The 140,987-nt window shown below is 48.3% G+C and overlaps 16 protein-coding genes across 16 annotated transcripts; 10 read left to right on the forward strand and 6 right to left on the reverse strand.

Moving 5' to 3' along the window:
* Positions 1–22,252: 22,252 nt before the first annotated feature.
* Positions 22,253–23,294, reverse strand: HOO65_040551 (putative protein C17D11.03c; the record flags this gene model as incomplete). Its single annotated transcript, XM_071002934.1, has 4 exons — positions 22,253–22,310; positions 22,353–22,525; positions 22,627–22,944; positions 23,022–23,294. The coding sequence occupies 4 exons, from the start codon at positions 23,292–23,294 to the stop codon at positions 22,253–22,255; spliced, it is 822 nt and encodes a 273-aa protein (XP_070859394.1).
* A 1,245-nt stretch (positions 23,295–24,539) lies between these two features.
* Positions 24,540–27,177, forward strand: HOO65_040552 (ERAD-associated E3 ubiquitin-protein ligase HRD1; the record flags this gene model as incomplete). Its single annotated transcript, XM_071002594.1, has 3 exons — positions 24,540–25,191; positions 25,262–26,945; positions 27,012–27,177. The coding sequence occupies 3 exons, from the start codon at positions 24,540–24,542 to the stop codon at positions 27,175–27,177; spliced, it is 2,502 nt and encodes an 833-aa protein (XP_070859395.1).
* Positions 27,178–27,585: 408 nt separating this feature from the next.
* HOO65_040553 (Saccharopine dehydrogenase NADP+, L-glutamate-forming) lies at positions 27,586–29,106 on the reverse strand (the record flags this gene model as incomplete). The annotated part of the gene is made up of 3 exons (XM_071002790.1): positions 27,586–28,844; positions 28,930–29,012; positions 29,096–29,106. The coding sequence occupies 3 exons, from the start codon at positions 29,104–29,106 to the stop codon at positions 27,586–27,588; spliced, it is 1,353 nt and encodes a 450-aa protein (XP_070859396.1).
* Positions 29,107–33,054: 3,948 nt separating this feature from the next.
* HOO65_040554 (Glycogenin-1) lies at positions 33,055–35,133 on the forward strand (the record flags this gene model as incomplete). Its single annotated transcript, XM_071002678.1, has 4 exons — positions 33,055–33,078; positions 33,154–33,181; positions 33,279–34,083; positions 34,140–35,133. The coding sequence occupies 4 exons, from the start codon at positions 33,055–33,057 to the stop codon at positions 35,131–35,133; spliced, it is 1,851 nt and encodes a 616-aa protein (XP_070859397.1).
* A 1,035-nt stretch (positions 35,134–36,168) lies between these two features.
* Positions 36,169–37,194, reverse strand: HOO65_040555 (uncharacterized protein; the record flags this gene model as incomplete). Its single annotated transcript, XM_071002943.1, has 4 exons — positions 36,169–36,421; positions 36,474–36,629; positions 36,688–36,960; positions 37,031–37,194. 4 exons carry the CDS (start codon positions 37,192–37,194, stop codon positions 36,169–36,171), a joined length of 846 nt encoding a protein of 281 aa, XP_070859398.1.
* Positions 37,195–53,752: 16,558 nt separating this feature from the next.
* HOO65_040556 (putative sterol O-acyltransferase 2) lies at positions 53,753–55,658 on the forward strand (the record flags this gene model as incomplete). Its single annotated transcript, XM_071002708.1, has 3 exons — positions 53,753–53,922; positions 54,033–55,545; positions 55,632–55,658. The coding sequence occupies 3 exons, from the start codon at positions 53,753–53,755 to the stop codon at positions 55,656–55,658; spliced, it is 1,710 nt and encodes a 569-aa protein (XP_070859399.1).
* Positions 55,659–56,562: 904 nt separating this feature from the next.
* On the reverse strand, positions 56,563–57,984 carry HOO65_040557 (DnaJ domain-containing protein; the record flags this gene model as incomplete). Its single annotated transcript, XM_071000680.1, has 1 exon — positions 56,563–57,984. The coding sequence occupies one exon, from the start codon at positions 57,982–57,984 to the stop codon at positions 56,563–56,565; it is 1,422 nt and encodes a 473-aa protein (XP_070859400.1).
* Positions 57,985–73,332: 15,348 nt separating this feature from the next.
* On the forward strand, positions 73,333–75,069 carry HOO65_040558 (uncharacterized protein; the record flags this gene model as incomplete). Its single annotated transcript, XM_071002740.1, has 2 exons — positions 73,333–73,434; positions 73,516–75,069. 2 exons carry the CDS (start codon positions 73,333–73,335, stop codon positions 75,067–75,069), a joined length of 1,656 nt encoding a protein of 551 aa, XP_070859401.1.
* Positions 75,070–76,425: 1,356 nt separating this feature from the next.
* Positions 76,426–78,009, forward strand: HOO65_040559 (uncharacterized protein; the record flags this gene model as incomplete). The annotated part of the gene is made up of 1 exon (XM_071000681.1): positions 76,426–78,009. The coding sequence occupies one exon, from the start codon at positions 76,426–76,428 to the stop codon at positions 78,007–78,009; it is 1,584 nt and encodes a 527-aa protein (XP_070859402.1).
* A 307-nt stretch (positions 78,010–78,316) lies between these two features.
* Positions 78,317–80,224, reverse strand: HOO65_040560 (Phosphatase DCR2; the record flags this gene model as incomplete). The annotated part of the gene is made up of 3 exons (XM_071002707.1): positions 78,317–78,665; positions 78,757–80,114; positions 80,210–80,224. 3 exons carry the CDS (start codon positions 80,222–80,224, stop codon positions 78,317–78,319), a joined length of 1,722 nt encoding a protein of 573 aa, XP_070859403.1.
* Positions 80,225–81,792: 1,568 nt separating this feature from the next.
* Positions 81,793–84,002, forward strand: HOO65_040561 (aspartate-semialdehyde dehydrogenase-like protein; the record flags this gene model as incomplete). Its single annotated transcript, XM_071002648.1, has 6 exons — positions 81,793–81,906; positions 81,971–82,429; positions 82,494–82,610; positions 82,663–82,852; positions 82,912–83,492; positions 83,550–84,002. The coding sequence occupies 6 exons, from the start codon at positions 81,793–81,795 to the stop codon at positions 84,000–84,002; spliced, it is 1,914 nt and encodes a 637-aa protein (XP_070859404.1).
* Positions 84,003–84,391: 389 nt separating this feature from the next.
* Positions 84,392–86,168, forward strand: HOO65_040562 (b(0, )-type amino acid transporter 1; the record flags this gene model as incomplete). The annotated part of the gene is made up of 3 exons (XM_071002738.1): positions 84,392–84,731; positions 84,791–85,491; positions 85,578–86,168. 3 exons carry the CDS (start codon positions 84,392–84,394, stop codon positions 86,166–86,168), a joined length of 1,632 nt encoding a protein of 543 aa, XP_070859405.1.
* A 2,827-nt stretch (positions 86,169–88,995) lies between these two features.
* On the reverse strand, positions 88,996–90,078 carry HOO65_040563 (putative double-stranded RNA/RNA-DNA hybrid binding protein; the record flags this gene model as incomplete). The annotated part of the gene is made up of 3 exons (XM_071002912.1): positions 88,996–89,026; positions 89,348–89,790; positions 89,944–90,078. 3 exons carry the CDS (start codon positions 90,076–90,078, stop codon positions 88,996–88,998), a joined length of 609 nt encoding a protein of 202 aa, XP_070859406.1.
* An 11,322-nt stretch (positions 90,079–101,400) lies between these two features.
* HOO65_040564 (uncharacterized protein) lies at positions 101,401–101,703 on the forward strand (the record flags this gene model as incomplete). Its single annotated transcript, XM_071000682.1, has 1 exon — positions 101,401–101,703. One exon carries the CDS (start codon positions 101,401–101,403, stop codon positions 101,701–101,703), a length of 303 nt encoding a protein of 100 aa, XP_070859407.1.
* A 5,838-nt stretch (positions 101,704–107,541) lies between these two features.
* HOO65_040565 (uncharacterized protein) lies at positions 107,542–107,763 on the forward strand (the record flags this gene model as incomplete). Its single annotated transcript, XM_071000683.1, has 1 exon — positions 107,542–107,763. The coding sequence occupies one exon, from the start codon at positions 107,542–107,544 to the stop codon at positions 107,761–107,763; it is 222 nt and encodes a 73-aa protein (XP_070859408.1).
* Positions 107,764–111,598: 3,835 nt separating this feature from the next.
* Positions 111,599–115,897, forward strand: HOO65_040566 (Retrovirus-related Pol polyprotein from transposon TNT 1-94; the record flags this gene model as incomplete). The annotated part of the gene is made up of 2 exons (XM_071002491.1): positions 111,599–112,696; positions 112,970–115,897. 2 exons carry the CDS (start codon positions 111,599–111,601, stop codon positions 115,895–115,897), a joined length of 4,026 nt encoding a protein of 1,341 aa, XP_070859409.1.
* Between the last annotated feature and the right edge of the window lie 25,090 nt (positions 115,898–140,987).

Consider the following 140,987-nt stretch of genomic DNA (forward strand, 5'->3'; position numbering starts at 1 on the left):
CAGAGGCTTGGCCTCTAACCCTAGCATGCTACTATACCTTAGCGTCTCATGGCACAATCCCTTTTAGTCCTGGTTTGGTTTGACCGGGCCTGTCTCAACCCATCTTATCCCCGTCCTGCTTCCTGGCGGGCGGGGGGGTTTGACATATTATCCTTCTCGCTTTTATAGCACTTAGGCAGCTCGGGGATGCCGATGCAAGCAGACTATTGGAGATGGATACGATCTGGTGCCTTTCTTCTCCTTTTCTGCACTGCATAATGTGATGTAATGGGGCGCAATACAGAGGGAGCTCTGAGGGATTGAGGTTGAGAAGAGGAACAGAGAGAGAGAGAGAGAGAGAGAGAGAGAGAGAGAGGGAAAGGGAGGGTTTGCTTGGACTGGCTAGAGGCCGCCAGACCACCCCATTCACGTAGCACCTTTGTGCCTTGTGCCTTGTTCCTGATTGACACATAGCAAACCTGTCCCCTCCTCTGACGGCCGATGTATGCACTCAGCCTTCGCGCAAGTGGGTTCAAGTAAGGTGCAGGTTGGATTGCGAGCAAAGGTAGAAGCGAGGCCATGACTGCCGCCATGGTTCATTGCGACGGGTTGTTACCTGTGTCGAGAATGTAGAAAGAGAGAGCGCGCACACATGTGTGTGTGTGTGTGTGTGTGTGTGTGTGTGTGTGTGTGTGTGTGTGTGTGGAGTACAAAGTACATTTATCCATCCAAGCTCAAAGGCACTAATTAGCTGCCTCCTCGTTTCACTGCTACCAAAGCTTTTCACAGCAGCATTAGCCATGCTTGAGCCTGCCAACTAACGTGACAAGCCCTTAAATGTCAAGGCTTTTTTGTGCTCTACTTGTTGTTCGTTGACCTGTTTCGAAACAAGACAGGCCAACAAAGCTCGGATCACAAGGATCTCTGACAAACTTAGCGCACAGATCACAACTTGTGAAGCCATAGGGACAAGCCAGGCTTTGAGGTGTTGACAAATTTCTCTTGACGTTGGGCTGTGACAGCTGGCCGCCGTTTGGGTCCCTTTCTCTTTCTATGTACCAGTAGAAGCCCCCCCCCCTTTCCCTCTCGCTACCAGCTTGGCTCTTTGGGGGGGGGAAAGGGACTCAATTCTAGAAGGCCGTCTAATGTCCGCGGGGAATATGTACGTGAAGAGGAAAACAGAAGAGGACAAGCCAGGAACAAAAGACGCAAAGGGGGAAAAGATGTGCTGTGGTCTATTCTGTTTCTAGACCTCGTTTTTTGTTAGGCGTCAACTCAGAGCAAACCCAGGCCAATGGAGCACGTGTATGCATATTTAGTGCATGTATCTTTCTTTGTATATATCTTTTCTTCTGTGCGAAGCCTCCCTTTGCTTTGACCAGCAGCCACAGGACCATCCATATGCCCCTCACGCTCTCCCTTGTGAAAAGGGAAGTATGAAGAAAGATGGAGAAAAAAAGGGAAATATAAAAGCACATGAAAAAAAAGAATGAAAAAAATATAAAAAAAAAGAATAAAAAAAATATATAAAAAAAAAAGAGGAAAAATATAAAAAAAAAAAAAGAGGAAAAAGACAACCCTGCGCCACAGGTTACCTACCTCTCCAGCTGGCTTTGCTACCTCCTCTACGCATCTGGTACGGCAAAACCTCACAGCTTTCGTGATATGATAACAGGATTGCGAGGTGCTAAGCCAAGGCTCCTGCGTGCTCTCGCTCTTGCAGCGCTCATAATCTTAAAAGAGTGCCTCATCACGAACAGCGGCATATTTCTTTGGATCATACAATACACCGTATGTCCCCTCGTTCTCGTTACTTTTCCCTCCCTTCCAACCAGGCCCCGCCCTTTATCATTTCAAAAGCCCGAAGGAGCGAGGTTAAGTCGAAGCGGTATAGGGTGGTAGGATAAGGGTTGCAGTTGTAGACAATGCTGCTCGCTGTCTTGGCTTTCAAAGCCATATGCTGTTGGTGGTCCTCCTCAACTCCAGAACGTTGCCTGTCACCCGCCAAATATCCTCCCAGTACGGAGGCCAGGCCAGAGGCAGGAGAGCATGACAGCGTTTCAGGGGGGCTGGCTGGTGTATGGCGAAAAGAATAAAAAAAAAAGAATAAAAAAAAAAGAATAAAAAAAAAGGGAAATAGACCGAGTCAAAGAGAGCAAGCGGTTGTTCACGGGTTATTAACCCTACATACATACGTCATGCTCTTCAAGTCACCAAGCAGAGGGATGTCACTTGTATCTGCCTGGGTTTCTTCATGGCGAGCAGCGATCTACAACGTCTAAAAGCCCCTAGCAAGGATTTCCGCTGCTGCTTTGACCTTTCCAGTTTGTGAGATACAGGCCAGAGTTAGTCGCACTTCCAATCACAGTTACAGTCGTAGCCACGGCTGCAATCTTTTCTTTTTGTCTTCTTGCTATCCCGTTCGTATGCACCAAGCGTAGACAGCGCTCTAGGATTAAGCCTGCAGCCGTGGCGTTGGCGCCAGAGTCTTTCTCCTGTCTCTTTCCTTCGACTTTCATTTTTTTTGTCTTTGAGGTCTTGGGCTAATAGTCCCACTCACATGGGGGGGGGCTTGCCACAGTGCAGGCCTGCCGCATCTTGCTCTGGTTGGTCCATCGGTCAGTAGTGGAAGCAATGTGCCGGATTTTCTAATCAAGCCAACGATCTGCAGGCCATGGTAGCATTTTGCCTTTTGACAAATACTTTTGCAGGCCCTGATTGGTCTGTGAGACTTTTAGCCGGGGAGTAAGAAGAGGGGGGAGGGGGGGGGGAACAGCTGGCTTGGTAGACCAACCTAAGCCTGGGAGCCCTCATAACGAGAAAACAATGTGTATCTCTGTTCATGGATTGGCTGGCTTGTACTCTCGTGCTTGGTTAGTGGAAAAGAAAAACTTCCCGAGGGAGAAATACGCCACGTACTAAATGCCTGGACTTGGAGACACACTTGTCACTTATGAACCACATAGGCTCCGTATTGGGAGGGGAGCGCGTAAACGAGCAGGCCCAACATAGTACATACATATTATATAGACATTACATTGCCTGGGCATGAAGATATTGCCGGCTTGCAAGCGAGTCTTCGTCAACGCCAGCCATAGGTGGCCCGGCCTTTCCAACTACCCTCTCCCCCCCCAGAACGACTGACTCCATGCAGACAACACCACCGTCAAAGCCTCTTCCCGACAAACGCTGCAGCAAAGCCGAGCCGGGTCTTCTTTCCCTCCTCTTGTCAAGGAACGGAACATAGGGGGAAGGAATAAAAGAGAAAACAAACAACTACCAAGCAATCTAAGCAAAATAAACGAACCCTGTCTCGTTCTTTCAACGAAATAACGGGAGAGCCTGTTTGCCTAGAAGTGGAAATATTGCAGGGCACTAGTAAGTGCTTGGTGCATTTGGGCGTATGTACGTAGGTAGTAATGCAGCATCTTGAGAACAGCCCCCGGTGTCACCGCTTCCCCTATAAACCCCCTCTTCTGGGACAGGGCGATAAATGGTGTTATTGATGGGGAGAATAGTTACAGTGAGGCGGGAGGAAAGAACAAGAGAGAGTAAAAAAAGAGAATAAAAAGAAAGTACTGTTACATCAAGATATGAAAAACACGTAAAAAAAGAAACGAGACTGCTTTAAAGTATTGACTTGTGACCTCCCCGGACAAGGTGGAATGGGTTGGAGGTCGGCGACCTCGATAAACCCCTGTCATGGGGATCTGGGAGGGGGGAGGGGGGAGGGGTACGAAAGCAGGCAGAAGAGTCAGGATTATCCAGCATGATTTATTATATTATTTTAAATTCTTCTCATGAGATGAAGGAGGGCAGCAAGCTCAACATCAGCAAAGTGATATGCTCTAACAGGTTTGGATCGTCGCTTAAATGATGGGTCAAGACGAAATAGTAGAAGAGAGGGGGGGGGGGGGGGCAGCCAAGTGTCTTTCAGCACAGGGCTTCAGGTGAGCTTACAGGCCAGGCTATTATTGTTATATTTTTGCGTTTTGCGTTTTGCATCTTGCATTCTGACTGCTCAGCCAACTCCCAGTCTGAGTTTCATGCTACATCGCCGAGGCCAAAGAACCAAGTCAACGTCCGTGAAGTAGCATCACCACAAATGCCAACCACATTGCCTGCATGCAACCGTGATAACAGAGGTATTTGTATTTCTCGAGCGTGTAGGCTTGGCTGTCCGAAAGCCTGTCTCTTTATCTTAAGTTTCGTGTCCTATATCATGCAGCCCCCAGACTCCATAGCTCCAAGAGAGAAGCATATAGCAGCGAGCGCCTTGGCCATAGTCGTTAGTCGTCCGTATCCTTGATTACGCCAACTGCTCCAATCAACTGCACCTGCACGTTGCAGTCGGGGGCTTGTAAGTATGTGTGTGATCGGCGTTTTCAATAGACTATCTATCGTAGGTCTGTTTTGTCTTTGGCCTTGTGCGAGGTGGCATAGCATAGGGGGTATAGGGTCTGGCTCTGGCTCTGGCTCTGGCTCTGGGTGGCTGGGCTGGCTTCTATCGGACTATATAGCTGTCTCTCTCTGTGTGCGTATGTCTATACTGCTCTAGAGCGGGAAACGTGTCAGAACTTAGCTGCAGGTGTCAAATATAGTGCAGCACTGGGAGATCTTTGCCTGCGCTTTGGTGAGAAACAGGGAGACAGGGCCGGACGGATACACCAGAGATAACCGGGTCCAAGCTAGGCTAGGGGGCCGTGATATAAGTGAAGAAGGCAGTTAGAGGCCGTGCTAGCCCATAGTTCTGCGTTCCTGTGTCGTAGTTGGTGTCCATGTCTTATACAGCGTCAAATTCTGACCTTCTGTGCGAGCCCAGTGAAGCACGGGGGCAAAGGTTACGTTCCTTTTTCTTCCTCTTCGTCTTAGAGGTGCATAGCGCGCACAGCAAATCAAATGGAGGGTGTCGATGGCATAATGCCGCTTGCAGCAGGTGAGCAGTGCTGCAGGTATTACTAGCACCGCCTGCCAGCCTACGCCCACCACCGCTGTAGATAGGCCTTATAGCGGACCGCCCCGATAGGGTTCACTAGAGTATTGTAAGAGTGAGATAGCGTCCTTTCTTCCTTCCCTCGCTATCGTCTAGTGGCCTTTCCTCTAGCGTAGTTTTTATTTTTATTTATATATATATATAATTTCTTTTCGGGTGTTTCACCTTATCTTTCTTTCTACGATACATGGTATACACTGCGCATGCTGTTCCATGCACATGATATCTCGCCCGTCTGTCTCTCTGCCTCTGTCTCTCTGTCTCTCTGTCTCTCTTTGCATTCTCCTTTTGTTGTTGTAGTGCACAACGAACGCATGGCTCACCACCGCCTCCTGCCGGCAGCAAAGAGCAATAAGCACAAACGTAGCAAACCCCTCTTTTCGACTGGCGTCTTGTGTGCAGCCAGTCAAAATATTAGTCTGTTCGTTTTCACACTGTTTGTCATGTTGTTGCAGCCATCTCGGCCCTCATTCGACAAGGGGGTGGTGTGTTTCTCCCCTTTGGGTAAATTTGTCTGAACTAAAAATGGGCTCTAAGCGATCCCTGTTTCTTTATTTCCCTGTTCACTCCCTTAATGGGAGGGGGGTCACAGTCTTTTTTTTTTTTTTAGTTTTTTTATCATGTTCATTTGTTCTCGCTTCTCTTTTCTTTTTACTCTGTATTAGGAAGCTTTACCTCGGCACTTGTTTGCTAGGTGTACTATGCTAGACACCAAGGCCGGGTCTAGAATGACCCCCAATCTCTACCCCTTTATAATTTATCTTCTGTAACAGTGTTTTCTTCTTTCTGTCTTCCCCTTCCCTATTCTCGGCCTCAAGGAAGCCCGGAGGAGCACATACTGTAGACAAGATGTAGACACAAGAAACATATTCCATGGCTGTCTATAGCAGGCCAGCAGTAGCCAGCTACCGTGATATGCTTCAAGCTAACGAACCGTCCGACTGAGACCAAGGCCTAAGATCAAACCCGGGTTCCGTCTTCCGTTGCATAAGCGTCTCCCAGTACGCGCCTGGCTAGTCTGTCATACTTTCATCTGATGGGTTCTTCTTCCCCCGTCTTGCCCAAATAGCAAGCACGCCAAGCTCGAGAGGTGCATCCAGTGCGACAACCAGCTCAACACATCTCTCTCCATGTCGTATTAGTTGAAATCAAACCATCTGCCAAGTCCTATCGCAACGCATGCACATACTTGCTTGGGAAAGGCCATACATGGTATTTGGTATCAAATACCGCAGTTTGTCACAACACAAGTCCACACGCAATAGCACGTCGCTTCTTCCTGTTCCCGAATATCCCGCCTCATCTCAACAGCACAACCTGCGGACATCCGTGTCGTGCTGCCCCATAAGCCCGGAGCCGTGTATTCCTTTGTATCAGTCAGTGTCAGTCAGTGCCCGTCCTCAGTAGGGATTACTGGGCATTCCAGGGCTGTCATTTGCCATCGAATCGAACCAAAGTCCCAACGACGCTACAGATTTATTGAGGTAGCAGGGCAAAAAAGGGAAAAAAAAAAAAAAAAAGGAAAAAAACAGTGGTAACGAGGCTGGCTTTGCACTTGGCTCTCCATGTCTAGAGTCCATCGCCGTCTTTCTTGGCTAGCACAATGGAAACCCAAGAGCTTGACGGCTGGTTGCACCTTGTGACTCGCTGTAAGCCATGGCCAAACTCTGCTCTGCTCTGCTCTGCTCTGCTTTGTGCTAGACCTTTTTGTCCGGCAAGCATAGTTACTTAGATCTCCAACATCCGGTTTTATGCCAGTCTAACTTGAATAAAATTATATTTTCGCAGGAAGAATAGGAAACAAAATTTAATTAAAAATTAAATAGAAAATAGAAGGAAAAAAAAAAGGTGCAAAAGACACAAAAACCACAAAATCTACTGCCAGGGGGAGAAAGAAAAAAAAAAAAAACACACAGAAAGAAGCCATGCCAGCCTCCCCGCTGTCCGGGAAGATCAGTGTCTAAGCCTCCCCAAGTTCACCAAGCCGGTGGCCCAGGCTGTCTAGGCTCACAACTACCTTGCTAGAGCCCCCCAGGCAATGTTTCTGCACATTGACTGGCTGGTATGCTTCCAAATAAGCACCCGAGAGGCGTGATAGAGGCTGGGTCACCGCATGTGAGATACGTGTAAGAATAACGTAGCTTGTGTACTTTGTGCCATGTACGAGCAACGATTTTCTTCGTATGCACCCTGATTCTGGGCGTGTGGGTACCTACAGCATTGTTTTCTTTAGGCCGTACTGTCCGTCAGGAAACAAAAGAACAAACTCGCAGTCTTGTCTGCGAGTGGCCCCAAGGTTCAAGGCAACCAAGCCAAACACCGACACAGTTTGAATACCTCCTTTTCTACCCGAAGCACAAGGTGGAAACAATCACGAAACATATCATCATGCACCTCGATGACTGGCTGGTTTACGAGTCGCTGTGCACAAGACGTGGGACAGAGACAAATGTGTATTACAACTCATGTTCCCCATCGATGGGTTTCTTATACACAGTGCAGGCTTTTGTTTCTGGGGTGTCTTTGCTTTGCGGCATCTCGGGCTTTACATGTGTACAGGCTATCCCACACTACCACGTAGGACGAAGATCTGGAGATTCCCATTATACCAGAGGAGTGGGAGGAGATTAATCAACGAGGAGGAGTTGCGGCTCGCAAAGGAGGTACGGGCTAGCAGGGCGGAGGTGGATAGAGACTTTTCGACTCAACATCTGCTTTATTCCTCTATTTTGTTTTTGTTTTTGTTTTACTTTACTTTACTTTACTTTACTGCAATCTCTCTTTTATCTTGCTTTTTGTTTTTTTTTTTTTTTTTCCCAACACCGCACTCCCGCTTTATTTCCTTCAGGCTAATGAATACACCACCATAGATGGGAGCCGCTCTCATCTCGCCACTATGTGTGTAGCATCCCCTACATACCAGTCTTCTGGCTTCCAATCGGCTTTGCAAACACAGTCCAGAGCTTTTGGTTGGCTGCCACACGAGCCTTGCGCAATGACCAAACAAAGGTGCAACAGGAAATCGGGAGCAAGCCTGATAGAGTAGTCTGTGTTGCACAAGAAACGCATGCAGGCATTTGATGCGGAGAACAAATTTTGTGTTGCCACGTAGAAGCAAAAAAGCATAGCGAGGGACGGCCAGAACAGGCAGTTCATACCTGGGCGTGGACTCGGCCATGGGGATGGAGACGGTGACCGTGACCGTGACGGCGGCGGAGACGTTGGTGCTCGTAACCCTAACACCCTAGCCTACTGGTCTCAACACAATAACTGGCTTCTCAAATTGTCTGCGTGGGCCCGGCGCTAGGGCAAGCCAACATACCGCCACAGCTAGCCATTTATCCCACCAGGTATGATTTGACATGGTGGCCGAGTGGCCCGTCTGGTTGAGATATCAACAAGCCAGAGCATTAGGGTTACTAAGGGATATGCCCAAGCACAAGCCGAAAGACATGCGTGCTAAGCCCTTACAGTGTTTGCAGTTTATTGCGAGACAGCCAGGGCTCTCCTCCTTTCACTGCCACCACACATCAGAAACCCAAGCAAACATGATTGGTTCTAGTCCTAAAGCGGTAGTCCATTCGAAGCTAAATCCGGAGAAACTTTCTTTGCCGATCGTAGCGCCTTGCAGAGTAGGAATGGACAGTGGTGGGCCAATAGCAGGCAGGGAGGCCTGTTTGGAATGGCAAAGTGAAGAAAGCCCTTTGGGATCTCCAGTGGGTGGGAGATTTGAGCAAAAGGGCAGAAGATGGCATGCTTTGACTAAGCTTGTTTATTCACGTGCTACTAGATGAGCAAGAGCGAGCTAGCGGCTGTCCACACAGGCGCTATATATCTGCTTTGTCACCTCCAGTATTATAGAACACTGACTAAGCAGTATCAGCCAGCGACGATTTTTCTTCTTCTTTTTTTTCTCCCACTTTTCAGTTTCTCCGTCTCAAAGAAGCTTAGGTGACCAAGAAGCAGACCTTCTGTCAAAATAGGCCAAAAGAGAAAGGAGTGCTGTTTTTGGGACATGTGATTGGCCCTGGGAGCTTTTGGGCTTGAGTTGCAGCATACCCAGCGAAAGCAAGGCCACGAGGATAGACCTTGGCCCGGACTGTACTCAACCCCGACTGTTCCTCTGTTCTACACTGGGCAAACCGGCCATTCATTGGTGGCGGGGGGTGAGGCTTTGTTGTGTCTATCAACACTCAGGGATCCATGATCGGCGTAGCAGTGGTTGAGAGCAGCATGAAAATTACCTATTTCGGGAATAAGCGGAGTTAGAGAGGTCAATTATTTTTCTTTTTTGTCTCCTTTGACGTCCTTTATCTGTGATATTGCAGAGGAGGGACACGACAGGCTGTAAAGTGGGTGAGCGCTGGTGAAAGCGTAGGAGGGCTTGGGAGTTGAACCAATCCTCCTCCATCTCTTTCGATATTACTGCAATGGGTAAATTTGCAGGGGAGGAGCAGCCAAGCCCTTTTTTTAATTTTTTTCTTTTTTCTTTTCTTTTTTCTTAAATAGCCATGTATAGATACTTTCCCCTTGCTCGCGGTCTCTTTAATTTCATGAGAACTCTGGGTGGCCGAAAGTATACGGAGCACCAAGCAGGGCGAGCGGCCACCGAAGGCACAGCTCCTTGGTATGAGCTCCCTGTATCATATGAGAACGCAATGTCACATATCAAATTTCGAGCCGGAGAAAAGAGAGGGGTTAATTTACTGACTTTGCATCGTAAAGTGGCTGTGACATAAGCCCTGGGGCCCGTTGGTGAGGTGTCCTTCGCTTTTTCGCGCCTAGAGCCCGACAGCGAGGCCGCTGACGTTTGCAGTGCCAGAGACGGCCTACCCAAGTCTAAGTTATACTCCGTCCCTGCCTGTTATTTCAAGGAGGGGGAGGGCAAAAACTTTGAAAGCCCTTGTGATTAGCTCCTTCCTGATATTGTCAAGGTCCTTGCGCCGAACGGAACAATCGGCCGCTTGTCCTGACTTTTCTCTTAAACTCATGCTAGTCTTATTATTGGCTGGATTAGCTAGCCTAGAGCGATGGCCGAGAAAACCTGCAACTACCTTTTTGATTTGTTATCTTCCATCTCGCGCTCTCGGTCTCCACTTTGGCTACCTGCGGAATCAGCGCCGCGTTCAGACACATACCGTACGCACTGTATGTACGTACCTTAGTAAGGTGTGCATAGTGGTCAATACGTAACTGGTGCTAAAAAGGAAACTAAGGGCTAGCTTAGCCTTGCCGTGCGTAATGATGGGACTCAATTGGTCATTGTATAAGTGCTGACTAATGGCCTTGTTGCTCCCTCCTGCTTGCTAGCGCCTATTGTTGGTCTCTTTTTTTATTTTTATTTTTTTTCTTTGCTTTTTTCTTTCCCTTTCTCCCACCATGAGCTAACTGGCATTGATGTCCATAAGCAGTGTCATAACAACCTTCAAGGCCTCTCTCGTCATTGCTTCGTTTCGTCTCGCTATCCATGGCTTTGGGTCCTGATATCAAGCACAGCGTCCATACTTCGCGGCTGGATAGCTAGCTGCTGGAGTTTCACAGCATCAAGCCATCCATTCCTGTCCCATATTCCTACTGTTCCAAGGCAGAGGAAAGGACGGGCAGTAAAACTCCTGTTCAGGCAATTTGCGACTAGATAACGATGATAAGGACCAAACGTCTAGGCTCTTCCGCCTGCGTTTCCTATGTCACATTTTTCTCCTTCCCCGCCACACTCGGGGACCAGGGATCAAGTTGGGCGCTGGACCTCGGCCAGTTCTGAGCCTTCTGGCCCTTTGAATGAATTACCTCATTGGGAAGTATATTCAAGGTCTTATAGAATCCGGGCTCCCTGTCTCTATGGCGCCCTGTCTTCCTCCCATGGTCACGATCATGGAGGCACCGCTATTGAGTAACAAAGGAGGAGGGAGGGGGGGGGCGTGCACGGTGTAGAGTTAAAAACACCGCACACACAAAGTCGGGGTGGCTAGGTTTGTGTGGTTTCCGTTCGAATTTGAAACTCTATAGGTTCTTGGTATTGCGGGTATGCCGTTCCGGACGGCCAGTTTTCCTTCTTTCTGTGGACGATGAACCTGACGACCGTGCACCAATAGCAAGCGGTAGTAAATACCAAGACAAAGGTCTAGATCGTGCGTCTTGGATCCCGCTCCAGCAACCTATTTTCCTGCCTCCTTTTTACTCTTCTTTCTTCCCCTTTTGTGGCGCGGAATAGTGACGGAAATCTTCTGCATCATAGTGCATACAATGCTACTAATACGGGGGTTGCCTGTGACAAACATTAATTGTCCCTTCTAGTTCGTATCAACGGACTGTTATCATGAGCTGCATGCCTGGGCGTTTTTTTCTCTTTGAGATAATTTTGTCGAAAAATGCTGCCGTTGCAGTGTCCCCAACAACTTTGAAAAAGGACAAACCCTCCCCCCCCCCTCCCACAAGAATCGCCATAATACAGCCAGAGATAGGCGGCGATAGGGTTGTGTTTAGCGCGAGAGGCCGACTAAGCAGCAAGGAAATGGGCGAGCCTAGAATTTCTCAGTCTCAGTCACGAGCCCTGAACATGAAGCAAGCCTGTGAGTTGAACTCAGGTTACCATGCATTCATGTCGTGAAATGTATATCGAGAATAATGAACGATGCTACGCCCCCCTCCTTCTCCTCTTCCTCCTTTCCTCTCCTCGTCCATAATGCTGCCGTCCTGTGGGATCGTCTTGCACGTGCGAGGAAAAAAACCGGTATTGCTCTACGGCCGTGATAGAAAGCAGGAAGTAGTTTTTGGCGACGCCTGCTCTAGCCAAAGCCAAGACGCCTTGTTTCCCAAACCCCCCCCCCCCCCAGACAACCAAGCATATCGCAAGGGGGCAGGGCGCGCCTTTATTTTATTTCTCCCTCCGCCTCGTTTGTATACCCAAATGGCCGCTGAGGACGTAATCGAGGGGGAGCAGAGAGGCGAGAGATGAGAGGAGGAATACATATGGTATTTTGATCATCTTCTGAAGATAACAGCGTCGGAGGGTTGTCTCCTCCTGGGCGAGTTTTCATCATCAACCTGCTTCCTACCCATTGTTTTCTTCACTCGCTTACGGAGGTGAGTTCTCTTTACAAACACCTGGGCTTCCCAGTGAGTTAGTGATCTGCATCTACAAACCACCATCTATCTTCATCTGCCTTGAGTGCTGGCGATAGCCATGGTGCAATTTCACGTGACTCTGCGACCATGTCTCGGGTTTTACTGCACCATAAAGGCGCTGGATGGGCTTGCAAGAACTCCGTGATTACAGCGATCTTCTATATGTTATTTGCATCTAGAATCGAAAGTAGCGGAAAGGGCCTTGCAGTGGGTGGGTACCAAGGCCATGACCAACAACTGAAGACATGCCGACGTCTGTTTACATCATGCCCCCCCCCCCCTCACAATGCAGAGGGCGTCCTTCCTCGCTGCTTATGGAAAAGGCTTGGTTCTTCATTTTGCAGCAAAATAGCGGTGGGCCGGAAAATAACCTACGTCAATGTCAGAAGTGCCATGCTCTGAAACAGTTCCAGTAAATGAAGCCAGGTCAGGTTCTGTACCTGTACTGCCTAGGCAGCATAATGGGGTCGGAGAGAGGGGATACTGTGCTTGTGCTGGAGCGTAGAAACAATAAAGCAACAATTACTTATTTCCAAGGTAGACAGACAGGCAGTTCTCTGTGCTTCTGTCTTGCTCATGGTTTGGTGGCCTGGGTAAGGGCTTGCTTGTCTTTCTTTGGCGTTTAAAGACATGGGCGAGAGGGCGAGAAGGCGAGAGGTCGGACAGGACAGTGCTTACGTAGAGCATTTGTCAGAAAGACTGGTAATACCTGGGGTATTGTTTCCTTTGTGTGCACTAACGCTAGAAAGCCTAGTGAAAATGACACTAGATAGTCTAGACTAACAAAGAAAAACAAACAAAGAAGCTTGCCAAGGCTCTTGAGATTGTGTGCTACTCACTCGCTCACTCACTCACTCACTCACTCACTACCTTGGCTCCCCCCTCCCCTTCCCCTTCTCCCTAGACATCCAGACGAGGGCAAAAGCAATAAGAGGACGGCCTTGACGACAAGCCACCAAAACTATTTGTAATTCTGAGACACCCCTGTAGTAACAAGTCACAGGCAAGCCAGTGCAGATGCAAAGATAACCAAGATGCGTCTTGGCGCTGAGATCAAGCCCCCTCTCCCCCAGGACCAAGACCTCACCAGGGTTTCGTCTCTTTTTCTTTCCTTCTTTTTTTTTTCTTATTTCTTTTTACCTGGCTCTGGTCCTTCTGCACGCAATGTGCAGTGCAGTAATGCAGCAGTGTCCCTAGTCTTGTATCAAAATACTGCCTGCCTGCCTCCTTTCTATCTTCTTGTTGCTACTCTGCACGTCTCATGCAACGCACCAACCATCATGTCAACGTCACTAAACAAGCAAAATATTTTGTCCGTGGGCGTTTTGATTGACATTTTCCCAGACAGGGCAATTTCTTTTCTGTCTTCGTGTTGGTGGTTTCTGCGGCTGGCCGATGGCTGCTTATTCCAAGTTCCCTGGGCTTTGAGGGAGAGGGGGGGGGGAGGGGAGGGGAAGAAGGGTGCCTTCTTTAGCCTTTGTCTCTGGTGATCTTCAGGAAGCTTACACGTCTGCCTGTAAGAGCAATCTTGAGGGATACCAATGCCGTCCAATTACCATGCAGAATCGGACATTGCTTGTTGGTCGTGTGCCCATCATTTTCCCATTTGAGCCGAAAGAAATACAGACAGAATAATGAGAGCAAAGAGAAATCAAGTCAACGTCTTATGTCCTGTCCCTCATTCCTCCTCCCCCTTACTGTTCATCTCTTCCCACCCACTGTTGAATTTCCTATACAGGAAATAAACTCATGTCTGAGCAAAGCTACTGACGCAAGGGGCTGGTGACAAAAGTCACTAGTCAGGGATCCGCAAAGGCCAGATAGACAGAACAGGCTGTCATAGGTCAAGTCCAAAAGGTAGGAGAAGTTGGAGGACAAACGAACGAAAGGACAGGAAGACAAGAGGGAAAGACCAATGCAAGGGAGAGGAGGCATTGTAATTGGAAACACGATAAAAGAGGGGAGGAGTAGAGAGAGAGAGAGAGAGAGAGAGAGAGAGAGGCCGTGCGGGAGCAAGGAAACAGAAACGCTGCGAGATGTAGAGGACAAGCACATACACAGGAAGAGAGGGGAAGGAAAGAGTGCACGCAGCTCGTGTAAACTCCGAGAACATGCCTGTTGATTGCCCTGTGTCTAAGTGGCCAGTGTAGATGGCCCTGCTGCTAGCTGGATTGTGTGCAGGCATGTAGAACGAGTAAACCCGACGAGCTGTGAAGATATGATACCCAAGATCTCGCTCTGCTGCACTGTACACATACGACGCTATGCATGTAGGCAGGCGCGTATCTCTGATCACAATGTGTGCCCGGCGATGATACGAAGAAAACAGTCATCTGACTGACTAACGAATATCTCGTGTGAATGGATACAACATAGATATGCTGCATCGTAGGTATGGTATAACACCCACGCGTACTGCATCCAAGCTCAATGTGGGCTGCCGTAATATGGATGACAGCGGTTAGTCCATCCCCAACCGATGAATGGCTAACAGCGTTTCTTTTCTCAACGCCAAAACCCAAAGGATAAGGAAGAAGGACTGCAAGCTACGCCTCATCTTTGTACGCCGCCCATGCTGTGCGTTTGTGAATCTGCATGTATGCATGTGTGCAAGTGTGCACGCAGCTATGTACGTACACTATACACACATACACACATACACACATACATACAGACATACATACATACATACACGCATACATGCACATGCACACACATACACACCAAGTGGAGTGTATGCCCCCAAGCCTGGCCATAGAGGCTTAAGACAAATAAATGAGGAGAAAATGCGGGCGCCTCCAATAGCTTCTGCAGCTTGTAGCCTACGGGTATTTCATCTCTCCCGTGTCCTTTTTCATTTTTTTTTTTTTTCATTTTTACCATGGTGTGTAGGACTGTGCCGAAGGAAGCAAGCCCCTCTCTGTATGTCTCTTGTAGTCACCAATGAACAGTCTGTAAAAGCACAAAACACACAAAGGGACTCTATGCTGGCGTTGGCCGTATATGTTACAAGTCTCAGGGAGACAGCCACTAACACCGAGGAGACAGCAGGCACGCACCGTACTTTGCCGTGTTATGTGTTATTGCACCCCCTGTGGTGTGATATACAGCCCAAAGGCAAATGAAAGTGCAAATGCAAATTCAAACTCAAATAAAATTTCAAATCCCAACTTGAATATGCAAGTGATGGAGCCGCCCGGCTGGCTCTGCCTTGTCTTGCTTTGCTTTTTTTTTCTTCTTTTTGTTGGTATCTGGGTTCTCGTGGGCGCCACACCTTGCGTCCCAGATTTTCAGCTTAAACTTCCCAGACTGGCCGCAAGAGCGGGCGAAAGAACAAGAAGAAACATGAAAAGAATACCTTGTTAGTGGGTAGTAGTGGGGGTGGTGGTGGTGGTGGTTGTTGTTATTGTTGTTGCTGACATACTAGTGGTAGTAGTAGTAGCAGGCAGAAAAGACCCGCTGGCGATACGAGGAAGCAGGCAGAACAAAAATAAAGATGACAAAAAGAAGAAAGAGAAAAAAGCAGCAAGACGTGTGGCGGCTACCCAGGGCTTGTTGGCTTAGTAGTCTTCTTAGGAGGAGGGGTAAGGCAAGCCTTCAACCACAGAAGCAAGAAGCTACAACAAGCAGCCAAGGAGATCGGTTGGCTGTCATTTCTCGCTCTAGTCGCCGTATGTATCCATCAGCTGGCATTGTACTGCAAAAAAAACATAATTATATACACACTTACACAGCTACTTACATAAAAAGCTGCGTATAGGTAGGTAAGTAAAAGAGCGAGCAGGCCGACATCATGAGGCGGCCCAGGCCCAGGCCAGGCAAACAGACAAAAGACCAGGGTCCTAGCTCTGTATTCCAAATACTATCCTTGCCATCTTTACACCCTTTGCCAAGAAGGCTTGGATATCATGGTGTTGTTCTCGCTATTCTCACTCTCCATGCATGTAGTATGTTGTTAGGGTTTCATTAGGGATAAACCACATGCAACGCCCATTGCAGTTCTCTGTGCCACAGAACCGCTACTTGCCTTCGGAACAATGCTGGCCCGTGATGATCGAGATGAGGAGCAAAAGAAAGACAAGGGATGGCTAAAGCGAGAACGACGACGAGACAAAAGCGAATAATGGCTATTATCTTGGCTCTTGGTTCTATGGTCCGTGAGATTAGCTATTAAGCCTTGACACTAGCTAGAGAAACAGCACAGACAGCTAAAAACTTGGAAGAACTTGATCTTCCCAGGCGAGCGAGTGGAGAAGAGGGGAGAAAAGAGAGGAGGGGGGGAGAGAGAGAGAGAGAGAGAGAGAGAGATCTTGGCGTAGCTGTCGTGGAGAGAGCCCTACAAAACAAAACCTGCTGAACTTGAAATTGTGCGCTAGGCGGAATGCGGGCCATCCATCCATACAACAACGCAAGAGCCTTTACTGCAGGCCGCGGGCGTTAGCTTCTACCCTGTGTTGAGGAGTTGCAAAGCAGAGATATATCTATGCACTTCTACTGTCTACGAGAACGCCAGGATGCCCGCGTTAGTGCTGTGCATCTTACAAAAACATGCTCATGGCGATGGTGCCTGCAACGGTGATGTGATGGTGGCTTTTCAATATGTCTTTCCAATACATACATTCCTCCCTAGACATTGTGCAAACCCACGCCTGTTACAATATGACTGTAAGACGAGGGTTGTTGGATGCACTGACAATAACAAGCAAGGCCCAAGCAGAAAACAAAAAGGCCAAGGGCTATCGACTGGGCCAAGGCCTGTTGCTCTAGGACAGGATGTCCATGTCGCCATGTAAAGGGCAATTTGCGGATTTCCGGCACTCTTTCTCTAGCGGTTGCAAGATTTGCAGAGGATAAAGAATAAGGACCAGATAATCTGCGCTAAAAACAAAGGGCCAAGTGTGAGCACAAGTGGCAGGGCTGAAGGCGGGAGCAGACTTAGTAGTAAGCTTGAACAATGGGCAAGGTTGGGATTGAACTGCTACTAGACCATCCGGACTTTTTTTCTTTAGAGCCTGGAGCTTGAACAATGACGAAAGCTAACAATGACAACACCTCATAGCAAGCATAGCATAATGCTGCTTATTACTGGAGATAGAAAAGCTAGTTCTAGACTTCTGAGCTGTCCGCCAGCCATCCATCTGACTGCCTCTGACCTTCTCTTTCTTTCCATCTCCCTCTCTCTCCCCTTTATCTTGCTTCTCATTTTCACGCCCCCCCCCCCTCCCCAAGCTTATTTCTGTTTCTCTTGTCTCTGTGTTTATTGAACTTATTCTCCACTTGAGAGATTATGGCCGCGACAGCTCTAGCAAGATGGCAAACTTGGATTCGGGGGGGGGGGGGGAGGGGGACACTAGCAAACAACGATCTAGACTCTTCGACAAGAATATGCCTGTTTAGGTCCTTTGGGCGTATTTGCAACTCTGCTACTCTTATTCTGTAATCTCACTGCGTGGGGGCCTGTTCAAGGTTCTGTTGTTGATTCCGCACTCGGATCCAGGACATAGTCGTATTTATTGGTATTTACCAATATTATTTTACATATTTATTCGATACCGCCTCGCCCTCAGACTTTGCAGTTGTAGATCATGCATCCCTCAAACCTTTCTCCCCAAAGGGGCAAAAATACGGTTGGGACAAGAAAGAAAAAAAAGAAAACAGGGCAGGCTAATATGCAATACCGAGTCATATATAGACAGGGTTCGCTTACCGAACCCTGTCCACATAGCACAATCCTTGCTTGGTATCTAGAAACCAGAACGAATGAGAGGGGCGACAAGCCAACGAAGTGAGGGGGAACAAGAGGAAACGAAGACTAAGGGGGGGAGGGGTATGGATAATCTTTTTTTATTTTTTCCTGAAGAGGAAATCCAAGGTTTCTACCTCATGGAAAGGATGCAGGCTCTTGACGGGCCAATGTAATTCAGGAGACAACAAGGCGGAACCAAGGAGACAGGAAACAGACACTCAACTCACCCAGATGACAAGGAGGATTACGGGGAGAGGGGATGAGGAGCATGAGGATGGGGATGAGGAGGGGAATGGGGAGGAGACAGGCAGGCAGGCGGGCAGGCAGGCAGGAGGGGAAAGGACGAGAAGGAGGGCGGGTGGGTTGACGAGGAACGAGGAGCAGCCTTTCCTTGAGTATGGGAGATATGTGGTGTATCCTCTTGCTCTGTTGACTCTCTCCTCTCTACTTCTGAATAGCCCCCCCCTTGGTTGTTGGTTACACCTTCAGCCAGAGTCCCAAAATATGCTGTGTTGTGATGCGCTATATCTATACTAACCACACTGTGTTCTCTGTGGCTTAGCCCCCCTCCCCCTCCCCCCCCCCAAGACCCAGTAATATGGGTTATAAGCAGCCAGCCGAGCAGCACATAGAGGGTAACGGAGACACGAATGAGGAGGGGCAGATATTGAGAACATACAAATAAGAGTGGAATAAGTCACTAAAAAAGAAGAAGAAAAAAAGGAAGAGCCTCAAAAGAACATGAAAAGCCTCGTTGTTACCAGTAAGTGACAACAACCCTCGCTCTAGTGCTGGCTAGTAGCCTGCTGAAGAGAAATCTCAGCGTGGGCGCGGTACATGCAACGTGGTGTGTGTAGACATGTTGAGTGTGGTATGTATGTTGTGTCTGTCTGCCTGTGGCATTCGTCTTTTGAGGTGACAAGAAAACGAAGGGGCTGCAGACTAGAGCGGGAATCATGGCATACCAGTAAGCCAGCCGGGTCTTTTGAGCTGTGGCTTGCTAGGCTATAGCTCTGGGTACGGAGGAAGATGTGGAAACCCCACATGGTGTAGTCGGAAGTCTATTTTCGAGTCTAGACTCCTAGCTGTGGCTACGAGCAAGAGGGGGATAGCCACCGGCCACTGAATAGCTAAGCACCCATCCATGAAGTGCAAATGGCTGTTGAGACAGACGAGTGTGATATTCTGCCCGGCCCTCCTCCTGCTCTTCGCTGCAAGCTCACCCGTCTATTCGTTTACTGATGTTCCTCCCTTTTCCTGTTAAACGCCAAACTCCAAGACAGGCCAGGCCCACTTGACACGACAACATGACAAACTTGTTTTTTGTTCTCCTTATTTGTATCTGCAGTCCTTCTTCCTGCATCATGTCGTCCTTGCATCTTGGGCACTGCAAAGCTGTCTTGTTCTTTGTCTTGTTGCTTGTTGGGCCGAAGCCTGATAGCGTGCCTCTGGTCGACGCATGTCTTGGAAGAATGGAGAGGAAGAGGAGCTGCATGGTGCAGAAGCAGAATAACAAGGCCGATATATATATATATATATATTTATTGGAATAATAATGGCCTTTGCTCTCCGCTATTCGATCTTAAGCTTGGAGGGGGATCATGCATGAAAGCTTCCACAGTGCCCTAAACGGGGGTGCAATGTTCCTCTGCTTGTTGGTGTTCGCTGAAGAGGAGCGGTGGGAGGTCTGTAGGTATCTATGCATGCAATGCACCCTATGCATTAGTAGTAGCGGAGCGCACATACAAAAAGACTATTCTACGCGGGAGCTTGTGCAAAGGTTAGCAGCTTTATCCAAGTTCCAGATGCCATTCTGCGGCTCCTTAACCTGTCAGAAGGCGAGGAAAAGAAGGGTAGAGGCGGGAGAAAGAGAGAGAGAGAGTAACGGCATTTCCTAGGATCGGCCTAGGAAGTAGTCTAAAACTTTAGTTGGAAGAGAATAGATCCATAGGGCGAGCGAAATCAGGTTCTCTCTGCCTCTCTCTCCGTCTACAACGCACCACACACACACACACACACACACACACACACACACATACACACACACGCACACTCTCACACACAGTACTATCGAGTTGGGCTAAGCTACCTCGATGCCAATCTCCCCTGTGTACATGTACAGTAGAGTAGGGTAGTAGAGTCAGCATAGCACATGGAAGTGTGGGAAGAGGACATGCATATGTCTTAGACTTGCAAAGGTGTTTTTTTCTTTGCTTTTGCAGTGATGCGCTGTCACTAATGCGTGAGAAGTGGGCTCGAAGACAAGGACTGGAAGTACCCAAGAGAAAAACTAGAATGGAGAGAAGTCAAGAGAAGAGGAGGTGAGAGAACAGAAGACATACCATCCCTTCGCTTTGATACACTGAGGCGTCCAGCAATGTGAGGGGGAAGGGACAATATCACAAAAAGCCTAAAGAAAAATACGGAAAAAAAAAAAGAAAAGCAAATGACAGCCTGGTTAGCACAAAGGCATAATCACCCCAGAGCAGTAGAGATAATACGCAAGAAGTGCAGAATCATGTCGAGATCTTGTGCCTCTTTCTTCCATCGCTATCCCTATCCTCCCTACACACGCAGCATGCACACATAGTACGTTGTACGTACATCGCATATTATCAACCACTACGCCTGTACAAGTATATACGCATATGTTTGCTGTGGCTATTATCGCTTCTGCTGGTCTCCTTCTCTTGTTGTCTTCTGATCCTTGCTTGGTGATCATTCACGAAGACGTAACGGGGAGGGGTCTTGGGTTGCAGACTTGCACTAGGATGTAGTGTGATCTGCCGTAAAACATACTGTATCAAGAATAGCTCTGAAAAAGGTATTTGGAATTATATTTGCGAGGGAGGCGAGAGAAAAAGAAATTAAACATTAAAAGATTGATAAAAGGAATAATAGAGACAGGAGAATACAAAGGCCAGTCTGCTCACAAAGCACCACTAAGGGAGGGCAATATTTCACGGCAAAGAACTGGCTGCTTCTGCTGGCCTTTTCTCCCCCCCCCCTTTAACGCCAAAGGACACTCTGGGAAAATAGCTCGAGTATGCCAACACAACATGGAGACCGCTAAATTTCAACCTCGGCATCATCAAGAGATGTCATCCTCTCCCCTCCCCCAGAGACTTTGTCTCGACCTGTACTACTGTCAAAGCTCACCCGCCCACATATCCTCGCACACCTTACATGGCATGGCGCCTTTGGGTGATCTAATTTGAGCGTGACCAGGTCGTCCTCATCATAAGGACTGAGAGTCATTATGAAGGGCAGTATACACAAGTTATGACAAACTCTCTATCTTTGTCTGGTGACTATATACACACGTATGCTTCTTCCTAGGAGGCAGTAATAACCGACTCTGACTACCTAGACACATACACGTCTTGATGTGCACTAGGTGTCTGAGTGTACATGTGATCCGAAATACACATAGCCTTACTGTTGTCTCGCATTAGATCCCTAGGAGTGAGAGTAGCAAGCAAGCAAGAAACAAAGACAGCAAGTGGGCGGGCAGGCAGTAGTCAGTGGTGTGGTGGAGATATGGATGTCAATACTAGTGATCAATGCATCTGCATAGGCTCGGCTTTAGTACGAGGACATTCTGTGTGTTCTCTTCTCTGTGCTTCCCTCCCTTTCCCTTTCCTTCGCACCCACCCCCGCTCTTCATCTTCGCTGGCATATCGACAGCCATCTTTGAATAGCCGGCTAGCGAGTCCACTGTCTATGATGCATAGAGGGGCTATGGGCGTTGTGGTACCACCACACAGCTACCTCCACTCCAGCAGCATCCCACCGAGACTACAGCGGTCAGCCCCGCTATTCTTACTGAGGTTTCGCCTGGGGAATTACAACCCGAATCTCGATGCACACATATCCACTGTTAGACTTTACTTGGGCCCTTATCTGGCTATCTGAACAAGTGGCAGAAACTTGAGAGGGCGCCAGGGAGGAAAGGGCGGGCGGTATTCGTGATCGAGATAGACCATGTACTTAGAAGCCAGTGATATAATGACGGCATGGCTCAAAGACAATAATCATAGACAGCCATACCTCTCCTCTTTCCCATTGGATCGCTAGATGGGGTTGAGGTCATAAACGTGCACGCTAGGCGCTGCGGAGCACATGAAAAGAGACAAGCGGGAAGCAGGCGAAAGAAGGAGGAGTATATACATGTTACGCTTATGTTCTTCCTCCTCTCTCTCCTCTGTACATTATCCCTTATTATCCCTAGTGATAAGAAGATAGAAGAGAGGGGCAAGATTCAATCCGCGAACCGCCCAGCTCGCATGGATAAGACATGGAGGATGTCAAGTAGCGAGTGAGTGTAAGTGGTGCCTTTACCTAGACCAGGGGAAAGGGGGGGGGGTCTTCGTTTGATGCCTAAATGCCAGTTTAAGTTCTCCAACAAGTCATCCTTTGAGGAAGGCTCTGCTCTCCTGCATTGTATGTGCTAGCATTGCCCCGTCTCTGCGAGTTGTGCAGGGCCATTTTTCTTTCTGGCCGACTTACAAATTAGCAACGTCTTGTCTCCAGCCCCAGCCGCCGGACGCGGCGTCAGAGAGCTTTTTCATGCCCGATGCTTCGCAGATCTTTATCACTACCTCGCGGACGGCCCGTACATTCTCAACAGTCGCTCCACCGTTGATAGCTCCCTTGAGATGGCCTTTGAGTTGAGGATTTACCTGGACAGAGGGGGGGCGAGGGTGTCAGTGGTTGCGGCCGGGCCCCGTCTTGCGCTGTGGCAACAGTTGGATGTTGTGAAAGAGAACTTATGGAGACTTACATCTTGCGGAATTAGGGCTGCTAGTATCACGTACGAGGTCTCAGCGGGTGTGAGAACATTGGTATTGCTCAGGATATACCCATACATCAGCCGTGCGGTAAGGCCTAGGTCCTCTGTACCCGAGCGGTCCATGTTCCCCATGACCCGCTGCGTGATCTTGCCGTACACCATATTAAAGTACGTCTGCCCGCGCTGAAGCACTTCTGCCGAGGGCGTGCCAAAGATCTCATTGCGTCGCTGGGTTGGAGACGTAGCCAAGGGCTCGTCCAGAAAAGCAGGCGGCGTAGCTTGCTTGAGTTCAAGAAGGGCGTTGATGGTCTGGGAAGGTCTCGTTAGTGGTATACATCTTTGTGTCGGTTAGGGGGCGGCTGTTGCCGGTGTGGCGCTGTACGGACCTTAGGAAGCCCGCCTATAGCAGCCGACTTGACCAACGCTTCACGGATCCGACGTGTCATGCCCAGCTTCTCATCATCTCCAGGACTATTATCAAAGGACCCAGGCCCATGCGACAGAGCATACTTGTAGACACTGGAGATTTCATCTGGTCGGTTGAGAATCGACAAGGCAGTGGCGGTGATGAAGTACCATGTGTTAGAGGGAAGATTGGGCTGAGTGCGGATGGCAGAGAGCAGGGTGGGTGTGATGATAGGGGCGAGAGCAGAAGCCATATTGAGGGAGCCTGAATAGTAGAGTGGGGGATGAAAAGAGAGGGAAAGCAAGAGCCGTAGATGAGGGATGAAGGGTTAAACGGCACAGCAACAAAACGCGATAGTGCGGCTAACCCGCGATGGTTGCCTTCTAACCACCAAGATCACGAGTATAACCCAAACCCTATATACTATGATTCACGTGACGAGTGTTTAAATAAATGGAGCCACGCTTCAACCTATCAATCCCAAACAGGAAAACGCAAGTGGAAGTCTCGAGAAGCTTCAAACGTGGCATCAAACTTGGCAGAGCAGCTTTAGCTATAGAAAGCAAAACATCATAACGAGCCCATATTTTCTTCTCTCCTCTCCTCTCTTTTTTTGCCGCTCTTGCCATCGCCGCTCGCCCATCATCCACGTTCACAACAGTAATTTTTTTTTTTCGATCTTGTATTATTTCTGTCCTCTTTGCTTCTGCTGCTATTAAATGCGATTTTATCTGTGGCCTTTCCTTAGACGAGAGACCATGACATGATTTCCTAATTGTCCTTCCGCTTTTTTCGTTGCTCACTTATTTTCTCTTTTTCATTTTCATTTTTTTATTTGGCGCCGTGTTCTTCTCTTGTAACGTCCATCAACCCTGAAAACTCGCTTCGGAAATCCACCTGTTTGTCCGTTTTTGTATCTGCATTGTTGCAACACTTAGCGCAACTATCACCTGCATCTACATCGCATTGATAGGCTGGCAGCGCATCAAGTAGCCCAGCATGCGGTTGGCAGCGTATATCACGGTATGTATTGCTGTCTCAGCTCTGAATTCTGCATTTCGTATTCCGGCCCTGGACCGGGGGGTTTCCTCGCCTTGGTTATGCCTTTGATGTTGCCTCCAGCTCCTCCTCCGCCTTTGTCTCGCTCTTCCGTGCTCGCCGTCAATGATCGCTAATTCATACATGTTTATAGGGCTCGGCTGTATTGGCGCTAGGCGTCTCCGTGTCTGCCTTTCAGATGCAGGCCAATTTCTATTCTGCAATGGTCTATCTTTCGCAGAGCAACTTTTGTCTATTGGTACGCTGGGTGTTGTCAATTGATGCTCTGCTTCAACTCCCTCCCCCCCCTTCCCCCAAAAAAAAAAGCCATCGATCGTGGCTCTGCTGCTGATCAGAGGCTTCCTTGTATCTTTTCTCTTATTCGCAAGCTAACAATCTTCCCTCTTCCGCAAATGTCCAGGTTCTCGTCAACTTCATTTTCATCATCTACGCCTCCATCATGCACGGCCTTCGTCACCTTTGCTTTGGTCCGCTCCGAACTGCCGAAGTCGAACAACTCTCTGATCGCGCCTGGATCGCCATTACCGAAACTTGTCTAGCCATGACAATCTTTCGTGAGGAAATTGGCGCCTACTTCCTGACAATGTTCACTGCTCTCGTCACCGGAAAGGTCTGGGCCTGGATTGGCGAAGGCCGCGTCGAAACCTATGAGCAACAGCCCCCTGCAAACCCGCGACTTTTCCATACTAGACTTGTGATTTCGCTTGCCATTAGCATGCTCTATGATTTGGCGCTGTTCAAATATGCTGCGGGAGTCGTCATTGAACAGGTCCGTCCTACCATGATGATAATGTTTCTGTTTGAATTTGCTGTCTTGACTACCACCACTTCACACACCATTGTGCGATACATGTTCAACGTCCTCGAGTCCTTTGTTGTCAAGAACCAAACCAAGAAACGTCTCGAGGAGAGACGCAACGAGGTGCGCCTTGAAAGAGAGCGCCTCATCAAAGAGCGCGAGGAACACCCGCCGGCAGAGGGTGACGCTGTAGACGACTTGCCTGACCCTGACGACATCGAAGAAATGGATATTGAAGTCCCCGGCTGGGAGGAAAAGGGCCAGTACATGCTGACAATGGACCTGATTGCCGGTAAGTCAAAACCAAATTCGCATTGCCATGCCGTATGACTCCCGTTGCAGACACTAACCAGCATGATAAGACTTCTTGAAATTGGCTATTTATGTCGCGTTCTTTTTCATGTTGTTTTCCTTCTACGGTCTTCCTGTCCATATTCTCCGCGATATTTACATCACGGGCGCCTCATTTTTCCGCCGTGTTGCTGCCATGCTTAAATACCGCCGTGCTATCCAAAACATGACCCAATATGCCGATGCAAATGCCCAGGATCTTGCTCGCGAAGACACATGCATCATTTGCCGTGACGTCATGCGGCCCTGGGATCCTAGAGCCCCTGGTGCCATTGAGAGGACCCGCCCTAAAAAGCTTCCTTGTGGCCATATTCTGCACTTTGGGTGTCTTAAAAGCTGGCTGGAGAGGCAGCAGGTCTGCCCCACATGCCGCCATCCTGTCTCACACAATGCTCCCCAGAACAACAACAATGGGCCAGGTCTGGGGCCCATGGCTGGAGGCAATGCTGCACCTCAAAACGCAGCTCCTGCGGATGTAAATGCAAATGGGATTCCTCCCCAACAGCAGCCCGGTCTACAGCCACGAGCTGCCCAGCCGGCGAACCCGGGCCTTGGGGTTGGAGTCGGGCCTGCTGGTGAGCCTGATGGTCTTAGAGAGTACCAGTTTGGACCCTTGCGTTTGCGTGTTGGAGTTAGACAGTTTCTGGGCGACCAGGCATTGCAACAAGCTCAAGCAGCCCAGCAAGCCTTCCTTAATAATGGCAATCTGCCTCCAAACAACATCTTTAACAACAATCTTGCCCCTAACAATGGCCTAAACAACCCTGCAGCAAACAACAATCTTCCCTTCGGCAACGTTCACCAGAACCCACCTCCCGCTCCCGCTCCCGCGCCTGCTACTACTACTGCTACCGCCACCGCTGCAACTACCGCGGCTCACACTCCTGCTCAACATACGCCCAATGCTACTCTACCTCATACCCCAATTACTGGGGTGCCCTACCATCCACATATCAGCGCAGGCCCGCCGCCAATGCCCCAGATTCCGCCCAATGGCGACCTAACCGCCTTACGCGCCCATGTTAGAGAGATTAACGAAATCATGAGCGCTCACGTTGCCTCTCTTCAGAGTGTTCAGCAAGAAATCCACCTAAACAACCTTCTCATGGCAGAAATCACTAGACTCCAAGCCATCACCAATAGCCCTCAACCAACTGCTGCTACTCCTGCAGCTGCTTCTGCCGCGGCTTCCACCTCAACCTCAGGGCCAAACCAATCTACTCTTGGAAATCCCAACCCCCTAACAAATTCGTCGGCAAATTCTTTCCAATCACTTCTAACCCCTAATCGTCCTTTTACGCCCCCTCCTGGCGTTTCGCCGGCAGCTACATCAGCGGGTCTTAGCAGGCAGAGATCGACAAGCCCGCTCCGCACTGCGATTCCCTCGGGTAGTTCTGACCTGCCTTCTGGTCTTGTTCTTCCTCAGGGTTGGAGCCTTGTGCCTATTAACAAACCTGAACAAAACCAAACAGCCCCCCCTGCCGCTACTAATGCAATCAACAGCACTACTACATCCGCTCCGCCTTCCATCCGCTCAGTTTCGCGTAGCCGATCGCCAGTGCGTAGCCGTGCCATGCGCGCAGCGCTGCAACAGAGCTCCAGCTTCAATAATCTCTACAATGCTAGTGCCGAATCGGCCCCGGGCCCCACAACCTCCAGCGCATCACCATTAGACTCTATGGCTGGCACTATTAGGTCAGTGCCTGTAGTGGCCCCTAGTCCGTTGAGTGCTAGTGCCACTAGCTCTTTATTAGAACAAAGGCCATTGCCTTCGGCAGGAGACAGTGCTAGTAATGCACAGGACGATCATCAAGATTGCCGCAGTTCGGAAGGAGATGGTGAGAAGCACAGCGAGGAGGCGTTTGTACCGGTAGAATGTGAAAGTAAAGTTGCTACGGTGGTAGACGAGGACGAGGTAGCTCGCTAGGTATGCCGCTACTTTCGATGAGGAGGTTTAGTCTTTTTTTGGCAGGGTGCTGCATCAAGGGACAGCTCTGTACGCTACACAAGCTAAAAATGCTTCTCTTCCCGGCGTCTTTTTTGTTTTTTTTTTTACTTCTATTCTTTTCATCTTGCTCCATTTGTCTAGTCCCTGGAGGGTAACCAACCCGAAGAGCAAATGGCAACAGATTGCATGTTTAGCGTGTTCAGTATAGCCCCTCTTCTCTCCTCTTCCGTCTTTAGCCCACGGTTTATTTCATACATAGTGCGCATTTGATCCTCCATTGTTTCCAAGCGTAGACAATAAAATCGTGACTCATTTCTTTTGGTTATTTACTACTTTTTGTTCTTTGATTGGCGCGTTTTATTTCGCCTGTAGAGAAAGCCCATACGCCTAAGCAATAGTCTTTTCAATCATGGTAATACCGTACTTCTCCTCTAGCTCCTTGATCAGAGGGTTGTTGATTTTGGAGTTCATGGGGGCCAGAACACCGCGCTCGTTCAGCGTACCGTTCAGGACCTGCTTGACAGCAACAGCACAGGGCACGCCGACAGTCTTGGCCATGGCCGAGTAGCCGCCGCTGCCGTAGGGCTGGCCGTACTCGCACAGAGTGGAAGTGCGGGTCTCGCGAGAGCCATCAGCGTTCTCGATGACAAACTTGTGCTGCAGCATGACAAAGTCGCGCTCGCCATCCTCGAACTGCATCTTCTTCTCTAGGGTAGCACACAGAGTGTCTAGCGGGTTGCCGCGGGGAGTGATCTGCTCGTCGGAGAAGAGGCCAATCCAGCGCAGACCGGCCAGAATGCGCTCCTTGTCCTCCTCCGAGTCGAAGGTGGCCTTGGAAACGATGGCAGCCTCAAGCGAAGCGGGATCGCTGGCGCTGGCGCCCAGAACAGCAGCAGTGGCGGCCTTCCAGGGACCGGCAGTAGCTAGGGCCGATGTGGAGGCGTCGCTGAGGAAGCCAATCTCAACTAGGACACGAATGAACTGGGGGAATCCCTGGTAGCGCAGAGTACCACGAACAATGGTCTGGGCCTCAGGGATATTGTAGCGCTCACGGTAGGGGGTGGAGTCACGGTTGGGATAGGCGACGAAGGCGTAGCCGGGGTAGATGAAGTACGGCTTGGCAGTGCCCATCAGGTCGGCAGAAGCAATATCAACGACAGCGCCGTCGTTGTAGTACTTGGCAGCGTTGCGCAGGGCAAGCAGAACACCGCGGGAAGACCACGAGAACTTGTAGCCGAGCGGGTTGTCTGAGTGTTCGGGGGCGGGAAGGCCACCGCAGAAGGACAGGAACTTGATGATCTTGCCACCAGCGGCATGGACCTCCTCAATGGTCTTGACGGCGTACAGGTGGTCGATACCGGGGTCCAGACCAATCTCGTTCATGACGGTGATGCCGGCCTCCTTGGCAGCGGCATCCAGCTCCATCATGGCAGGGGACACGTACGAGGTAGTGACGACGTGCTTTTTCTGGCGGATAGCGCTCTTGATGACGGTGGCATGGAAGGTGTAGGGAATCAGAGAGATGACCAGGTCGTGCTGGGCAACGGCAGCATCCAGGGCAGCATCGTCGGTGACATCAAGGGAGATGGGGGTGGAGTTCGCAACACCCTCAGACAGCTTCTTGGCGGACTCGAGGGTACGGCAGGCTAAGGGATGGGAGAAAAGACAAAATATTAGCAAAACAGCACTATCCGCGGCTATCAAGGCTAGGTCAGACACAGTGAAACCTACCAACAGTCACGGGAATTCCAGAGTCACTGAGAACATCGAGAGTCGGGCGGGTGACGAAGCCAGCACCGAGCATGAGAACCTTGCTGTAAGATGAGGATAGCACTTTGTTAGCTTGAATTGAGCTATAAGCCGTGGCCGCTCCCTGCTACGGAGAATCCTGACTTACTAGGACGACATTTTTGCAGAAGTAAAGCAACCAATTGGTTCACGAAAAAGAGGTTGGTTGGTTGATTGCTTGCAAGACAAGGAATCAAGGACCAAAGGGTGAAGCTTTTTAGCTTTTTTCTTGTCAGGTTAAAGCCCCTCCAGGACGAAAGGGTTTTCCCCTAGATTTCCCAACCCTAAGCCCCATTGCCGGCCTTCTCGACAGAATTAGCTGCCTTTCCTTCCGATAGCGGCTGACGGCGCCGCCGCAAGGCGGGGCAACTCTGTCAAAATACTTATGACCCACATGACACGGGGTCCTTGGGCGGCTTAACAAAGGCCATAAGCCGAAGACTGTTCACCTATCACCAAGTGCTTAGTAAGAATACAGGTACGGTACATCCACTTGACGTGCCCCATATCCCCGAGGTTAAAATCCAGCATTTCGGTTCGGGCCCGGCTCCGGTGTCAAGACCCCATCTCATCCAATGTCGGGCTAAGGCCGGGAAACACGGTGGTTTGATGGACAGTGGGCAGGATGATGAATTATATACTGCTGGTATTTTTGGGTAGCATCAAATACTTGTAGCCTCATTAATAATAGCTAACCTTTGCCTTTCCCATGTACACATGTACCTTAGCAGCCTAATCATTTGCACTCTAAGCCTGAGCGGGCTTCCTGTCTAGTCAACTGGCTCGTTTCGGCTGCGCTGCGTTATCTTTGCCTCTTAAACTCTTTTTCTATTGCATCGTGACAAACTTGATGTTGGGCACTAGCTGCTGCATTCAGGCCTTGGAGTATGACTGCATTTGCCCCAGAACATCAAGCTAAGCGGCACGGGGATATGCAACGCAGCTGACTGATCACTTTTCTATTTTCTCATAGGAAAAGCATCGCAGCCAGCACAAGATACCCTATTGCTTTGTATAGGCTAGGGGCGTCTCCGCTATGACTCCAAGCATCTGGATATCATGCAGCGGTAGTGCTGATATGTCCGGATTAAGTTGTTGTACAAGCCTCTGCCTAATTGCAGACAACCCTTCTTGACATTGGTCATGCCTTCTGCGTCGCTCTCCATGTCTCTGCCTTTCCATTTGCATTTTTCCTATAGCTTTGCAGCACACATGCATCTGCAGCTGCAGGCGTTATTGCAGCATGCAAACTAGATGCACATCACGACCCAAGCCCTTTCCCACCATGTTCTACTCCTAGTAGCACATGCAGTACATAGTTGGTGTGCACAATCTTAGGCCTCATCATCCCAACTTCTCCTTTCCACGTAATTTTCTTCGAGCCTTATAGCAGTCGCATTATAGATCTTACGCCGACGTAACCCTTTATGCGGGCATGTCAGAGCTAGTAGCACTAGGGTTGGATGTACGTAGCGTATTTTGTGTCACGCCAGGGTTAATAGGCCAGAGGTGGTTAAATACGAGTAGCGGATTGTTCAGAGATATATTGCACTGACAATTAGTACGCGTACCACAGCCTTGACTAGAAGATTGACAGGACGACTAGTGGCAATGGCGCGTCACACGGATGCCAGTGACATGGAACAAAGGAGAGCGGCTAGATTGGCCGATTATGCGACGAAGTTTACTCACAACTACTTGTTGGTAGCAAACCCAGGTGAAGGTGAGACCGAGACTTGCAGATCTGCAGTGGCAAAAAGCGAAGGAGAACCAACCATCAGATAACATCGAGACAGTCAGTCGCAAGAGATGAGGAAACATTGGGGCGGTCAGGAATGGAATAAACAGAGCCCCAGAGCGAAGGAGGAGGTAAGGGAGGCCTTTTGGAAGGGGTTCGGTCTTGGTTACATTGTTTGTGATGGTGGAGGGGCTGGGAGGATAACACAATACAACATACCAGGGCTTCTGATATCTCGGCTCAGTCGCTCGCTGGGCGGGACAAGCTTGTCGAAGCAAGACTACAAGCAGTGCAATGCACAGAGCAGCTTGTAGCATATACGAAGAGACAACATGGGCTGACTCTTGCCATGTATGTCAGAACAGAGCCCAAGAAGACAACCAAAAACGGAGAAATCATCTAGTTTGGAACGGGCTAGACATATCGAAGCGTTTGATTAGTTACAAGCTGGGGAGATAGCATTAGACACTATTGGGAAGGCTCTGCACACGGACTGCTGAAGCGGTAAATTGCGGTGTATTTTATCTGGTTGGATGGAGGGCAGTTTCCAGACCCAGAAAGTGCTTTCTGGCCGCATGAACCAGGAAAAGAAAGAGGGGCTGGCTTTTAGCCTTTTCGCTCTTTCCCCTCCAGATGATTTCTTGCAACTGCTTTTTAGGACTCAACATGGTTATCCCTGCGTTTCCAAGCTTTCCTTTCCCATATCCAATTGAGCCCCCCCGCTCTTGTCGCCACTTCAATTCCAAAGCTCCGCCTTTTCATAGTTCGGAGCGCTATTTGTAGCACATGGAATAAATTAAGTATGGGGTAGCTACTGAAAGCTTCGTCCAACGCCCATGTCATTAACGTGAGAAGAAACCAAAACAACTGCCAGGTCTCACAAGCTTTGTAGCCGAGAAAGATACAAGCAAAGCGTGTCTAGGGGGGGGGATGCTAAAAGAATAGGTGGGGTAGGCTCAAAACCGCAGGGCGACCGGGCTTTAGAGTGCAACAAGAAGGCCTCTTTAGCTTAGAGGTTGTGCAATGGGGGCGGATCAGGGTGCAGTGTGGTGGTGTTTTGCCACGGCTATTTTTTGCCCTGCCTTCCTGCTTTATCAGTCTGGCGACAAAGGCAATTGCTACTAGTGCTTCGCTACCTTGACCCTGGCTGCACTTCTGAGCCAAACTGCAACTGCATCTTTTCTGCATTCCTTCTTTTTTTTTTTTTTTTTTTTTCTTTTTTTGCCATCCATGACTTGATGTGACTGTCACATTTCTTCCTAATTTCCCTGTATTGGCTGCTGCTGTTGTTTTTGCTGCCTTGTGCGTGGTGAAATTTTTGCCAGCCTCCAAATTATTGCTGGTTATTTGCTCTTGTATCGAACCATTGATAAGAGCCCTTTTCTTTTCCTGCATCACGGCTGTATCTTATTTTATTTGCTTGGTTTTATTTACCTACTTCTTTCTATTTTGCTCTCGTCTCTTGCCGCTGCTTCCTGTTCGTCTCTGCTACTTTTTCGCTTGACCAAACTTCTCCACTTGCAGCTGCACCTACCTACACCTGCAGCTAGCTCAGTTTAACCTAGGAAAATAAAAGGCAGCCTGCGGTCAAGGCTTTCACAGGCAAGAGAGGCCATTTTCACCCAGCCCGAGTCCAACTTTGGATTTGCGCTTTGCTGCTCGTCGTTCCTTCTGGTTCGAGGCTTAATCCTCTCCCCTCCAAAAAACAAAGTCTCTATCTCCTTTCCTGCCGAAGATAATAGAGCAACTGCACTTTCTCCTCCATTCATGTTCGCGCATTCACACACCCACGCAAGCTCCGCTCGTTCTTACTCTATCTATCTTGGTAGTAGCCCTTTTGCGCATCCTGCATCTAGCGTTCTGCAGCTAGGTCCCTCGAACAAAGGGTAGTTGCTGCCCAACTCTGCGGCTGTTGCTGACCTGCCTGGTGCATCTGAACCTCCTCCCGTCTTGAATTCTTCCTCACCTCCTAGAACTTCAGGGTTCGCCTTTTGCAGGCTCCTAACAAGATTTCACTTGATAGACATTGATACATTTTTTTTTCTGCTGGCTTGGCCCTCTTCCTCCCTTCATCTTGGGGCAAGGCGCTTCTCAAATATCCCGTAGATTCCTGCCTCAAAGTCTGGCCTTTCTTCTCTGCTCTCTTTGTTTCTGTCCCAGCATACATACAGGCCGCTTTTTTTTCTTTTTTTGAATTCAAGCTCCTCCCCCTTACATTGGCCTACTTGTTTTTGCAGAGTCTTTGATTTCATCTTCCTAGTTGGACCTTTTTATCTTTTTATAGCCTTACATCTTTTCTTTAGCTCATTGCTACGGCCTTGATACTCACAATGGCTTCCGAGGTTTACGCTACGGTATGTTTGGCTTAGCAATGCTATTATTTGCATATGGCGTTCTCGCCTTCGACTAACTCTTTTTTTGTTCTGCAGTTGCTCACCAACGACTCGTATCTGCCTGGTAAGTTAAACTCATGAATGGCTATGCTACGTTTTGACGCTCTTACAGTCTAGTGTTTGCTCACATGGACTGACTGGCTAACCGTTTCCTCCTCAAGGTGCCCTTGTGCTTGCCCATTCCCTTCGCGATGCAGGCACTACCAAGCAGCTCGCTGTCTTGGTGACTCGCGACACCGTATCTGCTGATACTGTTGCCCAGCTACGAGGCACTTATGACTACATTATTGAGGTCCAGCGGATTTCCAACCCCAACGCCAGAAACCTGTCTCTCATGCAGCGTACGGACTTGCACTCTGCCCTTACCAAGATCGCCTTGTGGAATCAGACCCAGTTCTCTAAAATCGTGTACATTGATGCCGATGTGGTGGCCGTTCGTGCCCCCGATGAGCTGTTTGATTTGGATGTGCCCTTTGCTGCTGCCCCTGACATTGGCTGGCCCGACTGCTTCAACTCGGGTGTTATGATGTTGAAGCCTAGTCTGGAGACCTTCAACACTCTCAAGGCCCTGGCTGACGCTGGAGTCTCATTTGACGGTGCCGACCAGGGTCTGCTGAACTCACACTTTACCAATTTCCACCGCATCAGCTTCACCTACAATGTCACACCTTCCGCCCACTACCAGTACCTTCCTGCTTACCAGCACTTCCAGCCCAACATCAGCCTAGTGCACTTCATCGGAAAGGACAAGCCTTGGACTTCGGGCCGCGGTATTACTCAGGGCGGCACGCCTTACAACGAGCTGGCTTCTAAGTGGTTCGCTGTGTTTGAAAAGCACTATGGAGTCCAGGGTCGTAGCGGGGCTCAGCTGAAGGATATTGAGCATGTTCGCCGCTTCGTTCTGGGCGAAAACTCATATTCTGCCGGTTATTCCAACACTGGCTTTAGCGCTTGGGATGGAGCTCGGTATGTTCTCTACAATATTTCTCGTGTGATGACACTCAGCCACTAACACTTCTTAGTTCCGGACCCCCTGTCAACAGCGCCCCCGAGGCAGGAAACTTCCCTCACCAGGTCTACACCATGTCGACTGATACCAACCCGTTCGGTGGCAATGTCTGGTCGGGCAACACTGGAGGCCACGCCGCTGTTTTCCCCTGGGAACAGGAGAATCGCCAGGTCGCTCCTTCGCGAGTCTTCTGGGAAGACCATGTTCAGGCTGATGACGCCGAAGAGTACGAAGAGGAGCAGCACCAGGAGGAAGAATACCTTGAGCAAGAGACCCAGAACGAGCCGGAGCCCGTGCACGAGACCTATGAGCAGGAATATCACTTCGACGCACCTGTTTTCCAGGAAGTCGACCACTCTACTGTCTCTGACCCAGACACGGAGCACTACTCTACAAATGAGACCGCTGTGCCCGTCAGCGAGATGGGACTTGCCTCGTATGCTACTACCCCCACTGCCGAAGCTACTAGTGGTCCTTCAACTCCTCCTCTAATGCACCTTAGCACTAGTAGTGATCCGTGGGCCGGCCTTAACAGGACTAATGCCTGGGACTGTGTCCCGCAGATTACGCGTTACTTTGAGCAACGCAACTTGTCGAACCGTGGCGTGCCCCTTCGCAAGACCAAGTCGACTTGGACTTGTGTGCATGGCCACCAGTATGAGCCTATGGACTGCCTGTGTGAGGTTGTTAATATCCTCTACCAGCATCCTGACCCAGTGCCCGAACTGAAGCGACTGCTTCATGCGTACCAGACCCAGGATAACGACCAAAAACATGGACAGCACGCCCCCATCGCTACAGTGGGCTCTGTTATGGCTGGCTCTAGAGCTCCCCAGAGTGTCAGCACTACAACGCAGACCGACCACGACTATGATGAGAGTGAAGAAGACGAGAACTCGCCTACTATTGCCCTCCCAACCATGCAGCACAAGCACAATGAACATCTGCCCATGTTTGCTCCAGGATATCTCGGTTCTTCTGTGACTGTAGATGATGAGAGAGTCTAACCAAGCCTAACTTAGTCTCAAGACAAGATAAAAGGCTAACTAGGATCTACTACTTTCCTGTTACCGCTGTCTCACTTCAGCTTTCTCTCCTCCCAAAACATATCTTTGCATATAATTCACACTAGGCCTTGTGCCTCTGAACTAGCTCATCTTTGATATGAGCTAATCGCCTGTTCCTTCTTCCCACCTCTCGAAAAGAAAATAACGACCGGATTTTGTGTTTTTCTGTTTTTTGTTTGGGTTTCTATTGTTTTTTTCTTGTCTACCTTTCTCTCCCCCCCCCCCCCCCCCCTCGGACTCTGCCTCAGACTGGCTGTGGCATTATGGAAAGAGTTCCCACGCACGATGTTCATGTTCTAGCGGGTTTTTTTTTCGTATGCGCTCCAAATCATTGGTTTGTTTGTTCTTTCTTCCTTTTAGTTAGTTAAGCATTCGCTTACAATATTCCATGGCTTTTCACGTGATTCTACTGGCAATGTCACTTGTATGTATGTATGTGAAGAGATGACAGCATGTATGGTCAACAAATAACTAACTTATTGGGAGTCTCATTTGTAACAACATGAGGAACTCACCGGGGGATATCGAAAAACCAGAAGCACCCAAGACCGGGCCAAACGTACATCACCACTCCCAAGGATGCCTACCAACAGGGAGGACAGATTTGAATAAGAAAGGACAAGACAGAAGCAGATAAAAATGCAAAGAGAGAGTACCAAATGCAAAGCAAAGCAAATAAATGCGAAAATGAGGGGAAAACAAGTCTGGCCTAGGAGGCGATGTAAGTAAGTGGTGTGGGTATGTGTATGTAACAAAAAGGTTACACAGAGGTGATTCTGAGGAGGGGGATATCGATGAAACAGAAAAGCAAAGAGAGTAAAAAGAACGAAACGCTAAAGGCGGAAAGACAAAAAGAAAGACGAATTAAGAAAAATGGAAAGAAAAAGAAAAAAGAGAAAAGAAAAGAAAAAGAAGAAAAAAGATAGAGGGAGATGTCAACAGCCTGCTGTCAAGACCACTAACTCATCTCGCCATCTACACATTCTCGTCTCCGCGGCGGTTAATCTGAAGTCCCTGGGGACCGTAGAAGAGAAGTGGCCGACCGCCGACAGTCTGAGCTACAAGCTCCGGGTTGCCCCATTGGTGACTCGGCACAGCGTTGGAGAATCGGACAATAGGGCCACCGGCTAATGTGAAGCCGATGATATCGGCATCATCAATAGTAGCAGCCATTGTTGTAGGCGAAGAAGGCTCGGGAGTTGGCGGTCCAGATACTCGAATGGTGTTCCTATACTGTGTTAATAGGAGTTCCATGACGCAAGAGGGAGTATAATACTTACACTTGACTAAGCGGAAGACCAGGGGCCTTCTCGTCCTTAGACGAGGCCTTGGCCTTAGTCCATAGGGAGCGGATGTTGTCGACAATTACGTCTTGAAGGAAGTGCCAGATACCGGCAACAACGAGAATAGGAGTTCCCAGAGCAAGCGCCCACGGACTAGATATGGGTTAGCAGGAAGGTAAAGACGACTGATGTGATGAAGGCAGGCACTTACGGCTCTCTACGATCACGGTGAATATGCAGCAATGCTACAACAATACCGCAAATGGCTACCAAAGACCCAACCTGCATCATAGTCCATGTGGACCAGTAGAGCGACATGAGAACCTCGCCATCGCAGAACTGGAGGGCAAGGAGAGTGAAGACTTCCATGATCACGATGACGATGCTGCAAGCTAGGCAGAATAGACAGAAGTAAAGGTACTTGGAGGTAGCGCGTGAGTAGTCTTTTGTACCCTTGACGCGACGTTGAAGGGCTTCCTGGGCTCTAAAGGGAGGAGGGGGGATGGTGTTAGCACAAACACACAGAAAAGAAACATGTTGTCAAAATTACTTACTTGATGTATGAGCGGGCAGCAGTAAACAGCGTTATCAGATTGAAGCTAAACAGCAGCCAGTAGATGACATCAAACTGCTGTCTCTCGAGCTTGGCGGCAAAGCCAGCATAGTGACGGCAGAGTTCAGGGTCCTTCTGAGAGAACCGAATCATAGGCTCATCCATTGTGAATATGAAAGTGGGGGAGGGGGGAGAGGGGGAACTGTGAGAAGGTCGGGCTAAATGGTTGGAAAGACTGGTGTGAACACAGTCTATACTGGAAAAGCACGATCGAATAAAAGTATCGAGTAGAGACAATGGAGTGGTCTCAAAACCTCAAAGCTAGAGTGCAGTGTTGGAGAAATGACTGAGCTAATGTGCCAACCAGGACAACAGTGTGATAAGTCTAGCGCCAAGTCAAGTCAAGCCTTTGACAAGAAGAGAAAAAGAGAAAAGCCGATGGTGCAGAGAATCAAAGGGCAAGCTGTTCCAGAAGAAGTGCGGACCTCTCCGATATTTAACTTGGCCATGTCAGGGCCATCGACAACACCCAACATCCTAGCCCAGCCAGAGTAACGAGCAAGGCCCAGACTTTCCAAGACAAGACAAGCGGCCTCCACGCAAGCAAACACCAGCATCAAAGGGTACAGCAAGACGAACAAAATCAGAATATCAAAAGGATCCGAAGCAAGGTCAGGATTTGTGGTGCAAAGAGGCTAAGCCTGTAAAGCCAAGACTTTTTCACCTTTTCAAGGGGTGGAAGGGGGGCGTGAAAAGGACAAAGGGTGCGAAGATAAGTAAAGATATGTAATGGGTGAGAGGGGAGACGGAGGACGGAAGGGCAGGCCTGAGAAGAGGAGGAGAGGGGGGGGGGGGCGTGTATAACCGGTAGTGGGAGGACAGGGGCAAGGCCAAAAGCTAATATGAGGGACAACATCCGGATGCAGTAACTTACAAGATTTAGTAAGCTTGGACCAACCTTAAGAGAAGAACAGAAAGGTGTGAAAGAAAAAGAAGGCAGCGAGCCAAATACCAAAAAGCAGAAGCCATAGACGCAGAAATACGGCAGAAAGTTGGTGATGGGTTGAAGCAATATGCACTTCTCGTGGAAGGGAGATTAGCTTACAAACCAATATCTCAAGACCCCTCGCTCAACAAGACCAGATATAAGCGACTGGACAACCTCACCTTACCCTTCTTTACTATACGTCTCCCCTGCTTACCTGTGAAACGAAACAGACAGCAGGGTAAACCACAGCAAAAAAGAGGAAAAAAAACGACAATGCCAAGAGCCAAGCCAAGACACCGTTCAACCCAAGCTAACAACAAGAATAAGAGAAGGCGGAGTAAGAAACAGGACAAGAGGACAAGGACGGATAGTTGTGCGTAGGAAAGGCAGAGAAGCAAAGAGGCAAATTCTAGGAGCTAGATAACACCAGGGAGTTTTCATTTTATTCTTATTTTCTATTTCCTTTTTCCCTACTCTCTTGTTTTTTGTTTCTGTATTTCATGATTTCTTTTTTGTTCTTCCAAGAGTTATCTTCTTTCCTTTTGCTTTTGCTTCCTATTGACCCATCATACAATGTAACAAATCAGAGACGCAAACAGGCTCTTATTATTTCCAATTCGATACCAACGCAGACAATGATCAGCATGCAATGCACTCCCCCGAGTCCAACTAGGTACGTATTCAATAACTTGGCCTGTATGTATCATCCTATATGCCCACACCCACGCCCAGATCCCACTTTACTCCCTCCCATATCCCAGATCTCCGCTACCTAGCCTGGCCTCAATGCATGTGCATATTCATCTAATAGCGTGCTCCTTGTCGGTCGGTGCTCTCCTTTCCTAACTAGTATGGGGTTGAATTCCAAAGCCCAGGCAAAGCTGTTATCAACCTACAAGTCTACTACAGCAACACGAAAAGTCCTGGAAATACAAACAAGCACAGACTTCCGCAACTAAAGGCTACATCGTTCATGTGTTTCTTAATGCCTGCTATCTGTAGGCTTAGCGGTCTGTCCTCTAAGCAATTGTTCTTGGCGGCCATACCGAGTTCAACAGTCACGGGACCTTCTTGAGACCGGGGTGGGTGGAAAGGGAGAAGGAGAAAGAGGAGAACAGCCCATACAGTTGGGCTGCTATTACCAAACCCAAAGTATGTTTGATTACACAAACAAGAAAGGCTGTGCTTCTAATTGATGTTTTGCCAACAAAAAAAAAACAAATAAAACACAGAGGACGTATGGTTATTTATTGGCCAGCCATTGTGACTACCATGACTAATATGCTGTCATTATCCACCTCCCATGTGCCATTGTGCTTGCTATCTTAATAAACCTGCCAGATTGTAAAGATACACATATCTATAATTTATCTGCATGCATGTATACATGTCCACATGCATGCTCCTCTACATGTGAGTACGTATCTTACTATACACAAGATGGCTTTCTGTCAAAAAAGTATTGGCCCGCTCCAATAGCCCCATGGCTGCTATCCCGCTCGTTGTCTTGTCTGCTTGCTCTAGGTTCTAGAACCTAATAACAGCTCGCTGGCAGCTTGAGAGCTAAAGAGCCCTAGCCTAGCCTAGCCCGTACCAAAGAGAAATGCCTGCAATACAGGAGCCAGCTCAACTGCATCTAGTTTCAAGTCCTGGGGGCTATCTTTCCATAGCTCGTCTCGTCTTTTCGTACACGCTCTTTTCTCTCGCTTCTCTAAAGAGAAAACGAGACAGTTGCAATTACAGACAATAGAAGAGCCTCGTTTCATCTCATGTAGTTCTTTTTTGCTTCTCCGTTTTTCCTCCTCGCGGCGAAAAAATACTCTCGTTTCCCACTTCCCTTTTCCCTCTCCCCCTTCTTCCTCGTTTCTACTCTTCTCTTCTCTCTTCCCACAGCTATGGATACAAAGCAAAGACTCAGAGTCGGGAGGAAGGGAAGGGGCAAAAAGGGCTGGTTGGGATGAAGGGATGGGTGTGGGGTGGGACTAGGAATAATGCAGGGAAAAAGAGAATGTCATTTTTGGAGCCCGTCCGTTCGTCTTGGCACAAGCAAAGCACTCTGAATTAAGTATAGCGCATGTGGCCCAATATCGACTCGCCAGGGAAGAGGAAAAGAATGCAAGAAGATGCTGGCCATGGCGGAAGTAGCTACACTTTTTGTTGGAAAAAGGCCCCTCTCTGATATCATCACCAGCGTGTATATATGTCCTCGTGTGTGCAATATAGACCGTCTGGCCACATGCACATGTCCTACCCTGTCCTGGTCCAGCCCACCGGCCAACTCCAGAGCATCACAAAGCCCCAAGCTTACAAACAAGGCCCAAAGGGGTGGAGGCATGGTAAGGGGAGGGGAGGGGGTTTATCATCTTTCAACCAGGGGAAATGAAGGTGGCACAGCCCTTTAGCACTTGGTCAACCAACGGGTACAAACAGCTACAATAAAACAAAGCAAAGGTTTGGCTGCTACGGCGTAAGAGAACCAGAGGAGACGGAGCAGGAGAAGGGGAAGAGAGAGAAGAAAAGAAACACAAAGAGACCAACGATCAGCATACTTCGCTTAGCCCCCATCCATCCCTCAAGTCCGCCTCTTCTCCTAGCATTCAAACTAAGTTGTGAAAAGGAAAAAAGAAATTGAAAAAAAAAATAAGAAAAAAAGTAAAAAGACAGGCGCAGTAGAAAAAGAGGCTTTCGCTTCATTTGACAAAAGACACAGCCAAGGCCAAGCCAGCGAACCAAAGTCAGCAGAGTTTGGAGTACATAAAAGACAAGGACTTTTGATCTTTTTTCACGATTCCACGACCCGTTCCCGCACAAATCACGAATTTTTGGCCTTATCCATCTCCCTAGTGCCCGAAACAACAAGATCAACGGCTAATCCTTTGTCACTGCGGCTCTAGCAGCAAAATAGAGAAAAAAGACATGTGCCTGTGCCGTATGTCAGCTTTGTCATTCATTTTGAGCCTCACTTATTCTTGCTTATCTTGTTTTCCTTGTCTCCCCCCCCCCCTTTCCTCGCCTCCTACGCTTCACATGTCAAAGTTCAAACGGCCTCAAAAAATTACATTATTTCACCTTTATAAAAATGCTGATCCGGGACTGTCTTGTCTACTATACAGTACTAGTAGTACAGTACGCTACGTCTTGTGTCAGGTCAGTTTCGTTTGTAGTTGGCTTGGCGACTGCATCCTTCTGCGTGTCTCGATGTTCGATGAGCTCTTTTTTAGCGCTAGCCAATCCAATCCAAGACTCTTCAACCAAAGATAGGCGACAAAACACATACGCATACACGCACCTACTCGCACTTGGCTTAGCCAATCCACAGTGTCTCCCTATAGCCTAGCACAGTACTATACCAAACAACCGCTTGTTATTTGTTCATCACACAATATCTATTATGCCAAGAACTCCCAAAGCCTTGGCTCTGACCCGGCTTAGCAACAAAAATTCCCATAATCAACAGCCATTGCTTAGCCTAGAGCCGGGCAACTACTCACTCTTCTATAACAAACCAAGCTTCTTTTTCTGCTTCTTTGTTGACAGGCGGAAAGAGCCCGGTCGGAAATATATTAATACGACTCCCTGACCCATCTTATCCAGCCAATAATAGTTTGAGGCCCCGATAAGGAGGCCTCAATTCGGGTTCTTATTCTCCTTGTCGGTTTGCTTTTTGGCCGTTTTTGGCTTTCTTCATTGTTTATTGGTAATTGCCTTCTACGCTGCAGGGGATAGGAAAGGAAGCAACGAACCTCCCCTTCCTTTCCCTTTTTTTAAAGAGAAAAAAAAAGTCTGAAAAGCGGGCTTCAAAAGGCAGTTGCATTTTTAGCTCTTATCCACACTTAACCTCCTGTCCTCTTTTTGCTACTGGAATGGAACAAGATCGGCTCAAGATTTTGTCTCCTCCTCTCGGATTTTTCAGCTTAGGAGTCGGCCTCCTTGCGTAGCTTGTTTCACCGCCTCGCAAAACTATGCGGCCAGAAAGGTATTATTAGTAATGAGTACAAGTAAGTGCAGCGTAATTCCATGGTCTGTGTTTCTCTGTAGCAGACAGGCGCTGCTTGCTTGCTCAGGCGCTGGAGAAGGGCAAGTTTTTTCTTGTTTTTATACTTGTTCCCTTGGCTCTCTGCCTCGTCTTTTCTGGGCACTTGCACGTGGGCCCTTCCTGCACTTTATTCCGACCACTGAGAATGCCTGATTCCAGACACAAGCGCGGCTGTTTGACAATCAGCTTGTGCTCTTGAGTAACGTCTTGGACGTGAGGAGGAAGGGTTACAAATTCGTTGACAAAGCATACTATTGCCGTCTCGGGTGCCACAGTTACAACTTCTGCTGTTGCTGCTATCGCCTCTACTATGAGTTATCTATTTTGGTGATCGATGGATGGCGAAACATCATTGGCACTGTAACTGCAACGCGGATCTCCAAGTTATCACAAACAAAGTCTAGCCTATCCTAGTATAATTTGAATAGGATCACTCCTAGCGACACAAGCAATTCCCCGGTGGCCGACTTGACTGTCATTGCTATGCTATCCGCCTTGTTGACCAGAGGACATGGCCAAGCCCGTCACTGTCGCAAACGGCTAGGGAGGGGGAGGGGGGGGAAAAGCAAAATTCATACCATGATCCAATGTGTTTACCCTTCATGGCTCTCTTGGCATAACAAACCGATTGGCCGCGAGCCCACGATTGCAGGCTTGAACAAGACACTGAGTAACATATTTGCCGCCGAGGTACTCATTTATAACACAACTCTAAGAGACTCATGTGCTCATAATTGGGATACAATTGGAAAGCTGTGTACATCGGTGTAAGGACCAAGACAGCCACAAAGTGACACGTGAGCCTCACTCCGCTCACCTCTGACCAAAACCACGACTCTCCAACACCTGCTTGCATTTCAACCTCACCGCTATCCCGTTGCCAAACGCCAGATCTCTATCCATCCCTCCCTTCCCCTCCTATTATCTCTAAGTCCTCGAACACTTCTACAATACTTCCTTTTATAGATTGTCCTTGCATATGACAGTGCATACGGCTGATGCATGTGCACATATACCATTACATTATGTGTGCATCCACCCATCCGTCATTCTTTTTCTCACCACTCTCCTCATTACTGAATAGCCAATAAAACTGCCTCGCTAGACCACCCGCCTTGGCTCTCGGCCTTGGCAGCTTAGCAACAGAAAGGGACATTTCCCTCCCCTTCATGTGCCCATTCATTCATCGCAGCTCCTTCTATCCGCATCCATGATCTTCTATGAACCATTACTTCTCCCCCAAAAAAAAAAAGACTCTCCAATTGAGCACGCCACAAACAGGTTTAAGAGAGCAGACTACAAATAGGATAGTAGGCAGATGGAAAAAGCGAAGAGGCGGTAACGACGATTAATTGCCGTTCTCATTTCTTGGCAATGTGGGCGCTTGTATTGTTTCGGTCTATCAGTAGAACTAGCTACACAGCCAAGGAGAGCCCAACGGCGAAATCATCGAGGAGTTGTTTAGCCAAGATAATCACACAGAAACAAACTGTACAGAGGATGGGTTATAAGGGATATAACCAACAACTCTTTCGGTTGGCCTATGAACACGGGCAGACTTGTTTTGGTTTGCTCTTGGCTTAGTGGTGCTGCCAAGGAGATGTGATTCATTAGAAAGTCAGGTGACGAGACCCAACCTTGCCTTTTTTACCAGTCATATTTTCATAGTGCGAAAGGCTCGAGATCTTTTGAAGATAAGTACGTAGTGTATTAGATCATTGCAACATGCACGCTTAGCCCAGACCAAGTTCCTCGTAAGCTCCAGAGTGAAGCTCAAACGTACTTTTAACAGCCAGGCCTTCTTTTTTTTTTACTACGGGGCCTATAAAACTTGCTATTATGCAAATCAAGGGCTCAAAAGCAAAGGCCCTGCCTGAATGGAAACCAAATCCCCTAACCCATGCTGTACTGTAGATCCTATGGGCTCCAAACCCCTCCCCCCCCCCCCCCAAAGGCACACTGCTTCAATTCACGGTCCACAAGCGGAGCCATTAGACGGTGGCACACACGTACACTTTGTCGCGAACGGAGAAAGATAACAAAGTGAGACGGCTTTGGTAAGTGACTTTTGTTCTTGGCACGTGTTAGAGGAAGACAGCGCTCATGACACGATTACTTGTGATTTAAATTCTCCTGTTTGATGTATGGACAACGCACGTCCAAAGCTAGGTGGCAGGCTGGCGACTCTCACGCACACTTTTCTTGTTAGACTCGTATTGGGTTAGTCTGATCTACTTTAAAAATAGGGAGCATAATAGAATTCTGCAACAACCTGAGCTCCCTTAAAGATAGATGAAATATATGAGAACAGAGGGTGTTTTTGTATGAGAGGAATGTGATGTGAAGCAGACTCAGCTGTGACATGGTATGGGAAACGAGATAAGGGCTCTCTCGCTCGCTTTCTCGTTATAATAGCTCGGCCTCCAAGGGAAACATAGTCGCGTGGATGAATTCTCTGCGTAAGGAAGAACATACGTGCAGGCTGTTTCCATCCGGCCGCTAAATCTTTCTCCTCCCTCTTTTTCTTTCGTCTGTCTTGTTAGCGTAGATAAGGTTTTAATGGCCGTAGATAAAAAGAAGTTGGTATATTCTATGCCTCTCTCCATACCCCCTCTATCTATGGACAGCTACATTGTGTTCCCGTAAGGACATCTCCGTGATGCACCTAACCTTTCAAATTACGTATGAATCAACTTCCTGAGAAAACTCACTCATGAGAGGAACTGTTCTCACACTCACTCATCAATGATATGCATACATGAATTGCCAGCATGCATTTTTATCCAAACGGGGAATTTTATCCGTAGGGTATCTACAGATTTACTAGATGCCCGGCAGAAACATGTTTGACATGAGTAGCCCTTAAACAAACTTTGCATCTCATACGCGGCCTCAAGGAGAACAGCCTTGTTGAAAGAACAGCCGTCGCCGTCTAGTACACCATTCTCGCTTACTGGTGCTCCTCAACTAATATAGCCATGAGAGAATCGTGCAAATATCCCAGCAGCTAAGTTGTATTGCATTAGCAAGGGTTGTGATGCGACGGCCTGGGAGTCTTATCGAGCACAGGCAAACAATATACGCGCACTCTTTCATGAAAGCCGCCAAGTGCCGCACCAAAGTATTGCTCTTGCGGCTGTTTCAGACTCGCAGTGTTCTTGATTAACCCTTCGTGTATCAGATATAGTAGGGTTGTGTGTGATCAACGATAAGGCAAAGAAAGTAAGAGATAAGAGGAAGAGATAAGAAATAAGAGAAGAAAGGATGTGAATATTCGGGATCGGCCCGAAGAATTCGAAAGCTTGAGATTGAGTGAGAAGAAAGAGCCTTGTCTATTTCATGTACTGGCTATGATATTCAAGGCCACTTATCAAACCTCAGTAGTAGCGAGTCATTGCTGTTGTATTAATTCACGTCTACAGATGAGAGGAGCACGTGACTCTAACAACGGGCTATAGACTTGAGTAACGGGGAGTGAAAATGAACATACGACCATAGCTTGTAGAAAGCACGGGATCCCGTCCGCTCTCCCCTAGTTAACCTACAAAGCGCTGGATTAGTATTATGGTGGGTGACCACATGAGAATCCCCAGTGTTGTATGTCCTTTTTTTTTTTCCTTTTTCTATCCCTTATCTCTGGACTTGTTGGAAGACTCATCTCCAGACCTCGACATCGTACATGCGACCTATGTAACTGTAGCTTGCAGAAAGTATGGTTCTTGTCTGCGTCCCCTTGGCCTGTAGGGCGCTGGCCTAGCACACTACTATTAGCGGCCGCGTGGGAGCCTCCACTGTTGTATGCTCTTGATCATGATCTTCCTTTATCTCGTACTTACTTGGCCAGAAGAGGGGAGCCAAATCAATGTTGAACTTGAACTTGAATTTACTTTATGCCTATAATTATCATTAATATCAACCGGCTTAAGTCTTGAAACTGTGTATTAGTGAATGCATACATGCATGTAGTTTTGGATGGGATGTTATCGTCTAGTACAACTGCTAGCCAGTCATTAGCTGCACATGCACATATATTTCAAGCATTTTCTATGTCATTTTAGGGTCAGAATGGTTCTCTATCTAGTATATCTGCTGGTTTTGAAAGATGACGAACCGGTGTTTTTAATCTGGCGGCCATGTGAAGCTAGTATACAAGTTGTTTTCAGAATTGGGGGTAGGTCCTAGCGGAGTACGACCGCTCTTCCGTAAATATGACTGTTGAAGCACGTTTGTTTTCCTTTTTTCCGGAGGCTAGTAAAGGGGACTCTCAGAATCTTCTCATGGGGCACTCCGGCACCTCCTTCTTATTCTGCAAAATCAGCTTCTACCTGCTCCCCCATTTGCTTCATTCACACCATCGTTGTCTCTGTCCCAAATGTTTCCCTAGTCTTAAGTGGTGGCTAAGTAGCCCTTGGATGCCCAGAGTGCTGCTGAAAGCGTTCCCCAGACGCCAGAGGGGATAGCGACTTAGCCTTCGCGTAGCTCGAAGAGGGGCTCTCTTAGCGGAGCTCGGAGAGTACAGCGCAAGCTCTGGCAATTGCATATCCTGGAGGAACTCGGCGTTGCGGTGCGGCCCGCTGACAACAGGACTTGTCGTTTTTGTGTTTCTCAGAAACTTGCCTGCAAAAGTTTGGCTATGTCCTTGACAGTGTCTTGAGTAATTGCTAGCGGTCTCGTCTTTTTTGGCTGGCTGTAGGCCTGACATCTAGGTGGGTAAGTGTGTCTCTATAGCTTGCGGTACTAATTAAAGCCTCCATCACCAGTTCTGGGCTCTTGAACATGACCTAGCTCTGTTCTGGTAAGGCGCTTGTATAAGGAAATAAAGAAAGAGGGCTGGGTGGGGATACCAGCTTCGAGTGGACTGGAGCATCTTTGCTCTTCCCGTCATTCCTCATAGTCGAGGCGTAATCGACCTCTCCCTCGTCTCCGTGGCCTTGCGAGTCTAGGTAGAATCAAGATAGGACAAGAATATTAGGTTTGTTTCTAGGCGAATGGAACAAGAGACTTGAAAGTGACTAACATCATCACAGTGGCTACAAAGATAGTTGCCCTAGTAGAGCCCCCTTCTAGAGTCCATCAGTCAGCTATTCTTAAATCCATCGACTCTCTGGATGGCAAGGGTGGTGGTGGTTATAGGTGTTGGTATTGACTAAAGGGGGCAAGAGGCTAGGTATAAATGGGCATGCTGTCACGAGTTAGAGGTCAGTGACTTGTGAGGTCTGTGCCGGCAAGATCGCACGAGCAAACCTTACATTTCTAGACCCATAAACCACCCCGCACGACAAGAACCCTCACCTCCCCCCAATAGTTTATATTAGTTTCTTCCCTTTCCCCTTGATGCGTATTATTTGGCCATTTCTTGACCCTCATAATCCGATAGCAAGGCGCTTCTGCAACTAAGCCGCCGCAAACATGCTGTTTTCCTCGGATCTCCCTAAAAGATTTCATGCCTCAGTTTCTTTTTGTAATGATCATGAAAGGTCTCTTAGTGAGACTGTAGATTAGGAGTGCCGAGTATTATGGAATCAAAAAAATACATGTTTGAGAAAGCCTGTCTAGAGGCAGTCTGGAATGGAACTGTGATGTTTGCATGTCGTCAGGCCACTTCCTATGCCTACCTATGTCTTTTGGACGTTCTGTCTGAAGCTCAATACCTCATCAAAGAGAAGATAGACGCTAGGTTGATTGAGCATCTTGAAAGCTGTAAGCTCCTTCAGAATCATCTATATCAGCATGATATAGCCAGTGCAGAATATTGGTATTGCAAAAGAAAGGCCAAGGTTGCTTACACACATTTCGGTAGCACAAGCTTTGAAGTAGGGGGGGGTTAGGAAAAATAAAAAAGACACCGAGGTCGCTGTGACAGGGCGAGTTGTGAGTGTGACACGGTCGCCAACAAAATTCAAATCACCGAGTAGTCTGGCAGAGTTAACCTAGGTCTCGAAGGAAGCCACAAGTCATGATAGAGCGGAAAGAACGGAAAGAAGGTCTCCCTATTTGTAGGGGTAGTCAAGAAGGCTGTGCAAAAGCGCAGACACACAGGGTGATGTTTCCGTGTATAAGTCCCACAAGGCTGCTGAGCAGGGCAGTGAGTAGCGGGCTGCCACTCCCCGTAAAGCTGGAGGGGGTGCGGGCAACTCTCGTAGCCAGCAGCCCACTAGGGCAGCAGGGTTCTTATAAGAACTAGTGCAAACAATGAAAGTTGCGATTGTGAGAGTTTCCTAATGACCCGTAGACCTAGGAAGTTAGACTCGAAGCTAGGCAAAGCTTTGAAAAATGTTCCAAGGACAAAAGCTACATTAAACCAGACACCGATGTAGTTGAGGCCTAAACGGAGGCGGCCAAACTGTGAAGCTCAAAGAGGAAATGACCAGTCACTGCTTCACCCAGACTACACGGATATCCCCAGTTTACACGACTGCCAAGACCTAGAGAAATGAAAAGACTTTTCATTACCAAGATCCTGGCAGTTGGCCAAAGGCCCCCTACACATATAAGGATAGACCCTAGACTCGTTCTTACGCGCCTAGTAGTTGAAAGATGGAAGGCGACTACTCAATTCACCTGGTGTTTTAGAAGACATGACACCAAGAAGTGCCTCAGAGCGCAGCTGCGCAAGCACTGCAGTTCGAGCGGGCATGAAAGCAGCAATTGCCAGAAATTCTATGAGGAGAAGCACCAGTGAGTCTCCGTCTCCTTCATCTGCCGCCGTCGACACCCAGTAGACTCTAAAGAAGATCTCTTGCACAAAAAAGGAACCACGCCTGAGGAAAGACGCACAATTCAGAGGGCAGAAGGCACAAAAGGCACCCCTAAAAGAAGAAGACCTGCTCCGAATCAAGCGGCCCAGTCACAGGCCAAGGAAGACTGGATGTGCTGTACGCGGGACAGCAGGAAGCGCTTGTAGAATCAGCTGCAAGCCTAGAAATGGGAAGCCAGCTGGAAGTGGGAGACGTACAGCTGACTAAGGTTGGACAGAAAGGATATGTCCCTACCTAGAACACGGGAAGTAGGAGGAGGGCTTTGGGCTTGTTCAACTCAAGGCCGCTACTAGAGAAGTCGAGCTTCATGGTCTGAGAAAGCTCATATGCAAGAAGGAGAGGCAGGAACAACAACCCCAAGACTAGCCTATACGATATTAGGCAGAAAGTATAGCAAGATGAAATGCATGATTCAGCAGTTCAATACTGACTAGGGACATCCAAATCATCTGGCTTTAATGGAGAAGATGGAGAGGAGGGGTTGATGATCATATGCGTACAAGAATCCTGCATGTGAAAACAGACAAGTAGTTGATATACAAACTCATGGTACCACTGGTGAAGTAGGATGTGAGACTAAGGACGAGGGCATATTTCAGAAATACAGCAATGACTATATTGGTCCCCCCTAGTGATGGCGAATGCCGAAATGTAGCCGCAATAGAACTAACAGGGTAAGGACTACACATAGACAATACGTACAGCACCAACCTAGAAGACACGCACCGAGGAATTGTACTCAGGCAAACTCAGGTAACAGTGAGAGACACAAGAAGACGGTACTCTGGCAATCTTAACCTAGACTCACATACGCGGAACAACATGAAAATCAAACCAAGTGGCTGTTCCTTGACCTGTGACCGGCCAAGTGAAGAAGGCACCATGTTGCTCAACAATCTAGACAGCACCGCGCTTCCAAGACAAGAAGTCGCCTCCTATGATCGACCTAGCCACAAAGGTGGTCGTTTCCCATCACACACGGATCAAAGAAAAAATGATCAGTCATAAGGGAAGTTCTCCGACCCTTTCGAACAGTGTTAGAGGTGTATAATCAATTTCCCACAATTTGGTTCTGACCCTAGTCAAGATTCAGTATCTTGGGGAGGCAAGCTTGGCTCTTTCAAAGCTCTGGGAAGCCAAGGGAATGTATCTAAAACATCGAGTAGTTCTTGAAGGAGTCCACACATAGTATTTTATGGCCGAGAAGGGTGTTGTGGAGGAAGAGGAGCGTGGTAAAGTAGGGGTCGGGCCAGTTCATGGCCCTGTGACATCTGCGGCAAGCCCGGCCACTACTCATAGGGCAGCTATCAAGCCATAGGCTGAGAAAAGCAATAACCCTTATGGGACTGGTTATAACCCTAGTCACTATAAAATAATTTGAAGGTGATGATGCACTTTGATTAGAATAACAGAGAAATGTTCTTTTCTAGGATCGCGATTCTGTTTCTAAGCCTACTAATAAGTAGTGCATATGCACTCACAAATATCACATCCCTCCTTGTTACACTTGGAAATCCTGACATCTTCCTTCATCTACTTCTCATTCACCATCTTCTTTCTCCTTTACTTTTACTCTCTTGTTGACTTTCCTAGTTCTCAACGAAAACAATATCGTCACTTGCGTGAAATCCATCATGTCCAGGACAGCTCCAAATGATGTCCTGTTTATGGATCAGTCTTAGAAATATCCCAGTACTCTGTCGACTCTAGATGATAATGGTGGTTCTCGAGTCTTACTCTGCTAGTCCGCTGACTCTTGCCTCGTACAGATGCAGCAGATGCTTGCCATCAAGTTTGACTGTGATTTTCATCTCATCGAGGCCCATAAGATGTACGCGGCAAATTCTACAATAGTGCCAGTTCCCAAGGCCCACGTTATCTGCCAGTGCCGGGGAGAGCAGAGGGGTCACGGCATGCATCGTCAAAGAATATGTGCCAGATGCAGCACTTATAGACTTGCGAGGGGCAGCCTAGACAAGGCTTGTAAAACCACGACTACTAGGACGCTTTATAAATACCACGCTGCAGCTTTTCGTACAGAGCGCCAAGTGGTCGTAAAAGACCCTTTAGTGTTGGTGTGGAATTACCAAAGGCAAGATCTCGCCCAAAGCTTTTCCCAGGGGCAGCCCTCTGCTGGCTGATGCACAAAAGAAACAACATTGCCATGGGCAGTTGAGGAAGGCCTGTATGCGGCGATTACCTCTTCCACATCCTCCCTCTCCACGTCTTCAAGTGCCTCAACAAGGGCATATAGCTCTTCAAAAGTGATAAGTTAGTCGATACACAATCATGATGACTTTAGTGTGTCCTAGATGTGCCGCTTTCGAGCACTTCCACCGGGGGGCTCTGAGCAAGCCAGATCTACTCGGAGGGAAGGTCCGCTGGAATTGCTACTTCCCGGGTAATACAATAGCGTATTCTAGACGGAAGCAGATGGATAATGTCATTCTCGGGGCCCGCATAGATTTCAAGTATCTGCGATGACCTTTCGAGAGCCTGACATCAAAGCTAAGGAGTCTCGCTAGCTAGCGTGACCCGAGGTCAGAACCTGCGGAGCTCCAGGACTGGCAGCCCAGTATTCTTGGTCTACAGCGACCGCCCAAAAAAGGCTGCCGGCTTTCAGAAAGCAGGATTGGCCCGGATGAAGCACAGCGGTTGGTCTTCTGTATGGATACTTGTCGTGGTATCTTTATTTTCTTTTCGTAGCTGGTGGGGAAATAACGCCTATACCTCGCTATGGAACCCTCTTCGATGTCACCTTCCGGTCTGGCTTGCTCTAGTCCTCTACATTCTCTCCCCTCTTTCGCCCTCGATATTTCTATCACCACTCAGGATTGGACGTTAAACTAGCGACGATGAGGGTTAATTTTTTTACTTGTGTTTAATTTATAGAGACAAAAAAAGCCCAGTTTTCGCATGTACGACCATAGCCTATGGAAAATACGGGGTCCCGTCTGCTCCCCCTTAGTCAAGCCATAGAGCGCTGGATCAGTAGTACGGTGGGTGACCACGTGCGAATACCCAGTGTTGTACATCTTATTTTTGCCAAATACATGCATCTCTTTTTGCTCTAGTAGTTACTTTTTCTTTGAGACATAGAAAGTTAGGAAAACTAGGACATCCGCCACCAACATTGGTTTTACGTCAGTGGTAGTATCTAGAAACCTTCCGTCGTCTTCATCTACGACGCCCTTTCTTTTTTGAGCAATCTACTGTATCCAATCATGCAGGCTCCCAAGTCGAGTACCTATAATCCGGTCTATTCAGGTCAGCTTGACTACGACAGGTCTTAATGTTTCCCCTGTGCCATGTGACATGGTGCTTTGAACTTTAAGTTGACTGTGTGTGTATCCAAGTCATGTTCTATTTCTTCTATTTTTCTAGCGAAAGCACTGCCTCGAGGCCCCATGGCTCATCGTTATAATTAATCAAATCAAAGAATGGGGCGAGAATAGAAACTTGGTTTAGTGCCATAAGTGACCCCCTCTAGGAAGGACAGGTACTAAGCTTTGGAGATGCCTATCTCCTAGAGGCTTGTGAGAGGACGGGTCGGACTATTACCTTCCAAACCTGAAATTGGGGTTGTATTTATCAGATCTCTATCATCCTGTAGCTGTTGTAGAACGAAAAGAAGAAAATGAAAAAAGGGAAACTTGAACCCGAGTTTAAAAAAGGAAAAAAAAAATTCATGGGAGAACGTCAATTAAGGCTGCATATGCGGCCATCATGACAGATATCGTGTTACACGACGCGTAATTGGTGTAGTGGTAACATTAATCGTTGCCATCTGGTAATGATTTCGATTAGCCCTGGGTTCGATTCCCAGATTACGCAGCGAAAGGGTTTCTTTTTGGATCCAGAAGGCCTTTTATACCTTCGATATGGCGATTACCTGGAATAGTGCCCATTCTAGAACCTCCTTCATCCATTTCTTCACCGTGTGAGCAAGTGCTGTTAACTTTTTCTTGGGTTATAACAAAAGGCCACTGGCATGCTAGGTTGTTTGCTCTAAAAGGTGTCTGTATGTGCATGTACAAGCTTAATATAGAGTCAGACATTGCCGTAAGTTACAAATTAGAAGGAAAAGTAAAGATTCCGATAGAGAAATCCGGGATATTCCCAACGATTATGGCTAGCGTGTCGTTCAAGTGCCAAGTTCGAACTACCGACGTGTTATGTACTTAGTCCCATTAAACTCGTGTAACAATAGATCTTCAAATACCAAATATAAAGCAAAAAGTACATGGGTTATATGAAGTGAAAGAATCCGATCAGGAGCACGCCAAAGAAAAAGAACCGGCATAACCAAGGCCCATCCTCATCCTAGCACGCCGGATCTAGCGGGAAAAAAATACTAGTAATAAGAAGACCGGCTTTATGAGCATCAACAAAAGCTCCGGGCCTTGAAGGGGGGGGACCCACTTGTATGTGGGCTATTGGCCAATGATATTTTAGCGGTACAGCTGGAAGTCTCAAAAAAAAAGAAGTCCCTAAAAGAGCACCCTTTACAGGCTGGGCCCATTGAGACTTTAGGAGGAGGGGGCGCTTGAGCTAATCAGCATTAAGCAACTATAAGCAAGGGAAAGGGCCTTATTGCCTCTGGCTCTAATGCAATGCCTTGGGTCTAATGCGTAAATCTGTAACTCGGCTTGTACCTTTTTTTGATTCATCGGCTGCCTGGACCAAAGAAGGCCGGTATGGGAAGCTGCGATGTTTCTCTTTATTTTAACCTCCCAATTGTTCTTTCCATACTGAGGCTTCCCCCGCCCCTTTTGCCTATTACTGCAACCTATTTCTTTAGCTCTCCCTCTTTTCAATTCTCAACATTATCGCGAAAGCTGCAGGGTCCATCTTCCGCTGGTTTTCTCTCTCTCTGTCTCTGTCGTTTCTCCCCCTTTCTCCTTGTTACTGTCCTCTTGCCGTTCTTGCGCGCACAACTCTATGATGACTTCGACGGCATCAGACCCCGTGTCCGTCTTCCAAGAACAAGCTAGCGGCAATGTGCTACGACCGCGTCCTAGCCGTAGGAACGGCGGTCGCCTTTCTCCTGTGCGAGGCGTAAGCTCGGCATCCATAGCTAGTGCGGTCGAGAGCGAAAGTGGAAATACAAGGTAAGCTTTTGCGTCCACAGTCAAGGTCAACCCATAGGAGCCAAGCAAGCCGCCCAAATCGTCACTCCTTCGCGCTTCTCCCAACCTAACAATCACCTTGATTTATACAGTGGCCACTCGACTCCTATACCTGAGAATGCGCCCCCCTCAACCAAGCTCCTCTCCTCTGTCCGAAAACAAGTGCGCAACCAACACCGTCGCCGCCTCTTTCCTACGATCGAATATGCATCCCGTGTATCGCACTTTGACCCTGCCTCCGACTATCGCGACTTCCATGGCTTCTTTTCCCTTTTCTGGATTGGTCTGGCCATCATGGCCATCACTACCATCCTACGCAACATTAAGGACACTGGCTCCCCATTTCGCATACAAATCTGGACCCTATTTACAATTAAAACTTGGCATTTGCCCTTGGTCGACTTAGTCATGGTTGCTTCGACTGCTATATCCATGCCTTTCCACAGCCTTTTTCGCAATTCTGACAGAATCATGACCTGGAATCGAGGAGGGATGGTTCTCCAAAGCATCTACCAAGCGCTATGGCTTTTGACCTGGGTGGCCATCCCATTCTTGCTTGAGTGGACATGGACTGCGCAAGTATTCCTTCTGCTGCATGCCATGGTAATGCTAATGAAGATGCATTCTTGGGCTTTTTACAATGGCCATCTTAGCGAGACTGAAAAGCGTCTTCGTGCACTAGACCACCCCGCGACGGCGTCGCGAGAGCCAGCTGTTGTGTATGAAAAAGGCGCGGCGGCCAATGCGGCTGCTGCGCATAGTGTGCACCAAGAAGGCAAATCTAGCTCTCAGCGCACGGCCAGGGGCTTATCTCCTAACCCAGATGCCGAGCTCTCTGAACTGCGCGAGACACTGGCATTGGAACTTGTCTCACCCATGGGCAACGTCACTTACCCTGCCAATCTGACATGGGCTAACTGGTGCGATTACATACTCTGCCCAACGCTCTGCTATGAGCTTGAGTATCCCCGCGTCACCACACGCAAGTATACTAGACTGCTTTCCTACGTTGCCGCCACTTTTGGCTGCATCTTCCTGCTTACCATCGTATCGGAGGAGTTCATCTTGCCTGTGCTGGTGGAGTCGCAGGACAGGCTTGCAGCCCTGGCCAGCAGCGGCCGCGTGCACCAAACGGCCGAAACGCTGCTCATCCTAGCTGAGACTATCTCGTGGCTGCTGTTCCCCTTCATGCTAACCTTCCTCCTCGTGTTTCTCGTCATCTTCGAATACGTGCTCGGCTTCTTTGCTGAGTTCACCCTCTTTGGCGACCGCCATTTCTACTCAGACTGGTGGAATTCCACCGACTGGATGGAGTTTTCACGCGAGTGGAATGTCCCTGTGCATAGTTTCTTGCGTCGCCATGTCTACGGGGCCTCGCGCCCATATACCGGGCGTGCTGGCGCCACGGTCCTTACCTTCCTAGTGTCGGCCTTTGGCCACGAGCTTATTATGGCTTGCATCAGCAAGAAAGTCCGCGGCTATGGCTTCGTATGCCAAATGATGCAGCTACCACTAGTAGCAATACAACGCACTGAGATGGTCCGTGGACATCATACCATTAACAATGTCATGTTTTGGTGCTCTATGATTTTAGGTCTAAGCCTTGTAAGTATAGTGTAGCTAGCTAGCTACCTTGGCTTTGCTCTCCTCAAGAACCTTTTAGATAAGATTGCTAACTAACTGCTTTTTAGATCTGCTCTTTATATGTTCTTTTGTGAGACTGTTTCCCTAGCACACAGTCCAATTGTGGCTGGCGGTATTGTCATATTCTCTTCTTTTCATCTTGTTTCGCCCAACTTTGCACAGGACAGCTCATTTAGACTTGCTACATCACATATTTCCCTTGCTTTTCTCCTTCTCTTGCACTACACTACCCTGTTGTTTAGATCTACTACTTATGGTTCGTAATACGCAGTCGCATTCTTGTTACCTTTTCTTCCACCAGGGCAGAAATATATATGCATATACATACATACACAGACATGTACATGATACTTTGTGAAAAAAAATAATATCATCATTTATATCAGCGACTTCATGCTATCGTCGTCGTCTACTAGCGACGGGTTCGTTTATCAAATCAAACAAGAATACAAAGTTGCCGGCAATCAACAGCAACAACTGAGAGTCATATAGTGAAAACAAAGAACAAAGGAAGGGCAGCAGAACCAACAAAACTCGGAACGAAAAAATTATCAGACAAAACAAGACAATGCATAGAAGGCGAGGAGGTCCAATAACAATAGAGCTGTTCCATGATCCATAAAGACATGACCTCGCCTCTAACATGAGATATTTCCGGCGGTGTTGAACAAGACACGCCCTAGGTAGCAAAAGAAAGACAAATAAGAGACAAAGGAAAGGAAAATAGAGAGTGTGAGAAGGATAAAAGCGAAAGAGGGAAAACAAGGGGGAAAAAAAGAAAAAAAAAACAGAAGACCATCCCAATTGTAGAAAAAGAAGCAGCAGACATGGGAAAAGCAGGTAAATGCCAACGCAAATCGAGAGACAAGGAAGGTAGAGACAAGACCCATACCGCCACGCAAAAGAGAAGAAAGCCAGAAACCAGAGAGGCTCATGAAGCTTCCGAATGAATATGATTTATAGTTATTGTTGTTTCCACTACGCGTAGTGGTCAGTGTAGTCGGTGGGGTACTGGTTACTGTACTGGACATCATCGTTGGTATACCTCCGTGTTGTGGCCACATGGGGATCGGGCCATGAGGGAGCCATCGACATGCCAGGATATTCATAGCCTGTGTACATGGGAGAGGTATGGTAAATGGGAATATCTGGTTCCCTGCTGCCGCGAGGGAAACTCATATAATTGGGGTTGAAGAAATCTTCCTCCACAATACGAGGAGAGTTGCGGTAAGCTGGCTTTGTTCGGCAGTCATTTTCCATGGTAGCCGAGCGATGCAACTTGGGCGGAGAGCTGTAGGAGGCAGCTGTAGGGAACGTAGCGCCACGGGACATTGTAGGCTTGGTGAAAGCCTCCTCATGCTGAGACTTGCGGTGCGATGACTTTCTAGGAGATTCCCCGGACATACGGCGGGTGCGGCGAGGCGCAGGCGTCTCAACATTGGCAGATTTTTCTGTCTTCTTTTTACGCTCAGTGATGTAGCTCTGTGCCTGCTTCAATTGTTCAGACCAGTCTGTCTCAATGCTGTCAGGGTTAACAGAAGTGCGAGGGGCCGAGTGGGAACGTTTTTCCTTGCTATTGGGCTTTTTCTTCTCGGCTTTGGGTGAAGAGCCGATAAAGTCGCCTTCCAGATCGCTGCCAATATCATCATGATAACGCTGCTCCTTCTTGGTTTTCCGGTCGACACTCCTAACTTTGGTGCCATCGAAAGATTTTCTAGTATCAAACAGGCGTTTGGCCGCCTCCTTGGCCATCCGTTCCCGCTCCTTGGTCTTGCGCAGCATCTTTTCATCGCTGCGTTCAACGTCTTCCTTCTTCTCCTTCTCCTCGAGATCTCTCTTAATAGCGTCATCAGCCTTGCGCCTCAACTTTTCTTCCTTAACTCGCCCCGGGCGAAGATCGTCATAGTTGTCACGCCACTTGTCAGTCTTCTGCGGTGTCTTTTCGTGGCTAGACTGTCTGTGGACATGGCGCTCTGGATTATAGACTCTAGAAAATTCAAAGTTATCCTCGGGCGCCGATCGCCCGGGGCTGAAGGGGGAATGTTGGCGGGTTCTAGCGGCCCTAGGGTGGGCATAAGGGTCCGTTGTTTGCGGCGGGACAGATGTACGGGATTTGTAAACATTTGGGTTTCTTGGGACGCCGGTAGGGTGCCTAGCGATCCGCTCTTCAAGGATGCGCATCCGCTCATCGAACTTGGCTCTCTTAGACGGATCACTTAGAGTCTCATAGGCGGTGAGCAGCCTCTGGAATTGCTCTTGCTTTATGACTTTGAGGTCCTCGTTGGGTTCCTTGTCGGGGTGACACGAGAGGGCTTTTTTCTTGTAGGCTGAACGAATCTCAGCAGGTTCGGCTGTTTTAGGAACACCTAAGATACCGTATAGATCTTGTTGCGTAGACATGGCGAGTTTGTGCGAAGGGGCAACGTAGGGTCAGCAAGTCGTTGAATTTGTGGGTACTCTGTAATAGAAAAAAAAAAAGGAAATAAAAAAAAACATAAAAAAAAAAGAAAGGCAGCGGCAGAAAGAGGAGAGGTGAATGTCGACAGAAGCAGAGAGAAAAAGGAACAGAGGAACAAGAAACAAGTTATTGAGGGAAAGAAGTGCGGTACAAAGAGGGTATCGTCTAATTGTCGTATCGTAGTCTGTCGTAAAATCGAGGGTAGGGCAAGAAATCGAGTCGAGACACACCGGCGGTGGGAGGACTTGTAAAGACGGTGTAGAAAAGAGGGAAAATAAAGATCAAAAACGATGTCTAGACTGATAGATAGCTAGGGAGACGCCTATCCTATTAGACAACTCCCACAATGTGATTCAGGGAAAAGAGAGGAGAGTCGGTCCGGTGCTGAAGACAGCACAGTAATGTAGGTACGATTTGGTGAAAAGTGAAGGGTGAGGAGGAAGGACGAAGAGAAGAACCAACTACGCTCAGCGTGCGGGTAAAAGCAAAGACGAAGAGGGGGGATGGGGGGATAAATATGTCGGTGGCGTAACACCTGCTGCTGCAAGGTATAAAAATATGGAGCAAGGCGAGCGAGGGCGTCGAGCATTGAGCATAGAGCGTGGTCGGTGTTATTTTTTCTTTTTTTTTTCTGCTTCGTGTTCTGCTGGTGGTGGTCAAGGGAATATGTTGAGTTAGAGCTTGAAACGAGCAGACCACACAGCGGCAGGGAAACCACCCTCAATTTATATCAAGCAAGAGTGAAAAGGGTTATGACGACAGTGGTGCCTCAAAAACAAACAAGCCAGTAGGCTAGCCTAAAGATGAGATGTGAAAAAAAGTGTGTGAAGAGGGTCAGAACACAGCAGAAGCAATGGGTGCTAGCTAGTTGTGTTAATTGGCTGTTCTGCTACCTCACACACTGCAGTAAGTATACCGCAGGCAGCCCGGTAGGGCAGGGGAGAGGGGGGCGCCTTTAGCAGGCTTCGTTCCTGTGCTCGTCTCCCTCCAAGCCCTCAGTTAGGTCTGATCTAGCTGCAGGAGGCTTGAGGTCTCGCGGCTTGCCTTGGCCTGGCGAGAGGGCTCCTTGATCTGGTTGGCTGTCGTGGCCTGGCAGGCGATTTTCATGATAAGATATGGAGGCTGGCAGAAAATTCATCATTCTTTTTGCTCTCGTCCACTCTCTAGGCAAGCCCATATAAAAGAGGCTGTTCTCCTTTTTTTCTCCGATCCGCTTGGTGTCCAAGGCATGAATATGGGATGGTCTCTGCTATTAAGTCGAGCTGCTACTGGGGAAAAGAGCTATAAAGCCACTTGCAGGGCTAGCTTCTACTTGAAATTGAAGATGGAGGCCTGGGTAGAGAGAGAGAGGCCTTGGGAGGTTTAGGATATTGCCAAATTCAGCCAACTTGCTCAAAAAGAGAGAAGGGAAGAGAAAATATAAAAAACTAGGGCGGGCAGGCTCATGATCATCAGACCAAGCGAGGCTGGCTCTTTCATGCTAAAATTCCAAGGACCCAACGCACAAAAGTCACCCACATTCTCTCTGCCTCTGGTTTTTTTGGCAAGAACTCAAGCGTTTGACGGGGTGGCTTCCAAAGACCAGCCGAGCGAGCCCATGGTGTGTTTGTAATTGCCCTTATGTCAAACTTTACATGGCCGGCCACCCACAAGCAGCATGTACACAGTGCATAATGGCCGCGGCACAGTATCACCTAGCAGCATGGTAATAGGAGGATTGCTGCCTGCGGCGTTGGCATTAACATTGCCAGGTACAGCATCCCAGGCGAGGCACTCACTCAATTGTGCGAGAGGTAGAGCAGCCGAGCATAGTGCAGTTACCGTAGCGGAAGCCGACAAGTGGGATGGGGCGGATAGAGGGAAAGACACCAGAAATCGCCAAATACACCGAGCTGAAAGAGCAAGAGATAGGGAGACCAGAAGGTTGGGGTTGACACTATCTATCTGCGCAGGCCATTAGCTTGGCCGGCCTAGCATGCTAACCCATCGACATAAACATGCGGTGCACGAAGTAATAGGACCTCTTGCTCTTGCCTGGCTTGTGTTGGCTCCTTCCTCCAATCCTTACATCCTCCATTTCTCCACCCCCACCTTCTTTCGCAGCATGATTTTGGTGAAAAAAGGCGCGAGGGACAAGGGGAAGGTGCTCTTTTTTTCCTACACTAGATGAAAAGGTTCAAAGTGCTGGTTGTTGTTCTCTCAAAAGAGGAAACAGCTTGCGTTATTCTCTTGCTCTACTTTCCCATGCCCCACTACTCCCCATGGGTAGGCGTCGTTATGTAGCCAGGCAGCTTGTGGCAACAGATACGGCAAACTCTGCCAGAAACATATTTCATGGCCGTCTACTGCATACGGCGACAGCTAAATTCTCCGAGACGTATTCCAGCCAGCAGAGACTGTATCATATATAGTCTCATTCTCATAAGTCTGGTGGACAAAGAGAAAGCCCTCGGCAATCATGGGGTCATACGCCAACTTTGTGCCAGATCACAAGATGTTCATGGCGGAGGGGGAAGGAGGGCCTTGCAAGCCCTCTTTATTCTGTCCGCTTTGGACAGTATTGACTCCTGAATTGATTGGTCTGTCCTCCACCTGCGGCCTCGCCCCTTTTTCGTCTCAGAAAGGACAAGCCTGAACGGCGATGCAGATTTCTAGTTTGAAAGCCCAGATGTGTCTATCCCACCTAGGGGTCATTGATGTCTGGCACAAAAGGCTACGCTACCTCTACACAGGCACAGCCGTTTTGTGCCTACAAACGTCCTACCTTTGTCGCTATCGCTATCCACTTGTCGTGCATAAAGATACAACGCCCTTCGTCTCACAGCTCCTTACTTTGACATTTTTCCAGATGTTGTGTCTGGAAAAGAAAAAGTACGGAAACAAAAAAGCTAAAATGCAGAAAAAACAACAGCAGGAGATTCACCGCTACAACCCTGCCCCATGTTAGGAGTCAAACATCTAAGAGATGAGAAGGCATACATATAAAGCCATTCATGACGTCGTTGGCATACTAAGCCTAGAAGGATGGGGGGGGTGGTGGTCTCCCTCGGCCAGCCATACCGATGAGAAACAGCAACAAACTTGCAGGAGAAATGGACGAACAAGAGACCACTGGACCATCAATCCTGGACTGGCATGGAAACAAACAGAAGCTTTTGTACTTTAGCCACCAAAAAAAGCTGGCCCAAGCTTTTTACAGCCGAGACGTAACAGGGGAATCCAGGTTGACAATCCATATTAGCAAGAAGAGGAAGACATCCAGCCACAGAACCACGCCACACATCTTCAGCACGCTGCGAGACGTACTACAGACGTTAGGCTGTCTGTCTTGTTACCCTGCAGCTTTGCTTCTCTCTGCCAGTACTAGAATGGCCAATTTCGAACTAATCCATTCCGCACACCTTGGCACTTTATCCTCACCACCCAAGAAAACCATGACCACTTTTTGCGGCCTACTATCCTGCGCTCTTCATAGTTTCCGCCGATGATTATAACGACTCCTGCCGTACCTGCGTATCACCTGACCTATGTAGATTTCCTGTCCTACTGCCAATTGTCTCCTATTGTTATCCTGAAAGGGCTCTGCTTATATCCAAACCCTCCTGTGGATCCGGTTGTTTATCTAAAGCAGCCCCCCCTTTCCCCTATCACCCCTCTCCATAGTGCTCGTGAAAGCTTAACTTCGCCTATATCACTGGCCGCGCTCGCGTGACTTTGCCAAGCTGGGCTTGTTGGCAAGGCCTTTGTGTGAGGTCTCCTGCTTCTTCTCTTCCTTACATGCACCCGACACGGCCCCGTCTGTTTGTTTACAAACATGTGATGCATTGTAGACATGACGACCATGTGGAAAAAAAGCTCAAGGCTGTCTAGGGACCCTGGACAGAGATACAAGGTCAAGGGCCGAGCGATAGGCAACATGATACGCCGAGAAGAGGGGGGGCCAGGCTCACAAGCCATGGCCCGTATATGAAAGCTACCAGGTGACGACCCCCAAGATTCTCCAAGCTGCGGGATATCACGAAACGCCCCCGCTTTTGAATGCTCCCCTATAGACGTCACATTCATATTTCCCCCCCTCCCGGACGCCGAGCTGACCCAGGCTTGGTTTGACTCCATGTTTCTTTCAGATTGTCAACTCCATGAGGTTTGCCTGAGATGGGTTTTGGCCCCGTAGCCGAGCACAAGTGAATGCAAATAAATCCCTCTCGAGACTAAACCAAACACTGTCGCCTTTTTAATGATACTAGACGGATGACTCCTATCCCAGTAGGCGAGAGGGATAGACTACCACATTCCGCTAGTAGCCTATCCAGCCAATCCGAGCTATCTGTCTATCCATCTATTCAATAGCCTGACTAAAAGTCCAGCTAGACGAACTTGGCGTGACAATGGGCTTCTTAGCGCTTGCTGTCTGTCCCTCCTCCCTCCATCCATTCGCCATTTATATCACCCTGTTTTCACCCTTCCCCGCACCAGGAAACGATCATCACAAAATGGAATTCTGACGAGCGGACACTTGAGGGCGGTGCTAATCAGTGCCCCAATGGAGAAGCGAGAAAACGCATTCTCAGGTGTCTCTTCTGTCGGCTATTTATCTCGGCTGCTATGTTTCTCTTTGTAGCTACACACGTTCTGTCACATTGCGTCGCATGGGGAGCTGAAGAATAGCTTCAAGGAGTGAAAATGCAAGCCTTTCATTTTTCTACCAGTAAGAAGCATTGAAGAGGGTTAGGGAGAGAGGGAGGGAGGGATATAGAGAAGGGGGAGGAGGGGGAGGAGGGGGAGGAGGGGAGAGACATTGCATAGCGTGAGAACAAGACAAAGCAGGCCCTGTTTTCTAACAGTATGATACAGGGCCCCCTTGGTTGGAGAGACGGCCTCCCTCCCACCAGCGGGCCGAGACGGGGATGTCCATTTTTCTATGTCCATGAGGGAAGCATCATAAGGGCCGAGTTCAGAAGCAGCTTCGTATGCTACTACGCAGCACTCAGAAACGATAAGCAGCAAGCTATGAACGCTCGAATCTGCAGTCCGCCGCCCGCATACAATCTCAAAGCAGGCATTACAATGGCAGCTTCCTTCCCGCTGAGTAAATTCGCAATTCACATTTCATTGGTAGAGACGACCGAGGCTGAAGAGCCACAGCCACAGCGGCAAATCAAGGGGGATGGCAGGCATTAGCAACGGGCGGGAAAGTACAATAAAACACGAGGCAATGAATTAACAAAAAATAGAAGTCAGGTGAGTAGATATTGCAGTCATACTGGAGCCTTGGTATCAAAAAAACAATACAGTTGTTTCATTCGTCATCTGACCTACGCGCTTTCCATACAGACCTCCAGCAAAAGAGAGCAGGCTTGCGGGCTCTTTGGCAGCCCCAAGACAGCAGGTGAGATTCTTCAGTCTCCCCCGTTTTTTATAGTTTCCCCCATAAGATCAAATCCAATCATCATTTGTCACTCCAGCGCTAACTACACAACCAGTCCTTGGCCACTATGGTAGCAAGATACCACTCTGCCAAGTGCTGAACTGGTCTCAGCAAACAACTAGGTAGCTCAATCATATAAGGGTTAGTTAGGGTATGCTCGAATCTGAAGGATCAATGTAAACTGGTGACATGGAAGCCCATAGAAGCTCATGGCACATGTGGATGTGAAAAAAAGTTCTAAGAGCGGGGACAGCTTTCAGGAATCACGAAAACCCTGAGCTGGAGGAGCTCTTCACCTCACTAATGCATGTATGTAAGATTATGGGGCCCAGGATGCAAAATCTGCTGTACACTGTACACATAGCACCCAAAGTGCACATGCAAACATGCAATCCGTGTGGTATGGCAACCCGATTGTCAAGCTACTGCTTTGTGTTTTGTATGCAGGGCTTTTCAACCCTAAGGTAAACTGACTGAAAAAAAAAAACGAAGGGCCAAACAGCGGTGAAGAAGCGCTAGGACTAACCGCAATATTGGCAGTTATACAACCTATACTGAAGGCAATAGAGCCTGCGATCGAGAGCAGAAAAAGCCCAGGCTCATACAGCCCAGACGGTCTTTCTATCCCGCAGACAGGCTTTGTGGAAGCTGTGGTTTGTCCCAGCCCGGACGGAGCATAAGACGACGTTGCGCAAATGCGCTTAGCTAACTACTACTGTACATGGACACCCCATCCAGATGCTAGTTGCTTAAGCCAAGTCCACATGTGCTACAGTGTTGTGGTGTGTCTTATTAGTCACAACTGGTCGATTCTCACTGCAGGTCTAGCCTGCGTTGGTCCAACCAGATGCCAGATAGGGGGCTGCGTCTCCATCCATACCCATCGCTTGTGTAAGACAGACCGAATATCGGTGGGTTTGCTCCTCCTTTATTGATTCCCCTGTTTCGTTCTCTGTGTGTATGACAATATGGCAATGGAAAGTCACATAACTCCCCTCCCATGTGCCAGGCGGTTTTGCCCGCTTCAATCCATTACGCTGCTAAAATGGCAAACGCTGCTTGCTTAGATTGTCCTGAAAGAATGCGGAAGAGTGTGCATATGGATACCAAGCATAAAAAAGGCTACCACAGCCATGTACTATGCTTTACTTTGCCTGCACACCCCGGAGATGGCCAAGCAAAGACAACACCATAAGAACACATACTATATATGCACGCACACAAACACGCACACATGCACACGTACAGGTCCGCACGAACCAACATGTCCTAATCGTGGGGGCAGCGTCTGCATGCACGTACACATCACTCTGAAAAAACCCCCCCTGTGTAGCCTGTGATAGACAGACACTTCAGCATTATACAGTACAGCACATGAAAACGTACCCAAGATCCTCACGCCCTCACGTCAGCAAAGACCGAGCAAGTCAACCAAAATTTATACAAAGTCCCTTCTAGAGATCTCACAAATGCTTGCTCAATGTTTGTTCCCCGTCCCTTTTTATCAGAGTTACACAGGAAATGGGGAAAGTTCTGGACGGGGAAATAGGCCGGTCGAATTACAAGCCCTGACTTTTTATTCCTTTCTATAAAACTAAGTTGGTGGTCGATGGTTCTTTTGGGTGCTGCTTTTCTGGCAATTCTTAGCATCCCATACATACGATCTAAATACCTAGTAGTAGCTGCATTAGAAATGCGGCCGGGCTGACCCAGCCTGAATGTATTGGCTCTTATCTGCAGATAGAGATCACACACCATTTTCTACAGGACCTATTCTTGTGGCCTTAGTATGCCTAACCATTTCTGCTGGCTCTTACAAAAACCAGCTACAACCTCCTTAAATGGCCAGTCAGCTGCAAAATGCGTAGCACCAGTGATATCTAAAGTCTACTTACCCCATGGACATCTCTAAACGAGGCCCCCATAGAAATAGGGCTATAGCGAATGCAAGGCGCGTTAGAGCGGCCAGCTTCCATGTTGCCTATCGTGAAAATGAAACCGCAGCCTTGTTATTTTGTAGTTACTGTACTACTCCTCTACGTTGTCTATCCCACAGTCAGGCATAAGGCATGTGACACCTGCCAGCGTGCTGGATTTTGCATGACACGTTTGCGGTTCCTCTGCATGTGTAAATGGAGTGCGAAGAGATACCCCAAGCTCATACATACACGCAGTCCTGCTATGTATGTGTATGAGGTTCCATTTACTGTTGGCTAGGTCTTACGTGTTTTATAGCTAACCATCTCAGCATATGAGCGTTATGGAACTAAAGAAAATCTCTACGAAAAGAGATAAAACTGCCCAACTATGTTATTCTTTTTCTTCAGGTGACCTAAGAATGCTCGCTTCGAACATGTTAGTAAAAATTGGCTGCATCCTAACGCCAGTTTTGATCATCAGTGCAGCCAATTGCCATACATGCGGAAGCATAGCTCAAGTCTCTGCAAAACAAGGCTTGTTCTCCAGCAAGCATTGTTCTATTCGCCTCAGGTGGTAACAAGGCATTGATGCTGACGGGTAAGATGTGCAGTAGTGGCAAATGATAATATCACCTCACCATCTACGCCTGCAAATGGGAATACAACGGCACTTATTTCTTGCCCAAAAATTAGTCATTGTGCACTTGAGCTCATGTATGCCTAGGCCACCAAATCAGCTGCTGCTGTTAGCCCGGCTTGCTATTTACGCTCACCATGCACAAATAATGCTGTAGTGGCTAGCTATTAAGCGCAACCAGCGCATCCCCTTCCATCCCGTGCCGTCCATTAGATTCAAAGCCTAACAAGCCCCGTGTGCATGTGAATCCGGGGGCATGATCCCCCATATCGTGAGTCTGCATGGCTGAAAAAACCCGGAGCGACCCAGTGTTGAACATGTGGCAGAACCAAGTTACCAAGGCTGCCGATACCAGCAAATACCAACGCAGGTATTTATCCAATTGCCCAACATCTTTCCCTTCCTAGTAGTATTCTTTCTGGATCCGTGCGGGTAATCCCGACGCAAGCCTTGTAAACACACCGCTGAAATGCCATCCCAAATGACTTATGCTGCAGCCCCTAGCTTGCAGCCTATTGAAATAGGGCTTCGAGGATTCACTGACGGCTTTGTGGATTAATCCACACTAGGAAAGGCAGCAAGCAAGCTAGCTGGCTACCTTGGCCAAGTAATGTTGCGTTGCAGATTAGCATAGGTAGAAAGTGGCATACAGTATACAATGTCCAATAGAGGTGGCGACCCTCTCCAGCTTCATGTGAATCTAGCTGTAGCTGAATACTGTGTGATCATCAGCCTGGGTGCTCATGACTCGCCGCAATGACAACTATCTTCGCAGTACACACCCAAGCAATACGAGATTTACTCATCTTCTGAGGGTAGCGTTCTAAAGAAACACTACAACAAATTTACTATGGCATCTATAAGTCAGTCTAGCTATAGAATGGTGTCATTATTACGCTGCGACTCTTTATTCTTTTCATGGCCTTCCACGCAATCCACTTACACTATCCCCGATCGAAACAAGGGTGTGTTAGGCAAGCGAAAGACTCTGTAGGGGGTACCGGCAACCTGGGACACAAGGCTAGGCCGGAGGAAGCGATAACATCTTTGTAGTGTTCATAGGCCCGATTTGTGTCGTATGCCTGGAAAGATCGCCACTCTTGGGCAGCCCCATATGCAGATCCAGTTTCAAGCCACATGTGCGTTCAAGCTAGCTCTAGACTTACTCCAAGCCGTCATATACGTGTTTCTATGTCCTGAATCTTGAATTAGCTGCTATTGGCCATAGCACCGTTTTCCATTTACCTATGACGTATGGCCAGCATTTATCTTTTGACACGTCAGTACGTTGACACAGGTTAGGTAGGGCTAGCGGAAGCAAGAGTGACAACATTATATGACGACATGGCAGGCACCGGTGCTACATGCGAAAGCCTGTAAGTGGAATGACAATTTACTAGATTAGGAATATCCCAACCGGGAGCCGATAGACCGTGGTCAATCCTAGAAAATACGGGACCTCAAGCCGAAGCTTGCCTAACCAGGGCCGATAAATCAGGGTCATTGCTCGGTGTCATATGCGCAATGATCCGATTCCATTTCTAGTTAACGTATCCCTATGCTTGCAATGTTTAGTCAGATGAAAGTTGAACAATGTTTTACCATAGAATGTTTTCTGTGTGTGTAACGTCATGTTTATGTGTATTAAGACAGAGCGAAGTGATTTCACACCCTCATTAGACTAAATACTATACTATAGACTATCATGGAGAAACTCTAGCGCTCTGGATTCTCCATACCTAGACCTGTTGACCCGAGGCCTGACTTCTACGGCTTAATCTTAAACAGGTTCAATCTCAAATCAACCTACACAACAAGAACAATGCTTCGTCTGGTCGGTTTTGACAGGCCATTTCATCCTTCGAAAGCATAGGTAGCAACAGAAGTGTTATGTACAAGACTTGGGTTAATTTGCCAATCTCAAAACATGCCCAGAGGCTATCAAAAGCATATACATGGTTTGACATCAAAATGTCCCAGTATTTAGCCCACATCTTCAGTGCTAGTAACACTTTGGCTTTTAAGATTCACCAGAGGTAACTTGAGTTGCTTTCTCTTACAGGCACCCTCCGCAAAGTCACAATTTCTTTTGGAAAATTACAGGGACATCACTTGAGGAGGTCACTAGCTCTGATATCTCTCTTCCAAGCACTAGTGGAACACCCCATGCCTCTCTAAGCGCAACAATACGATTTTTTTAACTTAGAAGGCACTTTTGGTGGTCTTCAAATCACAGTCAATCTAAGCCGCGATCATTTTATATCTCCTGAAACCACAGAACCGGTAATTTCAGGCTGGAATTTCTTCTTGTACAAGCATTAGCTCACAGTCGCTCATTTAGGTTGCAATGGCTTACTGGTAGCCCAGCAGTAGAAGACTCCTTGTTACCTTTCCACAAGTTACTGCTACTAGCTCAATAGACGGGGTTTGAAGTTAGAAGACCGGCCACTCCAGCCAACTGAATACTTTGTCGCACCTTCCCAAAATCGGTTACGTCATAGTTGAGATACCTGTTGACTTCGCGTTTTATCAGGCTACTATCCTGCTTTTAAAGCGACTCCTGATTTCTACTGACACACTGCAGCACATCTTGGAACGCTGGTTACATCCCTCCAAGCACCATCCCTAGAGTGTAACAAAATGAGTGAACTGCCGCGACGATCTTTCTCTATGTGCTGTTAATACTGACTACGCTTTCCTTCCATGTATTTTTATTAGACACACACTATGCTTACAGAGTTCTGTACCATAGTTCCCTTCTGATCTACCATTGTATTAGTTAATGAGGAGATGAGGATGATGTTACACAATACCTTATCTATTATTCTGTTGTAACCCTAACACAAATAAAGTGGCATTATTTAAGACATTAGCCTCCGCATTTTCCATATTTCCGGAGGCTCTACCAACATCAGTGTAAGGTCCGGCAATATAATTGGTAGCCTTTGCATCCAATCCGCTTTCTAAACAAGGGAGAGAGAGAGTCTGCCAACGATACACAAGTCTCGAGATGGAGGAAAGGGAACTCAGGAATTAGCACTGTTGCGCCCCCAAGTACACTTCTACTTTTCAGCTAGTAGGTTACCATTGAACAACAGCCAGGAGAGAGCACAATTATTGGACGTGTGATTAGTTTCACGCGAATTTCGGTTGTGCCATGTTGCAAGGCTACGAACGTTGCACATTAAACAGATGGGTACATCATAAGATGGCAAAGGGGGAAGAGGCAAAGATATCCTTGGACCTACATGTTGATACCTGCCATTATGAGAGAGACCGGGTGGTTCGGTCCCAGACCTTTTTGCTCTCATTTTTGCGGCTCCAACCAAAATAAACACTTGCGCAAAAAGCCAAGTGCTTATTTATTAGAAAGACAGCCCCAACATCCTAGCACTAGGTCAAGCTAGAGAAACATTACATGCGCTTCTGCGCTAGAGTTAGAATAGCATCCCCTGCCTATCCTGCTGATAAAATTCGTGACGGGGCAAAAATAAAGCCAGAGGAGGGCCCCGTCGGTGATCAAACCCCTCCCCTTTAAGAGGGTCTTTAAGAGCCATTCCAGGGAAACATAAAAGAGAAAGCGACCGGGGACTTTGACTCGAGCCTAGCAACGAACTTGACAAAAAGCCGGGGTTGGGTTTAGACGAAGGAAATTTCGCTTTCGTTTGCGAAGAGCCACCGCCTCTAAAGTTTGATTGATTTGGCTTCAGGACTCGGTAAGCACTCAATAACAACATAATGCTAATCATCATCCAAGTCGAGGAGAAAGGAGAGAAGAGAACCTTTTGGCTTTCTGGTGATGAGATGACATGCGGGTGGCCAGGTCTGGACTAGGGTTATTTAACTTGATCGGATATTGATTTCCCCTTGGTGTGAATGGTTTCGTACAAGACATGTTGTAGACGAGACGTCACGTCAGCAGAGGCGTTTATTTGATTGGGTTGACCGGAGAATCAGTCCCAGCATTAATGTTAGGGGAAAGAAGGTGTCAGGGAGAAAGAGACAAACTGAAGTTGCAGACAGTGGCACCGTTTTCTTTAGGTGGACTACTAGCTCGATACGTAAATGCATGGGTGAGGAGAAGAAGGGCTTATCCGTTTGGTCAGCTTCACAACAAACTGTTCCTGCAAGGGATAAGATTTAGTTCGTGAGTGGTGAAGGCGCAAGAGATGGGAGGCTAAGGGATATGCAGAATAACACCAGTTTGTAGGTAAGCCACAATGTTTAAAACGAGGAATGCAATGAAATGACCCTGATATTAAGATAAGATGCAAACTTAAGAGGTCCAAATTTGAAAAGGTGCTCGAACAAGAGTGTAGGCTTCAAGAGAGTAGGCTCTTACTTGCGAAGCTGCATAATCTGCAAGGGCAGGAATATAGGAGTATGGGGAGGGTCATGGAATCGGGAACATGGGTATTATGGAGGAGAGTAAAGTGGGAGGCTCCAACAACAATGCGACTCTGTTATTAGCTTGATAGCACATCTTGGCTTTGGTTTCTGTTTATCCTGTCTTGGACATGATTGACAAATGGTTTGTCCTAGAAACTGGCAGTGCGCTTTCATGTACGAGGCAAGTTCAAGCAGATAATAAGACGCGGGAGTTCCTTTTTTTCTTCGCGAATGTATGGACGGCAAACGCAAGCCTGACCGACCTAAGCGACAAGGGGCCCAAGTCCTTGTTGCCTCTTTCATATCAACTGGACAGAAAAGCACTTGTTGCTCGTCTTTTTCTCCTTATTTGCTCCGTTATACCAACCCCCTGGGTAATCCTGACTTTGGGTGCTAGAACAAAGATGAAAGGGAAACAACATGGACTAGAGTATTGTTAATAAACATTTTAAGAAAAAAAAAAGGTGCTGGAGCGTAGAAGAATCAATGAGCGAGAGAAAGGTGCAATAAGAGACATTTAGATGAAGAAAAACACAGCCTTGGTGTCTCAAGTTTTCCTTCGCCCCTACAGCTTTGGTTGAACCTGGCTTCTAGGCTTGCCACCAGAGCGCGAGGACAAGGAAGTGAAGGGAGGGGTAACTGGATAGAGAGGGTGGGCGTTGATGAGAGGCAAAAAGAAATGGCGGATATTAGATGAGAGGGCTTGATTTAATGTACGTGTTAAAACAAGGACAACCACAATGTGCATGTATGGCTTCATCTGAACTTGGCTGAAAGCTGACGAATAGTGACGAGAGAACGGTAAAAGAAGGATGGGATAAACTGAGCGTGGATCACACATATTCTGTCTGCCTTTGGACCTGACTTGAAGGGCTTGTTTACAGTGGCCAAGCTTCCGGTAGTAAAAAAGGCCCAGATTGATGGGTTATGGGGATTGTCAAGAAGAGATATTCGGAAGTGACAAGGGGCTTGCCTGTAGCAAGGCCATGGGCTGGGATAAAGGGGGTTGTTCTTTTTTCGAAGCTCTTGTTGTTGCTTGGGATATGGTGGCCGATGCCCGTTGGCTTGTCTTGAGCGCCCTTGAACGTGAGGGGAAAGAGGGAAAACGAAGGACAACCGATTATGCAAGATGCACAAGTAAATAATGCTCAAACAGGCCCTTATAATCTCTCAGAACTGTATCAAATAAATAGTAAACAAACTGAATGGCAGCTTGGGTGACAGTAGTGTGTTTCAAAAGACCAGAATAATGTTAATGATGTGATGACGGGCAGACTAGAGAAGAGAACAAGAACGAACTTTCATTTGACGTGAGACTTGTAGATCTGTCAAAAAGGAAGGCTAGCTAGACAGGAGATATCTGAAGCTCAAGGCTGAGAAAATTGGGGTGGCGAGGCTGAGGTGAATAAGTTGTGTGGCTGGAGGGTGTTTACACATAGTAGTTTCCAAGTCACGATAAGGGCGGGCAGGCGAGAGGAGAGTACCTGAGTATGAAAGCTTCAGAGGTACCTTTTCTCCTGCTTGTTAGCGTATCGGTACCTGCGCCTGAGGTAGATCTTCTTTAGCATAGAATGAATTCGAGTAAACGGCTTTGAGCACTAGGCTGTTTCCTTGCCTGTACGCATGTTCTTGTGTGTATACAGGCAAAAACCATGTACCTCTACTCAGCACAGGTACCACATTTGTATGGCCGCATAAGTACCGCAACACAAAGCATTTGCGTCAGTCAGGCCTGGATCCTGCCAATTTTGGAACTTGTTCCTTATTGGGGTGGCTTTTTTTCTACCCTTTTTTTTTTCCCTCTTTTTTTTTTTTTTTATTTCTTGCTTGTATTCTGCTTGTTATTTTCCATCTCTCGTCTTTTGACTTTTGTCTTTCTTGGATCTTCTTTTTTCTCCCCTTCTTTTGGATGTTGGACTTTGTTCCTCGCTTGTGCCTCCCCTGACAAGTTTTTATCTATTGATTGCGTGCGGCGGCCTTTCTTCTTTCCTTCGTCTTTACTTCAGATTCCTCTTCTCTTTTCTTCTTCCCCTATCGTCTACTACCACGAGATGCTCCCTTCCTCAGCTTGACTTGGACTTGGAAGCTCCTTTATTACTATTATTTACCAACTCATAGGTTTCATATCAATAGCTAAAGCAGAGCAAATACCCTCAACTCTCCCAATGCTGAATTGAGACGCGTCGAGGAAGGACGCAGGGCTAATCCATCGATCAATATATCGCCACGAGAAACAGCACCACCTCTAGACAGACTGCGACTCCACGGCCTTCACGTTGACTTCCATTCAATACTCTTCATTCTTTAACCCCTTAACTCGTTATTTCTTCGTCTTGTTTATTGATAGATACAGCTATTGACTCGATATTGCCTGCTGTATAAAGCTTCTTTTTTCCATTCTTGGTTCCTCTTTTTGATATATCTTTTTTTTTTTCTTTTTTCTTGTCGTCCCGCATTCTCGGGCTAGTTTCTCAGGCCTTTCTTTCTTTCTACATACCAAAGTCTAGCGATACGATAGTTGCTTGTTATTCGACAAGTAAACGCATACCGTTTGCAGCATTAACCTTATTCCTACAAACGGAAACGAAAACCGTTCGACGGCAAACTGCCTTTGTGCCAAGAAATCGCAAACAGTCCGGCAAACTTTTCTTGATAGCTAGGGCTCAAATCATCTAGCACCGGTTAAAATACAGGGAGGGACTACCTAAAACCCAAAACTCGATAACTTGAGTGCTATTCGACGTACCATCGCTCTTTTTAGTCTCTGTCGACTACCTGGGCGACTAAAAGGAGCCTCTTCAGTTGCTAAGTGCACCGTGAAGAGCACCACCTGCAGTCGCCCATATACCCCTAGAAAATCACCTCCCGCTCGACTTCGATCAATAGCGACGATAGGCGGCCTATCTATTTGAACACCATGGCCGCCGTCGCTAATACCTCGCACACTACATCTACCCTGACACCACCCAGCAGCAGCCATGGCCCTCGTAGCGACATGGATTCATGGGACTTAGCCCAGGTAGGACCAGCTGCGCTTTTCTGTATATTGGGAAAGCATAACAGATTTTATGAGCTGAATTTGTAACTGACGTTTGAGTAGGACGGCCCTGATAAGTTGGGCGCCGCAGATAGTCTTGGAGCACCATATGTTGATGGCTACGAGGTGACTGATGCCTCGGATGAATTTATTGAAAAAAGAAAGCCTTCATCCGTTAATACGTCCATACCCTACGATCGAGAGAACGGCCTTCGATCGCCTATCACAGTTGACGGCGGCTCGTTTGGTGAATCGCTCAGTAACCACCAATCTCACACTAGGGCACAAAGCCGTGCAAGCGAACGCCGATCCCGGGAAAAACCTGCAGATCCTGCTGCACCAAATAGCCTGCCAAATGGTGGCGATGCAGACAAGTGGATTCACCGCGACAAGCTTGCTAAAATCGAGAATGCCGAGCTGCAAGCTGCAGGAATTGTGCTACCAAAGCCTCGTGCAGCCAGCAGAAGACGAGATCGATCCGAGCATAGCCATTCACGAGCCGATGACGCATCCCGAAAAAACTCGATGAGCACGGATTTGAGACCCATTGATGTTCCTACTCCGGCGTGGGACCTCAGACTTCCAGAAGAAATAAGGGAAGAAACACTGAATAGCTATTGGGAGTCGCCATTGGTCAATGGGAAAGGCTCTCGTATCCCCCTTGCTAGAATCAGCCCTGCCCCAATTCCAACAGACTTCATTGATAGGGACGCCCCAATCGGACGTTCAAAGTCTCACGATGCAGAAACCGACCCTCTGCGAAAGTCGCGATCTCGCAGCAGTAGCGTTAAAACTAATGGCGAGTATTCTGCCTTCCAACAGGGCTCTGCCTCGGGAACACCAGCAAAGCGTGGCTCAGACACATCCTCCCGCAAAATATCTGCAACGCGTAAAACGTCGGTACCACCAAGACGCAGTTCTTCTCGCCCCAAAACTCGGGCAGGAAAAGACAGTGGTTCTGGTCGACCGGGCACCCGTTCTGGCGAGATGACCCTCTCTGGAGGCTCTAATAAGCAACCTGAGGGTGACCCCCCGTGGATGATTTCGGCTTACCAACCTGACCCTCGGCTGCCTCCAGAAGAACAACTACTACCAACTGTAGCCCGGCGTCTGCAACAGGAAAAGTGGGAGAAGGAGGGAAAGTTTGGCACTGTTTACGACAAGGAATTCCGGCCGCTTAATGATGAAAGCCTGTTAAAACCTCATGACCGGAATGGTGCTGCGACTGCCACCCCTAACGAATCCAATGAAGAGCACGAAACAGATGGAAAATTCGAGGAATGGCCTCTTAAAACATCTGATATCCTACGGTCGCCTACCGTCCGCTCTAATTCGTACTCGACAATGCCGAAGATTGTGGACAAGCCCCCAAGCTCTCCAATCCCGAGCCCCCGCGGCAACAACGCGATGCCTTTTAGCAATTCTAGGCCAGAAACACTATCACAGACGACCAACGAACAGCCCGTCTCGAAGCAGAACACAAACCCAAGCATGAATCACCATTACCAGCCCCAGCATCAGACAGGGCATGCCCAGCACAAGCAAGAACAGCAGCAGGCTCAAGAGGAAAAGGAAAAAGAAAAGGATGCTGGCTGTGGCTGCTGCATTGTCATGTAAACCATTGACAGCAAATGAATGATTACATGCTGCCTTGAAGATAGAAAGCTAGCTACAGCCGCGGCTTCACTTTCACTGACAGTTTTGCTTAAACTTGCTTGTCTTTGTCTTGGATATGATTCGACTTGGAGATTGGCTCAAGCCTCTCCTATTTGGATACATTATCATCAATCAACGTTGCACTGCCTTTGTCTCATGGGACCATTTGTCCTACCAAGGTGATATTCTGATTTTCTTTTTCGTCTTTTCATTCTGTCTTGTCTGATTTAGCATTTTCCGCAAGCGAGCACCTTTACTTCTTCGTACCTATTATTCTCACCGCCCTCAACTTGTTTTGAGGGCACACTCTTATTTCTTTTGTTTTGCAGTTTTATTTCTTTTTCGCTTGCAACGCACTCCTTTCCTTCTTTGCTATCTTAAATACTTGGCCCTGTTTATTTTTTATTCTATATTAACGACCGTTATGAAAACTCCCTGTTTCCTCAGTCCTACTCAGATCGTCGCGTGTTGATAGTGCCTGACTTAACTCAGTGTGCTATATGCTGAGAGAAAGGGCCGTTTTGGTGAGTGGATTGTAGTGTCCAAGAACTGGGCGTTGCTTTATTTGGCTGGAAATTGTGATTTTGAGAGTCCTAAACACACTCGATGCTGGGCTGACTGCTATCACCTCTGCTGAGAACGTCGTCTTTATTGGTGATTTTTTGCACTATCCCACATTGTCTTATCCCTTTTTCTTCTCTATTTTTTTTTCATTTTCTTCTTCAACTTTTCCTGCGTCTCGCCGCTTTTTATTCCCCAATTTCAGTTGTTTTGGTCTTGCTTTTTTGTCTTAAAACTCTATTTTTATATTCATTCCAGATTTCGCCTCCGTATGAACCTCACCCAATATTTCAACGTAGTGTGAACATTACCGCAAGGCTATCAACAAATAATGCTGAGTAAGCGAGGCTAGCCAATGGCTTCCAGAATCTTGAAACCTTGAGGTCGTCTTAAGTTTAAGCCAAAGCTCGTGTTTGTGAGGTGGCATTAATAGTTGAATCTGAATATTTCTATTCTTTCTCCGTGCACAGACCGTGGATTAACGCATTACTCGTCCCAAATTGGCTGTGGTTGTGTGTCCATTCCTGGCCATTTTCCATTGTTTAGGGGCCTGTATGGTCTAGCATTTTTTGCCAACATAGTCGCCAAGATGTCAACTGAGGCCGGCTTTAATGATAAGGTGTACAGCAATAGTTATCTGGTTTATTAAAATTTCCATCTTATTTATATCCTTTACTTCTAATACTTCTCTTCGCTCCAACCACCTACCCTAACTACGAAATATTGCCAATATCACGATACTCTTGTGCTTACAACATGGTCGGCCTTCAGAACTCGCGCTGGGCTGGCACAGAACAGCTTCAGTCTGCCACAGTCACAACTAAGGACAAGAACATCATAGTCCCTATAAGGGATGCCATTTCTTCGCCACTGCCGAAGGTGCCTTGTGCTAACTCGGAGAATGCAGCCCCCGTTGGCTCTACTATTAAGTTGTTATCATCCAAAGCAGTCGTGAAACCTGCAGCCATGTCCCCTGCGCTGCTGAACTCTCGTTGGGCATCTGAGTCTGACCAGCTAATTTCAACGGTCAAAGCCAAGCATGACTCTGTGCCTCCAAGTCTGGCTTCGGCGCCTCTGCTATCTGAGACAACTCAGGGTGCCCTTAGTCCGCCTGATTTAGAGCCTATGCGACGAAGCCACTCAGAAAACGCTTCGGACGCTAAAGCAGCACTTGAGTCTTCTACATCACTAGCTAGTCAAAAAGCACAAGTGGCCCACGCGTCTTCCCGGAGCTCCTCTCCCATTAAAAGCAATAGCGTGCCACGTGCGACTAAAATCCACAGCCGGTCGGTCTCCCCACGCAAAGGCAACGCAAAGCTGGGAGGCTCGTCTGCAATCCATCCTGCTACTACCACGCCTGCAACAACCCCAAAGGCATCGACAGCGCGTGAAAACTTACAGAGATTTCTGCGCATCGTGGCAAGGTTAAAATGGAAGCACCCGTACCTCCAACAGGCCTATAAGCAGGCTATGGACGCCCTCCACAGAGAACAGCAGCAGGCTGCTGCATCTAAGAAGGACGGTAAGGCAGAAGCAGACTTTGAGTCTGCGGGTGGAGCAACAAATTGGGCCGATATGGTCGAAGAAGAGGAAGACGAAGATTTTAGTGCTCAGCAGCACGCGACTAGACAAGACCACCACTCTACCAAGGTCGTCGAGCCACACCCAGGCGATATGTTCAAGCTAGACTTTTTCGAGTACTACATGCTTTTGGAACGCGCTGTTGTGCATATCTTATCTGTGTTTAACGAGCGCATTCATCGTTCTGCTGGCACTGGTTCTTTGTCTTCCCCGTCCAATAATTCTGCTCCTACCCCAGGACTTACCTCTGCTACATCACCGCCACCATCCTCTGGGACGAGCACCGGAATTGCTTCAAGTCGTCACGCGGCGATGTCCAACTCCCATTCGTTCCACCAGGATGTGCTCTCTTCATTAGCTGCATCACCAAGTCTAGCAGGGCTGCTTCGCAACTCTGGAGGGACAGATGCGCTGGCTGCCTTTCAACTAGCCAAGACGCTGCGCAATCGCTGGAAGTTTGCTGATATGGAGGACCAGTCGCGCAGCAGCACCAAGGGCATTGGCGATTTGGCAAGCGTTGATTTCGATAATATGCTCAACACCATCTTTGCCTTCTTCGATCGCGTGTATGACCTTGTGCTGGAACGCAACCGCCAGGACGCTACAAAGCGTCTAGAAAAACAAGCATCGGGAAATAGGACTAAAGCTGGCGACGACTACGATATGCTGATGGATTTGGACTTGAATGATCCTGTCGACCAGGAAGGTATGGAGGCCTGGCGCTTCTTGGACTCTGCTATGGATTGGGAGGCAATCTAGTTTTGCCCGATGGAGGTAGAATAGGGCATGTATTCGGCATTTTGAAGTATTGATATTGATACACTGCACACTGTTTCAAGGTTATACTATATACTAAGACTTACGGGTATGCATGAACGCATGCAAAAAAGACTACTCGTCAAGATCTGGATTGGTCAAACAAAAGCAAGCAAGCAAAAAGAACAAAAACCGGCAGAATAAAGCAAACTGACTCTCTGGCATCCATTTATTGTGTTTCCCTTTTCCTTAATTCTTCCTTTTTTCGTTTTTTGGAGAAATAAAAAATACCACTAAGCGTGGTTCAATATCAAGGCAGCTGTTTTTCGGAGCTACCAAGATGCACCACCTTCTGTGACGCAGACATGGCTTGCATTGGCGCACCCACTTCCCCCTCAGGCATGGGTGCTGCGGTTGCCGCGCCGGCATCAACGATGATTTGCTCGTCGATGCGCGCAGCTATATTATCGCCATTTTCCAGGCGCTTGTATGTCGTGATGCGGCCCTCATTCGTGTCCACATCGAAGATGCGGATGCGGCGATTGTACCCGCCGTAGCCGGCATAGCCACCAAACCCAACACCACCTCCGTAGCACATCCAGAGCCGTGGCTTGTGGTGGTCGTCGGAAGAAAGGGCACAGTAGTCATTGACATGGTCACTATGCAAGAATACCATTAGCTTTGTTAATGGCACATGTCGCTTTGGAGATAAAGAGGAGACGGAGAACAAAAGAAAGGGGAGTAACTTACTGGCCACAGCTAACCATCACTATGCCTTGCTCAATAAGGGCATCGTGGAATCCAGAGTTGTAGTTAGGGGCAGTGACATATTCGCGCCACTCGCCCTTGATAGCTGACTTATCTGAGACGATATACTCGGGGAAGGGAATATGGATAAAGGCAAGGTCCATATGTAGGTGGGTGTACTGCTGGTGCTTACTGCGCAGACCCTGTGCTGTTTTGCGAAACCACTCGACCTGAGCCGGCTTGATCCAGTCGTAGCCCGGGTAGTTCTTGCCATCGGGCGTATATGCATGCGAATCAATCATGTACAAAGTCAGCGCCGAATGGCCTGACGAGCCACGGCCTTGCACTTCGACATAATAGTTTCCAACACCAGGAATATCTGCAGGGCCAGCGCGCGAAAGCGAGTACGGAAGAGACTCAATGATAGTCATCTGCGCCTGGCGCGACATTGTGTCCTCGTCATCGTGGTTACCGAAGATGCTTACGTAGGGAATCTTGCGCTTAATTAGCATATGGGCGTACTTGAAGATGGTGGTTTGCGCATCAGGCGTGGAGTCACCGTTAACCTGGTCACCACTAAGCACGACCAAATCCGGCTTTTCCTCGTCCAAGATGCGCTCAACAAAGTCGACAGTACGCGGGTCTGCCTCGCATTTTCCGCCGTTGTAAGAGTCGGGGACAGCATCGCGGCAGGCACCAATGCCCGTGCTCAGGTGAAGGTCAGCCAGCTGGACAATCTTGAAGCGCCCGTTGGGGTTGATTTGCAGAGCAGGTTTCTTTGGTTCCGTCTGGGGTCCGCGTCGTAGAGTGATGTGAGCTGAGGGCGTGTCACGGTTGGTTGATAGTAGCATGGGTGTACCGGCGATTTCCCAGCCGTCACGAACCTCTGTCGCATCGTCGCCAAAGAGAACATCAATACCAGTAATAGCTTTAGCTGAGTCGGCGACCTGGAGTCCGGGCTCGCGGCGTAGCCAGATGCCGCCAGGTCTCGAGTCCCACTTGACGCCATCCTTAGAGGGATCGAGCCGCCCAACAGTCAAGTCAACAACAACCTTATCCGTAGTTGAGAGTTCTTCTTCCTTGACACGACGCACATGGAGGTAGGCCTTGGATACCAGGGCTTTATCCAGGTATAGGTCCTTGTCGATGCGATGCCATTTTTTAGGATCAAGAGTACATGAAGAAAAGACGTTGACACTGGAGCATGTGGCAATGGTGACATCGGTGACCACAAGGCCGTGGTGGTGCTGTGGCATGTAGGCATGGATTGAGGTGGGGAGGACTCGGAAGTTTCGGTCGAGGACGGTAAGGGTCACGAGAGCCGTAATACATGCGACGGCGAGCTGCACAGCTGTGCGGACCTATAGGGACACGCGAACAAGGACATGTTAGGACATGATGATGTGATGTAGCTACTAGGAGGGGCGTATTGGAATATTGGGGTTGTTGGACCTACCAGTCGTCGAGCCATGATTCAGGGATATATGTGGCGTGTATGGTGTGTGTGTGTGTGTGTGTGTGTGTGCGTGTATGTGTAGATGCCAGAGGTTCTTCTAATATGCCGACTTGAGCAAAAGGATGATTTCCCCGTTAGTATGGTCCCTCGTAGCTAGGGATCCAAGCCGACGGAGACAAAAAGGTTGGCTTGTCTGAAAATAGGTTGATTGGGGGCGGAATATCTAGGATTTATCCCACACGAGCCGTGGTGAATCTAAGATGGCGTGAAAAAAATCAAGAATTATAAGGTATGGCAGGATATTGTTAATTCATTGAGCTTGGGCTTTCCGTCCAGCTAAACAATGAGGAGGTGCTAGGCTGTTGCGCTACCAGAATATCGAGCAGAGTTTATAGAGCACTACTGATCAAGTCATCGGGCTCGTGAAGCTTTGCATTATTAGCCGAATTCTAAAGCTAGGCGCGATCTTGAAGGGTTTTTAGCTGCAAGGCAGAAGTATGAGCTAGAGAAGCAAAAGGTTGTGAAGCAAAAGGTTGTCTTGAAATTCAAGAAAAACGATGGTGGGAGATTGGAGAGACCGGGTATCATGGCTTGGGCCAGGGAGAGCTTGAAAGAAGATAACCCTAATATGTACAGAGCAAGGCCGATGGGTTTGTGTGCACGTGACTGTGACAAACATCACGTGCACCGGCTACATCGCTGCCCCTGCTTTTCAACGCCGAGACGGTACGGACCGCTAGTTGCTTTTTAATTTTTGGTCGGGATGCCCCACATTTCCGGTCTATGGAGTCATACGATTTAGGCTGAAGGTAGATGCATTTGGAGATTATAATGCGCGCTGGGTTTTATTGGGCCGTTTGCCATGACGCGCGAATTTGTTTCATGATCCCTGGATATTATTTTCAAGCATAACTGTAACTCATCTCGTTTTGGTGCTGAGTTTGCATTCATGGAGATGACTACCTATTTTCCGATTTCTCCGCTAATTACTATTGCATATTACTAAGACCTTTTTACGATGCTATTTTTTTCTTTTGCCGAGTGTTCCAATCATACAAGCCAAGGTGTCATCCGCCGGCACTTCACCTTCCCTCATCATCTCCAAATTTCTATGTTTTATACTCCAGCCTTATTATAGTCGGGGATAAACTGGGAAATGATCGACATTTAAAAGCGAGCAAATCAACGACTAGGAACGTTTCATGCGATATTGCGGATGAATGCTGATGATTTTCCCGCATATCGCCAGATCGTCCATGCTTTCTATACAAGGACAATATGGGCCAGGCTCTTGCGATGAGCCGGTTGGTGCGGTTTGGCAACGAGCGCATGTTGTGCGGATTATGAAACATTGTCGGCAATGTAGTCGACAAGCTTCTAAGGAACAAGGCAGGCCAGGGGAAAGTTTCGAGTGATGATCGAATGCTGCGAGGTATATTAATATTGCCATGTGGCTGCTCTCGGGGATGTGTTTGGACTCATCTTCTTCAGAGCACAGCTAGACTTCTCTTTCTTGTATCTGGTCTGTGTCTAGCAACTGGTCACTCTTCCATACTTGTTCTTGCCTATAATTCTTTTCTTCAATGCGTTTGCATACAATTCTGGCTTTTGTAGCCTCCGTTGCCGCTGTAGACATTACGGTGTCTTCTAGTGGTGGAAACAAGACAAGCGGCCATCAATATGGTTTCCTCCATGAGGTAGGCACGGGATTTCCTTGGTAGGGTACTATGCTTGCTATGCGTGCTCTAACATTTGCTTTAGGATATCAACAACTCTGGCGATGGCGGCATTTATGCAGAGCTGATCCGCAACCGTGCTTTCCAGTTTAGCGATGCCTTTCCTGTGTCTCTTGATGGCTGGGCATCGGTAAACTCCCAGCTGTCTCTGCAAAATGTAGAGCCTCCGCTGTCCTCTGCCCTACCTACTTCGGTGCGAGTCACTCCGGCGAGCGGTGCGTCGACCGCTGGCTTGTCAAACGATGGCTACTGGGGTATGAGCGTTAAGAAGCAGAGATACATTGGGTCTTTTTGGGTTCATGGCGGATACAAGGGCTCTTTCAATGCTTCGTTCGTCTCGGCCCTTGACGGAACGTTGTTTGGCAGTGTTAGTATCGAGAGCAAATCTGTTGAGGGAAGCTGGACGGAACATGAAGTCAACTTTGTACCGACCCTTGACGCGCCCAACAGCAACAACACCTTTGTCATCACCTTTGAGACTGCTGTAAGTGCCTATAAACCATGAGACCAACTTTGACCCGTGTACTAACTAAATCCTCTGACAATAGGGTCTGGCTGGCTCTGCACTAGACTTCAACCTCGTCAGCGTTTTCCCCCCTACTTACAAGAACCGGCAGAACGGGCTGCGCACCGATCTGGCTGAGGTTATAGCTGATATCAAGCCTGTACGTATGCTTTGCTCATAGCGCATGTTCTCGTTTCTAACCTTATCTATAGAGATTCTTCCGCTTCCCTGGCGGAAACATGCTTGAAGGCAACACTGTTGCTACTCGCTGGGACTGGAAACAATCCCTGGGCCCTCTCAAGGACCGACCTGGTTTTCCTGGTGTCTGGGGCTACCAGCAGACTAATGGACTGGGTCTTCTCGAGTACCTCTACTGGGCCGAGGATATGGGGATGGAATCTGGTGAGTGCTCCTTGTTCTTCACGGCTCCAACAAGCTTTTAACCATGGCCGTGTGTTTAGTCCTTGCCGTGTGGGGCGGCCTTGCTCTAGACGGTACCAATATTGCCGAAGAAGATCTCCAGCCGTACATCGATGATGCTCTAAACGAGATTGAGTTTGTTGTTGGCTCTGAAACATCTACTTGGGGTGCTAAGCGTGCTGCTCTTGGCCGCAAGGAGCCTTTCAAGCTGAACTTTGTCGAGGTTGGCAATGAGGACTGGCTCGAGGGCGGCGCGGCTGGCTGGGAAGCATACAAGAAGTACCGCTTCCCTATGTTCCAGAAGGCCATCCTAGCCAAATATCCCACTATGACCATCATCTCATCTGGTGCCACTAGCGACGGATACCCCGACATCCCGCAGCCGGCACTGGGCGACTACCATCCGTACAGGACACCGGATGATCTGGTCAAAGAATTTAGCCGCTTTGACAACGATGCTATCGGCCACATTGTTGGCGAGGTTGCTGCCGTGCACCCCAACGGCGGTACTGGCTGGAATGGCCCGATCAGAGAGCGTCCTTGGTGGATTGGCTCTGTAGGCGAGGCCATCTCTCTTATTGGTTATGAACGTAATGCAGACCGTGTGCGGGGCTCCTTCTATGTGAGTAATTCTCTTTGTTTCTTGGTTGAGTGTCACGTTACTGACCTAGCTTTGTAGGCCCCTATTATCCGCAGTCTGGACCGTTACCAATGGCCTGCTACTCTGGTCCAATTTGCAGCTGACCCCGCCCTTACCACGCGGTCAACTAGTTGGCACATCTGGCACCTCGTTGGCTCGAAGCAGCTAGTCAATACCTTGCCTGCTACTAAGGAGTTTGATCCGCTCTTTTATGTTGCTGGTGTGTCAGAGGAGAGTACTATGGTGTGGAAGGGTGCTGCCTATAACACTACTGATGGTAAGCCAGTGCCTGTCCGTCTGAACTTTGACGGTGTTAACCAGGGAGCCCGTGCCACATTTACGCTTCTTACCGGACCTTCGGATTCGTATGGTGTAAACACGGCGACTGAGAATGTTGTGAAGACCAGCACAACTACTCTTACTGCAGGAGCAGGTGGAGTGTTTGAGTTTGACCTGCCTCAACTGAGTGTGGCACTTTTGGAGACTGTCTAAGTGGGAAGTGAGGGGGAGGGTGCGTTTTCTCTTCATATTTTGTACATATTATACTACCTATTGTGAGTGCTTTTGCGTGTAGCTAAAGTAGTCGCATGTATATAAGAAATTCAAGAATCTACGTGGAAATTCGCCAAGCTGCGGAAAATAGCGCAAAACTGAACCATGATCGTCTTAATTCTTACCATTCTTGCGTTGTGCTACCCTGGCGCGTGAAAAGTGGGGCTAGGCTTATAAATTACGTCTTGGAGTCTCCCAATGACGCACTTTGCCACCAAACTAAGCATATATATTTCGCTCTCATTTGTGTCAGCCTCTATCTATGTACTGAGTGATAGTTTGAGAAGAGGCGAGTCCTATATTCATTTGTACGTTTTTAATAATAAAGAATGGCGGACTTGGACAGCGCAGCTCAACAGCCTCTCTTGGCTGAGTCGCAATCAGCACAGCAAACCCATGATGCCCCCCCCTATGGTACCACGACACGCATCACACGTCCGGACTCAGATCGCGACATAGGCCGCCCGCAACCCACGCTGGGTGCTATAGAGGCTTTTGGGATTTTGATCAGCATTGTTATTGGCAGCGGTATCTTTACCTCGCCCGGCTCCATTGACACAAACGTGCCTTCGCCTGGTGCGTCGCTTGTTGTGTGGCTTGTCGGTGGTTTGCTGGCCTGGACGGGCGCCAGCACAGTAGCTGAGCTGGGAACCGCAATTCCTGGGGAAGGTAGGCGTTTGGCGTTAGCGTGCCGGGGCGGTTCTTCAACAACTAACTCCGTGTTCTAGGTGGCGTGCAGCCTTACTTGCAATACATCTATGGTGACGTTTTTGGCTTTCTTGCCGCATGGACTTGGACCGTTGCCGTGATGCCAGCGACCTTGGCGATCTTGAGCATCGTATTTGTCGATAGCATTTTCTCGGCTCTTAATGCTGCCCCTGCAGTCTTTACACTGACAGCCGATTCCATGTGGCTCATGCGCAAGTCCCTCTCTGTAGCTATCCTCATGCTTGTGAGTCTGGCCAACTGCATTAGCACGAAAGCAAGTACGCGGCTCAACAACTTCTTCGTGGTCGCCAAGTTCGCGTCTATCGCCTTTGTTGTTTTGGCTGGCCTCGCCGTTGTTGTCGTACAGGTTGCCCATGGAACTGAGCCCATTGAGGCTGGTGGACACGATTGGTCTCAGAAGCCTTGGTTTGCTGCGCGTATTAGTGTGAACCCCGATGGCTCGGAGACAGATTGGACGCGTCTATCGCAATGGGAGCTCTTGGGGCATTACTCAGCAGCACTATATGGGGTGCTGTGGGCTTATTCTGGATGGGATAAGGCCGTGTATGTGTCGGCAGAGTTGAGAGACCCTGTACGACAGCTGCCATTAGCCATCAACACGGCCATCCCAACAATCATTTTTGCTTTCATTGCAGCAATTGCAAGCTACTATGTCCTGCTGCCTTGGAACGAGGTTTCAACTACAGACAGCGTTGCAGTGGTGAGTGACTGACTACCTATGCCCTTTTTTGCCCTTAACCGGCTACTGACTTGACTACTGACACGCCGTTCTTGTGGCTTTGCTAGACTGCCATTGCCCGTCTGTTTGGGCCGGGCATTGGGCTCGTTGCTTCTGTCATGATCTGTCTTGTTGTCGCTGGATCCCTACTTGGGAACTCATTTGTCGCTGGCCGCATGGCAATGTCTGCAGCCCATAAAGGCTGGTTCCCGCACTGCTTTGGTACTGTAGGCCGCCTAAGTCTGCCGTCCTCTGGCACTTCTACACCGCAAGCCAACAGCGGGCATGACAGATCGAATAGAGAGAATACGGGCGATGCTCCCATCAACGCCATTGGCCTTGCAACGCTTCTCGCGGCTTTCTACATAGTATTTGGTAACTTCCGCGCACTCATCACTTTCAATGGGCTAGGAGAGTTCACCTTTTTCTTCTTGACTGTTGTGGGGGCCGTGATCTTGCGTTTCCGAGAGCCTAGCCTGAATCGGCCATACAAGTTGCCGATTGCTGTGCCTGTCATCTTTTCTCTGGTCAGTGGATTTGTTGTGGCGAGAGGTGCGATTTTTGCCCCAGCCCAGGCCGCCATGCTTCTTGTGCTATGGGCCTTAGGTGTAGCATATTATCTTGTCTGCCAATGGAGGGCGGCTTCTGTGCACTTTTGAAGGAGGCCGAGGGAGGGAAATCTTTTCTCTCAGAACTGGTTGGCCGATTGGTTGATGCCGGATCTACTAAGGACATACGGTCGCGTCTTGGTTACTAGACAAGATAATCTTCTGCCATAGCCTGCGGCCCATCTTTATATGGGGTGCCATAGCTTGGACAACTTTACAGGGAATGCGAATAGATGACTGCTTGACATCTACTTGAACGGCGAAGGCTTAACGACGTCAAAGCTCTTGCTAATTAAGCAAATTCTAGAATTTGAACTCATTTAACGCCTACGAGGATCACTGGAGTAAAACGGCGCCGGACTGGCTACTAGACAGAATCAACCCTCCGCAAGATTAACCATAAAGTTTCGGCATGAGACGCACGTCTGCTTCTAAGGAAGCTTGTTCCTAGTTTCCGCTCTGTCGTAGTTGCGGCACAACAGAGGAAGAAAAGAGAAGCCCCTAGATGTACTGCACGAGCTCTCGAAATGCAGTCCCCAGCGCAAAGGTAGGATCCTTTTGCGGTGATGAGGAGTTGACGATCAATCATGAAAGGTGCGGTGAAAAGGGAGTGAATCGGCAAAGAGGTTACCCTTGAAGTTGCCTAAGCGCGGCTTGAATGATGTCATCTCCGGATGCCGCTTCCGGGCAGTCGGAAGTCTTAGGTATGCATGTGCCGACTTCGAGGATCTCCTGTGACTTTTGAAGGTCCAGATTTGCAACCAGGAAGCTTTGCTCTGTATGTGAACCAGCCTAATGGCTATTAGCACGGGGTGCAGATCTTAGCGGAGTATGTTGGTTTTGTCCTCTGGTAGGTGGAGTTTCTGTCGCGGTTTTCTTTTGTTGCCGGTCGTTGGGAATAAGCCCATCTTAAGCCGCCTTCGACGCGTACTTCAGAGCTCTGTGATCCGGATCAGATACTTGCACTTGAACCTGAATTTATTTAACGTCTACGGGCATTACGGCCCCAAACGCTTTTTTTCATTTTTGCTTAGTTTATAAAGGCCGAAAAACCTCGAATTGCCACGTACGACCATAGCCTATGGAAAATACGGGGTCCCGTCTGCTCCCCCTTAGTCAAGCCATAGAGCGCTGGATCAGTAGTACGGTGGGTGACCACGTGCGAATACCCAGTGTTGTACGTATATTTCTTTTTGGCCGGCCGGCCGCCGTCTCACCATGACATCTATATCCAAGCCCCCACCCCCTCTCCCAGGCAATAAGCAACGTGGCGCAGTGGAAGCGCGCCGGGCTCATAACCCGGAGGTCCCTCGATCGAAACGAGGCGTTGCTATCTCAATTATCTTGCCGTCATATTACCGTGAAAAACCGGTAGGTAGACGCTAAATAATACATACATACATGTATCCAAGCCCCCATACAGGCCTCTCTATTTTTGCAGCTTAGGCTTTCTTTTTGCTCCTTAAACTTGAATGGGGGATTTGTTTAACTTGTACGGAAATCACAGAGATTCGACGCTGGATTGGCTGCCGGACAGAATTAGCCCTTTTGAAGTACTTGAATATGTTTAATGCCTGGGAATCATGGAGATCAAACAACGCTAATTTTGCAAAGTTCACTATAGGGTTTAAACGATTACAGCGCAATTGCTCCCAAGCTAACCTGCTACTTATTCCCGCTCTATCATGGTTAGGGCCAAGTTCCTCTGCCATACATTTACAATTCTCGTGGGAAGCTTTCGCACAAACCTCGCGGGCAGTTTTCTTGCTATTACCTCGGCATTCCCACGGGTAACCAAAAAGCCTTGGGTTTCTCGCACCCCGAAACTTGATACTGCACCTCTGCTTCCACGCGTTTAATCCGCGCATGATATTCTCCGAAGCCGCCGTGTCCAGAGCATGTTGCCAAGATTCAGGCGGCTGTACGTCAGGGCATTCATTCCCTTTATACAGCCGATATCAACTATTTTTTGGGTTAGTGGCTCAATGCTTCACTGAAATGTCTAATCTTTAGGCAGTTATCTTTTATCCAGTGGTGGAAGTCTACTTTAAAGGCTTTGTTTCTCTATAATCTCGCTGCCGCTACTGACATTGTCGCCCTTGGAACCAAAAGTTCTTCGCTCTTGCAACCTCCTTTGGCTAGTTAGCCGACTTCTTCATTACCTGAGACTCTGCAGTGTCCTAGGACATAGTGTACCTTGCCGGATAGCTTCTCCAGTGCCAGGTTGGAGTTCAAACAGGGCAATACTTGCTGCGTGGTGTAAGCACTCCCTTGGTGTCGTACAGTACATGGGGAGAGCTGCTCAGAGGCGCTTCCTAAGCGAGGTGTTTAGCTTCTCCGTTGTCACTTTCGTTGTCCCTAGCCCGGACTAGATGCTTGCTGCAAAGAATGCTTTGCTCAGGGCTAGGCGCGTACCGCTGTGAGCATGCTTTTTGTGTCAGCTCCTTGATAGCAACCGGCTAGATACCTCAGGGTGTTAGGGTCTGCCGGCGCCGGCAGGTTAAGATATAATGTCCGATAAACGCTCTATATTTCCAACATACGACCATAGCCTGTGGAAAATACGGGGTCCCGTCTGCTCCCCCTTAGTCAAGCCACAGAGCGCCGAACCAGTAGTATGGTGGGTGACCACATGCGAATCCTCGGTGTTGTATGTAGTGATACTTTTTGCTCCCACGTGCATTTTCGGAGAGTGCCTTACAGTCCGTGTTACCTCTTTGTTTGTCCAACATACGACCATAGCTTGTAGAAAGCACGGGATCCCGTCCGCTCTCCCCTAGTTAACCTACAAAGCGCTGGACTAGTATTATGGTGGGTGACCACATGAGAATCCCCAGTGTTGTATGTCGGCACTGTCATCTTTTTGTCCCTCATCCATCTAGAAGGCTGCTCCAACCTCGATACCCTTCCTATGTATCACATATAGCCATAGTCTATTGGAAACACCGGAATCATACGCTCTCCCTTCGTGGCTCTTCAAAACTCCGGACTGATGTGCCAGTAGGTGGCTATATAGGGATCACCGGTGTTGTGTGTTTTTCATACCATTGTAAACTCATACGACATAGCTTTTACTGGGTTTACTTTTTTCCGTATTCTTCAACGTCTACTACGCTTCATGCTAGCCCGTCCCCTGTTATTTGTCAACTCGACACGCCCTTCATTTAGAGTCCGAAATTTCCGCTAGGTATTTGCAGGAGCTATCTTCTCTGAGGAGTTTCTTTACAAACCTTCCTGCCAGTCTTGTAGCGTTTCCCATGCATCTCCATGGGTGGCTAAAGTCCTTCGGCTTGCCACAGCTCGGCACTTGGCACTTTGTCTCGGCGCCCTGATGGTTGAACTTGGAGTGGTACTCCTCGAGGTCGCCATGTCTGGAGCGAGCCGCAAGGAGTTTCGCGGCGAAGCCTCGGTTCAGCCCTCTCATCCAGTTTACCTTGTGTGGCTTTGGGAGTCCCAGTGCCCCTCCAAGGTGATCGGTGTTTGGGCAGTTGTCTCTCATCCAGTTCTTAAATCGGCCCTGAATGCGTCGTTCTTCCAGCGCCTCGCCGCCGCCAGAGACACCGCCCTTTCGGGAACCACTAGATCTACGCTCTTGCAGTCCGCTTTGGCCAGTTGGTCTACTGCTTCGTTCCCGGAACTTCGCAGTGCCCTGGGGCCCAGAAGACCCTGCCGCCTGGTGTGTCTAGTGCTAGGCTCTCCGTTCCGCCTTCCCACTTTACGAGAATGCGCCGGATATCATCGATTTCGAGTTGAGAAGTGCCTGGCTTCCTCATTCACTTGCTGATCCGCTTTGTTACTCCCAGGTTGTCCACTCACAGATTCATACCCTCTGCTTGTGGTGGGGCAACTTCCACTGAGATCCTGACTGCTCTGAGGGCAGCGATTGCTTCCGCGTCCGCCACTTCCTTGTGCCTTGTCTATGGAGCCGTCTATTGTTGTTATGTGCAGGGATGGTCTGCATTGCATGTGTATGCACGTAGCCCACCCGCCCGTATCATTTCTTAACAGATTATTCTGAGGCTTGGGAAAGCCGCGACTCTGTACAGGCTCGGCTTGTTCGTCGTCTTATAACTGACAGCGCTGCCTGGATTCTGTCTCTGGAGAAATAAAAAACGAAAAATTTTGATTTGATTTGAATATATTTAACGTCTACTGGAATCACTAAGATCAAACGACGCAGGTCAGAAACAAAAAAAAAAAAAAAAAAAAAAATTTGAATTTGAATTTATTTAACGTCTACTGGAATCACTAAGATCAAACGACGCTGTATTGCTAAAAAAAAAAAAAAAAAAAAAAACTTGCATCCGGATGCTACATAAGGTCTATTAAGTGCCAAAAATAATATCAAAGGGGACATGGTCTAGGGGTATGACGGATCCTTAGCAAGTCCGAAGCGACTAGCTCGGCGCTCGCATGGATCAGGTCCGGGGTTCGATTCCCCGTGTCTCCATTTTTGACCCCGATGTATTGGTAAACTCCCAAGTTCTCTGATCCGAGTAGAACCACGTCATCTTTTTTACTACCTTCTTTCACCGTCGTATTTCTGCGAAATAACAGTAAGGTAGACGTTAAATAGAACAAACAAACAACCTACCTTCTTTGTCACCGCCTATAGCAGTATATAGAACCTCGAGCGTAGGTCTCAATCCAACTATGGCAAATCACATGTCCAAACAACTCAAGCGGGACTATGTTTATTTTGCTATAGCTCTCTTCTGACGCAGCTTCACTTCATCCCTTCACACACGCATGTTATTTTTCTCCGTTTCTATCAAGCCTACCTTACCGCCTAAACAGCCTCCACATGATCCTCTACTCCAATCTTCACTCCCATAAACAATTGAATCAGTATGAGAGAGGGCCCTTACTGCACAAAATTCCCTAATGTTTTCTATATTACCTGCAGGATTCCAACAACGTAATATGTGGGTTGGTGAGAAATGCAGCGTCTACCAACGACTCATGCCATGGTGTTAAACGAGTGGCTTTGACTTCATATGGTCAGAAAACAGCACCTTGGGCAGTAGTCACATGGAATACCTGAAAATCCTACTCAATGAAGAGACGTTACCTGTCCAGAATTTCTTCGCCGTTGCTCCAAGCAAACAGCTCTAGCGAATTTCAGAGGCGCTCCTGATGTCTTCCCCCAACCGTAAGCTTAGTTTCTCACTAGAAATATAAATGTCAAATGAGATAAGATACATGGAGACAACGCCACCCCTAAAGAATAGAAGGAATGTGAGCTCTCTGATCGCCTAGATATGTATAAAAAGTCCGATCATCATAAGACAAGCACCGCTAGCCTCAATAATCGCCAGCGTGTACACAGTAGCTATCATTTACAGAGGATCATGATACCGGGGGCGGGAAGATATCAGGGCAATCTCCTTCCTAGGTCAACCCCCAACTTCATGCCCAAGTCAAAGCCTTCTTGCGTTCAAAGTTATGTTCCATCAACAGGTCATTTTGTACAGTGATGTATTCAGCAGCTCTGCTTCATTTTCTTCCGCCCATTCCACGGTGACTCCAACGCCATCAAAGTGCGAGTGCTAAATCGCTTCGGTAATATTGGCAGATAGCCCCCAATAACCGTCCATGGTAGTAGTCTATGCATTTTGCGTGTCATATACCAGTCAGTCAGCACGTGTTGCCGAAACTCACGTCCATTCGTTTACTTTCCAGTAAGTGAATACAGCGTAAGAGCATAAGGTGCAACTGCAAGAAAGGAAACCTCGGGTCGCTCTGGCATCAAACAAACAGCCTGATTAATGTGTAAGAGGCTTGAAATTCAAGTGCCTACAGAGGTCAGAGTGTGCTAAGAGCTGCATGTCTTCAAGGGTTAAAGGTAAAGCTATCTAGACGCCCTTAGCAATAGAAGGATAATAATGAAGCTAATCAAGCAATCAGTAGTATTCGCAACAATAAAACATAGGTAGAATGAGGTAAGTAATGCGTGATGGGGGGAAATCAAACCAGACCTTCAACATTTCATCATCACGTTACGACAACCAAGGCAAGCACGTACGCTAGTTTAGTACAGCATATTGATTGGTGGAATCTGCGTATTATTTAACCATTGTTCTGCCGCGGTTAGGCACCACCACAGGTTATAACCCTACTTTACTCGGTCATTCGGTACGTACGTACTTGTCTTCTATCATGGTCTAGCCCGGCCAAATAAGGGTGACCCAAAATCAGTTGGATGACTAAGCATTCATCACCCCGATCTCCGATAAATGATAAATGCGCTATTCCTATCTGCGAGACACCGGCTACCTTTTAGCTTACTGTTAGATGCGCTATCATGACTCGACTGACTCAGTAAGGTTGCGCACTTTGCCCTAGACCCTTTTTTTCTTAGCGAGCTGAGTCCCCCTTTGCCTGTTTGTGCCATTCCTTCATGCTATCAACGTCCATCACGATCTAGCAGTCACATTCCAGCTGGCTGTCTAAACCCATCATATCCTAGGCCGCTTATGCTTTGAAGATTCTTGATATTCATCATCCAGAATGTGCCTTGCTGGGCTCTAACCAATCTCCCCTGGAAGCCTTTGGGCACTTTTGCCTCCAGCAAAGGTGGTTTGGCCGCCGACCTAACTACTCAAATTGTGATACAGCAGCCCGTAGCAGGCATGAAGGCGGCAATTAGATGCTAGACGAATGCACTTATCTAGCTCCGTAGCACAGCTCTGTCTTTCAACATCCCGCTGACCAGCGGACTCGGGCAATATCGCCAATCTAACCCAACCACTAGCCGAATATCGCTGCATTTTGGAAAATCAAGACTGCCTTTCTTCTCCCTGGGGAATGGCGCCAAGGATTTTTACTCTCAGCTGTGGCGGCATGGCCGAGGCAGTTGAGCTTCCTCTCCCGCTCTCCGACTACCAAAGTAACTAGCACTATTGCCCAACTTGGAGACGCTAGCACCATTAGTGCTCATCAGAGCTCGCAAAGCTCTACCTGGATAGACAAATTCAGGCCCGCCTAATGCCCAAATAAGCCAAACGGGCTGGGCCATGAAAGGGAGAGGCCAAAGGTCAGGTAAGGTAATGCCAGGTAATGTCAGCCAAGATGCCTAGGCCTGGGTGGAGTAGCTTCATTGACAAGTTGCCCAAGAGCTAGCCAAACAGCTACCTAAATATGAATAATATGTGCTAGGTCTGGACCGTGCCGAGAGCAATTTGTCATGAAAGTGAGATTTTGGGGATTTCGGCCGTCTCTGAGTGAGGTTGTTTGTGACAGTGCTTAGCTGCGCGCTAGCTATCTTGCTAGCCGGTTTTCCCACCACCACCACCCCCCCCCCCCCCCCTTCCGTTAGGCTATCAGTATGATATGGCTTTGGTGTGGAGATACAACTTTCTTCTCCTACTGAACAGCCAGGACGCCGAGCAAGACCGTAACAAACCAGTGCACTTAGTGGCAAAACTACTGAGTCAGGGTTGGTCCCTGATGGCCGGGAAACTGTGCTTGCGCAAGTCTTGCTTTGGGGCGATTGGCGAATCCACATTCAACATCCGAACAACCTCCCTTCCATCGAGGAAAGACAGAGCTCTTTTTCACGCCCAGTCAAAGTAGAACAAGCCTCATTTTCTACAACACAAAGTGTCTATTGCCAGTATGTACACGGGGTTTCTTTCTTTCTCATATAGAATAAGGGTCTTCTATCTTTCAGCAAGTCTATCTTCTGCAGCTTCTACGGCATAATGTCCATTCGACAGCGACAGCAGCCTCTAATTCCCATGCCAATTGCGGAAGTCCCACATCGCAGCACGCACCCAACATAGTCCGCTTGCACTCTTGTTCTCTCCCTGCCACTGTCTCTCCTCTCCAGTATTACATCTACGCTCTTTGTGCTAGCCCACAAATCTTTAATCGCCGCCAGAGCTTTTTTTTATATTTTTTTTCCAAAACGAAGAGAGAAACGCAAGCTAACAAACGCCCCAATCTTACAAGTAAAGATAACTAAGTCACCGGTCATGCTCTCCAGAAATTTGAAGTCCGTATCTTAGCCCCAGGGCCTACGAATCAGGACACACATAGCACCACTTGATTGACTCGAGTAAAGGAGTTAAGGCATTGCTATAGTATCCCGACTACCAACTAGCCCACAGGGGAGTCAGCTCACTCAGGATTCGTTTTGTGGGCGCATTCAAGCTATAAGGGGCTTAGGAGACCTGAGATAATAGCGAAGTGCCGTACCGCGCCGAAATGCTGCGTTTCTGTCAGTCGCTGGGGGGAAGGGGGGAAGGGGGGGTGTAACGCCCGCGTTTCGGTCTAACAATATCCCCGCATGCGGGAAGCCATGTCTCTTTTCAACCTCGTTTTCTCACATCTTACTGGGCCTGTCCAATTCTCTCTCTTATCCGCCTTCATTCGCTCTAGGCCCCGTCTTCTGGGTTTTGTCGTCTCTTTTCCTATTTAGTATGTTAAGACATACCTGGGAGTCCTCACAGCCTCTCCTAGAATACGGAAGGGGCCTCGGGCGTAAGGCCATATTCTTGAAGGACTTGCTTGACCTGATCATCCGGGCATTTGCCTTGGGATATGCCAAGAAATTTTCAGACATGTGCATCTGGTTTGCCTTCTCGCAATAGGCTGAGAATGATGCCCGGATTTCTCTTATACTCGATAAGAGGGAAATAAAAATAAAAAAACAAACAAAAAATAAAAAAGGACTCTCATTCACTTCCCCCATTGCTCACCCTGCTAGTGAGAGTCGTCAGGTCATGCTACCAAGCTAAACCGCCTTTCTCTTCTCTCAGTCAGACTTGGGGGAAGCATCATCTTTCTCCAAATATCCCAAGACCATGTTTTATTGCCCTGTCACCGAAAAGAAAAAAAAAAAAGAAAAAGGCGCACAGCGCAGACCAGACCAGCCAGCAGTGAATGAAGCAAGACAGTACTCGGACGCTACAGTTGCATTGTGACATGTATCCATCTAATGGATCCGTCTCATCACAGCCTCGCATCCATCAATAGCGAAAACAATGGTTCCAAAGGTTGAGGCCTTCCATCGTCCGTCTCCTGTTTTTGTCCACCATATATGACAGTGGCTCATCTGCTCGCCTGCAGTATAACCCTGCTTCTGTTGATGACAAAAACAGTCAGCGCCAGTCCCATGCTTCATCCACCTGGACAAGGGGCCTTGTCATGCTCTTGACGAGGCAGGCTGCCCATCAACAAGGGCTTGTAACCGACGTAAGCTCAGACCGAAACAAACATTGCCAGTGAGCAGCTACTCACAGCCCCTTGTAGGCGGTTGGTTGACGTGCACATCACACTCGCCGGTGCTCGCGCTTTCACAGGCTTGCCGACACGCTATATCCGGGCAGAGGAGACACAAATGAGTTGGGTCGCGGTAACGGAAGCGCAAGATCTACACCTAGGTCTTGCCTGTAGAGACTGTCCAGTTGAGCCGGCCGTTGGAAATACAGGCAAGGCACGAGCGAGTTGAATGACATGTATCAGATTTAAGCGCATGGCTTGAGGCGTCAGGGGTGAGCACAGAGTTTTGGGTACAGATGTGCGTGTCGTGGTGCCTATTTACACCTGGGTCTCTGTCTCTCGGCGTCAATGCCCACTGTTCACGCCCGACTGTAGTCGCCATGAACAGGCCGTGCGTCTGCGGACCCAGGATGCGGGAGTCTTGGCCCGCATATTACTGGTTAACCGGGGCGGCTAGAGGCAACAAATGCGAGTACGCAGAGCATACGGACCAGCATCCAGGGCTCGCGATCCACACCTGTCCCTCTTGTTGTCCCGTTTAGCTATCGTTGTCGACTGTGTGTGTTGCCTCTTGATATCCAGTGTTCTTTTTTTGTCCCCTCGTCTGTCTCCTCCTCATCACCTCGCTTCCTCTCCTGCTTCTCCATTTTGGCGCCCAACAGCCCTTGTCAAGTCGTCCTTCCACCTCAACAAGCCCTGGCTGTTTTCTCCCCTGTTGTTTTGTTTTCTTGCCATGTTGAGAATTTGGCGAGGCTTGTTGAGATGAGAGAAGACAAGGGCATTGTGTTTGCCCTGTTCTGCTGTCACAAGATGGCCACGGATGAAGGCCCTGGCAGAGTATCAAACGCTAGGTGGGGTGGGGGGGATTGATTGAACAAGATGTTGTTGTTGTTTGCTGTTGGTGTTCGTGATGCAATTATAAACAATGGGATAACAAAGCCCCTTGTGAAACGCACGACGAGCCCCCAAAACGCAGCGTTTCTGTCCCCCTTAGGGTTTGCTCACGACTAGCTACGCTGAATACTAGAGGCAGTGGAAGAAGGAGAGGAAGACGGCAGGGTTTGTTTTCTATTTTTTCTCTTTATCATGTGCACATGTACCTGGTTATATTGGTAGTCTATTGGCATATTAGTCGTTTGTTAATGGGTAACGACATATAATAGTGTTTGCAGCTGGGGAAGCTTGGGCACAGCTTCTCAAGGGACGACCAGCTTAGCTTGACTTGCGTTTGGTCTCGTTGGGAGTTGGTGGTCGGTCCCTCAAGGCAGAGTCTCTCAATTTCAGGCCCTGCCAGCTTTCTTGTCTGTTCTGAACAAGGAATTGTTTCTCTCCAAGCGAAAAGAGACAAGAAGTGGGTGGAGGGAAAAAGAAAACATACCTATTTTTTGGTTTTATATTGGAAGCCATGAATAAGATGATCATCTGCGTGAGGCAGCACAGGGCGAACACAGCAAAAGAAAACAAGGAAGATCTATACAGAAAAGGAAATAAAAAGAAGAAGACAAGAAAAAGAAAACAAATAAATTTCTTCCTTGTTGATAACATCGGCCAAAATCAGACCATCCGGCCTCAGCCGGCAAAAGATTTGAAAAAGCGACAAGGTGAGAACCCAGTCCTCCCTTATTCTTGGGAAAGAATGAAATTAAAAAAAAAGAAAGAAGAAAATATACAAACAAGGTCACCTCGAAAGAAACACGTACCACTGCAAGTAGAAGCAAAGCAGCTAGTGAGTGGCCAATGGCAGGCAGAGGGTAGCAACAACACACGAATCCCCCGGTTGGCGGTGTCTTCTTCTTTCGTCTGGTACGTATGCAAAGCTAGAAAGCGCAAGTATGTGTTGTACTTACGTAGACTAGACACGAACCCGTCCTAATAACTCCCCCATATTCAAGGCCGCGAGGAATAGCAACGGGTTTCATCTGCAACGAAAGACAGGGGGAGACGGGGGATCAGAGCCTTAGCTTGAGGTTGCTAGTGCCACCCAAAAATACATGCTACACGGCCTTCTGGGTTTGGACGCTGGTTTGAGTACGCACTAGCTTGAGAAGCTCTCGAAAAGAACGGAGAAGGATGAGAAGCATGTAGAGACGAGGGGGCTGCTAATTTGGGATTTGGACACAACCCCCGATTGTTAGCAAAACGAAGACACCTGCCAGAAACAAGGAGGATATCCCCCCTCCCCCCCCCCCCCTTTCCCCTCCTTTTTAGTGTCCTTGGTATACGTACTCAGATATCTGCTGTTTTGTTTCCGTACGGTGATGCCTGCGGGGGGGTAGGACGGAGGAGAAACGGGCGGTTTGGCGGGACATCTGCACGAGACAATCGGCTTGTTAGCCAGCAGGCCTCAGCTAAGCTTGCACGTCGCCAACATAGACGTGTTCTGCTATTGCAAAGACATGCATGCATATGCGCACGCCGCAGCCGTGGTATATTGATGCTGTTATATAGTGGCCTCAGACACGGCATTGTTGTTGGGTGCTCGCTTTCGTGGCCTGGTCGGGCTGGCTGCTAGCCCTCAAGATGGCAGAACAGCAACCAAAGAAGACGGGAAAGAAGGGCATTGGGCTGAGCTGCTGTGAAAACGACGGTTCGCCAAAACGCCATCTTTGGAAACGGCACATGTGTGAGCATGTTTGCACTGGGGCAGCAGCTAACAACAACACTGCTACGCCCCTCCCTTTGTCGCCAAATAGAGACGGCGGACAGGCTGCGTTTGAAGATTGGTGGTAGACATGCCCATACTTTGCTTCCTTGTGCTCTAACGGACTGTGCCGGAGCGTGAAGCTCTCCTGAGTAAGAACTTGGCGGGTTTTATCGCAGACTACTGAGAAGGTGCTAAATCTGGTGTCCTAAGAGAGCGAGACGGTTTGGAAGCCGTGCTAAGTGCTGTTGATCCCCCAGAGCTTTCTTTGTAGTTTCTATAAGAGGCCTAGCTTTAGGGCTGGACAAGGGATAGGGCCTGTTGGCTAGCACCATAGTAGGAGGGAGAGAGGAGGAGACACGGCCAGGAATCAGAAAGCGGTTTGAGAAGGACGAATCGCAGCAGAGAAGGACATGCATGCAGTATAGGGCAGTTAGTTCGTGTTGTCTCAGGTTTTTTGTGCACAGGATTGAGAAAACAAGGGAGCCAGGGGGGAGGATGTCCAAGAAAAGTCTAAGTGGTAGCGCAGAGTAGCCATGAACCTAGGCAAGAACGTGGGAGAAGAGAAAAAAAAAAAAAAAAAAAAAAAAAAGAAAAAAAGGAGGACAGAAGAAGGCCTGCTAGGCCTGTTCATTTGTTCTCTCTGATTTGTTGAGGGGAAGAAAAATAGAGAAAAAAAAAAAAACAACATGTCACGAGGTCGCAACACTTCTTGTATGGTCAGCGGGCTGTGCATTTCCCCCGTCTTGTACGGCCTGCGTTTTGAGAAGCATTGAGCCGGAAGCCAGCCCAAGACACCGACACCGTTCGTGAGCTTCTTCTTCTCCGGCTTGTGAGGTTTGAGGGAGTCCTAAAAACAGAGCTTGTAACACGCTACTTCGACAACAAGAGGCCACGCAAGACATGCAGCAAGGCAGAGTTCCAGTCTGGTCCAACCCAGCCCAATCTCAATCTCAGCCCGCCTACCAGCTGGCATTCTTTTGATCGGGCGGGCTCTCTTTCACGTTCTCTCTCCTGGGATTCTCTCACACCGCTTCGGGGGAGAGAAAAGTTTTCAAATGTGTGTCAGGCTGCAAGAGTAAAATGAAATTAGACTGAGTCAAGGAAGGCAAAGAAAGCGAAGGAGAGAAGGAGAGAAGGACAAGTTGGCGGCTGAACAACAACCACAACAACAGCAACAACAACAACAACAGTATGCAGGTCGTATGCGATATATACAGGCATTTATGTTATTTTTTTTTCTTCTTCGGCGCCTAATTCTTTGGCTCATATGCACTTACATGCATTTGCTTGCATGATTTGCAATGCACCTCTCATTAGAGTGAAGAAAAATACCAATTCTTCATCCCACCTCACCTCACCTGACCTCACCTCACCTCACTCACCTCACTCACCTCACTCACCTCACTCACCTCACTCACCTCACTCACCTCACTCACCTCACCCGCCAGAAACCAACCAACACTCTGCGCCAGAAATTAAACCTGAAATTGAGCTGAACGCTTGGCCATCCCTAGAAACCCACCATCCATCCATTTTGCCGGCTGCTTTGATCCAGGGTCTCGTGACTCCCAGTCTGGCCTTGCCTTGTCACCTTCAGACGGTAGTATCCAATGTGTGTGGGCGAGTAGCGTAGCCTTCTTTTCTCCTTGTCTCTCCCGCTCATTTCTTGTGCCGTAGGTGTGGCAATCTTCCCCGGGAGAAAGAAGGACGAAGAAGCCAAAAAGGACTAACCCACGCACACATAGCATCGTCAAGTCTTGCTTTGTGGGAGCACTCAGACGGGCCAAACATCAAAGAGCTTTCTCTCTAGTCCAAATGAGCAACTAACGCGTACACTAACTTCAAAGCGAGCACAAGTTTCCTCCATTCTTCACGAAATCCTATAGGCTCGGAGGGTCAAAGTCCAGGGGCCTTCTCTTTTCTCTTTATGTTTTCCTTCTACATAGACCCGAGCGGTAACTATAGTCCCTACTTTCGCAGCCCAACGAATGGCAAGCCGCCCTTTTTTGATTTCTTTTCTTCTCTGCCTTTACTCTTACCTGGCACATCCTGGGACAGATCACCGTTGCATGGCTTACAAGCAAAGTCGGTCAAGAAAGGACCCATCAGCTCCATTGGGCAACAGGGAGCTTCCCGGTTGTAGTGTAGTTGCAATACACGGTGAAGCTTAGCACTAGTTTGTTGTCTCTATCAATTTCGTGTCTTATTGTGCCAAGGCTGAACAGGGAGTCAGTCTGTTTCTGGGACCAAAAAAGGGCCAGTGAAAATTCTCACAGCAAGAGTCGGGTACACACAAACACAAAGACGACAAAAAGTGCATCGTGGTTAATCTCCCTGCCGTCTAATACCCACCGGACGGACCTCCAAAACGCAGCGTTTAGGAGGTAACGCAGGACTTATGGGCGTCTGTGGCCTGCCGCTTCGAGTTACGACGGAAATGAACGGCAAGTCTAAAAACGAGGCCCTCGGACTACGCAAGAACAGGATTTCTTCCTCGTACATCGTGGGTAGGTGGACACCACATTCCACGATCTTCGAGAAGACCTAAGAGCAACAGCAAATGCTAGGGTTAAGCGAGCCCAGTAGGGTTCGCGGGTTGTGCTACCATATAAACGCAAGGACACCATTTCGCCGACTTTATCTTATTTCCTTGTGTGTGATTTTCAGCTTGCCTCTCCTCTGCTCCAAGATAGCCCCTTTCATGTAAAGTTCCGTTTGCACATGTGAAGATTGAAAAATGAAAGAAAAGAAGAAAAAGAAAAGAAAAAAAAAAAGAGAGAAAAAAGGGGGAGCAGGAGGAAGGGCAATAGAGGGAGAATGGTTTTGCTCGAGTTTCCCTTTAATAATGTTGGATCACGAGAAATAAACAAGTCTCCTTTCCCTCGCTGCTCTTTGAGCTGGACAGAACACGTTCGTTCCTGTTTAGATTCCTTTTAATAGAGCTATGCAGCAAAAAACGGCTTGGGCATCCCTGAAAACAATGCACTGAGCTTTTCCTACTGCAGATCGTGGGGTTTCTGGTGAAGGCATTATCCTGGCTTCGACAGCCAGGCTGCCAGCTTAAGAAATCAGAAAAATATCAAAAAGGGGGGGAAACTATACGCAGTAGCCGGATGTAGCCTTCTTCGTAGAGCAATAGTCTAGAGGCCTTGTGGCCTGTTCCCAAAAAGACGGCCTCATCAGCAGGGTTACCGGCTGTTGAGGTCTCAAACCCATCGAAGGACTTTGCAGGTCCCAAGAGCCCAAGGCCTGGGACTTTAATACAGAAGGGCTTCAGATCCGGGTCTTGGGAATTTCAGAGTTGCTTCAGGGCAAAAGCAGGTAAAATGAAGGTTACAGATAGCCGCTAATGTCAGAAAATAAAAAAGCTCGCTACTGGATACAAAGACAAAACACGGGCGGGCAGCTAGCAAAATGAAGGGCAGACAAGGAGAGACCAATGCCAAATGTCAAAAAGCCACGGAGAGACTTGCGGCAGAGAATAGGCAGGAGAGAAGAGGGAGTAGCGGCGAGCGGGCAAAGGGGGACAAGAACAAGAAAGACCAAGACCAAGACCAAGAACAGCTTAGCGTTGTTGCAGTGGACATGGAGATAACAAGAGGAGGAGGAGGAGGAGGAGGAGGAGGAGAAGCAGCAGAAGAAGCAGCAGAAGAAGCAGCAGAAGAAGCAGCAGAAGAAGCAGCAGAAGAGAAGAGCAAGCCAGCGCCCGACGACTGAAAGACAGGACTTCACCGAATCTACGCTTGGGCCATAATGCCCACTTCCTCTCTGACTAACACGCACACACACACACGCCAGCAAAAACAAGAACATGACCCAGGGCTGGGAGGAAAGAGGAGAACTGAGGAGAACCAACTGGATGTTTGCTTCCCGTCCCCTAGTCGTCGTTGCTGTCGTAAAAATAAGACAAACAAAACGTGATACGGAAGCCAGGTCCGGGAGATCCAGGTCCAACCCCATCAGCAGCTCTCGTAGAGTGCCAGGTTGTCTCTTATCCGTATTGGGCAAGTTGAAGTTGGAAGGGGAGGGGGGGGGGGTGTCGTACGAGCAAGATGTTGGGACGTTGGCAACGAAAAGAAAGCGATATGCAGGGCCCAGGGCTTAGATTACGTGGTGTTAGTTGTACATGCAGGGGCTTTTGTCTCGTCTTTTTCTTTCTTTCCTCCTTGTTGCTCAACTTGCTCGTTATTTGACCCAACCAAAGGGATGCGAGATGTTGAACCTAGTCGTGTCCTGCCAACTCTATTGGCTGATGTTGGACAGAGCCTTGGAAAAGGGGGGGGCTTGTTCGTTGCTGTGTTGTGCTGGAAGGTCCTGGGGAAGCTGTTCCGGTGCTCGGCAGACAATGTCGTCTCCCAGCGTGCTGGGACAGAAGGCTGGGTAGGGCGAGGAGGGAGAAGGAAGCTGCAATCGTCGATGTTGTGCAGACGGAAGTCTGGGTATCACATCGGGGAAAACGGGAATGTTTCGCTGCGGACGACCATTCAAGCTTACAAGTGGCATTTTCTTCATTTTTTTTCGTCTATAAGTCTACCTTTCCCCTAAACGCCCCCTTTACCTGGGCGCTGTCTTTCCTCCGTCCAGCGACGAGGAGGAAAAAAAATACAGAAGAAGAAAGGAAGAAAAAGGGCCACGCTAAATCTGCCTCTAGTCTCCCGCCCAAATGTTAATGCCTGGAGCCCCCGGAACAACCCTGACCATACATGGGCATCTGTGCTTTCACACTAGCATGTGATGGCTTTACCGGAGCTTCTATGCCTTGTCCCCGAAAGAGCTTTGCAACAAAGCCCCCCCCCCCTCCTTCAATAAAGGAATAGATGAGAGGAAGCAGAAGAACAAGAAGAAGAAGTAAAAAGGAAAACTAGAAGGGCCAACATGAAACACATACGATAGTAGCACACGGACAAACATAGCGCCTTTCAAACTTGGCGGCTAAGCTAGACAGCAGGCGGAGACGACGAAAACGCGGCGGGCTTGCTGGCAAAACGCGGGCCTGTTGGCATCTTCTTGGGGTCTGCGTTATCCTTATCTTGATCTCTATCGTTGCCGTTGATGTGTGTGGAGGTAGGGTAGGATGCATGAGCCGTTTTGGGCGGCGAATACTCGATGTGCTATATATTATAGTTTTGTTTCTTTTTCCCTTAATGCCGTGGGTTTCTCCATCCCTCTCTCTCTTACACACACACACACACACACACACAGAACAAAACATCTAGGCCCACGCCACACGCCACACGCCACACGCCACACGCCACACGCTCTGCACTTCGGCAACCTCGCCGGACGAAGCCAGCCAGAGCAGAGCAGAGCTAGGCCTTGCTTTTCTTTTGCATGATGGCATTGTCGATTCTGAAACTGCAAAACACCGGAGCAGCTGGGCCACCTCACTTGGAGTTTGGGCCATCTGGCGGCCCATCTCTCTTGTCGTGCGCTTGGGCTTATTATCGCAAGCAGCATGTTAGGCTGTGAAGGTATTCCCTGGCTCTTCCTACTATAGCCTCTTGTATACTGGTGCATGCAATAACCGGAGCGTCCCAATGGAGACGGACAGACTTTGGCCACTACTGGCCTAGACTCCCACTCTTGCTGGCCCGATTCAGCAAGCCCAGGTGGGCCGGCGGTGATGTCAGATTCCAGGCCCGTCGTCATAGAGAGCCCAAAGTTGCCGGTAAATAAGCAAAGAGGGGTTGTGCCAGGGCCATTTTGCCCAGGGAGAAGACGCTTTGGAGGCCATAGCCCGCTTGCTGTGATGCCGCCAAGCAAGTCAGAGTATGCACGTACACTCTGGGTTTTTTATTATTTTTTTTTTTCCCTTTTTCCGTTTACTATTTTCATAATTTTTCTTCAGGATAGAGCACAGATTGTATATTATGGCACATATGTGTGCATTAGATAGCGCCTGGTGCTGGCTGACTCGACTGATATATCAGTAATCTGAAACGACAAGCGGCCAAGGTGGTACACACCTAGCCCCATAACTTACATCAATGACAACACCAAGTTGATACACGGCAATGTCATGGGGGTATCGTGAATGCTTATGCCTGATTCGTGGTCTGTGGGAAGCAAAAAGGCCAAGCCAAGACAAGAAAGGCACCTTCTCTTCTCCCTCCCCCAAAGGTCTCCGCGCTACTGCCCAGGCTGTCTCCGGAGAAAACGGGAAACGGGCAAAGCAAGGCCCCTCGTCAAAAAAAGCATCACAGGAAACAAGAAGATTTAGGGATCCAGGAGGAATGGTGCCTCTCCAAACACCGCCAGCCGTGTTATTCGCAGTCGTCAAAAGCAGCGAGCCCTTCCTCTCCGTCTAGACCAGTCTAAAATAGAGCCGCCCTACAAGAACATCAGACAGCTGTGGCAGTGAATAGGCTGTCTGTGATTTTATACATATATATTCATCCTTTCGTTTCACGCATTTCTCTGACAGCTAGACCTGGGCCTCCTGACTGGCTGTGCCGCTCTCTACTAGTGTTTTTTTTTTTTTTTTTTTTTTTTCTTTATCTGCTGTGGCCGGCAAGTTGCTTATAGAAACTAAGCCAGTCCGCCAGTCAGCCAGCCACGCAGCCAGCCCTATGTATTTTTATCGGGCGCCCTCTCTTAGTCTATACCTTTTTCTGGCCTCTTATTGTTTGAACTTTTTGATCTGTCAGGCACTAATGGCCCGGATAATTCTGTTTTTGGAGGGGGGGAGGCGCTTTCTCTGGCCGTCCTTTGTTTTGTGCTCCAAGCTAGCTAGCTATTGTGTCTCCCTAGGTCGCCTTTCCCCCGTTATGTTGCACAATGAATGTCCTGGCCTGGCCTGGCCTGGCCTGGCTCTGGCTTTTTTATTTTTCTTTGCATTAAACACAAGGTGTGCCTCGCATCGCATCGCCCAAGCAAACAGCCATGATCAGATGTAGCCGCCTGCGCAGGACAGGGCTTGCGCCCCAACCCTAGTCCCACCTCACGGCGTTGTTTTGTGTCCCTGTCTGCGAACCGAGTCTTTCGTTGCTTAGCCACTAGAAACGAAGACGCACATCTCCCTCCACCAAGTATTCTCTATCCGCTTCACCCGCGGCAATTGCAAGCATAGATGGCCAGACACGAGAAATATGTGAGGCAGTTTGTTTGCATGCAAGACACAAAGTTTGTGTATATGGCTTCTTGGAACATGCAAACCACAAAATTAGCTCGGGTATAATGGCCCTTAATGGACAGATAGATAGATGGATGTTCGCCAGGCAGGCAACCCTAAGAGCCGGCCTGGCCTGTCACTCGCCATTACAACAAGCCCACCGCTGCTTAGCCCGCGCCCACATTGCATTTGTCCGTCTGTCAAGACCAAAAAGGACAGTGGCGGCGAAACGGTCGGGATGGTGGTTGGTGTGGTTGGTGTGGTGTGGTGCGGTGTGCGTTTTGCCATAAACGGGAATACCATCTAGTCTCTTATGCAGAAGCTATTTTCAAGTTGTGCTTGTTTCAAGCAGCAGGTACACACGCTGCCAGAAATTTAATAATAAACCTGTTGCTTTGCTACGCCATGCGCTGTTCGGTTTCAAAGTCCAGCCCTAGGAGAGCCGAGTGAGTAGGAGGGGAGGGGTTTGAGGCCCAAAGGAGTGGGCCTTGAGGTAAAAGTAGACACAAAAAGCACAGGTTGGGCCGAGGAGGATGATCTTGCAAACCTTAGTTCGCGGCTTCAGAATAAAAAAAGGGCAGTCGGGGAGAAGGGGCACACGGAAGAAGAAGAAGGGCGTTTGAAGTCCGCGAAGTGAAGTGACACCAGGCCAGGCAATTGGACGGCCAGAGAGCCAAAGACAGCACGGCGGCACCTCGATTGAGGTTCTTTTGCTTCCTTTTTTCTTTTTTTGCCTTTCCTCCCTTTTCTCCTTCTATGTTATACACCACTAGAGAGCCGCAAAAGGGCTTAGGCTGCCGCAGGGTCAGCAAGAGCACACAAGCTAAGCCCCCCCAAAGCAGAAATGAGAGCCACAGCCTCACGCTGAGAGTATGTGCTGTTGCCTGGCCCTTGACCCAATAAGACAAAAGCCCAAGGCTTGCGAGTAGCAGTGCACTTTGTGCAATGTTTTTATCACAAACAGCCGTTCAATACAACCGCCTGGTTTGTGCTGACAGGTTATCGACATATATTACACACATTGTGTTTACAACAATAGAACAACAACATGGTTGCACACCGCTTGTATGAGTAATTTGCAAAAGATGGAAACGAGGAAACAAAAAGGCCCTGGAAAAGAAGGGAAAGAAAAAAAAGGAACAAAAATGTGAAAAAAAGAAAAAAAGGTTCCTGGAGACAGGAATAGACAGAGCTCGCGTTTGGTGCGAACAAGAGAGAAGGGAGGGAAAAAAAAAAAAAAAAAAAAAAAAAAAAGTATGCATACACACCGAGTCCACCCAACGCTAACTAACGTCCATGGCAGGAACCGCAGGGAAGAAAGAGCTGCTGCCTTCGTTGGGTTGAGGCACTAAACGCCAACAAGACGCTGCAAAACGCAGGCTCTTGAATGGGAAACGCCGTGTCAGAACCGCAGGCCGGGGGACAGAAAACGCCGTCGCTAGGCCTGACACCCCCTATGCCTACTCTTTTCCACTTCACACCCCCCCTCCCCAAAGTCTCATATACACCCTATGGCGAGGGGCCATTTCCCCCCATTTTTTCTGCTATTTTATCCTTTTCCATTATTTTGTCTTCTTTCTTGTTTGGGCATGCTTTCTCCCTCTTTTTATTTCTTTTTTATTTCTTTTTTATTTCTTTTTTATTTTTGTTCTTATTTTTCTTCTTTTTTCCCTCTCCCAAAGGCACATCCCAGGATGTTTTCCCCCTTGAAAAAGTAGAAATAGAGTTTCTCAAAAAGGTCAGCGCAAGAGAGAAACCGATAAAATGACTCAATTTTACCGTTGGCCAAGATCCCCTCTCCCAGTAACTCCCCGTCCCTTCCCTTCTAGTTTATATATATTCAAGCGCCGATCTACCTCTCTTCACTCCCGAGTATCGTTCTTCCTTTATTCTTCAACTTCCTCAACTACAACTACCCAGCTCTCCGCTGCTACTTTATTCCATTCCACTGCTCTCTCCTCATCTACTCTTTTGCTCACTCGCAATCGCAGCTATATCTTCACACTCTTACTCTACTACACATCCAATATTAGCCCACACTCACACAAACTCTCGTCGTACCTTGTCTTGCTGTGCAATACCATACCCATACCATACCTCTCTTCTTTGTCCCACTTGGTCCATCAACAACTCGTGATTGACAAACTTATCTTCTTTTCTCTCTTCCTCTCTCTGTCTCGTTCTCTCTCTCGTCCCCCCCCCCCTCCTCTCTTCCTCTCCATCTCCCACGGACCCCTACTCTCTTCTTCCTAGGAGACGCAACCCACACCAAGGCCTGCACATATATAAAGACGCTCGCCTCGCCCTCCTCGCCTTGACATCCAGAAGAACCAAGACCAACACCATCGTCTTTCTTGCCTTCTTCCCCTCCTGCTACCGCTTCTTTCTGGGCTCCTCGCCAGATACTTCCGTCATAACCAACTCACACACATTCGACACTCAATATGCCCTCATCGTGCACATCGTCTGCCAACATCTACACCAACATGAACTCCGGAACTGTCAGCGCCACTGTCGAGGTCATTCGCTGCTTGCGATGCGCCGCCGCCGTTGAGATCACCAACACCGATGATCTTACTGCTACTACTGGCATGGTTCGCGTAGGCCATGGCATCTACTACTGCCGACACTGTGCCCAGGCTGTAGGATACAGACACATCAACTAGGCTGGTCGGCCCAAGATGTTGCTTTTGTTTGTTTTTTATTTTTATTTTTTTTCCTCTCCTCGACAACGACACACCAACAGCCACACGGCACACCTGACAACGCTTGGTCTGGTTCTCCTCTCGCCACCAAAACAGTCGGCCTTCCTGTTCTTTCTCCTCCCATCCTCTCTCTATCGGACTTTGCTATAGTCCTTTGTCTCTTTGCGTTAAGTGGCTGGCCCACTACATGCCCCCTGCCACCCACCCACTCTCCCCAAGAGCATGGACTCTGGACACTTCGATGTATCACACCTTGCCTGCATATGGAAGGCTTCTGGCTGGAATTCTCTATTTCTGTCACCCTTCTCTCTTTCTTTCTCTCTCTGCCCGTATGTGGCTCGGCGCCCCCGCATATCGAACTTGTCCTGTTGTCTCGCTCCTGCTACTATTCTATCCACTGCCTGCTTTGGGCTTTCTACTCTATGCCACTCTTCGCGGCCTGGCTCTCCTTCTACTGGTCTTCCATTCGCTTCGTTTTTTTCCTTATCTTTTGCCCGATCTATACCTGTTTAATCCTGTCACGAATTTCCTTATTGCATTTCAGCATATCATAGCATCTGGTTCCCTTATGTTTTATTTTTTTTTCTTTCTCATTTTTATTATCATCTTTTGTTATCATACCCCATCCTGTCACGCCTATTTTGTACTTTGTTATGTTGTGCTTTTTTTTTTTTTTTTTTTTTTATTAGATCACGAGGGCAGCTTCACACATTTCACTACCTCCATTTGTTTGCTTTTCCCCTTTCTTTTCTGCCTCTGGCGGCTCTCCTCGTCTTTGAGAAAAGCCCCGGGTATTTTACGCTTGGATTTTTTTTTCTTTTCCTATTTTTCTTATTCATGCTATTCATTATCATGGTTCTGGGCTCACTCGCGGTTTTCGGTTTGGGTGTCCCCAGAGGAGGGAAATGCGGCAGGAAATTTGGATGGACAGATTTCTTTGGGATATCTAGGCAATGTTCTTTGCATATAGATTTTTATGATATGACTATCAGCCAGCACCTTTTTACTTTTACTCTCTTTTCTCATTTGATTCTTAGTATCCTACGTGTACGTGTTCATGCATGGGTGGTAGGGCGTTTTAGAGATTAGTGAAAAGACGAGCAGAGGAGCAAAAAAAAAAAAAAAAAAAAAAAGAACGGACTGCAGCTCAACAGTAATACCGCCTCCTCTCATGGGGATACGTCTTCAGGCTGTTTCATCTCGGACTCAACCAGCCAATGGCCCCATGATCTTGACAGCTTCTGTCTTGCCTCTTCTGAGTGAGCAACGCAACAACAACAACGCCGATCTGCATGACATGATAACCTCACTGGCTAATTGCTCCCTTCTCCTCCATCCCTTTCTCCTCTTCCTCCCATCGGTGCCCTAGAGTGGGGAATCCCCATCCCAGTCTGGCTTGCTCGGGCTTTTTCCTACCCGCAGAAAGGTTCTTTGGCTCGGCTCGGAGCCTTGCAAAGCTGCGGGTTTAGCATGAGGCCGGACTGCCTGGATTTGGCCAGGGTTTCAGAGTGGCGCTAGGGGCCATATGTATATGGACACTTTAATATAGCGGTTTGGAACATGCTGATGCTCAAAAGCACAGCAAACCAGGGAGAGAGGTGGGTGCTAGCTTGATATGGGCTCACATATTTCGACAGTCCTGTGTTATCTAGATCCTCGTCAGCAAGTAAATCAGCATGTCGCCGAGGGGCGTGGCTGGTTTGTGCAGACAAGGAGACCATAGTGATCTGGGCCCCGCGCAGCCTATCTGGAGGCAGTATCTATACTGCATGTAGAGATGTACGTACGCACATCTTTGCACGTATGTACACATCGGTTGACAGTTGGTGTACAGAGGTGCACCCAGGCTATGCAACGTAGTAGGTGTAACAGGCCATAAGTAAAGTGTCGCCAGGGCTCGCGGGGCCGTATGGAGAGTTTTGACCATACGAACGAAAAAAACACCTTCCACAGCATCTTCAGCTTGACAGGCGGAGGATGAGGGAAAAGCGGGCAGAAACTATCTATCCTTCTAAGCTTCTTAAAGACTCAAGGCCCAAAGACTAGTGCTAAATTACAAGTCCGTACTTACAACCTTGGCTAAGGCGAGGCGGAAGGGGAGGAGGTTGACAGCGGGAAGGTCAAAAACAAAAGAAAAAAAGAAAAAAAGAAAAAAAAAACGCCTTCCCCTTCCCCATCTCCATCTCCATCCCCCTCCCCCGAAAAGGCCAAGAGGGGAAGGCGATTAAGAGCACACTGTGGCCTGTCTTCTCTGTCCCGAGCCCCGTTTCCGCGCGAACTTTGGCGTTATTTTCCTTAGGACCGGGTCCTCTTACGTCTGCCCCTTGATTCATTATATCGCAGCCTAGATTGTATCAAGTACTGTATGGTGCTGCTGCATCTATGCGGTAATGGAGGAGAGCCTCTCTACATGATACCTGAGCTATACCTGGTGAGACCTTGAGCAAGATATCCAATAGGCCTTTATTTCCGTCACATGATGCGGCTAGCAAAGGGAGACCAAGGACCAAGGTGTGGGGGAGCAGAGGGAGGGGCCCGACATGGTGAAACACCATCCATCTACTCGAAGGTGAGAGCGTGTTGCCCTCTTCTATCAGGTCCTTGATTATTTCGCCCCTCCCTTTCATCTTGGCCCTCTAAAATTGCAGCCTCCCAGCGCCTTTCAGTTCTTAACAGCGGAAGGATTAATTTGTGGGTGGTGGACAAGCGGACGGGTGGAATCGCGAAACACAAGGAAAGCCCGGGAACGTCTTTTTTGGTTTGGCTCGGGTTCCTTGGTGGCAACTTGTAGACGGCAGCCAGCACAAGCAAGAAGCCAAGGGAAAATAGGAAAATACAAGGCCTGGTCTAACTACAAGAGCCTAGAACAAAGGAAACCCGCTTGGTGCCTAACAGCCATATCAGGGCCAGGCCGGACCAGACCAGCTTGATGACGAATGGGTCTGAGCTTTTTTTCTTTCCTGCTTTTTTTTTCTCTTTAACTCTTTTCTCTCCTTTGGTCCACCTGGAAAGCACAAGCTACAAAGAGGGGGTCAGTCAACATGTACAGAAAAAAAAAATAAAAAAAAAAAAACACACAAGTCACCACCAGAGCCGGGGCCACAAAGCACGGGTGCACTTCCCACTGAAGGAGTGACGTCATCCTCGAGTCGATATAGAGACAGGAACCACCAAAGAGCAAGCTTCTGCGGAGATGATCAATAGAAGGATCCAAAGGCATGGTGGGAGAGGGCATGCAAGCAAAATTTGGAATAAGTGATAGGTGGAGAGGAGGAGCCCAGGGAGAGGGGTTTGGAGAGATTGTAAAAGAGACCTGGGGGCTGGCCACAGGTCACGCTTTCTACGCCATGTCGTGTGTTGTGGAGAATCTGTCCTCAGTCGGGTTAACACTGGGTAAACCTGTGCATAAATACACCGGCCTAGTTGTGCATAGTGATAGAACTTAAACCTTTAATAAATCAATAGAAAATCAATACACTTCACAACAGGTTATGAGCCCGGTGTTTCTAGCACACTAAAAATCACCTTCGAAAACAGACAATTGAGACGACAACCGTGAACGAGAAACAAGTCGAGAACCGAACCGATAAATCTTGAAGACGGAATTGAAAGACGTGTCAACGTTACCACCATCAGGACTAGGACTGAAGAGGTTTTCTATTCAAAAAAAAAACAAAAAAACCTACTATCTCAGCCTAATCAACAACACATACAACATAATCTACCCTAATTCTCAACCTCTCCTACCAAAAAAAAAAAAAAAAAAATCCAGTCGTCGCTACAATCTCACAACAAAATGAGCAACCCACCCGCCCAGAACCAATACCTGACCCAAGAGGATGTCACAAAAATGATCAAGGGGATCTTTGAGACCCTTGAATCAAACAAGGCGACAACTACGAAGGAAAGCAGACAAGATGCCCAGCCATCAATCCTAGCCAGGGAAATGATACTTCACAATTTCCCGAAACTAAATGCAAATAACTGGGACAAATGGGTGAAGCACGCGGTTCGTGCTTTGAAAGGCGTTAAGGTACTCTATTTGTTCAAGGACACTGGAGAAAAAGAATTTGAGGACGCGATGGACCTCGTCAAAACCGAAGCAGAACGGTCAATCGATGAGCAACAAGCGTTCACAATCCTACGTGCCGGCATGGACGAAGAAACACAGCTGGCAACTGAGGGGATAGAAACTGTCTCCAAATGCTGGACTACCTTGAAGGCACAATTCGCCATCTCCACAAGCCGCAAACATTGCAACATGATGGAAGAAATCGCGGAGCATATGAAGTGGCAAGATGGAGATCAAGCAACCAGCAAATGGCATAGCATCAGGCACAGGTTGGCAGAAACGACAGAGTATGCACCCCTAGGCAGGGACCAGTTGATCACACACTTCATGGCTAGGCCCATCGTGAAATGCTGGATGATGCATCTGCCACCTAAAATCGCCGAAATCTTTGAAAGACAAATTCGGCAGGGAAATGGCACCTGGAATGATGTTATGGAGAAGATAGATGATGAGATCCTAATATCATCTAACAGACAGAGAGAATCCAATCAGACTGACTCCTCGAAAGCGAAACAAACGAGGAATGCTGGAAAGCCAAAATGCTTTTTCTGCCAAAAGATCGGACACAAAGAAGAGGAATGCAGGAACAAGCAGACCTGGGAGCAGAGGAAGATTTCCGCCAACATGAGTCACATGGACCCCTCAAGTAAGAAGACCCCCGACTACTGGATAGTTGACAGTGGTACCACACATCATTTGACAGGCGATCTAACGAGACTTTACAGCTTCCAAAGAATAGACCCCATACCGGTTCATTGGGGAGGTCTCCGCTTAGTAACCAACACATACGGCCTGGCCAAGATTGATGTGGGGGGATCAGAGGTTACTATAAATGTGTATCATGTAGACGGTTTAAATCAAAATCTGTTATCAGTAAGACAATTGTGCCGAAAAAGAATCGAGGTTCTAGCATTGGAACATGGAGCCTTCATCAGAAAGAATTACAAAAGAACCGACCTCACTGAGAAGGACGGACTGTATACAATTCCATGCATGGGAGGAATGGATATGCGTATGAAGACAATACCATATGAGGAAGCTCATGTCAAGTTTGGGCATGTAGGTGAACAAAAACTTAGAAAACTACACCAACAGTCAGCAGACAAGCATTCTTGGAAGATTGCTGCGAAGCCGACAAACTTTCACTGTCAAACATGTGTAAAAGGGAAGATCACCAAGACGAATGGACACTCCCACACACTGCCTAGCCAAGAACCACTCGACCTGATACACATGGACATATCAGGCAATCACCCAATTGGTATCGACAAGACGCAATACTACATCATCATAGTCGACGATGCGTCAAAGTACAAATGGGTACTCCCCATACAGCAAAGAAAGGACACAGCGGAGGTTCTAAACAGCTGGAAAAAGAGAATTGAGTTAAAAATGAACAAAACAATCAAAGCGTTCAGAACTGATAACGCCCCAGAACTCAAGAAACTGACATTGCAATGGCAGGCAAGCCACGGCTCTGAAGCGCAGTTCACTATCCCAGGAACGTCGAGTCAAAACGGTATAGCTGAAAGGGCAATCAGAACGATCAATGATTCAGTTCGCACGATACTAGCGGACTCATCAATGCCCACCAGTTTCTGGCCCTACGCAGCCACACACTCGGCATACATAGCGAATAGAGCGAGCATCAGAGACGCAAAATCGCCATTCGAACTATTCTTCAACATAGCTCCAAACAACATGCATATACACAGATGGGGCTGCAAAGTAGTATTCCACAACGTCTACAACAAGAATCCAAACACACGGCAGAGAAACAAACTGGAAACTCGTGGACGGGAAGGAATCCTACTGGCAATTGATGAGAAGGTAACTGGGAGGTACACATGCTGGGACATCATGAAGAACAAAACATTTGTTACAGAGTCATTGCAATTTTTCGAAAATATATCCGGTGGAGACTTGCTGGAGTCGGATCAACCCAACAAAGATGTCTCGACACCCGAGGAACTCGTGCAAGAAGAACAGGCAAACCATGAAGACGATCAGTCAACACCAAGACAAGGAATGAACACTCTGGGGGAAAACAACCAAGTTGATCACCAGGTCAATGAGCTGGAGACACAGGACGACAACCTGGCAATTCAGGAACCACAAAACCCAAACATGGATGACGATGAATATGTCACCCCAGAGGGACAAGACATGATGATCGATGGGCAAGACGAGGACACAGAAGCAGAAGAGACACAGAAGGATGTGGAGCAAGACTCAACGAATGAAATTGAGGACACTCCCGACACGGTCCAAAGAAGGATCGACAGCCAATTACACGATCTATATATCCGTGGAATCTTGAAAAGGCCGTACAACATCTTTCAACAGGATGAAAAGAACGATGAAAACCCACAAGCAAAGAGAATCAGAGCAATGATGGCTACAATGCTGAAACGGGAACCAGGAACATATGCCGAAGCCATCATGCACCCGACACATGCATCAGAATGGCGAGAAGCGATAGACGCAGAAATACGAACTCTGCGAAAATTCGGAACTTGGACAGAAGTGCCATTCAGAAACGGCATAAAACTAGTAAACACCAAGTTTATCTTCAAGATCAAACCGAGCACCGATGAACAGCCAGAAAGGTTCAAAGCTAGACTTGTGGCACAAGGCTTCAGACAGGAACAAGGTGTTGACTTCCATGAAACTTACGCACCAACCCCAAAACAAACAACAACCAGAGCTTTCTTTGCAATGGTATGTGGTCTTAATCTGGAGTGCCGCAAAGTAGACGCGAGGAATGCATTTGCTCAAGCCAAACTGGAAGAAATGGTGTATGTGAATCCACCTCCACACCTCAAGAAGCCGGACACCATCTGGAAACTGAACAAGGCTCTATATGGTCTGAGACAAGCATCCCATGCCTGGCGCAACACAATAATACCATGCCTAAACAAACTTGGACTAGTCAAATGCCCGGATGACGAGTGCATCATGATTAATCCACAGAAACGAATTATTGTGCTTGTATACGTTGATGACATAGCCGTGGCAGGCCCTGACAAACCCCAGATCAGTCAACTCATAGAGGGACTTGCGAAAATGATTGAGATCAAGGACATGGGGGAATTGAAAACTTTCCTAGGCATGGAAGTCAATCGAAACAGAGACAAAGGAAAGATGTGGCTCAGTCAAAAGCAATACATCATGAAGATGTCTGAAGAGCTCGACATCACTGCACCACGAGCAAAACCGGTCAGCACCCCAATAGCAGCATGGGAAACGTTGGAACCAATACGCGAAGAAGAAAAGAGCGTCGACAAGAAAACATATCAGTCACTGATTGGAACACTGATGTACCCAAGCGTTATGACAAGACCGGACATAGCTTTCGCTACAGCAATGCTATCACAACACAACTCGAATCCAGCCGAAAGGCATTTAGATGCTGCCAAACGAGTTGCAAGATATCTTAGAGATACTGCCTCACTGGGCATTGGATTTAGCTTACGGCGCTCTGGGGGAATGGAGGAATCCTTGATAGGATACTCTGACGCGGACTACGCGAACTCCAAAGACAGAAAGTCGGTATCAGGTATGGTGTTTACCCTAGCTGGTGGCCCTATAAAATGGAAAGCTCAGAAACAACGAAGCGTAGCAACCTCAACAACCGAGGCTGAGTATGTCGGATTTACTCCCTGTGCTAAAGAAGGCATCTGGATACACAGAATGATACAGTGGTGTCTCGAAAGGCTACAATTCGACGGAAAAAGAAGTAAAACTGCGCAAACCATTAAGCTAAGAGCCAACACTCTGATATACGGAGACAATCAAGCTGCCTTAAAGATCGCCAACAACCTAGGAGCCAGCGACAAAACCAAGCACATTGACATACAGCATCATGCAGTTAAGGACTGGATTCAACAGGGGAAAGTGAAACTTGAATACGTTGCAACAGAAGACATGCTGGCAGATGGACTTACAAAACCACTCAACAACGTCAAGTTCAACAAGTTCAGATCACAGATGAACATCAGTATACCTGGCGAATCCGAATGATGTTGATTCTGGGGGAATGTTGTGGAGAATCTGTCCTCAGTCGGGTTAACACTGGGTAAACCTGTGCATAAATACACCGGCCTAGTTGTGCATAGTGATAGAACTTAAACCTTTAATAAATCAATAGAAAATCAATACACTTCACAACATCGTGTCTGCCCTTGTCTTGGTGGCTTGCATGTGACAGAAAAAGATAAGATAGCAATCAATCGACCGCATCTAGACGAGATCTAGTCAAAGGCCGGGTCTGGCTGTTTTGCTGCTGTATCTCGAGGCTATAGAACAGGGCAGACAGGATGGCACTAGGGGACACTTGCACGTTCTATCTCCTTTCTAGCCCTTTTCTTAGAGCAGTTTTGAGGTGAAGACGTTAGGTTGCAGTAATGCACAGTGGAGAGCAGCATGGCAAATGGGCTGAAGTATGGAAGGCTGGAGAGCTGGAGAGCTGGAGAGCTAGTGGCTAGTGGCTAGCCGTACTAGCTTGCAGGACAAAGACGCGACGACAGGAAGTAGCTGCAGCTTGCAGTCAAACTCTAGCACCTAGTCGGGGGGATACTCTCTCTTCTGTATGTGTGCATTCCCGTCTCTTTCTTCGGGCCTATCTCTTTATCTCTATCGGTTTATCCACCTGCCTATCTTTTCGTCTACCTGGCTGTCTTGTCTGCATGTACATCGCTTCCACATACTTGCCATGTGGTCATGCTCTATTACGCCTTGACCTTTGGAGCCCATGCGGTTCTTTCCAGGTAGGGCTAAATGTAAGCCCTGGGTGCTACGACTCCTTCTCTTCTATTCCCGGGGCAGAGGAGAGAGAGAGGGAGGGGGTCCTTTGGTGGTAATAGACAACCTGCAATCTGCGCTATTGCGTCATTTAAGTGCATGGAAGAAGGAGACTCCCTGGCTTGCGCTTGTGTGTGCCAATGAATGGTGATGTGCCTTTTGGCGAACGTCACGTAATACGTAAAACAGACACCTTCTCGGTCTCAGCCTTGGTCTCAGTCTCGGTCCCCCCTCTCACCTTCTATACCCACCGGCAACTCGCTGTGGGTATTGGCCATAAGCAAGCTGCAGCCCCTTGCCCGGCCTCAACTGTACTATCTATTGTCTACTCCCCACCTCCCCAGCCAAAATAAAAGACTGTAGGGAAAATATCCTTATGTGAGCCAGGCATGAGAAGACAAGAAGGGAGAAGGAAGCTGGCTCAAAGGGAAATGGAGGAGAGCTGGCCGAGTTCGGTCTACGGCTCTGTCTATTTTTCGTACGAGAAACAGGGAGAAAAAAAAAAAGAAAAGAAAAACGGACAGGCTATCTCTCAATTGCAAGGCAAAGAGGAGGTTCTCGCAAGAACTATCGGTTGGGTCTGAATTGCGGGTCTGGTGGGATGGCACCAGAAGCTGGAGCAGCAGGTTGACTGGCTGGCTGGCTGGCTGGCTGGCTGGCTGGCTGGCTGGCTCGTTGGTATCAAGGGCCACGCAAGATATTAGCCTGGACTTGGACTTGGATACGGCGTTCCTTGTGGTGCTTGGGCTGCGCTATACAGCTAGTCATGCCAGTACCCGTGAATCACATGAGTCCGCAACAGAACAACAACCCAATGCCAGCGTCTGGTAGAGCTTGGAGCAGGCTGCGAAATAACACTGTGCAATTCAGCGTGCAACTTTACAAGGAAGTGCCTAGTTAGAGTGCAGAGCTTGATATATCGCTTGCCCTCGTCTCCTGAGCCGATTGGAGGGGAAACTGGGACAACAGGAAGCAAGACATCTTTGCAAGAAGCGGTCTAGAGATTCCATCGTACAAGCGAACCTCTTTCTCCTCTTCTTCTTCCTCCTCCTCCTTCTCCCCCTCCCCCTCCCCCTCCCCCCATCACCTGCCCAGTCAGACCCGGGCTGGACGCCGCCCGGCCGATGAAAAAAGAAACGAAAAGAAAGAGAATTGCAGCGTTGTGTCCTTGTACAACTACACAGCGCCAGTACTGTGCATGGCAGCATACGCCTGTACGTGCGGTGATAGGCTCAAGAAGTCTAGTCCTTTAGGCTTCTCTCCGCATCCTTGTTTACTTGTTCATGAGCAGGCTTGCTGTTCAGATGAAAACTTGGTGCTAGCACCACAAGAGCACGAGGGTTAGACAGGAACTACCTGTGGCTGTGCTACTAGGGTTACGTGTACTAAGCATACTAGGCGGGCTGCTCGTATTCTTGCTCCCCCTGTCCAGCCAGCCCTATACCATCGGCAGCTAGACTGGGGGAAGGGAAATTAGTCTGGCCTGGGGCTTGGACATTGGACAAAGACACTGGCACTTGTTTATCTGTTTATCGTCGGTTCCTGGTTAGAGGAGGGGAGGAGAAGAGAGAACCTGTCTGACCGGAAGTTCCAGAAGGCTACACCGCTACGAACAATTGGCCACTGTGAAGGGGAGCAATCACAAGATGGAGGGGAGGAGGGGAGGAGGGGAGAGAGGACAAGGCGAAGGAGGGAGGGAGACGATGGAAAATAAAGAAGAAAAAAAAAAAAAGGAGGAGGAGAGGAGGAGGAGAGCCAAGTCATACAGGACCATAATTAAACGGTAATTTTACTTGTGCATAGAGGAATTTGGCTGCCAAATAGGGCCACTGCTGTCGAGTTGACAGGGAACAAGCAACTTTGGCGTGCATCTGAAATACAACACGGTGAATCCAAGAGGCGAGAAAAGGGTCACCAGCCTGGAAGGGGAAAGGAAGGGAAGGGGGCTAAAGGGTGTTCAGGCAATAAACTCCTCAAAGTCATAGCAATTAGGTACTTTGTGGGTACTTTTCTTGCCTTCAAATCGTCAAACTGGACAGGAATAGAAGCCAGGAAAAGGAACGGCCTTGGGTCGAGGAGGAACGAAGAGAAGAGAGGAGATGAGGCCAAATAGACTCTGAGCTCAGGCCTTGGTGTTTGATAGCCGAGACTATCCCATCTCCAGAAGCTATAGCATCTCTCTGTCAAGGGCAAGGGCGGCAGAGGGCAAAAGTCAGAGAGTAGAGGACGGAGGACAGGCAGAGCCTGGGGCTGCAGCCAGAGATAGTGAATACCACGAAGCCTACCTTGGTAGTAAGCTGTAAGCACAACCCAACGCCCATTACTATTTACTAACATCTGACCGACTTACCTACATTGTTATGTTATGCCTGGTTGGGCTTGCACTATAGTCTGTGTGCAATGGGGCCGCAGTCTATGAACCATGTGGCTGACGAGAACCCTGCGATATATACTATATGCCTCTCTCCTCATTCTTGCCTCCGTGGACCCTACAACCTGCCAGCGTTACCGACTGGCAGAAGAACCTATGAGGAGAGAGAGAGAGTTCTTGGTAGACAAAACGAGGTTAGCTAGACGCATGTGCCTGAACGGGAACAACGTTTGGGCTACAGGAGGCCGAGAGTTTGGGTGTTAATTTGTGTTTATGTTTGTTTATCCATGTGCGTCTACGTTTGGCGAGGCGAGACGTGGGTTTGCAGCGCATCTTCGCAGCTGACTTGCACCAGAAACGCAAACGCAGGGTTGCTTTTTACCTACGGGTTAAAACCTGAGAGAGAGAGAGAGAGAAAGAGAGAGAGAGAGAGAGAGAGAGAGGAGAGAGCGCTTCCCCTCCGTTACTAGACCTGCGATTATGTCAGCAGCGTCTCACAAGACGTCACTCGTACAGGCTTCCCCTCAGTCTGTACGATCTTCGTGACCGGAGCTTTTCGCATTTATTTAGTCAGGCTGCTGTACCTAACACAAGCTACGCCTGCCGCTAAGCGGCATTGGTATGAGCTTGGTAGCATGAGTCATGCTACGTGATATTATGTCATCGAGAGCCACTGTCAACACAACTTCGCCTCTTTCCATCCACATACATATACTCACACAGATGCCGCGGGCGGAAGGACTGCCGGGTACCTATCGTCATCTTTTACCGAACTGCCCACTTTCCACGTCAGGTGGAGGGAGTCCGGCGCAACACATAGCCGGCCGCTGAGGCCCTATAGTGAGAAATGGCTGACAAAAGCCGTCTTGACCAGAGACAAGAGGCACTCGAACGGCTTGTTTTGCACAAGCACCAAGGTCCTGACTCCATCCGACCAAAAAGTCCTACCTCTTCCAGCTCTCTGCCTGGCTGTGCTGGCTTTCCGTTTCTGGGCCTGTATAGGCATCTTACAGCTGCTACAGGTCACAATACTCGCGTAATCTTCCCTTCCATGTCGACAGTCGACAACTGACTTTGGTAGCGTGGAAAAACATAGCATCACCTTCTTGCTTGTCAGCTTGAGTACAGAAGAGAACCGGCAAGATCAGAAGCAACACACGGCACCGCAAAAGGAAAACAGGAACTACAATCGACAGTAGTGCAGGATGCGTACGTGGGCAGGAATAGGACAATGGATATAGGGGATAGCGGGAGTGTGGGAGTGTGAGAGGGAGAGGGAAGGGGACAAGAAGCTATAGCACAGGTCACAAGTGACACAGGCGGATACGTGGTGCCGGTGGTTAAATCCCATCGGCCTTCCAAAACGGGCTTTTTCTGTTTCGTTTCTTCGCTCACATGGGCGCAGATTAACCCGCCACAGGTAAAAAAAAAAAAAAGCCTGTATGTATCACAAACTTACGTACAACGATGCATGTGTATTTGTATGTGTATCACGAGGGGCCTAAAGCGTAGCTTGGCATGGTGCTTACAGTAAGTAGCGGTTAGTTTTCGTTCAAGACCTTGTACCAAGGCAAACTACACCTGAAAGAGGAGGAGGTGGTCAATACAAGAAATGATGTGGCTTCTCTTGCGTGGTTTCTCTTGGCCGGTTTCTCTGGTACAGGACTGTGTACAAGAGCCAACTGCCACATACTACACACCCATAACAAAGACAGACGTACGCCTGTGCCACACCCCTCTTTTCCTGTAGTACCGGATGCGATTGGAGGATGGAGAAACGTGGTATCCTTGATGATATTCTAGATTCTTTCGGAGGCAAGGCATCCCCCAGAGACTGGCAAGGCTGACTCCGACTAACGTTATGATTATCTGGCTCTTGTCGGTACAGTAGTATTAGAACCGGTTCTAGCCTTTGTCAACTGAAACAGGATTCGAGACTTGTCGGGTAGTACTGGCAAGGTGAAGAAATCTCAGCGGCATTGCTGCAGCGCGATCTGCGGGGATATCTGCTGTGGCATGGTAACCAAGGACACAGGTCTGTTCTGACCTTGCTTTTGTATTGCCCCGTATAAGTGCACTACCCAATGGCTTTGCCTTGTATGAAGACTACGTGATAGTTTATATCCTTGGTCTGTAATGCAACAGCAACACAGGTGATCGCATACAGCCACAGGACTCGATGAAAGTAGGATGACAAAAATGCCGTAGCTGAAAGATGGCTTGTGGCATAGAGGCGAGTGGCTGGTTATATGCCACAAAGGCTATGACTTAGCCTGGAACGGCCAGACTCGGAATAGGCTGGCTTCGGACCCCGAGGATGGGGGCTATTGGTGGGTTAAAACTGATATCTAGAGGCAATGGATGGTGCAAAGAGTACTTCCTGCCTGGTGCTATAGACTGTTAGGGACCTTGGGACCACTAGGAGTAGCGGTAGCGTTTCGTGATGCCAGAGAGGGTTTGGTAGTAGAAAGACAGATTGTTGGGCTATTCTAGGAGGCTTATTGCACCTGAGTTTTAGCACATGGGCTGTAAAAGATAGCTTTGTTGTGAAATTCATGCACGCAATACTGCCCGAAGTGCTACTGGCCTCATGCTGGCTTATTTATCTAGAGGCGAATTGATGCATAGTTGTTAGAGAGTTTCTATTGTTGACGACTGTCTTGCTATGTGAGCAGAGAGCGCTCTGGCTATCGAGTCTGGCATGGAACTGATCAAGTGCAAGATTTAGGGCTAGTTCCTTGCGAGATGAGGCCCAATGTCCTGGTGCGCTTGCTGGTATAGCTACAGGGGCGGAGCTCAGAGATCTCGAGTGTAGAAGAAAATATCTCAGGAGCTCTCGGGTTCATTGTTTCAATGACTGCTACGCCCTGCCCCTTTTCCGATACATTTCGACAGATATTAGAAGGGGCGTTCTAAGCATTAGCGTAGAGGCTGGTACTATAGTAGGGCTTTGAAGATGTTACTAGGCATGCAAGGAGCATTGGCATTCTGGCAATTCAGCTCCTTTGGAGGTGCTAGTTTTTGCATCCTTGTGGTCAAAGGTAGGCCGATTACCTTGCACAGGTTGAAGGCCCTAGGCATCTATGCAAGCAAAACACATCTAAAAGAAAGACAAGCCCTACGCTTCTAGGAAGTGATCCTAATAAAGGCCCTCCTTTTCTATTCTCTTGCTAATAAACCTTGCCATCGCGGGTCAAGAAGAGGGCAAGCGTTGCTTGCTTTCGTATATGCCACTACGCCCTTAGTCATGTCCTATAACTGTTTGCTCTACTTGGTAGGCTAGCTGGCTGCATGCATCTTTGCAAGGATTCAGACATCAGAGTAGGTGGATTAGGGGTTCTTCTAGCATTTGTATAAAAGCCACACGTCAGCATCATCGCCAAACCGGAGCTCAAGCCGGGTTAGCCGCCACATTACTGCTACTACCCTACCAGGCCTCCCTGTAGCATCATACCTTACATTACTATGCAGCAGGCTCAGGTTGCTTAGATAGTTGTTGATACGCATTGTGCCGGCATGTATCATAATTCCCTCAGTGCTAGTGGCTACAAAGACGCGGAGATATGGCCGGTGCAGATACGAAGTAAGCGTTGATCCACTGTGCCGATTCGTTTTTTTTCAACACTGAAAGTCAGTTGGTCATTCTAGATTGCACGGTGTCCTGGATACCGTAGTAATCATGCTGGGCTGCCTGCCAGCTTGGACATGCTTGCTTGCATCACCCCCTACCATGCAGTCGCCCATGATATATGTGACGGGCAGGTCTAGTAGCAAAAGACTAGCCATATCCCCCGCCTGAGCTCGGCTCAACTTCCGCTATCTGGTGGGTTGTGTCCCTGGCTTTGTTGATGTTGATAACTTCTCGAGGTTGCTCGAAATATGCGTGCCAGCTGTGGCCAAGAAAGGAATCTCTGGATGCTTACATTCTCGTTGTTCAGCTCGACATGAGGCTTGTCTGACTCAGTGCGAACCAAGGTACAGGCCGGCCAGCCAAAAAGCACAAAAGAGTTGTCGTGTCAGTCTTGTGCTCCAAGCCTCATTTCTCCTGGCATCTGCCTGTGGAAGTAGTAGGGAAATGTATAGACAAGACTAAGCCTCCCTTGTGTTTACCTGACCCTGTACACCTACCGGGCGTTTATTCGTATTCCTTGAAAGCTAGAGCACACGCCCCTGGGCCCTGGTATGACGGCTGCATGGTTGAGTTGAGCTAAGATTATTCTAAAACGCCCGGTTGCTAAAACGCGGAAGATTGGTAGGGTGGGCAGCACGAGTACAATCCTCTGGGTTATCGTTGTTGCTGCTATTGATGCTGCTTACTTGGTTGTGACTTGGTTCAAGCCAAAGCGTCCAACCATGGTGCTGACAAGATAAATACCGAGGCTAAAGAGCCGCCGGCTTGCTGCCTACAGCCTTTTACACTCTGCGTTTCGTTTTGCGTTTTGCGTTTTGCATTTAAGACACATTGAGACGTCAGTATCATTTGCTGTGCTTTTAGACTCTGTGTAACATCAAGCAAGTTGCAGACAATGCATTGCCATGAGAAGGCCAGGCGTCCTTAAAGACTCTGGGACTATAGACGGCATGGCATGTTTGAGGCCTCGCCTATAAAAGAATATGCATGTCAGAGTTGAAGAAAGAAAAAAAGGTCAACTTTATCGCTTACACGTGCTTCAAGAACAATACACTATTGGGCGTGGCTGGGCGTTGGCCGATTACATATATCAGCATCATCACATGCACTTTTGCTATCATAGCCCATAGTGGACGTCGGCCTCTTGTTCAAACCCGGACTCCTAGGCGTGACAAAAGTTCCTAAAGAGGAAATTATACTTGGCGACAACGGTAGATCTCGCTGGAAAGCATGTCAGCTTGGCTAAACAAAAAAGGGCGCACTATATGGCATGGCATATAGGCGTTAGGTCGACGTGTCGCTCTTACTCAAGCTTTATCCTTGTAGTTGCCGTTACACAATCTGGCCTGCTTGCTCACGAAACGAATGCGGCCTAAGTTGAGAAGCAAAAAAAAAAAGCCTCACGAGAAATACTTTGCGTGTGAGGTCTCTTGTATGGGGGAGCGCGGCATCCGATCCGTGAAGCGCTGTACTTTCGCCATGTCGTAAGGTAGTCGTCTATTCGACACCAGCATGGGGTATCAGGCCACACAGCTGGCCTCCCCATAATGAACGACACGTAACAACGAAGCGAGGACAAAATAGGAAGGTCGTAGCTCTTTTCGAGGTATCACCTCTCCCCCTATTTCCGCCCATAGGTTTGGGGGGGGGGGGGGGGGGAGGGGATTGTTGTGCTGTTGTTGTGCTCCTAAGAATGATTTCTCATGCAAAGCAATGGCTTCATCAGGATGGACTTTCCGAAAATGGGATAACCCGGGCGTGTACTCCTATAGAGATAAAAGCTACAAACACAGAGAGATGGGCAAGTGCAGCTGGCTAGCTGCAGAGCCTTTTGGGTGGGATCCATCAGTGAAGATCTTATATGTAAGAAGAACCTGAACGAGCCACGGCTAACGGCAGGGGAGAGAGGATAACGTATTGCTATGAAACGTGCAAGTACATGAGAAAGAGGCCGGACTGGTTAGATGCTGTGTTTGACTCACCATGGCATGGCGGTGGGATGTGCTACTAAGCTGACAGCACGATCAAGTGGAACGCGTACATTGGGCGGAGAAGGAGATAGAGCTCGAGATACGAAGAGGAACTCCCGAGGCTGAGCCAGGGAGCAAGGCCTTGTGGTTGCAGGAGACTTTCCAAGTTACACACCGCTGAATAGTATAATAACGCATGTGAGTAGGCTTATGCCACTACCCATACATTGCCTCAGAGAGAGATGTGAAGCACAACCAAAATCAGGATGCGACTCTGGCTGCCTTGGGCTTGTAGGAAAACTACTCATGTGACTGTAACGCAGGCAAGAGAAGAGAGGATCCATATCTATAGAAAAGAGAAAGCTAGCAATCGACCCCGGCATATACTCTGCATACAGACATGAGTTGAAAAACTCTCGTTTAGTTGATAAACTCGGTTAATACCGGTGTCTCGGCCTAAGACAGGAAAAAAAAAAAGAGGAGGAAGCCTTCACAGCCCTACGCCCCATAGCAGCGGGGATCCTACAGTACTCTCATGCAGAAGAAGAGGTCGACAAGACTGATAATGGCATGTTGTACGGCTTGGCTCTGAGTTTAGCCTGATTGTGTGTCTGATTTGATTTTCTGGCCTGTGCCTCTCTGTGTCAGGAGTAGTGCGAAGGCTTCTACAAGAGGCAAGGGACATACATGGTTATGGCATGCGTGTACACGTATAGTGTATAGTGCCCAGAGAGTGGCTGTTATCACAAGCCAGGCATTCATTCCATGGCGTGCTTGGGGGATTGAAAGCAATAGGCCGGCTACAGAAGCTGATTGGGTGGATTGGAAATTACAGCCCGTGTCAAGCCCAAGCAAACATGACTTGCGAGACGCACTCATAGCGGATTCGTACGATAGAAACCTTGCTAGCATGAAAAGGCGTCCATATCGCCAGGTTATCCGCTGGACTTTTCACATGAGCATACAGCCAGTTGCCAACGACTTTCAGGGCACAAGAGAGCCGTTCGCTGGCCAGTTGTCCAGTAGAGCAGAGCTATTACGTAAGTATGCGTCTTGATACAGCTCTGGGGTTTCATGAAATATCATACACTAAATATTTACTGTTCATGTGATAAGCTATCCCACGCCCATGCCCCTCGCAGTCGTGAGAAAGGATATGTAGCAGGAAAAAAACAATACCTACCAATGTACAGAGTAAATGACCTCATCCTGCAGCTTTTTGTGTTTTGTTTCAGCCATGAGTAACAATGGAAGTACACCAGAAGGATTGGGTGATCTTTAACTTATCCCTGCTCTTGTTTAGAAGAATGAGAGTAGAGAAAAGCAGAGAAAACAAAGATGGTATGGTAAGTATGAAGCTTGTAGGAAAATCCGCAGTGGAGAGAACATGTTGAGAGAAAGAAAGAGACAAAGTAGGGCCGCCTGTTAAGGATGGGGTCGACCTGCAAGCAAGGGCTCTTTCGAAGCCAGATGTGTGTTTAGTTGGGTTCGTTTAGGCCTGCGAGAGAAGCAAGCGACTTGAGGGAAAACAAAGGATGCAACACAATGGCGGTGGAGACAAAAGAGAAAACTCCCATGGGCTAGGCTGGCTGGAGAAGAGGGGGGGGGGGGAGAGAAGGGATGGGCCATTTATCTCTGTGTGTGCGCTTGTAGAAAAGCATCAACACCACTACAAAATTCCGCAAATGAAGAAAGATAAGGGCTTTGAGAGGAGGGGGGAGGCCCTACAGATATGCTAAAAAAAGAAAGAAAAAAGCCACTCATGAAGAAGGAGAGACAACATGCAGAGCAAGCAGAGCAAGCAGAATCAAGCTAGGATATACAGGGTTAGTATACAAGGCTCAGAAGAGTGTGAGCCGGGGTCAAGCTGGACAAGAGGAACAAGCCAGTTGGGTCGATGAAAGAAAGGACAGTTAGAAAGAGGGCACGATAGGTAGTACTAGAGAGTGGAGGACGAGAAATCGAACGTGAGAAGTGGGAGAGTACTATGCATGAGGCTCACAGACTCGGGTTTTCTATTTGCCCATACCTTGCCAAGTCACCCACTGCGTGGCAGTTGGCGAGCTATTGGTCTGTCTCTTCGCTGCCCTTGGTCTCACTCTTAGAGTCTGGGCCCGGTCTTAGTTGCAATGCGAGTCCTTTACAGGTCTCTGACGATACATGCATTGCAGTGTTCTTGCTGCTCAAATCGTACGCATGCAAGCCTAATTTTGGAGTCGTTCGGCGCGCACACACACACACACACACACATACAAAAGAAGTGCGTCTGTCGTCTTAGGGAAACCAACAGAAAGGCCTCGTGCCCAAGCCAGGCGGACGTGCAGAACAGTACAGTGCAGTGCAGCGCAGTGCAGCGCAGCGCAGCGCATCAGCTATTTCCAGAGCCTGACCCCAACAACATGGACCCCGGCCAAGAGTAGTCCTCTCTCCTCTCCCCCCATGAAAAAAACTTTCCCCTTCGAGAAACACAGGGAGAAAACCACACAAGAGAAAGAGAGATTGGCCGCCGTTCTAGAAATCCAGGCTACCCGCTAACAGCCTCCCGCTGAAACATCCAAGTTATCGCCACTATAATAACAGCTTGAGCTCAAGTCCTACTGCAAGCGCAAATATTAGATAGATCTTGACCCTGATTTCTTCGTAACGTAGCACACCGAGATTTCCTGCTCTACATGTGCCCAAGGCATAGCACATGTGAATTATTGCGAACCTGTCAACCAGACTGATGACATGACACGTCGAAACCAGACGCAAAAATTCCCCCAGGGAGAAGGAGGAACTGAAAACCTATTCGAGTAAATATGCATACTGAAGTCATCGTACAGCCCCTCTCCACCACAGCCACCAAGTGCCCCTACGCGTTAAGCTGCCCCTCATTCTCTCTGCTAGGCCTCAAAAAACAGCCAATATCAGCGGAAATGGGACAAGAACGTAACCAGAGAGGACAAAAGAGAGAACAAGAGGCAGACGAAAAAAGTCAGCAATGTCGTGAGCAACCTCTCTACGTATGACAGGTAGAACACAACTGAGAGCGGGGGAAAAAGCACTGGCAAAGACAACAGCACTATATTGGCCGGTAAATGGGAGAGGAGCAGCCCGGAGAAAAGAAGCGAGGGAGGAAGCTGTGAGATGGAGTAGAGAGGAGGGGGGTGTCTCGTATCGAGCCTACGACACAATATGCAGAAACAGAACGCAGACGCTGCCGCCGCCGTTGCTGCCGCCGCCGCTATGATTGAGCAAAACGCTCACGGGAAGGCCTAGGCATCAGGCTCGCACCTAAGCAGGCTTCTAGAACAAGCGGTTCAAAACGTGCCGCAACGGTGGAAAACGCAACGCTATCCTCCCGAACCGCAGGTTAGCCACGTCAGTCTGCAGCAGTTTTACCTGCGCAAGAGAGCGAGAAAAGAAGGGAAATTAGAATAAAAAGAAAAGAAAATAAAAATAAAAATAAAAATAAAAAAGAGGCCTGCTTTGCGTTTTCTCTCGGTTTCGCTTCTGTTTCTTCTTACAGCAGTGCCAGGGCTCAACTGACAGCATGGCAATATTAGCGGTCAGGAAATCGCTAGGGGGGTTGGCGGCCTCGTGATAGGACTTGATCTTGTTCCTGGGTCGCGCGATGAGGGCAAGGATCTAACCAAGCACATGGTGGGCTTGCATGTTGCTTTTTTGCTGAGCCGGGCAAGTTGGATGCATGTTTTTCTCTTTCTTCACAGGGTGCCTGTCTCAAGTTCTGCATGTGGCAACCAACCTATGACGTTATCTTGCGGCTTATACCTGGGGATATAGGAGGCGCTTTGGAAGAGCAGTCGGCCGCTTATGTTGCTCGTGGGAGATGATCAGGAACCGGCTCTGCTACTCTAATCTGATGTGGCATGCTGCCTTGGTAGCGGGAGGCTGGTCTGAAGCGCATAAGGCTGTGGCTTGAAATGATATGGGCCAAGAGAGATGGTGCCGCCACCCTCCCCAGAGGATACGATACGATGTGTAGTCTGATTTTGCGACTTGGGAGGAACCACAATCTGATAAGCATGCGTAAAGCGGGCAATATGAGAGTTCTTTAGCCAGAAATTCGTGCTATTTCGAGCATCAAACCCATTTCGTGAGGTTGGTACGGATGAAGAACCGCCAAGGATGTATTGATGACCCTTCAACCGTGTGGGAGGACTAGGCAGAGAATAGAACTTTAATATGAAATGTGTCTTTTAACACGTGCTTGCTTACCAATAAGCAGCTGTTCGGATGGCTGCTCGGTGATGAACAGCACAGTCTAGAACAGTCTGTGGTGAGGGCCTAGCCCGGGTTTGTGCCTCCATGGACTAGTGGTTTATGGCTAAAGTTTTGTCTTAATACCCGTCGATAGAGATCATGCGAGCATTTCTTTGTGGCATCCTGTTGGCAACGGATATGACATGATGCTCACTAGCGCCTAGTAGTCACACTCTGTAGACTTGGACGTATTATATGCGCCGCCACCACAACGTTCCACCCCCCCCTCCCTCCCTCATGCCAGTTACACACTTGACAACTTGTACCACTTTGATACATCTCCTGTCAGCTAGATCGATCATCTCTGTTTAAAATCCTAGCGGGTTGTGCACACAAACTCAGCCCGGCGTTGCACAGTTCGTCCCTGAATACGTGTGTAACACGCGGCCGTCCCATCCCCAAGCCTGTGAGCTGACAAAGAGTTCGTATTTAATATGCGTCCCAACGTCGAGTAGTGGAAAAGCCGTAGCGGCAGCCGTAGGCAAAATGAAAGGTGATCCATGGTGGGTATGAGGAAGAGATCAGACTCGTGGCTTATGCCAACGTTCTTTGCCCCTATCACCAACTCCCCATCCCACCCCCAGGCCTTTGAATAAAACTAATGACAGAAGACCGTTTGGTAGTGGTGGAATCAACTTCAATGCCTTGAATCAAAGTTGCAGCTAGCAAGGTGGAAAGAAGATAATTTATAAAGCATTTCTAGACGATATGGCTTGTCCCCCAAGCAGTCACTTCGTGGATGCAGACGCGGCAAAACGACCTGCATAAGTCTAACTTGGCCAAAACTGTATGCACATAATGAAGCTAAAATAAAACCAGCTCCACTCCATAAAGACCATTTCAGATTTACGGAGAGACTCCAAATAGAGGCCGCATGTAGATATCGTCTAGCCTCTGCTCCATAGAGCCATGCAAGCTTGGGTGGTGCAGGAGCTGGCTGTGAAGTGCCCAGCCTGCGTTTGGTCTCACATCCTGTCCACATTGCAGGAAAGTCTTATCTTAGCGCACAGAGAGCCCGAAGACCGTGTTCTCATGTTAGAAAGTACCCATCTTATATCCTACACGGGTGTTTCGCCTCGTCAGGGTCTCTCCCATGATATCTATGACAGTTCCAAGCACAGGCGCCTCATGACGCGGCCTAGGGCGCTCTTGTAGAAAGCACGCTTTGGCTGGCTAGCTTTGCCTTGCGCAGGCCAAGCAAAGATGTGCCATTCAAGCCAGATCAAGCTTTTCCCAGCCGGTCAAAATGACCCATCATGCTCGCAGAGCTCGACTTAGACACCAAACCAGGCTCAAAGCTGATTAATCTCGCTCACTTGCGATATCAGCTACACTTCTTTGAAAGTGACTAGCTAGCAAGTTCTCTTTCTTCATGCGTCTCATCTACAGGCGTCCAATCCAAACCATCACTGATACAAACGTGGGGTGACATTCAACAAAGATCAACTTGAAGTAGAATAGTTGAAGCGCAGCAATCATACGCCCACCTGTCGATGGTCTAACCCCAAACGATAATCTGTTGGCCAGTTAATCTACCTCTCCTTGGCAATTTTCTCCCCGGTGTGATCAAATGCCAATGGGATAGGCACCATTCATATCGGAAATGCCTAGCCTCAAGGGCGTTCCGCAAGACTTGCCTATACAATGTCAGTTCTCTAGCATCGAAATATTTTGCCTAGAAACTGCTTCAAAGGCCAGGAGCCTTTTGCATACACTCAATTGAGCTAGTTCCGTTGTGCAATCTATGATGATTTCAAGACAAAGCATAACTGGGGGCGGGGAAGAGTGCTCTAACCCCCCCCCCCTCTCTATCCTTAGAAGCGTGTCGAAGATGGGCCCATAATCCAACATCAGCCCATATCAGAGCTTGCCACTTGCGACTGTATACAAGCCTAATTGATCCATTTTGGAAAACAAGCCAGAGATTGCAGACTCAGCAAAACAAGCTGCTTTCAGCAATACCAAAGCATTATTGCAGCTGATAACCACAGAATCCCTCTACTGAAGACTTTGGCCACCTTGAACTTTACTCTATAAGTGAACGCAAGCTTGAACCCTCCCATGATCCGCGGGGTAATGGAAAGGGTCGTGACATTACTGACATCACATGAACCAACTCTCCAGGATTGCCAACATCACATCGGAGCATTTCGTTAACTTTATCAGCGGCCCAGAAATCTTGGATTCATTCAAATGCCTTGGGACCCGCGTTGTTGAAAGGCTAGTCGGCAACGAGTCGGTGAAACAGCGCAATGGGCATGTTATTTTTCGAGAACTTGTTCAGAAAATGGACCCTTCGCGGCACTTTCATCATTGCTCAAAAAGTGTTGAGAGTATTTAGATAGGAGACTTGGCGTGCTTCTTGCAATACGCTCAGCAGAAGCGTCCTATTGCAAATCATATCGTTGGTTATTTTAATTTTGACGATAGCTATGTTTGCTACGGTCCCCTCTTGCCTGGCGAGATCATTCCTGCATTACCCAAACAAACCTCATCCGTGACATCCAAGGAAGTAAGAATAAATCTTAGGTGAGATTTCTCAGTGTCCGGAGACTGCAGGTCTAGCATTCTAGAATCACGCGGGCGTCAACTGAAGCACAGATATCGGCCACATGAAATTCAGGGATTGGAACATACTGAGCATTTAGGAAATCAGTGTCAAACACTATATTGGATCCATTGTTCATCGGTGGAAGGCGTCTTTGCCACTTTCATTATTTCAGGGGGCATAATAGCCTTGCCACTCGTAGGTCCAAGATACTGTGTCTGATCGAGACATCCGATGCTCTCCCTTCTTCACGGCACGACGGCAAGCTCATTGTGGCCGTATTCTAGGCTGGGTTTCTGCCCAAGCGCATAATACAAGGATGTAACTCGAGCGGATACTGAGAGATCCTTAGCAGACTGTACTGAGATTTCAATAGAGGTATTGGTCTGCATGGTCCCGGAAAAGCATGTCTCAGCATCTGATTCCTCGCCAAAAGAAGTTGGGGGGTACTGGGGCGGGTCAATGTAAGAGCATGTGTTTAGGATAATAATGTGCCCCAAACATGATTTCCTTTTGTACCTTTTGTCGCCCATCCCAGGGGGGGGGGGGGGGCATCTTGACCAAGGAATGTGTATACCCAGACATGGTGTGGGTAGTTGATGGAGGTTGGCGGAAGCCGACGGAAGCTGAAAACCACAAGCAGTTGTTGATTGCTAAGCCTAGATAATATCCTTGGGGCCGGTCATTTCATTGGAGTATAGCAGGGCGTAGAGAAGAACATAGGGATGTGAGGCACTAATGCTTTTATCATGGAAAGAGGATAGATACGCAGAAAAGGGGTCATGGACACTCGAGCATATTCATTGCCCAGAATGCTATCCGAAGCGCGTACTGTCAAGCTTTCCCCTTCAACAACTTGCCCTCTCCAAGGTTCTTTTCTAGGATGACAGCATTTGAAATGTGTGTGGAGGCGTCATGGGACTTGACAGTCTAAAAAACATAAGAGCTTGTAGTAGCCAACTAGTGAAATTTGTGATAGCTCACGAGCTATTACTACAGTATGGCCGGCAGAGAAGGGGCGCATAGCTAGAGATGGGCATGGCCTAATCATGTCGCTTTTACACAATGCGGATGTTGATAATTGCGCAGGCGTGAGTTGTAAAAGCGTTTGCCATATGTATTTTCATGTACCGATCAGGAAGCAAGACTGTCACTGAAATGATTTGACGTCATGTCGCTGCGGCAAGAGACCGTGGACGATGATGAGTTGTTGTTTTCTTAGGGTAGGGAAGTAGGGAAGTCGCGGGTTAGCTCCACTTCTATTATTAGGGTATACATTTAGGGTTCATTTCCTTTTCCTTCTACATTTTCTTTGTTTTGTGACAACCACACGGGTAACAAGCTTTCATGAGAGCACACGCGCTTCGCTCGCCGAAACTCAATCGCCAGCTTTGCAGTCATCCTGTCTGCTAGCATTCGATGCTTCGAAACCCTCCCTCCATTCTAATCGTTATTCCCGCCGGCGGCTTCAAGGCCGTTCACTCCTCGGAGATGCTTGAAGAGGAACACGTGGACGGTGTTTCCCTGCCAATATCGACGACGTGCTTACTTCTAGATACTAGGTTATCGGCAAACTTGGTTTTGGGGCTACTTTGTGACTGTGTGGCTAGCTCGCGATCTCGACCAAGTCATGGCAAATCCGCTTCTCTTGGCTAAATCCTGATCCGCCGAAACAACCAGAAGTCATCGATATGTGACACACAAAATGTACGCTCCCGACGAAGACGGTCAGGAAGAGCTTCGGATCTTCAAGCAACCAAACCAAGGGAGTCAGTCTATGGCACCTTGGTCGTGCCCATATAAGAAACGGAAAGCTATGGGTGTTTTTACAATCCCCTCTTTGCGATCCGTCTCTTGTTCGGAACCCGATGTGGGAGAGCGCCAGGGACCTCCATTATCGCAATCCCAACCACCAGTGTGCTGAAGACCTCCTCAAACTGCAAATATTTCTTGCACTTGGCTACCTACACACATAATGCAGGCTTGTCCATACAGGTAATACATGTCCATATGTAGAAGGCTTCCCCGACATGCATTGCTATAGCCTACATTACTATAGACATTAAAAGCGATAGTGTTCTCCAGGAGACAGAAGACAATTCTATTCTTGAAAGTTTTACCTAAGCTGAACTGAGGAGCCCTTCACTCCGCAAAATCGCCAATAACTTGCCGTTTTGACTCGCCGAAGGTGTTTGGCTCTGCAGTTTGAAGTGATTTTGGCTTTCGTGTACAAGGAGATGAAAAGGGAACCGCGATGCACAGCCAAATGTCTTTGGATCACCTGAAGTAATGTTAAAGGCTGGTTGGAACTACCCGGTTGATACACAGAATGCTGGAGCCATGGTATGCTTTGCCCATTCACTCCTCTCTTATCATCAGTACTAATGTCTGGAGAATAACCGGTGTGGGATTTGTTTGAGGGGAGACATCTTTTCTGCGCTGACGAACCTCACGGCCAAGGGAGGGGGCGCATCTTGCAGAAGTTATGGGTCTTCTAGAGCTATGCTGCAACGTGGGAAGCGAAGCCATGAGTTCTTTACAAGTGGCGGTGAGTGCTATTTTCTCTCTCGGCGCACAAGGCAAGTAAAGGCTTCCAAAGACTATGCTACAGGGCATATAAATCTCGGCGGGGGTCAGTCTAGAGCTGTCGGAAGAGTTCCTTGGCGGAAGAAATAAGGACATGTTTCTGGCTTTCATGAGAGGGATGCTTCAGTGGCAGCCCGAAGACAGGGAGACAGCGAAGGAGCTACTTGAGGACCCATGACGGACAAACGTAGCAATCCTTAACAGAGCCTCAATCTGGGAATGCCAATTGCTCCCCAAAAGGATGCTGTTGGCCTGCGGCTAATACCTGCTCTCTTGAACCCGATGAGTCTCCTTAGCCGGTAAGAAGTAAAAGCTTTCATCAAGTCTAAGATCTATAGCATATGACGAAAAAAGAGACCCAAATAATTGGATCGATATTCAAACCCGCGAGAAACCCTTTCTCTCTTCGCCGGGCACCTGTCTCTGCATGTGGCAGCTAGCCTTTAGCAGCATCTTGCGGCGTATGCCTCGAGACATAGGAAGCGGCTTGGAATACCATTTGACCGGTTGTGCTGCTCATGGGAGATGATCAGGAACTGGCTCTGCCACTCTGATTTGGTGTCATATGCTCCCTTGGCAGCAAGAGGCTGGCCTGAGACGGACGATGTTGTGGGTTAAAATGATGTTGACCAAACGAGATGAGGGTAGACACAGCATATCATCTGAACCCATAGTCTCGATTTGTCAGTTAAGTATCTCTTGTCTGATGTGTATCTATAGGACAAACTATATAGAGACTCTTGAATCAGAAGTATATGCTATTGCAAGCACCAAGCCCTTTTTGTAACATTAACACGAATGGAGGACTCCCCACGAGGTCTAGGCTACAAATAGTGCGGTTGCCATTGAGGCCGAATGTGACATCCAAAAATATATCAAGAGCTCACCATTCCCGTGAGAGAACTGGATAGAGAATATAGCCTTGATATGACAAATGCCTTCCCCTTCGGAGCTAGCCAGCCTAGATAATATGAATATCCAGCTGTTCATGTACGGCTGCGTCGTGATGGGAAATATAATCTAGAACATAGAACAGTCTCTAGTGACTGCCCAGCTTGGTCTCCGCCTCCATAGATCAGTTGTATGTGACTCAAGTTTGACCTTAACATCCGCCGATCAAACTAGCACATTTCTTCTTTAGCATGCCTTTTGCAACTATTACATGACACGATGCTCACTGAAGCCGAGCAGCCGCATAGCTCGTTGGCGAATCCTTGTGTAACACGCGGCTGTCCCATCCCCAAGCCTATGAACTAACAAAGAGTTCGTATTTAGCATGTATCGCGACTTTGAGTGGTGAAAGGATATAGCGACAGCCGTAAATAAGAAATTTTATTCGCAGTAGGTATGAGGAATATATCAGACTCATGGCTTATGCCTATGTTCCTTGCCACTATCACCATCCCCCAGGCCTTTGAATAAAGCGTCTATTGTCAAGAGACTGCTTAATAGAGATGGAATCATCTCTGATGCCTTTAATCAAGGTTGCGACTAGCAAGATGGAAAGGATATAAGTTTGAAGGTACTTCTACACTACTATGACTTGTCCCCCAGGCAGTCACTTCGTGGATGCAGACGCGGTAAAACGGCCTGCATAAGTTTGACTTGACCAAAACCACATGCAAATACCAAAGCCGAAATAAATCAGCCCCAAAAAGGCCATTCCAGACCTACAGAGAGGCTTCAAATAGGGGCTGCATGTAGATATCGTCTAGCCTCTGCTCCAAAGAGCCACGCAAGCTTGGAGGTTGTGAAATGCCCATCCTGCGTTTGGTCTCACATCCTGTCCACGTTGCAGGAAAGCCTTATCTCGGCGCACAAAGAGCGCGAAAACTGTATCCCTCTGTTAAAAAGCGCATGTCTAGTATGCTATACGTGCACCTTATCTTGTCGGGGTCTCTTCCGAGGTATCTATCAGACAGTTCCAAGCACAGATGTATCACCATGCGGTCTAGAGCATTCTCTTAGAAAGAGCGCTTTGACTGACTAGCTTCGACGTACGCAGGCCAAATAAAGGTGTGCCATCCAAGCCAGATCATGCTTTTTCCAGCCGGTCAAAAGGTCCCGCTATGCTCGTAGACCTCGACTTGAGCACCAGACTAGGTTCAAGGCTAATCACACCCACTCACGATATCGGTTGCATTTCCTCAACTACCCCTTCGTTATGGAAGGCCTCTAATTGGCTGAAGATGAAAATGAAAAAAAGAAATGCTGAAAATCTAGCGTCTGTCCCTTTGACTTGTTCGGAAGCACCTGGCAAGCGAACTTCTCTGTCTGTCTCTGTACATCTTGTCTGTAGAGACTCAATCCAGACCACCATTGACGCAAGCACGGGGTGACATTCAACAGAGATCAACTTGAAATGGAACAAAATAGTTTGAGTACAATAAGCATACGCCCCCCTGTCGATGATTTAACCCAAACAAACAACAACCTGTTGGCTAGTTATCCTAGGCCTATGAACCCTGTGCAACATGAAACACGCCAATCCACTATTGTACACCCCTCGTCCATGTCGATCATTCTTTGTGTTGAGACTTTTCTCTTCCCTCGACGTCCCTTCATTTCAATAATCCTTTGTCCAGAGCCCGCTCGAAGCTTAGAAAGCGACGCTTTGCAGCCTCTTTATTCTGTGCCCAAGTCACGCACTTTATTCTGCTGGGGTGCGCTCTTCAGGAGACATATCATGGGAGAAGTCCAAAAACAATAGCCTACAGAAATAAGGGCTACAATTTGGCCGACGAGTAAGCAAGAGGAGCTGGTGTTTCATGGCCCCATGTTTAGACGGTCTTTTTCCGGCGAATACTCCCGATGTCTGGGCGGCTAGACTGTGGGAAGATGCGCGAGTGTTTGTCTGTGTGCACTGCGGGTTACATCTGTGAGGAGAAGGCTCGGGATGTCTGGGATATCGCGAGCCAGGTCTTTTGTTGCATGAGTAAGAATGGCCACAGCGAGCATTTGGTGGAGTACCATATTTTTAGTCCCTCTTCCCAAGGTTGCCCGGCTCCCTTGAGGGTAGGTAGTAACCCTTCTCCTCCCTTCTCCCGCATGGGGTTTCGAAGGTGGTGGCTGTCGTATTGTGTCCATTGGCTGGAACCCAGGAATGATTTTCTCCTTCAGATGTAACCCCACCCCCCTCAGTGGAGCTCACATAAGTATCTGCATCTGCATCTGGATATATCTGTGCAGCTCCGTGATGATTTCCTAGCCGGGCCTTGTCACTTCCAGTCCTCTAGAAGCCATGATCCTCGCCAGCCAACGGCGTCAATAAAAAAAAAGGGCTTGCAATTTCTCCCGGCTTCGAAGAGAAGAAAACTGCCAGAAAGAGCAAAAGATGTCCAAGATAGAATGTCTCTCCTTCCACTCCTCTACTCCTCCACATGACCCCTCTGATCGTTTTCTCCTTTGTCAGAACAGTGCTGACAAAGAGAGTGTGAATATGAAGCTTACTGGTTGAGCCTGTCATGCAGGGAAGTCAAATGATGAACAACAAAAGCCAAAACACTTCCGAGCAACAAAGTATTGGTCCAAGCTCTGATTGATCCCTGCTTCGCTTTCGACAGCCTAGTAGCCAGTGGTCGAGATACGCAGCTGAACTGTGGCTGCGTGTGTGCATAGGACAGCCAACCTCGATCAGTCAAAGTTTGGCGAGGTAGCCGCTAACAGGCATAGGTGATGGAGAGGTCTAGCGCAAGGCTCCTCTTCAGGACATGCCCTGTACCCATCCACGTCTTCCCTATTGATTCGATCGCAGCTGCTTATCTTGTGTATTAGGCTCAAGTCAGGCTTCATTCTTAGAGTTTGAGAAGCTAAATACAAAATTAGGAGAAGGGGCGAAGATGAGAGTGGAGATTGCCAGGCTTAAGAAGTGAGTGATAACCACATATTTCTCATGCACCATGGACGCATAATTCTATTATCCATATATTACACAAGATATATAGCCTTGGCCTGGCCTACCGTCCTTCCCCTCTTTCACTTGCCCTCCCCTCCCCCGCCCAGAAAAAAAGAAGGGTCTAGACAGATAGCAGGATAATGGAATCAGCCCATTTTAGAGGGTTCATCACTGTATGGGGGGAATTGGAGGTGGACGTAGTATACACGTAGAGAGTAGAGCACTCCACTGTACAAGTCCTTTTGCGTTATACAAGCACACCTACTTGGTGATGAGACGCAAGGAACTTGTGGCCTACAGCCTTGGGCGTGATTGAGCCGAGGATATTTTTATCATTTGATGATGGAGCAAAGAGAGCACAATAGAGGGCATACACGACCACAGACAGTGATTGACAGGCTTGGTGCCGGCTGTCCCATGCCTTGGCCAGGTCGTGCTTTTCTGTGCTTTTTTTTGCCTTTTCCCTACCTATTGTTGCCCCCTCTCAGCCAGGGACTGCAAGTAACATAGCTGTTTCGCGTTGCTTGGTCCGGACCCCCTCCCTTCGCCTTCGCCCCCATCACGATTTGTCCACGGTCGGTATACTCGGGCCAAGGGCATGGAAGAGCCGGCAAACGTGGAAAAGGGAAAATAATAATAAAAAACAACGGTAGTGGAAGGCTCAGATAGATGTGATGCAAAACTTCGCATAATTCGAGAAGCTGTCATAGAACCTGTACGCGAGCGGCGCTTCTCGCTTTGAAATCAAGGCCAAACATAAAACAACGGACAGGGGAAAAAGTCACAGGCCAAGGGAGAGAAAAATTAACATAAAATCAAGGCAAGAGAATGTCATAAACAACATGATAGATGATGGCCTGGCAGCCGTGGACAGCTGGCGTCTGAGCGACTTACACGATGTGGCAGCTGCCAGTGTGGCTTGACTTCGTTTCATCCTCGCTTGACGGAAATACACCATAGTTGTCATGTCAAACTAGGAGCCGAGGAGAAAAAACATAGCAGATAGCAGAAAGGAAGCAAGGACAAGAAGCAGAAGTAAAAGCACGGACACTTTGCTTGCATCTCTTGCGGCTGTTGCGGCTGTGGCTGATAACAAAGAGAAATCTGCTGTAGGCGATATCCTTAAAGTTGTCCAGCATAAAGACAGCAACGGGAGAGTGAGACGAAAGGGAGAGAAGACTAAGCGAGAGAGAGATACAGATTGAGGCATAATGCTTTGGCATGAGAGACGCCGGCTCAAATCTCAGTTGTCAAGATATCCCTAGAATACTTCAATGCCAGAGGGCAAGAGGCTGGGGGGGGGGGGGGGGGGTTATTACAGCAGTTAGTGCAGGTGATTGTGTGCTTTTTCTTTTCATCTCTATGGAATGAGGGAGGCTATTCAGCAGCAAGGAGCCTTTGTTCCAACATGGGCCTGGCAGGCCAGGCAAGAAAGATAAAGAAGCCCGGAAACATGACTCTTCTCTAGCATGTCTCACACTATCTCCCCTGTTTCCTCCCGACTTGCCTACTTCGCCCTTGCTTTACTTATTTTTTCTTTTCTTCTTTTTTTAATCTGCTGCAGGCAAAGAGATGCAACGGAATACGGCTGCTTGACAGTCTGCAGACGGCAGAAGAAAATGTAATAGTTGGAGAGAGGTTCAGGAGGTAGTATCTGGCAGGCAGCAAACAGCAAGAGATGCCAATTTATTACTCTCCGAAATATTTTGCCTGGTCAATGGTCGATCACGACTTTTCCTTGTCTTCTAGCGCCAGGAAAAGAAGGCCGGAAGAGAAGATAACCCCCGGGGATGAGAAGAATATACAGGCCTGCCTGTCGTTGAACTGCATGGGAGGGGGAGACAAAGCCAGGGGATATATGGTTGTTACGGCCGTAAGAACGCCGGGCCCTGCAACTGATCAACTCTTGTTCTCGTTATTGGCCTCCCTTGAGACGTTTCCCCAGTGTCTAGCTTGTATTTTCGGCGATTTACTCTTGTCCAGCCAGCAGGATGATAGCTCGACATAAAGGGAGACTCATGTCGCCCCCTGGCAGGAAACCGGTACAGCAAGCAGGCAGACTTGGCTAGGCCGCGACATGAATTCTAGCTCCATTATGGTGATAGTGATCGTCATGGTTTGATGTAATCTTGCCCTCGGTGTAAGGGAAAAAACAAAGGGCAAGCCTGCTAGGAAGAAGGCGGCTTGGAAAACATGGTATCAAGCGGGCGATTCTTTTCTGTAGGATGGGGAACCTGATGTGCAAAGGAATAGAGGGGAGGACTAGGGGAAGGAAAAACTTCACGTAGGGATAATGAGAAGAGAAAGAAACGGAGGAGCGACGGGGGTGCGGAATGGAAGAATCCGGGATATAGAAGCCGTTCATCATTTAACGGAGAGAGAAGGGGGAGAGGATATTGAGCCTAGCATGAGAGGAGCAGCAAGGACGAAGATGTGGAATGCTCCAAGGGAGAGATCATAGAAGACGGAGATTACAGAGTTGCGCTTCTATGAGAGGAGGATGGAAACAAGCAAGCGAGAGAACATGGTAGAAATTCTGCGGAAGGGAGCAAGATGGAAGAGACAGAAGGAAGAATCCAAGAAAATAGGAGAAGCAGGAGGAGGGAAAGAGAAGCCGCCCTTCCTCTTTCACCTTTGCCCAGAGACAAAGTCAAGGAGATGAAGCATTGCAGCAGATGTGCGTTGGCTACTACCACAAGGAAAGCAGCAACAAGGGACAGAAGGATAGAGGAGGAAAACGGAAAAAGAAAAAGAAAAACGATGCGGCAAGTCACAGAGACGGGCGTCCATTATGTAATTGCAGGAAAATTACCAGATAGTTTTCAAGAGAAATTTGTTATTCAGAAAGGAACGAAACAGCGCCTTGATTTTTGGCCAGAGCAAGCAAATAAAAGCAGAAGGAAAAAGAAATCCAGATATCATATATCATAACAAAACGCCGAGTTGCCGTCCCAGAGAAAGAAAGAAACAAAAACAAGTCAAAGTCCAAAGCGCCTAAGAAAAGAAAACAGACAAACAAGAGAAAGGCAAATAGTACTCCGGT

The sequence above is a fragment of the Ceratocystis lukuohia genome (assembly GCF_044167205.1).
Source record: "Ceratocystis lukuohia strain C4212 chromosome Unknown Supercontig4_pilon, whole genome shotgun sequence".
Classification (NCBI taxonomy): domain Eukaryota; kingdom Fungi; phylum Ascomycota; class Sordariomycetes; order Microascales; family Ceratocystidaceae; genus Ceratocystis; species Ceratocystis lukuohia.